This window comes from Cavia porcellus, unplaced genomic scaffold (genome assembly GCF_034190915.1).
Source record: "Cavia porcellus strain 051 isolate PalLab524CR breed Dunkin Hartley unplaced genomic scaffold, mCavPor4.1 scaffold_3, whole genome shotgun sequence".
NCBI lineage: Eukaryota > Metazoa > Chordata > Mammalia > Rodentia > Caviidae > Cavia > Cavia porcellus.
The window spans coordinates 36,773,666-36,917,844 of NW_026947486.1; the positions used below are offsets into that span (position 1 = coordinate 36,773,666).

General features: G+C 39.5%; 1 protein-coding gene and 1 pseudogene across 6 annotated transcripts; one reads left to right on the forward strand and one right to left on the reverse strand.

Moving 5' to 3' along the window:
- The first annotated feature begins 391 nt into the window (after positions 1-391).
- Positions 392-65,533, forward strand: Dlg3 (discs large MAGUK scaffold protein 3). 6 transcript variants are annotated; one of them, XM_063246032.1, is made up of 21 exons: positions 392-1,144; positions 4,142-4,195; positions 4,449-4,499; positions 4,909-5,033; positions 5,241-5,410; positions 5,709-5,845; positions 6,172-6,316; positions 6,919-7,078; positions 8,470-8,626; positions 9,211-9,313; positions 40,983-41,097; positions 53,402-53,578; positions 53,813-53,888; positions 54,692-54,791; positions 58,257-58,298; positions 59,509-59,559; positions 60,001-60,102; positions 60,606-60,778; positions 61,185-61,294; positions 62,025-62,116; positions 63,245-65,533. In XM_063246032.1, exons 1-21 carry the CDS (start codon positions 785-787, stop codon positions 63,349-63,351), a joined length of 2,607 nt encoding a protein of 868 aa, XP_063102102.1. In that variant the 5' UTR covers positions 392-784; the 3' UTR covers positions 63,352-65,533. The 6 variants fall into 6 exon arrangements, with proteins under 6 accessions (XP_063102102.1, XP_063102103.1, XP_003471059.1 ...); XM_003471011.5 differs by lacking the exon at positions 54,692-54,791 and adding an exon at positions 56,633-56,678 and having other exon boundaries at positions 393-1,144; XM_063246033.1 differs by lacking the exon at positions 58,257-58,298.
- Positions 65,534-107,475: 41,942 nt separating this feature from the next.
- LOC101788608 (small integral membrane protein 15-like) lies at positions 107,476-110,567 on the reverse strand (annotated as a pseudogene).
- Between the last annotated feature and the right edge of the window lie 33,612 nt (positions 110,568-144,179).

Genomic DNA, 144,179 nt, shown 5'->3' on the forward strand with positions numbered 1-144,179 from the left:
GCCTTCTTTCTTGGTCCCTTGAAGGGGAGAGCACCTTCCTCACCCCGTTCCAACCTCCTTTGGTCTGTTCCTCTACCTCGACTCATCACTTCTGGTGGCCTCAGCTCAAAGCAAGTCCAGGGACCCATTCAGCATCTTTCTGCAACTCCCTCTTGGAAGTGGGGTGGAGTAGGGCTGGGAATCAGCTGGAAACGGTGTGTGGGGGTGGGGGTGGGGGGGCGCTTGAACTCTCCAGCGGTCCAAGTCCGCACCCTTCCCTAGGTTTGGCGTTGCCCCAGAGGTCGGGATGCTGAGGCTCAGCTTCGGGGCACCCCTGCTTCTGTTCCTTTAAGGAGCCGCTGTTTAGCATTCCTGCCGCTGCCGCTGCCTGACTCTGCGCGTTGATTGGCTGGAATCAATTGAGCAGGGAGCCAGGGAGAGATGCTCTTGACTCCACTCAGATCCATCCTGGGGACCAGAGCAGAAGCGGTCCTCGCTGTTCCCAGCCTCTGCCTGGGCTCCCATTTTTTTGCCTCTGGGCCTCGGCCCAGGAGCCACGACGGGCGACACGGAGCCGCCAGTGCTAGAGGGGGAGCCTTGGGTGCGGGGCAGCGTGGGGGCAGAGGCCCCAGGACGCCCGCCCGGCCCCAGGCCCCGCTCAGCCCGGGCGCCCCCGCGGGTGCCCCCCCCCTCTTGGTCCGCGCAGTGTGAGTGTGCCCGAGAGCCCGGCGGTGGTGGCGGCGGCGGCGGCGGCAGCGTGGAAACTGGCGTGGGCTGGGGGGTTCGAGCCGCGGGGGGCAGTGCCATGCACAAGCACCAGCACTGCTGTAAGTGCCCCGAGTGCTATGAGGTGACTCGCCTGGCGGCCCTGAGGCGCCTCGAGCCTCCGGGCTATGGCGACTGGGGGCAGGTGCCTGACCCCTATGGGCCAGGTGCGGGCAATGGGGCCACCTCCAGTTATGGTGGTTACAGCTCGCAGACTCTGCCCTCACAGGCAGGGGCCACCCCCACCCCTCGCACCAAGGCCAAGCTCATTCCTACCAGCCGGGATGTGGGGCCAGTGCCCCCAAAGCCAGTCCCAGGCAAGAGCACCCCCAAACTCAACGGCAGTGGCCCCAGCTGGTGGCCTGAGTGCACCTGTACCAACCGGGATTGGTATGAGCAGGTATGGATCAGCAGGAGGGGGCAGTGGGGCAACCCAGGAGGGTTGAGGAGTGGGATCCTAGAGGCCTGGGTGCAGCAGGGATTGTTGGTGGGCCCCAAAACCTTGCATTGCAATTGGGCAAAGAGAGTGGGCTCCCTGTGTGTCTATTTGGGGGATCTCCATTTGGAGAGGGTTGGGGGGAGTAGTAGGGTATGTCAGAGGGTGAAGGTCTGGTGGATGGGCACATTTTCCTGTGTGAGGAAATTGGGTTTATCTCAGTGGGTGGTGGTGGTGGTAGTGTTTCTGTCTAGCAGGGGGCGGGAGGTTCTGCGGGGGTTGTGTGTGGTGTGTGTCTCCACAAGGGGAGGAGGAGGCATGGTGCTCTGCATAGGGGGAGTATGTGTGTGTGTGTGTGTGTGTGTGTGTGTGTGTGTGTGTGCATGTGTGTGTTGGGATGTGTGGAGGAAGGTAATGGCGTTCCCATTCTCCCCTGAATCTATGTAGAGGAACTCATGTGCCCAGATTGCTGAGCTTCTTCCCTCCATGCCATGAGTCCCTCTCCATCCCAGTCCCTTTGTGTGTGAATGTGCCCATGGATGTTTGGGGATGTCTCTCTGAATGTGGAGGTGTCTCTAGATGAGACTGCAGGGGTAGCTATATTTGCTTGCCTTTCTGTGTGTGGTTACATGTATATGTGTATGTGACTGTAAGAGTGTGCATGCTTGTGCCTCTGTGTGTGTGATGTCCCTGGTGAGAAGTGCTTGACAAGCAAGGGAGTGAAGAGGGAGGAGGAGAGAGACATGTCCCAAGCAAGGCTGAGAGGCTGCCAAGAAGGATGGACTCTTTTGTCCAAGCAGCTCCAAAGTGTGTGTGCTGGGGGTTGAGGGGGGTTGGTGAAGCAAGCTTCTTCGCTCTAGAGCAGGCATAGTACCTGGGGCTAGGCAAGGGACAGCTGCCCTGGTGCAGGGACTGGCCCCAGTGGGGAATGTCCACTTTGAGTACCTCCAGATATGGGAAAGCATAGCCCCTCAGCCCTGACTTGGCACAGCTCAGGAGCCCCTGGGTGCTGGGCACAACTCCGGCTTCCACTCTCAGCCTAAACTGCCAGTTTAGAAAATGGAAGGAGGATCTGTGGAAGAAGCAGCAAAATGGAGGCTGGGCAGGCAGAGTGAGGTCCCTGGCATGCATGGTGGAGGCCCTGCCTGGTATTTGGCCTTGCAGCCCCCAGGGTAGGGAGAGAGAAGGAGGAAGCTTTACTGTGGAGGGTAGGTGCAGACTTCCCCAAGCTGGTGATTGTTCTGGCTGCCTCTGTCATCCTCTGAGGACAGGATATTCTCACTGAGAAGGAAAGGTGGGATTTATGAGGAGGGGCGTCCTTGGTTTTGGCCTTTTGTCTGTCCATACTTATTGCTTCTTGTGTTCCTTGCCTTGGCCTTTTGCCATCTCCAGTGAGTCTCCTTTTCCCCTTTGCCCCTCTGTCCTTTGACTCTCTCTTTGCAAGCACTCATATTTGTCCTGCCCAGCTGGGAGACAGGTGCCAATCTCAAGGCTGGGTCAGTTAGTTAAGGTTTCTTTGCTAGGGCTTACTTATCGCTGGGTGGCTCCTGGCCCTAGGGGCAAATTCCCTGAGTGGGGGTGGGGTGGGGGCTGGAAAATCAATCCATGGGAGCTGAGAATCTCTAGGTACCATTCAAACTGGGCTTGAGGCATAGCTTGTTACATGTGGGCACACATGGCACACCAGATACATGCAAAAGTCACCTGGGTGTCCTTTTGCCTGTGTGTCTGTTGTATGTCACTTGAGGCAGCTGTGTTGGTTTTGGATCTTTGAAGAGTTATTGGTTCTTCCTTCTGGGATTAGGGACCAGGGTGAGGCTGCAGCTGGAGCCCTCCTACCATCGCCCAGGGATGCAGCTTGTGAAGTTCTAAGCCTATATACAGAGAAGGCATGCCTAGCTAGCCCTCTATCCCTTTCCTCCATGCTTCTTAAAGCTATAGCTTTATGGACTGGAGGTGGGAGGGGGAAGCAGAGCTGGGGCTGTGGCAGAGCCCGCACCCTGGGCTTTCAGCTCTCCTCTTCTGAGGCCAGGGATCAGGAAAGGGACAGCATGGTCAGAGAAGGATGAGAGATAGTACCAGAATACCTGGGAAAAGAGGCAAGAAGGCCTTTCCATTCTTAGAGATGAGAATGGGAATCAGGGAGCAGATGCCATTTGTCTGTCCAGAATCAGATTTCTACATGTAAAATGATCATAATTATGTACTGTCTCAGAGGCTACCCCTGTGTTTCCAACCCTTATGCTTGACTAACCCTGTTTCCAACCTCTTCTGTTGCCTCTCTTCCCATGGCAACTGCATGTTGAAGAGTGTGGACTCTGCTACTAATCTGTTTGCTTTTCCCTCATTGGGAATCTTGTTCCCTCTGCTCCTATCCTGGCCCTGGCTTAGCCTCTGACTCCTGATCAGATCCTACCCTAACCTTCTTTCCTGGGATATACAAAGGGTTCAGGATCAAAAGTCCCCTTGGAGAAAATAGATTCAGCTTTTGACTCTTTCTGTCCATTTGAGCAGTTGGGCTTCAGGAGCCACTGAAGGAGGTGTAGATTGAGGGTTCATGATGTATTCAGAAGGGGACAAATTTCCTTTCTCCCATGTGTCCTAATGGGGGAATGGGATAAGTGGCTAAAACATTAGGGTCTTGACAACTTTATTTAATCCAAAGAGAACCGTGAGATCACTATGTGCCACTAACTGCCAGTTTGTCTTTAGCCATGGTCCATACTTTCTCTGGGCCTCATGTCATCATTTGTCATATGAGCAGGGTTAGATAAGATGGTGTTAGATAAGATGGTCTGCTGTCCTTCCAGCTCTGACATGGTGGGAGTCTATGATCTTCAAGTTAGGGAGAGCAGTGGTTCAGAAGGGGAAAGGGTTCCCTGACTAGGCCCCTGGGTGCCCCAGGGATGCTGGGTGTGGTATGGAATGCCTGCCATGCTCCATCTCTGTCATCTTCCTTAGGCCAGCTCTGCACCCCTCCTAGTGAACCCCGAGGCCCTGGAGTCCAGCCTCTCGGTGAGTGCACCACTGGCTAGCTCAGGCCCAGATGATTGATCTGGGCTAAATGAGCAGCTGGGTTTGACTTGCTATGGTTGGAAGCAAGGGGAGGGGAGTAGCTCCTTTGGGCTCAGCCTGTCCCCATCTGTGGCTTAGAAAGGCCTGCGGTGTACTCAGGCTGTATGTGGGAATGGGGAAGGGGCAGGCTGACTAAGGGCAGAGAGCTGGCAGGGCAGGAGGTACTGAGGAAAGTGCCTATGTCTTCCTGTAGGTGAATGGCAGTGATGGCATGTACAAATATGAAGAGATAGTACTGGAACGGGTGAGTCTGCTAGTGGAGAAGAGACAAAAGGGGAGGAGAGGGTGGGTGCCAGAAGGGAGGGTCCTGAACAGTGATTTACAGACTCCTAGGGGAACCTGCATTGAGAGCATGGGGAAATAGCAGCCCTCCGAAGCTGCAGTGCTGCATCAATTAATCAACTCACTAACAAATATTAATTGACCTTGTTGGCTGAGGCCTGGGGACTTGAGGAGGGGATGGGTTTGCTAAGGCCTCTCTGCCAGAATGGTCAGCACAGTAAGAGAAGTTGCCAGGTTTCTGATGTGTGTCCCAGCCTGAGACCATGGAGACCTGGAGAATCTGCCCTGGGACAGAGAGGGAAATGGGATGTCCAAAACCCTGCCTTGTGTTCTCAGAGTATACAGACTGTGCCCTCCACCCCCTTCTGCAGGGCAACTCTGGCCTGGGCTTCAGTATTGCAGGTGGCATTGACAACCCCCATGTCCCTGATGACCCTGGCATTTTTATTACCAAGATCATCCCTGGTGGAGCAGCTGCCATGGATGGGAGGCTGGGGTAAGATGACCTGGAAGCAGGGTTGAGGATGAGCCAGGCAGGATGAAGAGGAGGGGAGGAGGGCCAAGCTAGCAGGATGAATCTTCTATTAGATCTGAGATGGGGAGGGGGAGGGAGAGAGGAGGGATAAGGAGGGAAGGGGACAGGAGGTGATGAATTTGAGAGGGGCAATGGCACAGTGTCATGCCCCTCTGGCTTCCTCCACAGGGTGAATGACTGTGTGCTTCGAGTGAATGAGGTAGATGTTTCCGAGGTGGTACACAGCCGGGCTGTGGAGGCACTAAAGGAAGCAGGGCCTGTGGTGCGGTTGGTGGTTCGGAGGCGACAGCCTCCACCTGAGACTATCATGGAGGTCAACCTGCTGAAAGGGCCCAAAGGTGTGTTCCCTCAGGTTCTGTGGTCTAGCCAGAGCCCCCGGCTCTGGGTCCTGGGTGGCCCCATGGGGAATGGTCTTATTCTTATTATGACTCCTCCAGTCCTAGCTCATATAGGCTTCTTTCTCCACTTGAGGCCTTACCTTTAATGACCTTGGAATGGCAACCTAGTGTGTGGAATTTCTGGGGGAAAGGGAAAGTTCCTGGGGGACTGGTGGGTTGGCTAGAAGAGGGAAGTTGGCTTTGGGACTGACCAAAAACTAACTACTTCTTGTGGCCCTCTTGTTGGCTGTCCCCCCAGGCTTGGGTTTCAGCATTGCTGGAGGCATTGGCAACCAGCACATCCCAGGAGACAATAGCATCTACATCACTAAGATCATTGAGGGAGGAGCTGCTCAGAAAGATGGACGCCTACAGATTGGGGACCGGTTGTTGGCGGTGAGACATTCTTCATGGGGATGCCCAAATGGTAGGGTGGGTAAGAGGCGCTCCAACACCCTCTCACTCTTCCTAAATCTCACTGAGGGACAAGGTATTTTGGGGAATTTCAACTGTGTTTACCTAGATACAAAAACCTTAGTTTTATATGTGGCAGGGGCTCCCTCTTGTCCCAACCCCACTTTCTGGTAGTTTTGCATCCTTACACACTGATCTTGGACCTCTGTTAGCACACAGTTGACTTTCACTGAAAGGGCAACCATTGGGGGTTCCAGGCAAAGCCTCCCCTTCTCCTGAGTCCCAGTCTGAGGCCTCTCTTCTTCTAGGTGAACAACACAAATCTGCAGGATGTGAGGCATGAGGAAGCTGTGGCCTCGCTGAAGAACACATCTGATATGGTCTATCTGAAGGTAGCCAAGCCAGGCAGTCTCCATCTCAATGACATGTATGCTCCCCCAGACTATGCCAGCAGTAAGTATCCAGTGCCCCCTGGCCCTGGCCCTGGCCTGTAGCTCTGTCTCTGGTTTGGGGAAAAGAAGATGTGACCTTGTTAAGAGAGAACAAGTGCAGGATAGTGCTCAAAAGAACCAAGTAGAGACCCAGCTATGTCCTTTGGAGCTAAATGACCTTGGACAAGTCCATTTTACTTTTCTTTAATTTCCTCTTTGACAAAAAGGAACTAATGATATATGCGCTGCCTTCCTCATAGGACTGGTGCAAGGATCAAATGAGATCATGGACGAGAGAGCTCTTAGAAATCTGTGTTAGGCTACAGAGATGTGAGGGATTATTATTAATCACACCTCTAGTCACACCTTTCTTTGAAGACTCCCTTGACTTTGGCTCTTTCTAAGAGTCATAGGAGTGAGCCTAGGATTTAGAAAGGGACTGCATAAGTGGAGGGGGCGGGACGCAGAACAGAGAGAGGTGGTGTGAGGAATCAGCACAGTGCCTCAGTCTCTTTTGTGCCTGAGGTGTAGTGTGGGTGGGGCAGCCCTTGGAGGGAGGTATCCCCTGCCAGGGATACCTTTCTGGACCATCTCTGAACTTTTCTCTCCTTTTCTTGATCCCAGCTTTTACTGCCTTGGCTGACAACCACATAAGCCATAATTCCAGCCTGGGTTATCTTGGGGCAGTGGAGAGCAAGGTCAGCTATCCTGCTCCTCCTCAGGTCCCCCCCACCCGATACTCTCCTATCCCCAGGCACATGCTGGCCGAGGAGGACTTCACTAGGTAAGACCCTTGCCTCATTCATTCAACCGAGGGAAGGGGGAGGAGAGGAATAGTTTTGGACAGTGACAAACCTTGTAGTATGGCCAAGAACAGGCTGAGGCCTTCATCAATCCCTGCTGTTAGCCTTTGGGGCGGAGCTGCAAAGTTTCCTGCCCTCTCCTACAGCCATTTCAAATTACTGAAGAAAGGAGTTTAGCCCTGGTGTCTGCAGGACTCTTGACAGGCAAGCCGGCTGAGTAGTCTCCAGAGGAAGAGCCCCGCCCCGCCGTGGCAGTGGTAGAGGCGCCCATCCCTTGAACTGGTTGGCCCATCTGTTGAACTGGTTGAGCCGGCCGGGATTCTGGGGGCAGGTTTGCCAGGTGGGGCTTAGTAGGTTGCTGGGCAGGCTGTGGTGGAGCCGGAAGGACGGGCGATGGGTTAGAGCCAGAGGAACCATGGAGAGGGTTCGAAAGTTCTCAGGATCCGGCTTGGCCCTGGGCTTGGGCTCAGCCTCAGCCTGGAGGAGGGCTTCACAGAGGTGGGCCTGGCCCTTGTGTTCCATGCGGCCCAGAGGGGATGCCAGGTAGGAGCCCAGGCGCTGGAGCATCCAGGACTAGTGAGGGAGCTTCCTTACACCTGAGACTGGGAGCAAAGGAGGAGGAGTCTCGGTGGGGGATTGTACTGGGAGTCTGGTTGTATGGATGTGGGGTTGTTTGCTCTCACTTGGTAATTCTGTGACCGTTTAGAGAGGGGCTTCTTGGATGCAGTTTGTTTTGGTTGGATTTTTCATATGCTTGTCTCCTCTTGAGTTCAGCCCCAGACATCTTTTAGAAATAGGGGATATTTATCTATTCTATCTCTGTCTCCCACCTCAGCTAGTAAGGATGTACCTAGTGGTAGCTGTTGACTACGTATGTTGTTGGGGAAAGTAGGAAGGGTCATAGTTGGTGGATGGAATTTTGAGACTGCAGAACATTGTACTTTGTGCAATCAACCATGGGTGATTCCACTAACCCTGATAGTTCCTCCTGTGGTTCAGGACCTATCATGCTCATTGATAGGATAGGAGACTGAGGAAGGAAGATCAGTGAGTGGGCTCTGGGATTTGGGCTCTAGAATTCAGGATAGGGATGTGTTGACTTAGAGTAGTGGGCCATCCTTTGGGAAGTTGACTAGGAAGCCTCAGGAAGAAGGAGGGAAAAGGAACTGAAACTTGGCACATGATAGAAAGCAGCAGCCAAGCAGGTTTCAGGAGAAGAAAGGAAGAGCAGGCTCTCATACATAGGGAACACAAGTCTCTCCTCCCTAAAAGAATGGGTCTTTGTTCCAGGCCGGACCTCACAGGGGCAATACTTCTTCTATGTCCCTTTGTCCTGACTTCCCTTGTCACATCTCTACTCATTTCCCATCAGAGAGCCCCGCAAGATCATTCTGCACAAAGGCTCCACAGGCCTGGGCTTCAACATCGTAGGAGGAGAGGATGGAGAAGGCATTTTTGTCTCCTTCATCCTGGCAGGAGGCCCAGCCGACCTGAGTGGGGAGCTGCGCAGGGGAGACCGGATCTTATCGGTGAGACAAAGGCGAGGTGGGAGGACTAGAGCTGTGCCAGTCTAAGAGGGAGGAGGGAAGAACTTGCTTCCTCCAAGGAATGCTTCTTCAGAAGAGGGAAGAGCTAAGAATTGGAGAAAACATTTTGTCTTTATAGATATCCTCAGTGAGGGACAGGAAACTATTCTTGAGGAGGAAATGAATGTTCCTTGAATTTTTTTTTGGGGGGGGGTACACAGGATAGAACCTAGGAATACACTACCACTGAGCTACATTCCCATCCTTTAATTTTTTTTAATTTTGAGAGAGTGCCCAGGAACAATTTGAATTTGTGATCCTCCTGTCTCAGCTTTCCAAGTGCTGGGATTACAGGTCTGTGCCACTACACTCAGCTGTTTCTTGGACATTAACCCTAATTGGCATTTAGCTTCCACAAAGACAATTATTACATTAAAGATATATCATTTAGGTCTCATTTTGGGGGCAAAGATAGAATTTTGGGAAAGACATTAAAAGGCTGAGACATAGGCTGCCCATCTCCCTCTCTGGTTGGGACATAGGACTCCTTGCTTTTGGACTGGCTCATAGCTCCTCTCTCTGGACAGGTGAATGGGGTAAACCTGAGGAATGCAACTCATGAGCAGGCTGCAGCTGCTCTGAAACGGGCTGGCCAATCAGTCACCATTGTGGCCCAGTACAGACCTGAAGGTAGGTGAAAGAAAGGTGGGAAGAAATGAGGGTGGGGAAAATTAGGTTTGTACTAGGTTTGTCCCCATCATTGGTAACAAAGCCACATGACTAAGTCCTTGATGCTCTAGTGCAGTAACCTCTTCATCTTTCCTTTTGCTGCTGGATAGGGGTTGATTTGGTGGTTTGGGAGCATCTAAGAAGGCTGTGCTCAAAGCTTGCCGATGAGTTGCAGTGCAGCAGAAGGCCAGTAGTGGGCAGCAGCCAACACGGGAAGAAGCACGGAGATGAGGGTGACTGGAAAAAGGGGAGGGAAGACCGAGGGCTCAAAGGGGAAAACGGGGAACTCCGTACCCTAGAACAGGAGAGCAATTCTCATAACTGACGAAGGATATCAGGGGAAGACATTTGACTTCTCACGAGATCTTAGGCCAAACCTATTTGATTCTCATTCTCTTCCCCTGATCAAAATGCGTGTGAGACCCTTAAGTGCACGGAAAGGTGACACTGTGCCTTTGGAGTAGCCGTCAGGAGTCGACCCTCTCCTCCCGGGGACCTTCTTTGTGTTCTCAGCTAGCAGTCCTTGGCCGGGGCAGATGGGCGGGGCCCGTCTATGCAAATGAAGGCAGTTGATAGGCTGCCGCTAGCCAGAGGCCAGGTGCGGAGGTGAGCTGCTGGAAAGCGGGAGGCTGTCTGCAGGCCGACGAAGTGACCAATGGCCAGTGGAGCGCGGCCTCCTGCCGCTCACCCCGCCCCCTGACACAGGCGGAGGGAGGCGAGAGCCCCTCCTTTCTCCCCGCTTCTAGCGCCTCCAGTTTCTCGCGCCTCCAGCGTCTCCTCCTCCTGCTTACCCTCCACTCCCCTCCCCCTTCTCCTCCCTCCTCCCCGCGCGCCCCGCTTTGTGTCCGTGGTCTCCCGCGCAGGACGGAGGGACGCCCAGAGCTGGCGCTTTCTCTGCACTAGATCCGGACTCCGACTTGGCGCCAGGTGAGGTGGGGCAGACGGCGTCAGGCCACCTTAAAGTCCTCTTAACCTTTCTCTAAAGCTGTGTTCTCAGACTTCCAACACTGTGCCTCCCTCCAACTCTGTCCTTTCCCCCCGAAAGCTTCGCCGCCTTGTTCTCAGCCCCTTCTGATCTGGGTCACTTGCATCCTTCTTTCCCTTTACTTTACACCAACAAGTTCTCCTGTTAGTTAACCTCCTTACACTTCTGTCCCCTATCAAAGAAGTCTCAAGCTAAAGGTAGCAGGCCTTCTCTTATTTCTCTTTGTGCTCTGGGAACCCAGAACAAGCTCCAGGCATCAAGCTCCAGGCATCGCCACACCAGGCTGTTCTGTCCACTGGGCCCTGTCTGGCCTTGATCTCTTTGCCACAAGATGTGCCCCCTTTAAACCCCAGAGCCGCAGTCCTGGGCCCATCCACCTTCCTCCTGGCTGCTACACCCTCAATAGCTCCAAGATCCCTTTCCCAGGAGAATTTTGGGACACCCCCCCCCCCCCCCCCCCCCCCCCCCGTCTCTACCTAACCTCAAGGAACACCCGCCTTGGCTTGGTATTCTCCTGCCTCTTCCCTTTTGTTCTTTCCTCTCTCCCTCCCCTTTGTAAGGTTTGGCCTTTGTCCCTTAGGGTTGCTGTGCCTGTGCTCCTTGGATACCTAGGCCTTGTGGGTCAGTTATTAAGGTGGAGGAAGGGACCTGCCCTGGCAGGTGTTCTAATTTCTAGAGGAGCAGAGGAGAGGGCTTGAAAGCATCCACTTTTGTCCTTTTGGCACCCTCTCCTGTGCTCCTTCAGCTTGAGACTTCTTTGATGGAGGACAGAAGTGTAGGGAGGTAACTAACAGGAGAGCTTGTGGGTCTGAGGTAATGGGAAAGAAGGATGTAAGTGGACACTTTGAGTCATTTCTTTCCGTGTTTGGCATTGGGATTACTGACAAGGAACACACCTTAGGGTTATTGTTTTTATGATTTCTGCTTATGCTGTTTACTTATCAATAGAGGGCTGTCAGATATTTATTAGCAACTGATATTTAGTTATACCCACAACTTAGACAACAAAGGTTCTGCAGAGGAAATGGTTTCTCTTGCATATTTCTCTTGTCTCTGTCTCTGTCTTTGTCTCTCTCTCTTTTTCTCTGTGTGTGTGTGTTTAGTAGAAATTGGTATTTCTTTCGGTTTTGCTCTGATGTTGGGCACATGAAAACAATACTCAGAATTCGTCTGGTAGTGGTATGTTAGAAACTGGTGGCTACATAATTCTATGACTTGTTGGGGGAATGAAACTGGTTTTCATAAAAAGCTTTAAGTTGTCCAGGTTAAAGGGAATCCTACTATGTTTATTGCTCTCTGAGCATAGTGTTGTGTCAGTTTTTCTACCATTTTCTTCGCTTAGGATTTACTTGAATCACATTGTTAAGGTAGTGACACCCCAATATTATAATTTTCTCTCTTTGGTTTACAAGGTACTTCAGGGCCCTAACATTCAAAAGCTTTTTATTTTTTAAATTTGAAAATGAACCCTTAGAGACTTGTCTAGAGAGACTATTAATTCCACATTTTTATTGTGGATTTTTATTGATAAAGTGCTAGTTTTTAAAAATGAGAACTCCGTGTTGGTCATTTTATAAATACTTTAAATATAGTTCTTTGGAAGATTGGAATATGATGGATATTTATAAAATGAATAAAACAAATATGTCTTATTGCAAAAATGGCAGCAACTTTGCATGTTATTGGTCAATTAGGTGTTCATTATTTGGGTTTTTTCACATAGAATGTGAGAGCTGGAAAGGTTCATGTAGTCCACCCACTGACTGTAGACTGGAATACCCACTGCAGAGTTAGGACATGACTTGCCTAAGGCCATGGAGGGAAAGTTGCTGAGGGTCAGCAAGCCATTCAATCCTGAGGTCCACCAGTTGGGACACGGCATGGTTGTTCTAACAACTGAGGGACCTAAGGCCTACTTTAGGGAATAAGAACAACAGGAAAAGAGATTAGGGAAATAACAGAAAGACAGATTAGAGAAGGAATGAGAGAGAGATGTGGAAAAGAAGGGGCTATGCAATGAGGCACCATTGCCAAACCAGTACACTTTTAGCTGGATAGCATGTAGCATGAGGACTTAAAATGTCTTTGACTGAGCCAGGTATAGTGGCACATGCCTCTAATCTCAGCACTCAGGAGGCTGAGGCAGGAGGATTTTTGCAAGTTCGATACCAACCTGGGATACAAAGTGAGCCCAAGGCCAGGCTATACTGCATAGTGAGACCTTCTCTCAAAAAGCGGAAAAAAAAAAGGACAATCCAAGTAAGAGCATTTCCTAGCCTTTTAAAAAAACTTTAAGGGGCCTGGGATATAGCTCAGTAGCACAGCACCAGCCTGGCAAACGTGAGGTCCTGAGTTTGATTCCCCATATCAAAAAACCCGAAAACACAAAAAACCCAACAACTTTTTTTTTCTTTTTGGTACCAGGATCAAACTCACGACTTAGCATTTGCCAAGCAGGCACTTATGTCACTGAGTTAAACCCTCGGCCCTAAGCTGACAACTTTAATGAAGTATTATATACCATACTGTTCCTCCATTTAAAACTACACATCACTGATACAAAGTTGTGTCTCTATCAATGCACCACCACCCTTGGCTTATTACTACAATTTTAAACATTTTCATTGCTTCTCTACTTCATACATACAGAGAGTGCAAGCACTGGAAGGGTGATAGGTGAAGGCCATTTGCTTCTTCATGTATCTTACCTGGACACTTAGAGGCAGGATGGCAACTTGGGAATGCTCTAACCTTGAGATTTCTTTCATGTATCTGGTTCAACTGTGTATTAAAGCCCTCATGAAGCATATTGTCTATTTGAACTTTGTATTGTGCCTGGCATGGGTACTTTACCTATATTTTCATGATGAAGCTTTGGAAAAATATTAAAATTTTAAAAAGTGCTAAATGATAAGATACCACAGTGGAAGATGCTGTTTAATAATTTCACTCTTGATTGCTCAAAACTGTTGGGAACACAGCAACCCTACATATTAGCTAAAAATAGTAGGGTTTTCTTGGTCATTTCTAATCCTGCTTAAAATTCAAATTGAAAATTTAAACAACTAGCTTTTTTTGGTACTGAGAATTGAACTTAGGACCTCATGTGTGCCAGGCAGACACTGTGCCATTGAACTAATATCCCCAGCCCTAAACAATTGGCTTTTGGCAAGGACTTTCTTCCAATCTATTCTAAAATGAAAAATATTTTTCTGTAACTTGTGCAGTTGCTCCCCCAGGGGAAGGACAGGGTTGGTATTTTATATATATATATATATATATATATATATATATATATTTTTTTTTTTTTTTTTTTTTTTTTGAGATGGGGTCTCGCTATGCAGTTCAGGCTGGCCCTGAGCTCACTTTGTAGCCCAGGCTGGTCTCGAACTCATAACGATCCTCCCACCTCAGCCTCCCGAGTGCTGGGATTACAGGTGTGAGCCACCACGCTCGGCTCGGTATAATATTTTGACATTACCTACATTTCCCTTTTAGTTACTATGCATTGGCTTCTGCTTATCGACCAAGCTAATAGATGTCTGGAAAGCCCTTTTGTTTTTAAGAATAGAACCTGATTACCAAATCAGGAGGTTAACCAGAAATTGGTCACTATGGTAGCTAAATTGGAAACTGATTTTCTCTTACTAGTCTTTTCACTTATACATACTACAACGTAGATAAACCTTAGCAATCTTGATGGGGGGTGGGGGGTTGTGACAGGATAACAGTAGGCCAGTACTGAAATGTAAATCCAGATAGGGTGGTGGTACACTGAGTGAGAGAAAATGAGAGTTTTCTCATAACTTATTTTAAGGTGATGATTAAATGTACTTTCACTATGGAAACTCCTTTGGGTAAGGTCTGGAAGAGTTAGGAATCAATTTTGATCATAATTTGAAAGCATAAGAGGGATATTTTCTCCATAACATTTATGTGACCATCCCATCTCCCCTGTCTAAGAATGAAGAATATAAATATAACTCACCATGCTCTCTGTGGAGCACAGTGGCCAAAGCACCAAGGCAAAGAAAGTTCTGAAATTCCTATTGCCATTATTTTTAAAAAGGCTAATGTAAAGAAGAGAGAAAAATGAATTCCTGGTAATAGCATTTCTATCCTGAACAATTTGCAGGCAGCTTGAGTTCCTTTTTGTATCCCTAGCACCTAGTTTGGACCCTGGCACATAGTTTGTTGAACTGAATCATTGAGTAGCTTTCTGTTACAGGTACTTTTGTAAGCATTAATCTTCAGGGTATCCCTCTGGGATAGGTGGTATTATCCCATTTTACCGATGAGAAAACTGAGATGTTGAATGGCTTGCTCAAAGTCACAGTAAGTAACGGCCTAATAGAGTTTGTAGTCAAGTTCCCAAGAACTTTGGATACAGGCAAGTGAAACAGAATTGCAATTGTCATTCTTTTTGTGTGTGTATGGTTTGGTGTTGAGGCGGGGATCAAATCCAAGTCTTTATGTATGCTACGTAAGTGTTTTAACCACTGAACTAGTGAACTATATCCCTGTCATTCATTTTTTAAATGACCATACAATTCACCCATTTAAGGGTGTATGTCAGTATTGTTTAGAATGATCACAGAGTTGTACAAATGTCACCACAATTGATTTTAGAATTTTCAGCACCCATTTACCTTTTGGTTATCTCTACCCAACCTCCTCACCTTCCTATCCACCTCAGCCCCAGGCAACTACTAATCTATTTTCTGTTTCTATAGGTTTGCCTATTTCAGTGATGAACCTGCAGCATGCATGCCACAGCAGGCTGTTTGTTATCATTGAACGCTCTAAAAGGTTGCCAGTCACTGGCCTATTGGAATATTCCATATAGATAGAATCATATAGTGTGCATCTTTTGGGATTGACTTCTTTTACTTAACATAGGGTTGTGGAAGTTTGAGCTGAGTGTGGTGGCATATGCCTGTAATCCTAGCACTCTGGAGGTTGAGGCAGAAAGATTGTTTGCTGTAAGTGTGAGGCCAGTCTGGGTTACATAGTGAGTTAAAGGCCAGTCTGAACTACAGTGATCCTATCACAACCCCCTACCCCCATCAAGATTGCTAATGTTCATCTACGTTGTAGTATGTATCAGTATTCCTTTTTGTTTTTATGACAATAGTATTTATCACATTTTACCAGTTAATGGATATTAGAATTGTTTTTACTTTTTGGCTATTATGAATAATGCTCTATAAACATTGATGTACAAGTTTTAGCACAGCCATATGTGTATTATGTTTCCTTTGACTAGATATCCTTTGAGTGACATTGGGTCATATAGCCACTTTATGTTTAATTAACTTTTAGAAGAATGGCCTGGCTGCGTTACACAGCTGCTGTGCCATTTCACAGTTCCACCCACAGTGAGAGGGTCCCAATCTCCACATACTCCCCAACACTTTTATTATTAGTTTTTTGTTCTAGCCATCTTGGTGGGTGTGGTGTCTCATTGTGGTTTTTATTTGCACTTCCCTGATGACTGGTGACACTGAGCGCCTTTCATGTGCTTATTGTATTGATTTGTATTTTAAACAGAACAAAACAGAACAAAGCAGAGCAGAGCAAAATAATGCAAATATCAGGATTTCAGAACTAGACAACAGGAAATCAACAGTGGCTACCAAAATGTCTCTTGTTTTCTTCAAAATAGTTTGCTGTTTAGTTTTGTTTTGCTATGCCCCCCTCTTTGATTCTTATCCTGTTTCCAGATTGATTTGCAACTAGAGAAAACCAACTCTGTTATTAGTCAGATGATCAGAAGGCCAACTGCCCTTCATTCTTACCACTGTGTGTGACAGAGAGGGTTAAGACACAGGTATAAATAATTGTAGCTAGGAATCCTGGCCTGATGAAAATGATAGGGCCCAGGTTGTTTGGAATTAGTTTATTGAAATATAGTATCATATAATGAATGGAATTAAGCAGATTTTAGAATTTTGAGAGTACAGCTGTTACACAGTCCCATTTTAGAACATTTTCATCATCCCAAAAAGAAGACCTGTCCCCATTAGCAGTCACTCTCAGTTTGGCCCAACTTCTCCCTTCCCCTAGCCCTAGGCAATTACTAATCTACTCTGTCCCTAAAAGTTGCCTCTTCTGGCCAGTTCATATAAATGAAACCATGTAATATGTGACCTTTTGTGTCTGCTTTCATTTAATATAATGTTTTCAAAATTCACCCACATTGTAGCATGTATCAAGACTTCATTCCTTTTATGAATGAATATTGTTCCATTCTCTGATCATACCATTTTATTTATTCATTCTTGTGTTGATAGACACATTGGTTATTTACACCTTTTGACTGTTGTAGATACTGCTGCTGTGAACACTGATAGACAGGATTTTTTGTGAATACATGTTTTCAATTCTCTTGTAGTCATATTTAGTAGACTTGCTGGGTCATAAGGTAACAACATTTTTGAGGAACTGCCAGACTTTTTCCTAAAGTGGCTACACCCTTTGGCCCATCCTATTTTGTAAACTTAGAAGAGAAAAAAATGTTAAGCTTTCTTTCTAGTTTTTTATTTTTTTGCCTGGAGCTAGCAGTGTGTGTTTTGGGCTTCTTGATCTTCCATGTAGCCCAAGGCCATGGTAGTTAGATTTGGCAAAGCTTCCTCAGCCTAGTTAGACAGGTGCTTTCTTGTCCTTGCTGAGTGATTTGAGTGAAAATCCTAGGAGCTATAGTGCCTATAAAATATTGGTTCTTCCTGATGAGGAAGAATGGTTAGAATGATATATAGTAATGAAATTCTTTCTTATATAATTATAGCTTAGGATTTCTTTTTAATTTAAACTGTTTCTTATTGAAGTCTTGATCTAATATTCACACTGTTGCTTTGTTTAAAATTTTAGTCATATTCCATAATGGGGTAATGGCTTTCTTTTGTAATCTTGATTTTTACTATTTATTCATAGTTAGTGTAACTTTTTTTTGAGCCAGGCTCCCTCTATGCAGTTCACGCCGGCCTTGAACTTACTTCGTAGCCCAGGATGGCCTCAAACTCAAGGCAGTCCTCTTGCCTCAGCCTCTCATGTCAGCTTCTTGAGTGCCACCATGCCCAGCTTTGGCTTTGTTGTTTTAAATAGAGAAAAAGAAGTATCATACTTTGGGCCTAACATTGTCATTAAGTAGCTGAATGATCTTAGACTAGTCAACTTGCCTCTTTGGTACTCAATTTCTTGATCTGTAAAATGAAGGGACTGTGCAACATCATCTCTAATGTTTTCCTAACTTGAATTCTATATGTATTAGTGAAAGTGAGTTGGGAATTCAATTTATAAATTCCTGTTTGTACCTAGACTATTATTAAATTGTGCAGTCTTAAATTAAAAGTTTTGTTTTAATAAGGGTATTGTCTTTCCCTATTCTTTCCTGTGATAAAACTTTTCTTTTATTCTTTTGAAATGGAAATTGGACCTCTGTTTACTTTTCATGGAATTTAGATTTTTTTCGGTCCTGGGGGAACAAATATAATTCTTCACTCATGCTAGGCATATATATATTTGGTGGTACTGGGGATTGAACCCAGGGCCTTTACATTAAGTTACATTGTAGTATTATAGTCCTTTGAAAATGTTCATTTTGAGGCAGGGTCTTGTGAAGTCACTAGGTTGGCTGCCAGCCTGGGCTTGGACCTGTAATCTTCCTCTTCAGTTTCTAAATGTGCTGAGATTCCAGCCATGTGCCACCCAGATAAAAGCAAAGATTGGAAATTGGGGTTATAATTCAGAGGTAGAGCACTTGTCCTGGGTTCAGTCCCCAGTGCCACAAAAGCAACTAAACAAAGGGCTCCAGAAATACATGTGTTCTTTTCTCTTTCTTTTTCAGTACTGGAAGTTAGAACTAGGGGCCTTTGCACTGAGCTATATCCCAGGCCTTTTACATTTAAATTTTTCCATAAATTTGTGATTTTTAAAAAAATCTTTGAGACAAAAATGATTTACAGAATACTGAGCACCCCAGGCTGAATTTAAATTTGTGATAGTCCTGCCTCAGCTTCCAGAATACTAAGCACCTCAGGCTGAGTTTAAACTTGGGATCTTCCTGCCTCAGCTTTCCAGAATACTAAGATTATAAGTGTGTACCACCATACCTGGCTGACATCTGGATTTTTAAAAAGTAGAAAGCATCAGGAAAAATTGGGGTTAAATTCCAAAATAGATTATTAAGAGTGTTTTGTAAATACTGTACTTGGAAAAAGAAATAAGAACTCTAGGAACTGGCATTGGTTCATCAAGGTCAAACAGCCTGAGCAAATTTTCTCAATGGACAGGGAAATATGGTAGATAAGGTATGGCCAGATTTATCAAGGCATTGACAAAGGTTCTTTGGCCCACCTTTTTATAAAACGGTCAAGTGATAATACCGATGATATGTTTATGTGAATTTATCTAGAACTGGTTAAATAATACTAAAAGAAAATGATCGATGAGCCAGGAGAAGTGCAAGTGTGTTTTGTCTTTGTCCTGGGGTCTTTCTATTCCCCATTCTCCTCAAGCTGTATTTATTTTCTCTTGGATATAAAAATATTGCATTTAGACTTATAGAAAATTGGAAAATACAAAAGAATACAAAGTAAATTGAAATCATATGTAAAATTACCTCCATCGTTACTTTCCCTTAAAGCTTCCCCTCAAAAACTTTGTGTATTTATATTTTATATATAGCATGTGTCTGTGTCTTTTAAGAATATTATGCTTAAGTAGTTTTATACTCTTTCTTACTTTAACCTTTGTCATGAATATTTTCCTACATCATTATATATCCTCAAAAAGTGTTTTTCAAGAGTTTAATATATTCCATCATGTGTGTGCCACAGTTTGGGGAACCATTCTCCTGTTGGTATATATGGGCATTTAGGTCTTTCCCAGTGTTTTGATCTTATACAACATAATATGATGGATATTCTTGTATGGACTTTTTTTAACATAAATTTTTGATTATTTCTTTGAAATAGAGTCCTTGAAGTGGAACTATTGGATCAAAGAGTATGACCTGTTTAAGGCTTTTGATACATTTCTGCCAAATTGGCCTCTACCTCCACTAGCGTATAAGAAAGTTTAAAATGTTCAAAGTTTAAAATGTTTAAAGTTAAAAATAATGTAGACTATTATTTTTTAGAACAACTTCTGCAAATTTGTAGGTAAAAATGTTATTTACTTTGTATTCTAAGCCATATTTCTTTAGTTAATAACAGAAATATTTGTGTGTATGTGTTTATTGGTCATTTTTTGCTTACATTTAGTGTATTGCCTGTTTTTCACCTGTTTCCCACTTTCCTATTGGGTTGTATTCATTCATTCTTATTGATATACTGTATAGACATTTTAAATATGATTAAAATATTTATATTTTTTTGTACTTCGGATTGAACTCATGACCTTGTGCTTGTCAGGCAGGCCCTGTGCCACTGAGCTATATTCCTGGCCCTAGAATATTAACTTTATTCAGATATATTGCAAAAACTATTTTCCCAGTTTTTACTTTGCCTTTTTGCTTTTATTTACTTATTTGGTGCTGGGGATGGAACCCAGGGTCTTGCACATGCTAGGCAAGTATTCTACTAATGAGCTATACCCCCAGCCCTTTTTTATTTTGTCTTGATGTACAGATGTTTTATGTGTTTATGCAGTCAGGTATTTCAGTGTTTTAATTTGTGTGTATGTATTTTGCCTTTGCCCATAGATTTAGAAGGGCATTCTCTACCCTGACATTAAATAAATACCTATCTATATTTTATTCTAGTTATTTAGTATTTTATTTTGCATTTAAAAGTTTAATCTCTGTGGGGTGTAAGATAGGGTACAAACTTACCTTCTGTTTCAAATGTTAATGATTTGCCTCAGTACTATTAAAGAATCCATCATTTCCTTGATGTTTGCAAATACTACCTTTATTATAAATAAAATTCATTTATACACACACGATTTAGATTTTGGACTTATAATAATTTTGTGCTGTAATATTTTACTGGGATTATCCATTACTGAAAAATGAACAGAGATATTTTGAGAACTATAAACAAGAGGAATATTTCTCTAGATCCCATTTTCTGAGTTCCTTCCATGAAAACTTGAACTAAAGTATATTGAGTTGATACTGCCATAAAGATTGTCAGAGAGTTTGTAATTCTGTGTTAGTGACTATTTTGAACAATGTATAGATCTAGTCTCTCCATTGACCTGGAAAAACAAAAAAACTGCTTGCATTAGCTGAAATTAGCCAGCCTTATAAGATGTGTGTGTTTTGGTCATTGTGTTGTATCATTCCTGTTAGTGGAAAAGATTGTTCTAAACAAGTGTACCCATCATTCTGAGGGTAGGGAAAAGATATAATTCTCTCTTCATTCTGATGGTATTTTGGGTGAAGTGTTTCGTCTTGCAGTGGTCTTTTTATGTAGTTTGGCTTATGGGTTAAAGGAGTTGAAAGCCACTTTAATGTTTAATTTGAATATGCTTACATGAAATGCCTTTTGAAATAGAGAAAAGATCATATTTGAAACTTATCCTGCTCTGCCCAGTGAAAGGACCAATGATGAGAAGGACCAATGATTTGCAGCCCTGTGAATAGTGTTTCTTAGGTTGATGTGAGATCAAGGTATTTTCTGAATGTTCCACTTATTTCACACCAAGTGGCAGAATGTAACAAACATTTATGTAGTGAAGCACTTTTTCCCAGTAGCAAGGTCCTCCTGTATCCTCACTAAGCAATTTAGAAAATAAAAACATCCAGTCAGTAGGAATAAACTGGAGTTTTTATGGTGTGTTGATCTGGCATATCTTGTTTTCTGTTTTATTCCCAGTATTCTTCAGGATGCTATCCAGGACCTTGGCTAAGTGTATGTATGGCTGAGGAAGCCTACTGTCACAGTGTAGGGAACAGAACAATGACACCCAGGTTTCTATTAGGGTTAGTCATAGTTCTAACCCATTGTTCTAAAAGTACAACTGAAATTATTTTCCTTGAGTAATACTTTGCTTTATTGAGGTAGCTTGCCATTTTTCTGCCCTCTCATAAAGTCTTAAGGATTATTTTGCAAGCAATGCCTGAGGAGACTTAACTGACCTTGATAGACAGCAAGAGGTTAATTTTGATTAACGCAGGTCTCACTTTAACTTGCTTTAAAGTACCCAGAAAAAATTATAACCAAAGATGTATAAAAACAATACCATGCTTGGCAGAGTCCTGAGTTCAATTTATAGCCCCCCCCCCAATACCATAGTAATAAGAGCTAGATATAAAAGGGGGCTCCAATCACTGACCCACTTGTAGCAGTTTCCAACTACACCAGTAGCTGACCTCTATGGTTCATGAAGAAAGGAAAAATTACAATAGATCTGTAAAGGCACAACAAAGATCCCTAAATTCCTTCTCTCTATCTTCTTGCAGCTAAACTAGAAGGATTTATAACAAGAATAATCAAACTTAGAGATAACCTTCATCAGTTCAGGGGTTTAAGAGCCAACTGTGTATAATGACTATTCCAGTCCCTCTTAAGCAGTATCTGGAGATGGCTTTTTCCCCAACCAGCCTTTCGTTCTTGTGCTCATGCTTTGATTATAAATGCTTTAATTTCTTGGAAAATTTGTTTATTCTTGCCTAGAGGCTGCCAAACTCCAAGTGATCATGAAGGTGGAACCAAAGACAAATGTGCCAGACTACCTTTCTGGGATCTACCAGATTGACTTCGTAAAGAATTTATAACTGCTAAACTACAACATGACCTCTATCTGAGGCCTGTTAAGAGTAGCTCTCTGGAGGAGGCCTCTGACTACAGTCTCCTCTACACTGATCCTTCTCAGCTCAAAGCAGCTAGAAGGAAATTACTCTCTATCTCCCCTAACCGCAGTTAGGGATACCTCTTCAGAGGGAGGAATGTAATAAACAGCTAAGTTAGGTAGAAATATGTTAGGCAGTCAGATAGGGCTGGGCACTCAAGGAAGTCAGTGCAGAAGATGAGAATGCATCTAAAGATCAAAATCACAGTGGCGAAATTTGCCTACTTCCCTAAAGATTGAATGTAACTTTTGGGACTATTAATGTCACCCTTTTGAGATTTCCCATTATCTCATTAGCGGTTGGCCATCCTCTCCCATCTACTAAGACTGAAGCCACTAAGACTAAGACCACTAAAAATAAAACCACTAACACTAGAACTACTAAAACTAAATACAAGACTAAGACTATAGATTATTGACCAAGGTTAATGTATACCAATATTACTTAAGTGACTGTACCTACAGTCTTATTGGCTGGTCATAATTTTGACCTGTGCTGTACCTACCTCATGATTTTGTTCTGTAAAACTTCCTTTGAGAGGCAGGCTCATTGACAACCCATTCTGTACACCTCTGATCTCTCAGGAACCATTCCTGTTCCTCAGTCCTTTTCGCCAATAAATATTTCTACTCTTAAAAACAAAGAATTACTTTTTAAGCTTATACTTATAGATTCTGTATCTTCTTGATCCACAGAATTTAGAATTATTTGCACATATGAAGATTCCTTTATTCCAGATTGTATTAAATAAATTAAACTACATGAGACCTTGGTTTGATTCCTTATGAACGTCATTGATTTGATTATTCATTGTATAATCAAATCATAATATTGTCATAACTGGAAGACACTTTAGGCCAGGTGATAGCACAGACCTGTAATCCTAACTACTTGGGAGGCTGAGGCAGCAGGATTGGAAGTCTGAAAGCCCTAGGCAATTTAGTGAGACTGTCTCAAAATAAAAAGCTCAATGGGAAGGCCCTGTCTTCAATTGCTGGCATGAGGAGAGGCTTGCAAATTTGTCTAGTTTTAGAGGTATTAGATTCTTTAAATAGTGGATCATAATTTGAAAACTAACCCAAGTAATAGACTTCTTAATATTTTTGAGTCAAATTTGTGATTCCTAGAAATGCTATACTATTTGGAAATTCATATACTTAGTCCATATTTATGAGTATATTGATAGACTTCTGCACAACTGATGATTTCCTTTATGCCCCAAGACAGCTCAGCAATGGCACATGAGGGCTGTATGCATTTGAGATCTGAATACCTATACTTGTGTAAACACAGACGAGCTTTTTGAGTAGTTGTTGATTTTGAGAGTAGAGCCAACCAAAACACAAACTATTGTTTAGCTGTGTCTTTTATACTCAATATTTGTGTGTGGCCTCAAGGTCAAGAAGTTATAATTTCCTGTTTTACTTGGTTTTTATTTGCATCTTCTGATTGTTCCTGTCACTATCTGTGTGTCTAAAGTCTGTCATCCAGTTGTCTCCTCGGTATCCTTGTCATTTCTAAATTGATAGTTGTGGTTTTTATTCTATTTTGTAGCTTATCCTTGTTATATCTTAATTCAAATCATTAGTAGTCTATATGTATGCAGAATAAGTATCCTTTGTTGTTGACATTTGTTTCTTGTCTGAACATTTTTCTGCCTTTAATCAAATAGGACCAAATAAATTTAGTATGGCTTGAGAAACTAAGCACCTTTCAGTTTTTCCAAACTAATATTGAATATTATTTTTTAGTTGTAAAATACTTTTTCCCTGACACTCAGAAGGTACATTTGACAGCAAAGTCTTAGATATATTTTCAGGCTTGGGTATGTGGTTAGTTCTCACTGGTGAACACTGTAGTTTCAGTCCCCTTTGGTGCATAATGTTGGGCTGTTAACTGTATCTCCAGGCCTCTGACATATCAGTGTTTTGCAGAAGTGGTTTATGGTTTCATCATTTTTTAGTATGTTTGGGTGAAAGAAAGAAGAAAGTATGCATTCCTTTTTCTTGTATTTGTTTCTGAGGAGCCAGAATTTGAGAGTACAGGTTTGTTCTGTCAGATCTTTGTATTGAGTCAACACAGTAAGTTCACTCAACAAAGGTACTGATCGTCATACTAAATTTTGACCATAAAAACTACATCAAGGAGCATGTAGCTTGCTAAAGTAACTGATGGCACCGCAAAAAACTACATCAAGGAGCATGTAGCTTGCTAAAGTAACGGATGGCACCGCACATCTGGGCACTAGATTTTTATAAGGGTGAGGTGATGGAGGGTCTGGAAGTTATATTAGATGAAGAATGGTTAAAGAAATAATATATTTAACCTGGCCTTGAGAACTTAACTTTGAGGACATGATTGCCATTCTCCATTATGGCTGATATTAATATACCTTCCTGATTTTCCAGGAAAATATTCAGAGGTTGCCTTTAATACTTTATCATCTTGCATCTAATCAGATGCCAAATTCTCTCTTTTTTAGCTTCAAAGTGTTTCTTGATTTTTAGCCTTTTCTTATATCCTAATTGTCTATGTCAACCTTCTAAATCATTGCCTGTACTAATAGAATAGCTTCCTGGTCTCTCCTGTGTCATCTACTCTGCATTATACTCCAAGAATATTTTCCCCTAAAACTTAGTTTTAGTTGGATCATTTGCTTATTTAAACATTTAACAGTGGTTCACATATCCTAATAAGAAAAGTCATATCTCAAGCTTTTATAATCTGGCTTCCAGTCCATGTCATACTCTTATAATCTGACCTCTAACCTGTCATTGTTCCACATCTCCTGTTACTCTATTTTCTATTCAGTCTTAGTCATCTTGGAGCCTGCTGCAGGCTTTTCAAGTTTCTAATCTTCTTTGTTTTTCATTTGTTTGCTTGTTTTTTTTGAGACATGGTCTCACTATATAGTTTAGATAGGCCTTGAACTCATTATGTAGCCCAGGGTGGCCTCAAACTTGCTGTGGTCCTCCTGCCTCAACTTCCTGACTGCTAGGATTACAGCTGGGTACCACCACATCTACCTCCAACCTTCTTTAAACTGTTCCTTCACACTACTAAGAAAAAGAAAACCCATCATGTTCAAGACACTAAAATTAAGACCTTCTGGCAGAATACATGACCCTAAATCCAATAATTTTTCTGGCATAATGTTTTCTAATAATTAAGAATTAGCTTCTCAGCTTTGGATATGCTTGAGCAGGTTAGTCATTTCGGATCTGTAAAAGCAGGGGCTACTAGGGAAATAAACAAAAATAGAAAGCACGATACTTTTGTCAAGAAACTTAAATCTATATATAATACTGCACATTTACTACCCCACAATAGCCAAACACACACACACACACACACACACACACACCTGATTATTTTGTTATTTTCCTTAAAATTTATTAATGACCTCTTCCCATTACTCTTAGGATAAAAGCAAATATCCTTATTGTAGTTTATAAGGTCTTGTATGTTCTGATCCCTGACTCCCTATTATTCTGATCTCCTGCCAGTATCTCCTTACTTTCCTGTATCCTGTACATTTTGTACCCTTACATAATATTGTCCTTCTATCTGTGAAGCTTTTTTTTTTCCCACTACCACCCTTTCCCCTGGATTTAGCTTACATATCAGTTTCTCAAGCAAACCTTTCATGCACCTGCCCTCTTATGGTAGGTAGGTTAGGTCACCATTTTTCTCCCTTAGCATTTCCTTCAGAGTAGTTATCACAGTTGTAATTAAAGAATTTTTGTTTTGTGATTGTAATTTCTGGAATCTTTTTTTGGTAATACTTCAGATTGAACCCAGGAGTACTCTGCCACTAAGCTATATCCCCAGCCCTTTTTTATTTTTTATTTTAGATGGGGTTTCATTAAGTTACCATGCTGGCCTTGAACTTTTGATCCTCCTTCAGTTTGATTTATGGGCAAAGGTCATTATGTCCAGACTCTAGAGAGATTTTGATTACCATTATACTCTCAGCAGCTAGCACAATGCCAGGCATACAGTAGACTCAGTAAATAATTGATTAAATAAGTGAATGAATAACTTCTGTAATGAGGAAAGAAGGATGTTAAAGCACACAAAGAATGTTCAGTGTCTGGCAGTGGAGAGGATTCCAGGAGCAAAGAATAACAGGTAACTGAACAAATTGTGTTCAGAGCGGTTCCAGGCAGGCTGGTACAAAAGAGGATCTGTGTAATGTGAGATGGGATAGATAGACTGACAGAGAACAGCAGTCCTTGAAAGTTTAGTTAAGACAGTAAAGTACAATTCTTTAGTTGCTGTTGTTATATATATGTATATTTGGGGGAAGGCTATACATTGAAACTTTAGAAATTTTTTCAAATACATCTAAACTGGATTATAATTTGGAAAATGGGGACAAACAACCAGTTAGGACCATGTAGTAATGGCCCAGAGACCACTAGGACACAATGTACCTAAACTGAGGCAAAAGGTACTGGGAAAAAGAGATAACACACCCAAGATACCAGGCATACTTTCATACCTGTAGTTCCAGGTTCTTGGGAGGCTGAGGTGGGAGGATGATTTGAGCCTAGGAGTTCAAGTTGTGAGTACATGGATATAGACAATGTATGTATAGAAGTTGAGCTTGGAAGGGTACATACTAAAAATACTAGCAGTGGTTATTTCTGGATAGTGGGATGGGAAATGATACAGAAATGTCCAAAGTAAAGATTTTTTAAAAAATTTAAATTAAGCATTACTTTTTTAATTTAAAAAAGCATAAATTCATTGGTTTTCTTTGTAGGCACATTGGACAACGACCTCTTTAGCACTTTTTGTTTCCCATGGGATTTGTGGTTGTATTGCTTAATTTTATTTTTGAGAGCTTTCCAGTTCTCTTCCCTGGCCTTCTTTTTGAGACAGTAGGTTCCTTGCCCTATCTTTTCTCTGAACTAACAAAAACCCCTTAATTCTGGGGCCGGGTGTGGCATATGCTTATAATTCCAGAACTTGGGAGGCTGAGGCAGAAAGATCACTGTGAGTTTGAGACCACTTGGACAACAAAGCCAGCCTGAATTGCATAGTGAGACCTTGTCTCAAAACAAAACAAAAACTCAATTCTGTACCAGAAGACCAGCAGTTTCAAAGTTTATTGGACATGAGAAATAACCTTGGTGCTCATTTAATGCAGTTTCCTAGGTCACACTCAGTAGGTTCTAATTCAGTGTATCAGGAGTAGGGTCAGATCTTTTTTTGTTTTTTGTTTTTTTGTACTAGGGGTTAAACCCAAGGCATTCACACTGAGCTATATCCCCAGCGTGTTTTACTTTTTATGTTGAGACAGGATCTTGCTAAATTGTCCAGGTGGGACTCAAATTTGTAATCTTCCTTCTTCAGCTTCTCTTAGTGCTGGGATTACAGGTGTGCAGCACTGTGCCTGGCTAATCCAGATCTTTTAAAGGCACCTCATGGTCTGAGAGAAACCCTATTTCAGTAGTGACTTTAGGCAGTGCCCCCTCTAACTTGCTTCTCTTTAAAAAACAGCTGATGAAAGGAAGAAGCAAAGGATGATTCATCATGGATGTCTTTGTGGTTCACAAGTGGTTGGGTTTCTCTCAAAGGGAAAAAAAATGAATAAAGTGCTATTTAACTGACCTGAGATTTTGGTAATAGGTGTTCTTTAAAGTAACCTATTTGAAGTGGCCCCTCTGGGTGGGAATCCAGTCAGACTGAGCAATGATTTAGACTGAAGAGATGCACTCCAGCAAGCAATTGGTTTTGTTAATGATTCCGGGAGGAGAAGGGGGAAAGAAGAACCTAGGCAAACTGTGAAGTCTTAGAGTTCAGATGTTTTCTTCAGTGTATGTTTGTGATACATGATAGTTATATTTATTTTGGAGACTTAGTACACATATATAATTTCATGATCACTTTCCATCCTTTTACCTCTTTCTCCATCTTTCCTCCTTCCCGATTCCCTTCCTCTTCACCAAAAAGCCTTCTCCCTGTTTCCTACTCTCTTCCTTTATTTTACTCTTTAATTAATTTATATTTTGGGCTTCTCATATAAGAGAAGTATTTGCATAACCATGCAGTATTTGGCTGTGTTTGATATATTTCACTAACATGATCTCAAGATCCATCCATTTTCTTGCAAATGACATGATCTCATTATATGTGTGTGTGTGTGTGTGTGTGTGTGTGTGTGTGTGTGTGTGTATTCTTTATCTATTACATTTAGATTTTTAAAAATTTAGATTTTTTTAAATCAAGCTTTTTGTCTACGGAAAATCATACTTCTAATATTAAGATGGTGTGGTATCTTAAGTCTGTTCTACCCATTTTTTGTTGGAATTACTTTTTTTCCTTTGTTGTAGAACAAAGTCTGTTAACTAGATGCCTTTTGTGGGTTATTAACATCTCAAAAACCTGTTCAGGGGCTGGAGATTTAGCTCAGCGGCATAAGCGCCTGCCCTGCAAGCAGGCAGTCGTGAGTTCCTTTGATCCCCAGTACCGATAAAAAGGAAAAAGACAAAAAAAAAAAAGTTGGAAAAACGTGTTCAAAAAATATAAACTCCAGTTGCTCCCAACAGTGAACCTCAAGAACAAAAGTAAGTAGAAGTACTTTTTAGCTACCTTTCCAAGGCCTCAGTGAAGCTGGCAGCCATCAGCTAGATAAACCATCAAGTTTATTAGCTTGAGAGCACAAGCTTCTACTTGGATACAGTTTTCTAAATTTTCATTTATCCAACAATCACTTATTCAGAAGCTTGCCTTTGTCTAGTGGACATTAGCTAATTCTACAAATAGAAGCCAGAGACTGAGAACAAATGAATAAAACACTATTTCATAACTTCATAAACTTAGTAACACATGTAAAAGCAGAGTGGATTCCTTAAAGCAATAGCTTTGTTCTTTTTGTGTGGTCTATTTTAAGTAGGCCCTCTGGCCCAGAATTATCAACCTTAAATTAGGAGCTTTGAGGAAGTGGTGGTTTGCTGGTTGTTTTTTAAAGGATTTTAAAAAATGAAATGTAATACCTAAGCAACACCCATGACCAGCTTCTAAATTGGCGATCAGTTGGGCAAGTCAGTTCCAAAGAAGGCAATTTACCTTGTTAAACAAGTTTCAAGCAGAACAAAATGGCGAATGGATAAATTCTATGTATTTTTTGTTTTATTTTGTTTTGTTTTGGGTTCCATGCAGTTCTTTTGCTCAAGTATATTTTTTGTTTTATTTTGTTTTGTTTTGGGTTCGATGTAGTTCTTTTCCCCAAGAAAGGGTCGCCTAGTCACAAATCTGTATCTCACTTGGCTATGTGAGAGCTTGAGGGAGAGCTAGAAAGAAAGGAGCAAAAAGTAATGCCCCACCAGATTAGAGGGCAAGCCCTGGGGTGGAGCTAGTGCCCTGGCCTCTCTAGAGGTAGACTGGCTTGTAGTCCAGAGTTTGTGACGAATTGATCACAGTCCTCTACCTTTAGATGGGGATACCTCATTGATACTGATGTGTTGGCTTGTAACTCTCAGAACAGAGATATTGTCCAGTTGTTCTCTCTTTTTCCTCCAGCACTTAATGGGTGAATCAGTGACTCAGCTGCTTCCTCCAGAATTTCAGGGACAGCAGTAGGTAATGAGGACACATCACTATAACACTAGGTGCGTGATGGATGAAAGAGCATAAATTTAACTAGCTGGCTTCATTGATATCACGGTGAACAAAAAGAAACCTGGTTGAAAAGAGATTATTTGCATGACTCCGAACTCCATTCCTGCTCCCTTAGGCTTCTCAATAATCCCCTTTTCACCCAGCTGAAGGTCAGGTTGCTTTGCCAACGGAAGCAAGGGGGAGTGGCAGGTGTGAAAGCAGGTGCTTTCTTTCTCCTGCAGAGTCACTCAGACTAGGTGGGGATGCTTCTTGCTAGTCCTTTCTGGTACATGAAAATGCTTTTGTGGAATTTTTTCTGCTGAAAGTGTTTGTTTTTTAAAGCAGTTGCCCAATCATCAACCCCTACTATAAATTTTGACTTCATTTAAAGGAAATGTCAGAGTGAAGTATGCCTGTTCTCTGCCATTGCCACAGCCTGTACCTTAGATGTACCCCCATTTTATGCAGCAATTATATAGACTTGAAAAATTTGTAATTGTTTGTGTGTGCACATGTATGTGTGAGTGCTAGTCATATATTTTGAGTGTATTAGGAGAATGTCATGGCCAAGCAACCCTATACAAAAAACCTCATAATAATTGTATGGCTGGAGACCATTTTCCTGTATCAGATATTCTTAAATTGGTTATAAACCTGTAGCTGCATTTCCAGAGTGATAACACTGTATCAGGTTATTGGGGTGGTTTTAGAGGATCACAAGGACAGGTATGCACTAATGGCCTCATTGACTAGATGATTTGGGAGATAAGAGGTATCAGCAGACTTCTAGGTTTGGGAGAATTTATGCTTTAATATTTAATTGTTACCAAAACTGAAGAGGCTATTGTTAGAAGGGAAATAATTCAGAAGATTGTTAGCTGTAATTTTCATATAGTTTTGAGGTTTGTTTTTAACTTTTGTACTGGGTTCCAGTACCACCTCCTCCTTTGAAGAGAAACTCATCCCTGAAAAACATCGTCCTCTTTGCTTAACAGTGGGTATAACAACCTCAGGTCCTTTCCAGCTACCCCATCTCCTTCCCAGTCTTTCTGCCCTGCATCTCAGAGCCATCTGTTCTTTGCAGTCTGCTTTTTGGGAAAGTCTTCTCATCCATCTGCTCTCCTTGGGCCTTATTGCCTGCTTAAAGACTTATAAAGCCTGGACTGGAACCTCTTTCCAGTTGTTATTTTTAAATTTAATTTTGTTTGTACATGTTCATGTAGTTTACCAGTGTAAATATACATATTACAGCATGCTTCCTTTTTGCCCCCCTCTGTTTCCATCTGCCTCGCTTTCCCTCCCTCCTTCTTCTAGTTCCTCTGTCCCATTTTTCCTTCTTATTGATATTATTTGTCTGAGCTCATGTTATGGCCTCTAATGTTTAGATTAATTGAGGTTATTAGGTTCCTGTACATTGCATATCCTTATTCTTCTTATTTCCCCTTCCCCTCCTCCTTACCCCTTCCCCTTATTCCCTTGCACCACTTCCCTACTGTAAAGGATTCACCCCTTGTCCCTCTATCCATCTTTTGTCTTTTATTTTTATTTTACCTCACTCAAATAAGAGATACCCTGCAGTATTTAAGCTTGTGTGTCTGATTTTACCTCACTCACATTGTATTTTCCAGGACCTCCATTTTGCTACAGATATCTCAAAAGCATTGTTCTGTATAGCTGAGTAGTAGTCCATTATATATAGATACCACATTTTCTTTATCCAGTCATCTATTGATGGGTATACAGGCAGCTTTCAGGATTTAGCTATTATGAATTGTGCTGCTATAAACATTGGTGTGTTTGTATTGCTGTAGTATGATGACTTGAGGTCTTTGGGAAAATATCTAGCAGGGCAATACCTGGGTCATATGGGACTTCTAACTTGAGTTCTTTGAGAAATTGCCATATTGATTTCCGTAATGGTTGTACTGGTTTGTATCCCCATTAACTATGAAGAAGGACTAATTGTTTACCACAGCCCAGGCAGCACTTGTTTTTGCTTGATTTCTTAACGATAGCCATTCTTTCCAGAGTGAGATGGAATCTTAGTGTTTTTTAAATTTATATTTCTCTAATGGACAGAAATGTTGAACATTTTTTCGTATATTTGTTGTCCATTGTGTTTCATCCTGTACGAAGCGTCTCTTCATTTCTCTTTGTTTCTTGACTAGGTCTTTAATTTTAGTTTGTTTAACTTTTTTGAGTTCTTTGTATATTCTAGACATTAGTCTTCTTCCTGGAAGTTTTTTTCCCATTCTGTTGGTTGTCTCTTCACTCTACTGATTGATTCTTTTGATTTACAGAGTGTTTTAGTCTGATACAATTCCATCTGCTGATTCTTTTTTTGTGTGTGTCTTTTTCGTTTTTATCAGTACCAGGGATTGAACTCATGACTGCCTGCTTGCAAGGCAGGCGCTTTTGCCGCTGAGCTAAATCCCTAGCCCCCATCTGCTGATTCTTGCTGTTATTTCTTGTGCAAATGAGATTCTGTTTAGAAAATCCTTTCCTATAGTTATGTGTTCTATTTTATCTTCCAAGAAGTTTAATATTTCTGTTTTAATGTTTAGCTCTTCAATCCATTTTGATTTTAATTTAATATATAATGAGAGATAAGGATCTAGTATCAGTCTTCTACAATCAGATAATCACTTTTCCCAATATTTTTTGTTGAGTAGGCTTTCTTCTAACATGGTTTTGGCCCTTTTGTCAAAGATCAAATAGGTGACTATGTCTGGGGAGATTTCTTTTTTTTTTTTTTTATCGATACTCATGACCGCCTGCTTGCAAGGCAGGTGCTTATGCCACTGAACTAAATCCCCAGCCCCATCTGGGGAGATTTCTGTATCCTCGGTTCTGTTCCATTGATCTACCTATCTGTTTTTGTTCCAGGACCATACTGTTTTTACCACTTTTGCTTTGTGGTATAGCTTGAAGTCAGGTATTGCAGTGCCTCTTGGTTTGTTCTTCTTGCTATTGTGTCTTCTTGCTCCATATGAATTTTAGGATTGTTTTTTCTAGATCTGTAAAGTATGCTGTTGATATTTTGATTGAGACTGCATTGACTCTGTATAACATTTTGGAAGTATGGTCATTTTGATAATATTCCTTCTGCCTATGCAGGAGCAGAGGACATCTTTCCATTTCCATTTCAATTTCTCTTTCTTTAGAGTACTGTAGTTTTCTTCATAGAGGTATTTCACTTCCTTGGTTAGGGTAATTCCTAGGTGTTTCATTTTTCTTGAAGCTACTGTGAATGATGTTATTTTCATAATATTCTTTTCATCCCATTCATTGTTAGTGAAAAGAAATGCTAATGACTTCTGTGTATTGATCTTGTGTCCTGCTGCATTGCATAAATTGTTTCTTAATTCTAAAAGTTTTTGGTGGTGTTCCCTGGGTCTCCTGTGTAGAGTATCATGTCATCTGCAAATAATGATAATTTGAATTCTTCCTTTCTATATATATCCCTTTTATTTCTTTCTCCTGACTAATTTTTCTGGCTAATGTTTCAAGTACTATTCAATAGAAAAGGTGATAGTGGATATACTTGTCTTGTTTCTGATTTTAGGAGAATGCTTTTACTTTTTCTCACTTAGTATGATGCTGGCTACTGGTTTGTCATAAATAACCTTCATCCTATTCAGATATGGTCCTTCTATACCTGCTTTTTTTAAAGGGTTTTTATCCTAAAGTGTTGGATTTAGTCAAAAGCCTTTTATGCATCTATTGATGTAATTATATAGTTTTTTTTTTTAATCTTGCTTCTGTTTATGTGGTATATTTATTGACTGAGGTATGTTGAACCATCTTTGCATCTCTGGAATGAAGCCTGCTTGATCATGATTATGATCTTTTTTATAATGTACTGCATTCTATTTGCTAATATCTTGTTGAGGATTTTTGCATCTCTCTTTATTAAGGAGATTGGCCTGTAGTTCTCTTTTTTTAATTGAGTGTTGACCCAGTTTGGGGATTGGAATGATACTGGCTTCTATAAATGGGTTTGGAACCACTTCATTCTTTTCAATTTCATTGAAGAGCTTGTGGAGTATTGGTGATATGATACTCTTAAATGTTTTGTAGCTATCAGCAGGGAATCCATCAGCTCCTGAGTTTGTTTTAATTGGTAGATGCTTTTATACTTTGTCAATTTTATTGCCTATTATTGGGTTGTTAAAATATTTATGTCTTCTTGTGTTAGTTTTGTTAGTTTGTGTCTAGGAATCTGTCCATTTCTTCAAACTTTGCTTATTTATTGGAATATAATTTTTTGAAGTAGATTCAGTTTTCTGAATTTTAACAATGTCTTTTGTAATTTTCTTTTTTCATTTCTAGTTGCATTAATGTGAGTCTTTTTTTCTATTGGTGAGTCTGGCAAAAGGCTTATCTATTTTATTTATTCTTTTGAAGAACTAGGTTCTTTGATTAATTGATTTTTTTTTAGATTTTTGTCTCAATTTCATTGATCTCCTAATTCTAGTTTCATTCTAATATTCCTAATTTCAACTTGGAAGTGGTTTGTTCATGTTTCTCCAGTATCTTAAGATTTCTCATAGGATTATTTATTTGAGCTTGCTCTATTTTCATAATGAGAGCATTGACTGTGATGAATTTTCCTCTTAGAACCGCCTTCATAGAGTCCCAGAGGTTTCATTGAGTAGTACAGTCATTGTTGTTAACCATCAGAAAATTTTAAATTTCTTTTTTGATTTATTCTGTGACCCATTGGATGCTTAGGGATATGTTGTTAAATTTTCCAAGAGCTTTGCCTTTTCCAAAATTTCTTCTGTAATTGATTTCTATTTTCATTCTGATATTATGCAAAGAGTAATTTCAATTATTTTATATTTACTTAAGCTGGTTTTGTGAATCAGTATGTGATCTATTTTGAGAAAGATGTCATATGCTCCTAAAAAGAAAGCATACTTTGTTGTGGAGAAGGTGGAATACTCTATATACCTATTAAGACCATATGTTCAAAGGTGTGGTTTAGCTCTGATATTTCTTTTGTGATTTTTTTGTTTAGTTGATCTCTTTACAAATTAATTGGAATGGTTTTATTCTGGGTTATTTGATTTTATTGTCTGTGATGGTATGAACAGCTATTTTGAAGAAAACAAGACATCATAGTAGCTAGTGCTAATTTAATATCATCTTGTTTTGAAGTCCCATCAAACTGTTGTTCTTCTGTCTCCATCGGTTTTATCATGTTGTATCTTATTGGATTTTATTGTATGTGATAGTACAAACAAAATTTTTTATAAACAAGGAGATAATATAGAAACCATTGTTTGTTTTCTGTTAGCTGGTTCTAAATACCCCGTAATACTTTCATTCTCTTGAATGGTTTTACACTGTCTTGATATGTTTGATGCTATAGTATACGAAGTTATACTCAAATATTTCAAGGCAAGAGACACTATGGTAACTACTGTTATATTGGGTTATCTTGTGGTGAAACACTATGTTGCTTAAATTGTTCTGTTCTGACCTGTGCTGTTGTGTTGTTATGTCCTCTTTTATCACAATCTCCTTTTTATTTGTTTATTTATTTGTTTGTTTTTTAATTAAGGGAAAATAAATTTAAAAAATAGCAGGATATATTATAGTAATCATTTTGATTGCTCCACACCATCTTGTTTTGACTGATTGTACTCTGTTCTGTTTTGTTTGATAGTATCAAGTTTGAGGGTATAGGCAACTACTTTGAAGACAATAAGATTCACTATGATGCCCATTCTGGTTTGACTGTTATTTTCTTTTGAAGTCCTGAAATGTCTCCAATGTTTCGGTTTTATTGGTTTTGTTCTATACTGTTTTGTTAAATTTTATTATGCCTGATGATATAGGCAATTCTTTTTAAGAAAGCAAGAGGCATTATGGTAACCATTGTTGATCACCTTGTATTCTATTTTTACATCATGTTCTATGTCCATCCTTTTGTTTTGACTGACTCTGTTCTGTTTTTTCACATTTGGTTTTATTCTCTAAAAAAAGTGATAAGAACTGTGGGAGTAATAAAACCCAAAATGTGTAATTGTTATTGTAAAATAGAGAGGAAAAGAAAGTGCTCTAAAGGATATAACTGCATGCATATTTAAGTGTGTAAGATAGATAAGCATATTACTAAGTTATTGTTGGATCATTGAACAGAACTGTTTGCAGTCTCACTGTTTGAATGTCCACTTTGTATGCTTTAATTTTGTAACTTGAACAACTATTTCTAAGATGGCAATATGTAATCTATTAACTAGTGATTTCTTACTGTTTATTTTTTTAAATTCTGTATTACTTGTACCCTTTTTCTGTTTTGTTTTGTTTTCTCTTTAAATAAAATTTTTAAAAAAGCAGGATGTTAAATTAAAATCCTGTACCATGATTGTGTCAGTATTTATTTGATCTTTTAAATTTCACAGTTTTTGTTTTATGAAGATAGGTGTGTCAGCATTCAGTACATGTATGTTTATCAATGTTATCTCTTCTTGCTGGGTTGTTCTGTTAATTTGTATGTTTCTTTGTCTCTTCTAATCAGTTTTAGCTTGAAGTTTACCATTTCTGTTATTAGAATTGCTACCATTCTCTGTTCTCTGGGACCTGGTGCATGAAATGTCGTTTTCCATCCTTTAATTTTTAATCTTTAAATATCTTTTTGGATTAGAAGCGTTTTTCTAATGAAACAGACTGTTGGGTTCTGTTTTTTTTTTTTTTTTTTTTTTTTTGTCTTTTTGAGACAGGGTCTCACTATGCCCAGGCTGGTCTCAAATTTTCTACAATTTTCTTGCCTGAGCCTCCCAAGTACTGGGATTACAGGTGTGTACCATGATGCTTGACCTGGATTCTGTTTTTTTTTAATTCAGTCTGCCAGTCTGTGTTTTTTGATTAGAGAGTTGAGGCCATTAACATTTAGAAATATTACTAAGATGTGTTGGCTATTTACTGTTGCTACCTTCTTTATCTATTGGTAAATGCTTTGTTTTCCTAATCTTTTTTTTGTTATTTATCCACTGAACTCACTGATTTCCTCTGTGTTTTTAGGTGTATTCCTTTTGTGATTTCTGTTGAGTATAGTCTTAAGTATTTTATCAAGAGCTGATTTACTATTCATGTATCTTTTGAGCTGGTCTTTTTCATAGCAATACTTATTTCTCTACCTATTTTGAAACATAGCTTTGCTGGATAAATTAATCTGGATTGGAAATTATTTGCTTTTAGGGCTTGCAATATTTCACTTGGCCTTTAGGAATTGTGTTAAGTCTTCTGTGATTCTAATTGGTTTATCTTTATATGTAGTTTTTTTTTTTGTTGTTTGGTTGCTTTTAAAATTCTGGGTTTTTTTTCGGTCAATATCTGGTAGCTTAGTAAGGATATGCCTCAAATGAGCTTCTTTTATTATCATAGCTGTTTGGCATTGTATATGGGTCATTGATTTCAACTTCTGTTCTTAAATTTGGAAGATTTTCTTCTAGGATTTCTGTAAACATGTTAGTAAATCCATCTGTGCTATCTTCTAGTTTTTATCAAACTCCAGTTAGCCATAGATTGATCTTATTGATATTTGGTAGTTGCTGAAGAATCTTCTCTTATTTTCTTTATGGCTTCTTTGAGTTCTTCATTGTAATTTCCTATTTTGTCCTCAGTATCAGATGATCTGTCTTCATATTGGTAGTTTCTACAGTTTATGAATTCTGTGCAGTTTTTTGTTTCTGGTATTTGTGTCAAGGATTCCACATTTTTGTGGAATCTGTCATTCGAAAGTTGAATGGTCTGGGTTAGCTCATCTTGTTTTTTTTTTTTTTTAACCTATTTCCCCTAAATTCACCATGGGCGTATTGAGTAAAATTGCTGTGAATTTTTGGTCCATTTCCTCTTTGAACTCATCTATTTTCTGTGATCTTTATGTAGACTCCTGCTACCTGGTATTTGTTTTCTTCTTTCTTTGTGACTCCTTGCTCTGCCTTGGGAGAGTTAGATGAACTCAAGGATCTTCTACTGCCTTACTTCCCCATCCTTGTAATATGTATCTGTGTTTGATTCACATATGCCTCACCTCTTTTTCCCCTCCTTTATTGCTGGGGAGACTACTGCAGGTTGAGAACTAGAAAAGTGAGGAGAGTTCGTGGCTTATATGGAGATGTTTAGTATGATATTGCCTTGTTTGTGCATAATTTTCGGCCTCATATATACAGTACAAGTATTTACTTCTGTTATTTACTGTGATTTGGACTCTGTCCCTATGTTATGCTGAAAGGATTACATCGCCAATAGATTCAATCATGCAACACTTCTATATGATAGTCCTTGCAGTTACACTTCTCTCCTTTGTCTGTCCTTTATGCAGACAATTACCATTTATTATTTGTTGTTGTTCTTCACTGAGGTAGGTGAAATGGAGGGAGGAGCATGGAGGGTGGTTGGATGAGGAGCGTTAGACATTAAGGGGGAGATTTGTAGGGAGGATAACAATAGATGAGAGGTTTGATGTGTGATCTGATTCTATTAGAGTGACTTTAGTTTAGTTGAAGGATTTGTACTGAGAGTTTTCAAAGGATGTTTGGGGAGGCAACAGTGAGATATAGGAAGAAAGTTTACTTTGTGATTGAGGGAAACTATGGTAGTCAGAACTTGCTAGTAGAAAGGCTTAGGATAGGGGAGATCAAGGGTTAATATGAGAGAAGAAAAGAGTGACTGGGGGGAGCTAAGTATGGGAAAATAAGACTTTCAGAAGAGTAGTTTAAGTGTTTGGAAAAAGAATAAAGTAATATAGTGGTAGTTTTGCTTTGGAGGTCTGTAGTGAAGAAGGTAGATAGGAAGATGAGATGAGGGAGTGAACCTAGACACCTATTAAGTCAGAGCCAATGGAGAAAAAATACACAAAAATAAAAACCTAATAAACACAAAAAATCATAAAAGAATATAACATAACATGGCACTACCAATTAAGTCAAGAAACAAACAACTGAAATCTATAGGATATCCAGTGGGGACACATTAAAAATTCCAGTGAGACAGTGAATGTGATTCACATGTGGCTTCTTTGCCAGAGAATCTGAGTGCTTCCACCCTATAACTCCTCCAAATCTTCCACTGCAATACTGAAGTTAACTCACACTCAGCACTTCTTTCAGCCAGGTTGCACGGATTCTTGCAGAGTCAGATCCAGTGTGAGTTCTCGGGTTAGGAACTTTTGCTGTCCCTCTCCCTGGGCATGATGGTGGAGTTGGCAGATGATTCACTGGCCCAAAATTGTCCACCCAAACAGGAATATGTCTATGCAATCAGATCAGCTACAACAATAACAAGCTAATCGGTTATACTGGTATCTGTACGGGCAAGTTGAGAACATACCAGGAAACCCAATTTTGGATTTCCCTTTAGCCTAGAGAAGTCCACAGTTGCATTGTAAGTATTGTAATAGCCCAAGTATTGGCTCACAGCTATTATGTGCTAAATATGATAGCTTTGTCTCCTCTAATGGTAAAAAAAGCATTCAACAGTAATTTTATAAAGTCAATTATTTATGATTTTTTTTTGTCTTTTTCCTTTTTATTGGTACCAGGGATTAAACTCACGACTGCCTGCTTGCAAGGCAGGCACTTATGCCGCTGAGCTAAATCCCTAGCCCCTAAAGTCAATTATTTAAAGCCCAAAGGGTTTGGTACTAAGTGATGATCATTTTGTTTTACAAGTCTTCTTTTATGTGATATGGGAATGGGGAAATAGGATCCTAATAGTAGTAGAGGAATATTTTATATTTAGATAGGATAATGGGGAAAACTGAATATAGAATCCATACTGAGAAATGAGGATAAGAAAGGATTCTATAGCTCATATAAATATTAGAGAAATACTTAAAAGGAAATGGTTGAAGATGGAGGAGAAGAAAGAAAAGAAAAATAGAAGAAGGATAAGAAACAGGAAAAAGAAGTCATATGAAAAGATGGACAAAAATATAAGGAATAAAAAGGGACAAGGGAGAATTTCTGTACCCTCTATAGACTGTATTGGAAGAAAGGGCAAGAGGAAGTGAACACATATATACTGACTCTCACACTCTTAAAGGGGTAAATAATGGAATAAATTGGGGAGGAATAAATAGAGGAAAACAGCAAAAATAAATAAAATCTTCTATTGTTTTGGACATGTGGCTTTTTTCCACAGCTGAGGAATAAGGAACACAGCTCAAGCCGAGACATGACTTTGCTCATTCTGGAAGTCTTAAGGTGGCAGTCCACTCTGAGAACGGTGCTGGATGCAGACATTCACATACAATGAGGACAGGGTGTCAATGTGACCTTCCAATGTTGTATAACTCGGGATGAACCTGGCCTGTGATCATAAAACCTGGGTCTATGTTGACCAGCCCCAGCCTCTCACTTGAATTGCCTCTGGTCTGCTCTCCAACTGCTGGCCATCTCCTGTGGCTGTCCTTCCCTCATCCACTCTGGGGACTTGGGATCTTGACTATGTGGAGCATGGCTTGGAGCCAAAAGGCTGTTTTGGGACCCAGGTTTGAATGCTGAGCCCTTCCCTATCATTGTATCCCCACCAGCTCTTGTTCTGCAGTTGTGGTGGCTGGTGCTGGACCAGCGTCACTCACCAACTAAATTGTTTACAGTGGAAGGCCACTCTGGGAGCAGTATCCCATGTTGTTTTCTTGCAGGTTCCCACTGCTGCTGAATATTCTAAATCCTTCCTTCTCAGTAGATCTTTCCTCAGCTTCTATGAGACTGTTCCTCTAGTCAGCCATGTTGAATCCCCTATTCCTGACTTCTGTCTTGTCCAAGATCAGGTCTGTTGTTTGACTGGCACTTCTGCTGTCCCATGCAGAGAGGAAAACAATATAGAGCCAGTTCTAAGTTGGCGATGACTGAGCCAAGATGTGGAATCTACAGTTGTGAAATTGATTGAGGACCAGTCCACTGGTCTGAACATTCTATTGGGGTGCACCCTGTTGTTATTTTTTAAAGGATCAGTGAAATTTTAAGGCAGTAACAGGTGCTTTGTGTGACCCCTTTTTCGCGGTGCTTTTTCCTTCTATGTGGCTGAGAGTAGAGAGAACTCTATTTTTCTAGGCTTGGAGGAGGAAAACTGCTTATCAAAGCAAAGATTGGTCCAGTTCTAGCTGCTTTGAATCTAAGTGTCCTGGCTTTTCGGATACAGGCATGTAGGCTCAGGGGAGTTCCTTGGGTTCATTCTTTTTTTTTTTTTTTTTTTTTTTGGTCTTTTCCCTGTATCCTTGACAGAGTACAGTCGCTTTGAATCGAAGATACATGACTTGCGAGAGCAAATGATGAACAGCAGCATGAGTTCTGGGTCTGGGTCCCTCCGAACAAGTGAGAAGAGGTCCTTATATGTCAGGTAAGTTGACCTTTTGAGCTCCCAGCCTGGTGCTGGATGAAGTCCAGCCCAGCCCTTCTTGTTTAACTTGTGGGCTAAGGAGTGTGTATTCCCAGTACTAAAATAACACTTTGCACTATGTGCTCAGGTTGTATATTTTATGGTCAATATCTCTTCCCTTTTGTGAGTTGGCTTCTTCCTTTTGCTCATGAATGACTCAGTATGGGAAAACTTTAGTTTGCTCTAATTGTAAAGATTGTTGAGTGATTGTTGCTAGTCAGCCTTCAAATAACACGCAAATGTTCAAAGTACAGTACTTTGCTTGCAATCTGTGCTTTGAGGGGAAAGCTTACCCCATGTCCCCTTGCACATATGTATATTAGCATTAGGATTTGTATCTGAGCATGTCATCACAGCATTTTGGTACAGTACATTTCTGAGAGATCAAAGAACTGACAGTTTGGTGCATTCTGGGTGTTTCATTGTGTTTCCATCCCCACTTCACTGCTGGCTGTAATGGTCTGTTGTGCCTGTGAATCATGGGATGGGATGGTAGGTGTTCCCTTGGAAGGGAGGGGTAAAAGGAACAGATATGTAACATTGAACTATTGATGCTGAATGCAATTTTATGATGTGGTCAAAGGTGGAGTTTTATCCTTTTGGTGCAGTATGATACTGTCAGGCCAGATGCAAACCTCTAGGGGTGCTGCACTGAAGGTACACTATGAACTCTTAGAATTAGGAATAATTCTTCCTGCTCTAGCTTCTTGGCAAAACTCCAGCAGTCTGGTGGAAAGTCAACTGTATCTCATTAAGGTCAAAACCTTTAGAGAAAGTAGTAGTAGGATTACTCCCCAGAGCCAGAAGTAGCTAGATTTTTTTTTTTTGTACCAGGGATCAAACTCACGACTGCGCACTTGCAAGGCAGGCGCTTATGCTGCTGAGCTAAATCCCCAGGCCTAGCTAGATGTTTTTAATGCTTAGGTGTGGAGTTGTTTCAAACTCTGTGATTGGTCTTTTTCTTGTGGCCTCTGATACCTGCTAGAGGCGGGGAGACTATATTTGCTAGTTGCCTGGCAACATGAGAATTGCTCTGTCCTTGGGGTATGAGATGATGAGCACTAACCTGTGTCAATGCTGATTGCAGCTCCCAGGGAGCTTGTTTTTCTTTCTTCCCAGTTGGTATATAGTCCCTGACCCTACTGCAGAGAACAGAGGAATCTATCTCTAAGACTAAGTCTTCAAGAAACCCTGGACCTCTTATAAAGTGAACCCTTAACTCTATTCCTTGGACATGGAGAGCCTTTGCTGTGCTCACCTCCGGCGGTGAGGGGAGCAGAAGGCTGGAGTCTCCCTCTCCGGCAAGAAGAGCCTGTTTGCTGTCAATAAAGCCCTTGCTGCTGAGCTTGGTGGTGCACACTTGCAATCCCAGCACTGGGGAGGCTGAGTCAGAAGTATTGCCATGAGTTCAAGGCTAGCCTAGACTACATAGTAAGACTGTGTCACAACCCCACCCCCCTAAATTATGTATGTGCCCTTGCTCCTGGTCTGCAGCCTAGACACCAGGACATTGATGAGGGGAAACAGAAATGTGCTGTCACTCCCCAAATGGGCAATTCTTATGTGACTTGGTCAGGATTGTTCCGTTACTGTGCTTCTAGCCCCCGCAGATGTGGCACTCCAGTGTGCGTGGGAAGCTGCTCTTTAGGCAAGACAGTTTCTTTCGAGAGCTTTATTTTTAGATCCGTCCTCCCTGCCTATCCTGTGTTGGAGCTTTCCCTGCCTGGGCAGGATGAGTGTGGTATTGGCTTTCTATCCCGAACACATTCTGTGGCCCAGGCAGGGAATATAGTCAGCCTAACTCTGGGGAAGAGAGGAGAGACTACAATAACTGTTTCTAGAAAATCCTTTTATATAATCTGCCTATAGTTAACCTTGTCTGTATCCTCTGAAGAAAGTAGATATGGTTTAGAATAGAAACTGTTTGTGATCACTAGGCTTAATCAGAAATATTTTATGACTAGTAGTGAGCTGAGACCCTTTTCTAGGCTAACTCCTATATAGAACCTGAGTTGCTCTCTTCCCTTCCCTTCCATTTTTAGCCTTTCACTCTATATTTGATTCTTTTTCTTTTGCATGTGAACATATGTAAGTTTCTTCCATTCTTCTTTTCTTTTGTTCTTTCTTTCTTTCTTTTTTTTTTTTTGAGACAGGGTCTCACTATGCATTTCAGGCTGACCTTGTACTCACTTTGTATTCTAGGCTGTCTTCAAACTCACAGCAATCCTCTTGCCTCAGTCTTCCAAGTGCTGGGATTATAAGTATGTACTACTATGCCCAGCTTTCTTCCATTCTTAAAAAGAAAAAAATAATCCCATGATACTAAGAGCTCCTTAGACTATTACCTTCTCCCTCTTTCGTAGCTCACTACATTTGCCAAATTCTGTACCAGGAAACACTAGTTCCTCAAGATGTTAATAAGCATTGTGTGAAAAAATCAGTTCTTAGGTCACTGGGCAAATGCAGGCTTAAACAGGAAAAAGAAGTTCTTTAATTAATGTTTAAAAGGGACTGTCTGGGCAATGTTTCCCCAAAACATTGGATCCTAGGAGTCTCATTTGGAGAAACCTTGCATCCAGGCCGGGAGATGTTAGAGTCATCTCTGTGTGCTTCTTCTACTTCTTCCAAAAACTTCTTCAGTAGGCCCATGGGAAATAAGCACTGCCTTTTCAGCATGGTGGTGTGGTTTCCAGAAGCCCTGCAAGGCTACAGAGGAGAAGATAGATGCCCAATTGGTCAGGAATCAGTGGTGACCTCTTGGTCATCAAATTCAGTGAATGTTTCACTAGTTCTCTGACATTGGTCTGACACCTTCACTGCATCTGTTTCCACAAGTTACCTGCTTTCTTCTTTAAAGGCTTCTTATTTGCCTTGCTGACTGTTCCTACCCCTCAAATAGCAATGTCATTTATTTTTACAGCTTCAGAGCCTGCCATTGTAAATGACAGCTCTGATCTCTGTATTGAACTGTAGTTCAACATATTAGAGACTTTCTAGACATGTGCATATATAAAGCCACCCTTCCAGTGTTCAAATAAGCAGCATGTTCAAAATGGGTTTCCCTCCCCACCTCCTCCCCTCACTTTCCTTAGTTAATTGTCTCACCCTATCATGTGGAAAAGGTATTAGATTTGCCTCACCCAAGGCACATTTTGGCACCGTGTAAGGGAGAAAGAGCTCATGATGAAAACTGTCTGAAATAGAATGGATGGCTTCCAGAATGAGTAAATTTGATTGTTTTTAATCACTGTCAGGGTTCAGAAGAGGCTCGGTGACTGTTTGCCCAGCTGTTATAGAGCGGTTGAAGCTAAAACAATAATCTGCTTGATTTGATCTGATCTTTTCAAGCTTTTGGTAGTTCCCCTGTATCTTCAGGTTAAAGGGGAACAAACATTTAGGGACAAATACTCAGTATATGTCATGACCTTTGTTATTCTCTTTAGATGGCTTTTAATAATGTTCCAAAAGTAGACATGATTCTTATTTTGTGGATGAGAAAACTGAGACTCCAATTAGCTGTGAAGTTCCTATATTGGGGATATTTACTGGGTTTCTCTGAATATAAAGTATGTTCTTTCAGCTCCTTACAGCTAGCTGATATGAATTGGGTGGAGTATAGTAAAAATATACATCCCAAGCTCCTCTTCTAGTGGTTTGGCTTCACCAGGTTCAAGGAAATGTCTTTAACAAGTAACTAGGATGCTCAAGACTTACTTCTTGTGTGCCATAATAGACATTAATTTCTGTATTATAAAAGCAACTAAATGTGTTACTTCTTTAACTTCTGGGTTGTGAAGAATTTGGGCATAGGGAAGGGGTAGGTTCATGGCAGCAGCAGAAAAGATTGAGCAACCCATGCTTAAATGAAGGCAACCTTTTTCCCCCTTTTCTTTTCTTTTCTTTCTTTCTTTCTTTCTTTCTTTCTTTCTTTCTTTCTTTCTTTCTTTCTTTCGGTACTTGAGATCGAACTCACAACCTCACAGTTGCCAGGTAGGTGCTTGTGCCACTCCAGCCCTGAAGGCAACCTTTTCAATTTTAAGTTTCACCTCCAATTCTTTTAGCTGTTCTTTCTCACTCTGACATCTCTCTTCCCTTCCCTTCTCCTGGGTTCCACCCTCTGAAATGCATAGGTTTGCAAAGCTATTTTGAAGTAAATAATGCCTGTTTACAGCTGCACTGAGGCTAGAGCAGGTAAAACCCTAGGGAGCTACAGCTGTACTAACTATGGGGTAATGGGATTTGTGGAGCAAAAGTAAGAGGAAGAAGAAAAGATAAGTGTTGGGGAAATGGAAGTTGGTTTTAAGCTTTACAAGTCACAAAGGATTTAATGAGAAAAGCTACTAAGTTTGTTGGCACAAGCCTATAGTCTCAGCACTCATAAGGCTGAGGCAGAAGGATTGCCATGAGTTAGAGGCCAGCCTTGGCTACACAGTGAGTTCAAGGTCAACCTGCATTGCATAGTGAGACCTTGTCTCAAAGAACCAAAGAAAGAAAGAAGGAAGGAGAAAAGCCTTCTTCACCCTTCACCATACTAGAATCAGATGGGGTTTTTTCAAATTTTTGTTTTTATTAGTACGCATTTGTAGTACATAATGATTATATTGATCATGGGGATTTGGTACATAGAATCAGATCTTAAGTGGATCAGCAAGATGAGCCAAGCCTATCTGTCTGCCTGGCCTGAGGCTTTTGCCCTGCACATGAATTTGCCCACTGGAAGAGACCACAGAAACTACCTGTCTTGAGTCTTGGGCTCAAGGTTCAGATGATTAGGTGTTTAGCTCAGGTCATTTGCATGGGAAGGCAGTACAAAGATGCTGGATAGATTACAATGCCATGGAGGACTGATTTTATTTATTTATTTTGTGAATGAATGAATGATCTTTTTTGGGTGCCAGGAGGCTCAGAGTACAATTGTAGACAGAGAAAGCCTTTGCAAATCTGTCAGGTTAGGCTGACTGTGTTCTTTGCAACCAAAGGACAGTAGGAAGGCAGTTGGGGAATCCTAGCCTCCTGACTGGCCATCTGCTATGCCAGTCTTTTTCCTACTCTGGGGAGGAAATCATGTTGTGGAATCTGGAGTCTTGATTCAAGAAATATTGGCTTGATCATCAAAGAAGGCTGGCTGAAGAGTGCTCCTTCCTGTCAACAGCAGACATTAATTGTCAACTACTCTGTGTTTTGCCCAGGGCGGTGCTTGGTAGAGTGTGACTTTGTCTTCTTCATTAATTAGCTTCAGTATTGCCAACAAGGCAATATTGACAAGCTTCACTATCTGACAAGATTTGGAAATGGCACTAATATGCATGTGTGTATGTATGTATGTATGTATTTTTATTTGCAGCACTGGGGAATCAAATCTGAAGCCACTTGCATACTAGGCAAGCCTCTGTCACTGAACTACAACACCAGCCATGATAATAATGTATTTTAACAGCAACAACAATGTACCTAAGTGTTCAGGACTGCCAGAGGGCAGGACAGTTTCCTAAATTAGTGACTTCTGGAACTGCCTTGTCCCAAAAAATATTAGTCCTTGGCCTATATTCATAATTCCTCAACTCATCCTATCATCTGTAGGTTATTTTAGTCCTAAACAGTTAATCATTATGGAATGACTAGTCCTTGAATGTCTCTCCAACTTCAGAGTTACCCTCTAAGGCATGAAGCTTTGAATAGACTAAGGAGTAGGTATCCTTGTCTGCTCTCCCTGTACTCTTCAAGGTGTACTGGGGAAGCCTGACTCACTCTACTCTTTCCTCTTGGGATGACCCACCCTGAGCACTCAGGTTTCGGATTTTAGACTACTCTTCAGAAGCTGCTGGAAATTCTAACTTTCCTATGCAGGTAAAGGGCTGATGGGTAACTGCTGCTTTATGGTTTTCTGTGCATGCATTATATAGCCAGGCAAGGAATGGGCTGCTCAGGCGTCAAATAATACATGCCTTTTATCCAGTACTTTCTGGCCGGAGGAAGAAAGTGATATCCTCCAACTCACCTTTTACTTGGGCCTACTATGAGACTGATAATGGGGAGGTCATTCTGTTCAGTAGTTTGGTCTCATCTGCCACTCATAAGCACTGAGAACCTCATGTGGAGTGCTGGACTTGGTCTCAGTTCATTAAAAGCTTCTATGTTGATGATATATGAAAGTTCAAAAAAGAACCATGTGAGGATTAAATTGAAATACGCATAAAATACAAAGAAGGGTTGGTGCCAAATGCATTATATAAATGGGCAGGTCAAAAAGCAGGGAAAAACTTGAGCTGGATTTCAGAAGAGTTTCTGAGGGAGTTGAGAGGACTGACAGTTGAATCTCAGAATCTCTGGGCTCTTAGAGATGGCCTGGTCTGCAGGTAGGGAGGTGGGCCCAATACTAGGTGAGTTTAGCTGGAAACAGTCCTTTGCTTTTGAGGTCATTAGTGTTAAAATACTCTTGTTGGCTTTGTGTGAAGAAACCTGCCTGACCAGTTTCTTTGGTAATTGCCATTTTTGTTGCATTCCAGTTTGCTAATACACCATGGTGGCTGTGCCAGGTGCTTATGATTGCCCAGGTCTTTCATACCCAAACCACACCATTTAGGATCTGAACTACAAAGACTTTGTTTGCTAATCTATTTATTTAGAGCCAATTACATTCTTTCTTTCCCATCCAGCAGAGAGAACCCAACTGAAAGGAAGATTGGCAGAGTCCCCCAGAACACCATATGTATTATCCCCGTGAGTGGGTGTGTGCCTCTCATGGGATATTTGAAAGCTCCTCTTAAGCAGCACAGCTTAAGACCCAGTCTTAAGACCTTTGGGAACACCTTCTCCTTAGGAGGCAGGAAGTGGCCTTGAAGCCTGGAGTGCTAAAGACTGCTGGGGGGGTGCTCAGACCCCAATCCACACACATGAGCAAGTTGCATCTACTCCTCAGGGTGGTAGTGTGGTTCTGGAAGACTTCTTTGTTGCCTTCTGTCACTTTTGTTTTCCCTGGGCCTCACTCTTTATCCTGTTCTTAAAATAATACATTTTTCTGGTCTGGCCTAGATGTTTAAAAAAATTGCAGGAACACCCAGAAACCAACAAAATCCAGTTCTCTTTTGCCTCCTAGAGGTGTACAGCCATAACTAAGGAGGAATGTATTCAGGGCCAAGGGGTCATCTGTCATGTACATAAGCACTGTAGCTATGGTCTGGAAGTAGCAATATTTCCATAAGCAGTGCCCTCTCATGACCTCACTAGTCATTAACTCAGAGACTCCTATTAAATTATTTTTATCTAGACCAAGAAAGAATGAGTTTTTGAGTTTTGTAGGCTCCTCACACATCCTCTTGTCAGATAAGCTCACATGTAGCACAGACACACATACAGGGTCACAGATTGGTTGATTACAGCTTTTCTTTAGGTGTATGAACACAAATAAGTTTGCTTTTTTCTTGCCTACCTTTTGAATCTGAGGTTAAAATGGTTGGTTGCTGCGGCATCTGGGCCTCACATGTATAGGCTTTCACTTTGGGGACAGTGGATCAGTCTGCTTAAAAGGAACAGTGTTTACCCTGACTTTCTTATAACCTGCCCAGAAGACAGACAGGAGGGGAGGGAATGTCAGTGACCTGGAGAAATGAGCTCCTCCTCCCTTTTGCTCTGTCACTTCATTAGGGTACCAGGCTATTCCTGACAGAGATCCTCACTGGTAAATGGCCACAGTTTAGCATGCTTCTTAAAGCTCTTAAGAAGATAGTTGACAGATTTAAAAATTTAATAAGGTCTAATTTCCATACCTTTTCTGATTACATGAAATACATGGCATGTAAGAGATTGTTTGACTTTTAACACTCTGACCTCTTGTCTTTTACTGGATTCATTCCCACATGAAAGTTTAGCCCAGTAATAATAAAATTCAAAGTAATGAAGTAGGTCACACAAGGCCTACTAAGTGGATGTCACACTCCTTAGCTGAATGGGCCAGGCTGTCTGTCATTAGGCCACACCCTGCCATTGTTGGCCACCCAGTGATGCTCTCTGAATGCACCCTGTGCCTTTTGCCGCCAGGCCTTTGTTTACTCTATTTTCCCTAGAAGGTTTTCTCACTACCTCTGTTCCCTCTAGAAGGATCTGTCCCTCCGGCTTCCCTTGGAATCCCTACTACTCATTGAGGCCCAATTCAAAATGCAGATCTTGAAACTTCCTCGAACCAGATGTGATCTTGTTCCCTGTGAGTGCTTTCAGGCCTATGTGTAACCTCCTTTCATGCCTCTCACCATGACACACTCAGCTTCTATACACTCTGGCAGCCAAATTCCACAAGGTCAGGGGCTTATTCTGGTTTTGTATTTCCCATATGTCTAACACAGTGCCCCACAGAAAGATGACCCAACAAGTACTGAAAAAATGGAACAGGAGTATTTGCTGGACATCGCCAAGTGAAGAATTAGCTCTTAAAAAAATACACATGACTATGACTAAGAATTTATGAAATTTTCTGAAATTTGAAAGTCCTTGTCTGAGAGTTGCCCACCTCACAACTCTGCAGGAGGCCTTATCTTTGAGGAAGTTTTCTAGTTCTTGATACAGTAGGCAAAGAGACAGAGTGGATTTAGAGAAAATCCACATCATGGATTTGGAAAACAGATCAAAATCATGACAAAGGAAGGAACTGTGAAAAAGTTGGAAATCTTTAGCCTGGTAGAGAAGATCTAGGAAAGGCCTAGACTCAGTCTAATGATATGGCTGACAGGAAACTAGAAAACTATATAAAGAATTTTCTTTAATAAAAATTGAAAAAGTGGCCTTTTAAAAGCTCCAATTTGCAGAGTTCTTTACCTATTTGTAGTTCTGATTGATAGAAAAGGAAATTGTTAATTCAGCTTTTTTGTTCAGAACTGAGAATATTATAGTTCAGAATTTCAAATTCAGACATTCTGCTTCTATATATGACTTAGCAAAGTCATAAGTTTTTTAAAAAAAATCATTGTCCATCCTGTTGCTCAATATTTCTTGCTCAGTCATCACTCATAGATTCATTAAAAAAATACAGATGGGTTCAGGTACCATTTTTTTATGCAGAAATTGGAGTTACACAACTTCCTTTTATGGTCCTTGTTTGTCAGGGATCTTAGAGCCAAGCATGGACTTCTTCAGAGGTAAATGACTCAAGCTGGTGCTCAGTATATTTGTTTCCCCACTTTCTTTTTAAATGAATCACATTTTTTGGCAGTTGTAAAAGAAACTTGTAATGGTTAAAAAACAAATCAAACAGTACAGTTCCCAGCATTCACTGGTATCAACTGTCATTCTTGTTGAAACATTCAATCTCTTGTTTTTACTTAGCTTGTATGGTACGTGTTTTAATGTTGTAAGGTACCTGATATTAATCTTGGAAATAAGCTGTTACATTAATTTTATTTAAATCTCAGATGCGTAAAGATTACAAATAGTTGGATTCCTGGCACCCAGGAAACATGTTCACATTAACTATATCATATGTTCTATAGCTAGTTACTATGGTTACCAAAGGTCAGGCATGATTCAAGGAGATGCAAAAATATGTATTGTGTTTTAAACTTGTAACCAGTAAACTCTATATTCTAATCTTCTACATACTCTCTTAATGCATTTTGCTGTCTTACATCTTTCTCAAACTAATCTATCAATCATTTCAAACTTAATCCAAGTTCTGTTCTCAAATTTTGAAGTCCATAGTGGAAATGTTTCTCAAAGTCACTTTGAGTAAGGTTGCCTTATACACCAATCTTCATAGAAATGGCTGACAGATGCTTGCCTTGCTTTAGCACACATGGAATTTTTGAAGTGTCAACTGAAAGGTTTTTGGCCCAGACAGGACACTGTAGCTGGTGAAGCCTTAAAGGCGGAACCAAAGAGCTCCTATCTCCCCCACCCCTAGGAATTTACCTGTGACACCATCTTCCCCGCCCCTGGGAACTTACCTATGGCGCCAAACCTAGGACCAATGGGCCACCGGAGCATCCCTGATGCTCCCTTAGGATCCACCCCAAACCGAGGCTACTTACATACCCGCCAGAGAGAAAGCTGGACTCCAGGGTGGGGTGGGGTCGGTTCTGTCTCTCCGTGTTCTCAGAATAAAGGCCTCTTTTGTTTTATACTTCTCATCTTCTGCATATAATCCTATCATGAACTTACTCCAATTTGACTCTTGGAAGGAGCCTATGAAAGACCTCACCTCCTTATTATTGACCTCTGCCTCTGTTCTTACTTCTTTAAGTGGGTACACTGAGGGAAATAAAAGGATTTTTGTTAAAGGTTTGGATATTTTCATTTTCAAATCACTTGACATTTGTTGGTTTGTTTGTTTGCTTGTGATGAAGTCTTTCAGTGTATCCCAGGTTGGCCTCAAATTTGCAATTCTTCTGACTCAGCCTCCTGAGTGCTGGTATTACAGGTGTGCCCCACCACACCCAGCTCTGACACTGAGTTTTAAGGATTCTGTCTCAAGAACTTCAAAAAGTAGATGATATACTATTCTAGGATTTTGTATATTTTCTTTAATTTGGGGTTGCACATGGAGACATACTATGGAGACATAGAACTTCCAGCTGAGGCAGAGACCACTAGATTGCAAGTAGAAGCGGAAGTATAGGAACTGGGTTCTAGACAATCTCCTGGACTGTGTTTGTACAGAAGTATGAAAACACTTATGTTACAAGATATGATGTAGATGGATATAGCTTAGATTACAGAAAGAAAAAAGACACAACTTTTCACTGATGCCCCCCATTTGTCATGATTCCGTAAGAGAAGTACCTCTAGTGGATAAGAAAAAATAGACTATCCCAGGTGAGTTAGTTCTTGGAAATAAGCTGGCATTAAGAACCAGCCCAGTCTCCCTAGGGCTGGGGTTAGGATTGAACTTGGAACTTGTCTTACATTTGCCTCTGAATCTTTCCTTTTCCCCACTGTCCCATTGCATATGAGATCAGATTAATGTTTCCAAGGTTCTTTTGGTGTACTGCTTCCCTACCCTCAGATTTTCAGAGATCACAGGATTAGGTCTATTCAAGGCCTTCCGAAGTTTGCCTCAAGCTTTATTTCTAACCTCATGTCTTGGACTTTCAACTGTAGCCTAGCTGGTCTACTCTTTTTCCACGAGCCTGCCTGCACGGTATAGCTTCCTACCCTTCTTCGCCCACCAACTCCTTTATTTATTTACTCTTTTTTACTTATAGCATGTCACAAAATGTATAAGAATATGTGTATTAATCAGCTTTCCTGATGCTGGGACAAAACACATGACATCTACCTCTTAAAGGATGATAAGTTTAACTTGGCACATAGTTTTGGTGTTTCAGTCCATGGTTGGCTGGCTCCAAGAAAGAAATACCCTGGAGAAAAGTTGTTCACTTTATGGTCAGGAATTAGAGTGAGAAGGGAGGTGCTGGGGAAGGAGATGTACCCCCACCAAAGGCACATGCACCATGACACACCTCTTCCAACCAGCCTCCATCTCCTAGGAGCACATTTAGCTATGAACTCATCAATGGATGAATCCACTGAGGAGTAGAGCACCCCTATCATCTTCCAACCCCCCACCTCTGAACTTTCCAGGGGACATTCTAGATCCAGACCAATAGCATGTCTGGTCAGAGGACTTGGGTTCTGTCCCATGTACTTAGATGTGTAGTCTAGGTCAAATTATTCTTTTTCCCAGAACCTGTATTCTTACATGTATAAATGAAAATGAGTGAATCAGGAGACTTTGGGGTTCCTTGCTCCTAGATTGCCATAGTTATATGTTAGTGTTAGCTTTTTCCTTGGCTGCCTTGGAATACAGGGGCCTTTTAAAATTCTGCAGCATTAGGTACAAATGTAAGAGTAGTAAGTCTCTTACTGTTCATTGTTTGGGATTGTAGTTAACCTTTTTTGGGTTCTGTCTCTAACTACTTTGCAAAAATATGTCTGTAAACTGACAGGCCCCATCAGTAGAGCTGGTTTCCCACAATGTGTGAGGGCTAGTCAGTGGGTTCTAATTTGGGCTTCCTCCTTGTATCAAGAAGCTGGAATTCAAAATATATTTTTCTTATTCCCTTTGTTGGGGAAATAGGATATTTCTTGAAAATCAACTGTGTTTTCCATTTGGGGGACTAAAAGAAAGGTGCAGTGTCTCAGAGAAGTCCCTCCTATCTGATGCGAAACTGACACCTCTGTGCTAGGGGGATTGGCCTTCCTCTGGCAGGCTTTCAGGTACCTGCCTCCAGGACTGGAGGGTTGAAGTGATGATTTCATCTTTTACTGTATGTTTCAGGGCCCTGTTTGATTATGACCGAACACGGGACAGCTGCCTACCAAGCCAGGGGCTCAGCTTCTCTTATGGTGACATTCTGCATGTCATTAATGCCTCTGATGATGAGTGGTGGCAGGCAAGGCTGGTGACCCCACATGGAGAGAGCGAGCAGATTGGTGTGATCCCCAGTAAGAAGAGGTGAGTTGTCATGATCATGAGTGAGACCTTCTCAGGCCTCTTACTGATGTCTGTCTTGTTTTCCTATTGTGCTATAAGTTTCTGGAGAATAGCATATATTCCTGTTTATGCCTTTTTGGTAGAATTTGATACTCAGGTTTTCATTCAGTGAGCCAAAGAGTGACTGCTGTGCCTGCTGCCACTGCTAAGACCATGTACTGGCAGGAACAGGACTTCTTTCTGACTCCCAAACAGGGTGGAGAAGAAAGAACGAGCTCGATTGAAAACTGTGAAGTTCCATGCCAGGACGGGAATGATTGAGTCTAACAGGGTAAGTGGGGACTGACCCCTAAGGAAAACAGTCAGAATGTGAAGAGGGTTGAGAGGCTTGGTGTTTGATCTGATGTATGAGAGGACTGGGGAGTACATACATGTCTTTTTTTTTTCAGAGAGCTGGCTCTTTCCTATCAGGAAATTGACTATTTTTCTGAAAGCAAAGAGAGGGAGTGCTTACAGTCTACAACTAGTCTGGGCCCCTCCCCTGGGTTATTGGCTGTGGAAGATGTGTTGGAGTTGGCTGACTTGCCTGAGAAATGTGCAACCACTTGTGGGTGTGTCTCCCTGGCCACACACCCTGTTGAAACTGTGTGTACCTTGAGCATAACCTGGTTTCATCTTGCCAGAATGCCTGCCCCGGCGCACCCACCTCCCTTTAGAATACACAAGGCAGGCGGGCTTTCCATTCACCCCTTTTCTTCTATGAGCTTTGCAGACAAAGAACTTCTGGAGCTGTAGAGGAAAGAGAGGCATGGAGTAGATGACTGTTTGTCTATCAGTGGCACCTTAGGGCATGTGTCCAGGAGGCTCCAGTAACCTTTGTTCTTTAGGAAGTGCCAGTGAATGGTGTGAGGCTGGACTAGGTAGATACCTCTTAACATCCCTACAACATTTTCCTGTAAACATAATTTTCCTCTTACATCAACTTTCATTTAATCTCATAGACTCCATTTGTGAGAGATGATCTTTTATTTAGCTCATCATTGTCTCCATTTTAGTTTTTCTTGCATGCTTTAAAATCCATTGTTCTGTTTTTTTTCTTCTGTCCTTCCCCTCCATCTTCATGTTCTTTCACAGTCGATCAAAACGAAACGTAAAAAGAGTTTTCGCCTCTCTCGAAAATTTCCATTTTACAAGAGCAAAGAAAACATGGCCCAGGAGTGCAGCATACAGGAACGTAAGTAGCAGCAGAGTCCAGAGAGCAGACTGTCTGAAGCCCCGCCCTCTTGTCCTCAGTTGTGCCTTCCCTCAGGAGGAGTCTGGGCGAGGGCATGAGCACCTGCTTGTGCACACCTGTTTATTCACAGTCAGGGCAGAAATTGGCCTGTGTGGGGAGATGTTGGGGCTTATTTGTCCAGCTCCTCACTTGGAATGAATGTTGGAGGATCTGAGGTAGGACTGATCTCAGGGCCAACCTCCAGGAAGTTCCTGGCACTGGCATTGAAAGTGCCAGATGGAGCTCTGCTGTGGTGGTGAGGAGCAGTTTTTAGCCAGTGTCAGGGTTAGAAAAATGCTTTTTGAAGAGAATAAGGTCAAGGGACTGGGTATTGCTCTCCTAGCTCCTTCCTCTTGTGTTTTCTTTCCCTTAACTTCACTCATCTATGTCAAGAGAAGATCCTATCCTTTCCAAGATTCCTGAAGATGGGGCTGCTTCTGGAATCCCACACTTATGCCTAAGCACACAAGGCATTCACAGGACTTGAAATGGGTTCACTGTCATCCTAAAGGGCCTGCAGAGCCAGTTTTTAAAGAAAACCCTCCCTGGATAAATGAGTTCATGTGGAAGCAGTACTGTTCAACATAGTTCAAATAAAGATTTATTGAAAAACACAAAGCCGATTTGGTAGGAATAGAACTCTAATGCTGAACTATATTAACTTTAAGAACCAACTTAGTCTTGATAAGTCTTCTGACTCTACCATATGTTTCAAAACTTAACTGTTCTGACCCTAAGCTAATCATCAGGTCAGGCTTCATAGTTTCTGATTTGTGTCATTGTGAATAGTAAACATCTTTCATTTCCCAGTGACTCCTCTGTCTTACATGGAGGGATCTTACAGTCTGGGCTGATGGAACTGGCAAGAGACTGTCTAGTTATAACAGGAAATGGCCTTTATTTAGGCCTGCCTGAGTGACACTCATGGTATGTGTGAGTTGTTGCTGTCTGCAGTGTACCTGGTACAAGGTGCCCGTGTCCATACGAAGACTGGGTCTCATCATCCTAGAGTCCCTCAGTACCAAGTGACAGAGGAAGTTGTTTTACTTCTGAGTAGTATGAGGTCATCTAAGATGGAGGCCTGAGATGATGTCACCACAGTTTTACTATTTAGCCCCAGAAGCTCTAGATTAAACTTAGCCTGGAGAAATGTCTCTGCTCAGTGCTCAAGTGGGGGCTAGTGGATGTCCATTGGATGAAACAGTTTTAACTTTCTACCCCTGTTCTCCAGAAGCCCAGATCATCCAGGCAGCTTTGGAAATCACACCCTAGACAACAGGAAGCTTTCCTTGAGGGATCTGGACAGAGTAAGGCAGTACTGGCAAAAGCTTCTTGAGGTGACAGTAATTGTCTCTGCCAACTTGGGGCACACAGGGGCATATTTCTTTCATATACCCACAGAATGAAATGTGATTTCAAGGGCAGAGCAGAGACCTTGTGCTCTGCAGCTACATGTTTGGTCAAAGCAGGTACTCTTAGCCTTGGAGTGTCACCTGCTGTTTTCTGTGGACCTATGGCTGTAGATTACCTTGGAAACTGGTCTACTCCAAAGCCTTCTGGTAGCAAACTATGAGTAGCAGCAAGTCCAGGTATCTTACCTCATCTAGAATGTTCTTTCTGTAGCAAAATTCTTCACTTTGCTGTAGTTCTAGATCTTCACGGCGTTTCATACTTCTGTCACTAATGCTCACTTGCTTCTGTATTCTTCCTTCCCTTGTCTTTTTTCTGTTTTTTTTCTCTTTTCCCTAATTCTCTTCCCACCTTCCCTTTCCCCTCTCTGTCCTTGCTGTCTGTGAAATCAGGACTTCCCTGGGTTAAGTGACGATTTTTATGGAGCAAAGAACCTGAGTAAGTGAAACTTACACACCATTAACTATATTGTGGCGTGAGTGGAAATAGCAGGGGTGGGGGTGTAAGGGACATGGGTGAGGGTGAAGGGTGATGGGAGGACAGTGTTTGTGAGAACTCTGTTCCCATGGCATGGGGAAGTACATATGATTCTAAATATTGCACTTTTTCCCTCAGTATCTGATACCCTGATAGATCCCTAGCATTTATGTCTGTGTTTACCTTCTATACTTTCAAGTGGTATGGCCCAAGCCTGGTATCTCACCTCAGAAGATGGGTGGGTTTGAGTGCAGGGCTAGGGTGAGCACTCAGCTAATGTCCAACCTCTGATCAAGAGGAGGGCACTTGCTGGTTGGATTTTTGTCTCAGGGATAACACTTTAAAGAACTAGGCTGAAGGACTGCAGCCCTTAGCGTCCCCTTAACTTGGGGCAAGAGTGCAGTGAACCTCTGTACCCACTAGTACCTGCTCTACCTCTGCAGATCAAGTGCCGTTTATGGATCATATACTGCAAGAAAACTTTGACCTCTCCATTTTGGAAAATAATTCCATAATGGAAACCTAAAGGACCTGGATGATGAGGCAGGAGTATAGGTAGATATATGGCCCTGTCAGGTGGCTTTTGTCAATGTGTACTGTCCTTCAATAAATCTTAAAGGCCAAAGGTAAAGGAGTTTCATCAGGGATTGTTTAGAAACTAGCCACAGGTGGGAATTCAGAAGGTCCTTCCTAGGGCTAGGGAGCACGGCACATCGTGGTCTGGAGCAGTGTGGTTTTGGCTGAAATGAGCAGCATGTCTCCATAGTTTGGTGTGTCCATGTCTCATCTTCATCTGCCTGTCGCTGCAGGAGGGTGGGCTTTGTTTTGCCCCCTGTGAAAGTGGCTCTCTGCTTGAACTTTCTATACCCATACTCAAAGATGGGCAGACTACAGCTCTCTGAGGCAGAAGTACTGTCTGGCCTCAAGATATTTGTGTTGGTTTGTTGCCTGTGTTTTGAGGTCTTTCTTGTGGTGGATGGAGGCACATCTCTGCTAAAGCCCAGCTCTCCTTAGAAGCAGTGGCACAAGGGCTGTGGGGCCACAAAAGGATACTGGTAACTGCTCACCCCATCTAGCACTTAGCTGCTTAGCTGTGGCACACCATGCAATTCCATACTTTGGGGTGGGATCTTGGGAGGAAATTCATGAGTGGCATGGTCCCTGAACTTCTCCCTGCAACTGTCCCTTCCTTTCCTTTCCTGCTATTAACCTTGGTAGTTGCATTTTAAGATAGGATTTTGAAATCATCCAAGTCAATTCACTTGATTTAGATGAATAGTTTTGCTGAAGGAAGTGAAGTTTCTAGTGCTAAGGGAGGGACTTGGCAAATGGAAAGGGCTCTGGGGACAAGTAGGAGGTAGCCAGGGCATCAGGATTAGAGCCTTGCCTCCCAGTTGGTGGTCTGGATGTGGCGGGCCTGCTGTGGCCTGGCTCAGTTGACAGCTCTATGTCTCACTCCTGGAGCATTTGAGTTTTGTGCTGCATGTGACCTCTCAGTGGTGTGTTCTGAATTGGAGTCTCTTTCTTGTTGGCTTGCAGAGGGAGTGACATCCAACACCAGTGACAGCGAAAGCAGTTCCAGTAAGTGTGTGTCATTCCCCCCATGTCATGTAGCTCTGCCGTGTGTCTCAGCCATCCTCATTCCAGTATTGCATGGCTGCCATTCCTGCTCAAAGGCTGCTGCTCCTTTTAGCCACGTGCACTTTGAGACCTTGGAAATGCCATGGCCAGTTCTTTGTCCCTGTGGGATGGAGTTTGTCCTGTGGATTGGAGGAGAGTGTAAGCCCTATAGTTCTAGCTAAGATCTGACTTGAAAGCATCCCTGCATTCTAAGAAGGCTGAATTACCAAGAAGAAAATCCCTGTCATGTGTGCTGTAGGCTGAAGATGTTCCCAGCTTTTCAGATTTGTTCAGAGACCAAAAGCGATGTAGTTCCTATGGGATGCTATCCTGAATTCACCTTTCCAGGTTGCTTGGACCTCCTTGTCTGTGGTGTGAGTCTATGGTTAGGAAGGAAATAACCCAGTTTTCCTTGGGAGATCCCTTGACTATACTAGAGAAATTAAAACTTAAATCTTATGACTCTTTTGGTAATGATGGCCTTTCAGGAGATGTGGTGACTAGAAATCTTGAAAAACCTGCTAAGAGTTAGACTGAGAAAAAAACCTTTTAGCAAGCATACTGGGTCTTGATGCAGATATCACTGCTTTCCATGATTTTGCTGTCAGCTACTTGAGACCTCCACATTCCCAATGCCAAGTGGCTTGGTGACTCTTTCAGGAAAACCTCATCATTGCCAGGCTACATGGAGCTCCACCATGAAGAAAGAGTAAGCTCAGCATTGCTCTTCAAGGGCACTGAGGACCTAAGCCCAGCCATGTACCATTTTTCTGGGTACTTGTTGGGGGAGGGTAGGTAGACCCACCCTTAAAAGGGCAAAGTTAGGCTGCAGCTTTGTGGGCCTGCATGAGTGCTTTGACTCCTGCCTGTAGGTAAAGGGACTTGGACAAGTGTGTGTCAGCCAATTGATGTATCCCTGTGGTTCTTTCTAGAGCAAGGGATCCACTGAATATAACTGACTGTTACCTGTAAGAATGGTTGCTAAAAATTGTGGCAGTTTTAGGAACTACCGTGACCATGGGACTGCCACTGCTTTTCGCCAGTGGAAAGCAGACAGGACAAACAGAAACCCTGTGAAAAGACAATTTTACAGCCTGGGTGGGGTGAAGTGAATGCTGTACAAAGGGAGGCAGATCATGAAAGACTAACCTGACTACCTTTTTTGTTGTAGAAGGACAAGAGGATGCTATTTTGTCATATGAACCAGTGACCCGGCAAGAAAGTAAGCCTCCCTCTGGAGTCTTGCCATTGTGCCAGTTTTTTTCGTGGCTGTGGAGGGGCTATGAGAGGAAAGGTGGTTTACTGTACATCTATCCCTGGCTGTTGAAGACTAGGGGAGGTCTGCTTCAGTGGTGTTGCTGCCACTAAAAGAGGCCCAGTCCCCTCTTCCAGCAGCTGCTCTTTAATGCCCTTGCTGAGCTGCGGGTGTCCATGCAAAGATCGCTCCTGAATTTATTGGAAGGGGAGATGTTTCAGGCAGACTTGCTTGAGACTTAGATATTCTTAAATGAAAGGCTCTATGTAGTCAAAAGGCAGAGAATGGCCCTGGGTGCCTCCCCATGTTGAGTGGTGACTCCAAAGCCTCCATGTTGTTGCCAGACTTGGAGGTGGGATAGGCTACTAGCAGGTCCAATGTTTACTGTTTCCACGTTCTCCTCCCCAGTTCACTACGCAAGACCTGTGATCATTTTGGGCCCAATGAAGGACCGAGTCAACGATGACCTGATCTCTGAGTTCCCACATAAATTTGGATCCTGTGTGCCACGTAAGAGTTCAGGCAGGCCCAAAGGAGTGAGGCTTGGTGCCTGGGAATTGCTACACTTTTTTTGTGAAAAGGGTCTGGAATCAGGTTCTAGGGCTCTTTGGAACAAGATACATCTGACAACCCTAAGTGAGCTGGCGGCAGTAGTTTTCCCCAAAATTGCTAAGGTCAGGAAGGCCATGATTTGATGAACCATTTGTTAGTTTTACTGAATCTTGTGCAAGTTTTATACCCTATGCCAGTCTTGGCTCAGGATACCCACCTTTCTGGTCCAGTTTAAACTAAAGAGTATATACCATACCTCTACCCTTCATCCCCTGAAGGCTGGAAGAGAAGTAGGTAAGTGAGATATTGTCCCAAGTGCTACTCCCACCCCTACCTTTCACTCATTGGAAAAATTATTAGAATGCCTTTGTGGCCCTTCCAGGTGGGAGAGGATCTCAGAGTTAGTGGCTCAGCACAGGTCATCACCCATGGGCCATGCAACATTTCATTTCTGCCTTCAGACACCACCCGGCCTCGGCGTGATAATGAGGTGGATGGGCAAGACTACCACTTTGTGGTATCCCGAGAGCAGATGGAGAAGGATATCCAGGACAACAAGTTCATCGAGGCAGGCCAGTTCAATGACAACCTCTATGGAACCAGCATCCAGTCAGTGCGCGCAGTGGCAGAACGGGTAAGCAGAGGGGCAGCCTGCTACTTATATACCTCAAAAGCAAAGCAGAGACACTCAGACCAGCTTCCACTTATATTATCCTTCCACTACAGGGGCTACTAAATGGTACTATTGACTAAAGCTATGGCAGCTCTGCCTGTTACCACCTTCTCAGTAAAAGTATCTCTCTCTTTCATGAAACCCATACAGGAACGTCACCTACTAAGGAATCAAGGCCCCACCCCCCAGGCAGATATGGCCTTTTCTGGGTAGTAGAAACAAAAAGTGTAGCCTGAGGACCTCAAGGGAGGATCCTCTGGGCCACTCTGGGTGACCCTGTCCATCTCCTTACCCCTTGGACGTTTGGAATGGCCTTTGGGGTGGGATGGATAGGGAGTGGAGGGCTGATACAAATCTGCTTTTTCAGGGCAAACATTGCATCTTAGATGTTTCTGGCAATGCTATCAAGAGACTGCAGCAAGCACAACTTTATCCCATTGCCATTTTCGTCAAGCCCAAGTCCATTGAAGCACTTATGTAAGTATTTACTGAGACTAAGAGGCCCAGCTAGGTTAAGGTGCCGAAAAAAATGGAGAATACGGTGACATGTTGGTCAGGGGAGCTGTCTGAGTTACTTTTCTCATTGCTGAGACAAAAATATATGATACCCAAAGTTAAAGGAGGAAGGTTTTTTTTGTAGCTCAGTTTTTAGAAGTTTCAAGTCATAATTGGCTGGCTGCAAGGCAGGGTGGCATGGCAGAGGGACATCACAGAGAAGAAGCAGTTCATGGCAAAGTGCACAGGTGGGAGCACCTTAGTGCTCTTTCTGTCCCTTGTATTATATGCGGGCTATATGCCCCATGGTAGCTGTAGCACTTATATCCTTAAAAAATCTTAGCCAGAACTATGGCAAACCAATCAATGGACTAATTTAGTAATCATACACCCTTGATTCCAGCACTACACACTCTAGATCTATCCACCTCTCAAAAGTCTGCCCCTGTGACTGCAGCAAGCTTTGGAGGACATCTAGACACAAGCTATAGTCGAAGGGATGTAGTGAAAACTTGAAGGAAACTTGATGCTGTGGCACCAACCGCATGCTGCTTCCTCTATTTTGAGTACCTGGAAGGTTTGAGGAAGGAGTTAGCCACAGGCCACTCTGTGAGGATAGTTTAGCAGATTCTTAGGAACCTGGAACAAATGTTTATGTTAATTGAAACATAGGATCGCCTTTGGAACTGTTTTTCTTCTGTGTTGTTGGCAGGGAAATGAACCGACGGCAGACATATGAACAAGCAAATAAGATCTATGACAAAGCCATGAAATTGGAGCAGGAATTTGGAGAATATTTTACAGGTAAGAAGCCCTGCTCTTCAGGCACAGGTTCTGTGGTACTAGCCAGACACTGCTCCTGAAAATGTCTCAGAGAGCTTTAGACAGAATTTAGAAAGCTTCCTCAGAATTTCTGGATGCTTTGGAGCTGGTGAGCCAAACCTTTCCAAAGCACTCAGGTTCCTTCACTCTGGCTGTAGCTGTTTAACCAATTTATAGAGTGTAAACTGTTCAACAAATGCTGCTTGGATTGTTAGTTTGTTCATTCTGTCTTCTTGTTCCTCCTAGATTTCAGGGCCCTCTATTACTTTGTTTCCCCTGTCTGCAGCTCTTATTCTCATACTGTGCCTTGCATGTTTTAGGTGCTGAATAAACACCTGTTAATGGTGATTTCTTGGCATGATGTTCCAGTTGTCTGTTGATGTGTGCGTGTGTGCATGTGTGTGTATTTATATGCTTACCTACTTTAAAAGGTCAGCCTCTAAAATGTTGGGAAAATTCCTATGTGATCATCCTTCACCTTGTAAAGCATAGTGATGTGTATGTGTGTGTGTGCTCGGCAGTTTGAATAAATACTTGCTGGTGGTGCTGACAGGCTATCCTGTTAAGAATTCAGAACTGGCCACACATACTTTAGATATTTTGAGCTTCTTCTAACACTTGCAGCCATGTCCTTGATTATTGGGCCAACCTCTGACATGGAGCAAATGTGATAGCCCTAAGAGCATTGCCTCTTGCCAAAAAATTGTGGTTTTCTGCTCTTCCTCTGGATAACTGGGATTTTCCCAGTCTTTGAGAGAAACTGTTTTAAAATCAATCACAAGGTGCCAGCGTTATGGCAGCCAAAAGCAACATGAAGTACAGTGTCTGGCATGTAGTGGGTGCTCTGTAAACATCTTTTGAATAAATACATCTTCCTGTTTGCTACTACGTTGTCTCACTGTCTCAAAGAGGGGCTTCTAGCCAGTTCTTCTCTTACCCTGAACTCGAAGAAAGCTGCCTAGTGAAACCAAAGCCAAAACTGAACTTTTGTGAGCATCCATCATGGCTGGGGGGGGCGCATCATAGAGTTGTTGGGAGAGGCAGGATGGCCGGGGCTTGGGGGATATGCTGTGGACCACAATAATAATTTTGTTTTCCTCTCCACTTTAGCCATTGTACAGGGTGACTCACTGGAAGAGATTTATAACAAAATCAAACAAATCATTGAGGACCAGTCTGGGCACTACATTTGGGTCCCATCCCCTGAAAAACTCTGAAGAATCCCCTCCAACCATTCTCTTGTGAACAGAAGAAATCGAGTCCCTCTTCCCTCCTCCCTCTTCATTCCTGTCCCTATGGGGAGAACAAATGACTACTGTTCTTATCCCCTTTTTTAGATATGTCAAAAATTGAGTTTTCTAGTCCTGTTCTTTCTTTTTTTAAGATTTTTTGTTTTAGTTTATTTTTGGGGATGATGCCATCTCACTCATCATGTGACTGTGCCCATTCCTGCATGGACCTTTCCCAAGCGCTAGCACAGGTGCAAATCCATCAGACCCATTGTTTTCATAAAAACCAAGCAGAAACGAAGAGGAGCAAGGAGGACTGATGGAAAGACACACTCTGGACAGCTGCACGGCTTGTGAAGTGAGCTAAATGCACCATGCGATGAGGTGCTCCTGGGCATTTCTACCCACCTGTACTGCTGTCTTGCAGCTCAGAATGGTGCAACGTAATGGCAACAGAAAGTATCTTATTTATATATAGATATATATATGTAATTTATATAAAATATATAGAAATTATTATATATATTATACGTTCTCCTATTTTATATATATATATGTATATATATATATATATATATATATACATATATATATATATTCACACACATTGGGACTAGGAAATCTGTGGAGACTTCATCAGTGGTACTATGTTAGAGAAATGCTTTAATTTTCGTATTCCAATCAAGTGGCACCTTGAATCCCACCTACTTGGGAAGAGATTGTAAATGGTTGTAGGTGCTGCACCAGGGGCACTTGCATTTGTCATTCTCTTGAGAGCTAAACTTGCTGGAGGCAGTCAGCCTGGGGCCTGAGAGAAACAGCTTTTGCCTGGGGCAAGAGGGTTGGAGACTTGACCCCAAAGCAGCTGCTGCTCCTGAGGTGCAGTCAGTCCTGTGTGCTGAGAGACAGAGAATGGCTAATTATGCTCCATATAAAATTGCCTATTGTTTTATGCCACCTGATGTGTCTGCATGAGAGGTTAACTTTTTGTTCATTTTTAAGCTGCTGTTAAACCAAAACCATGTTGTGCTACTGTGTCAGCCTTTTCATTGTTCTGAATTTTACTTTTACTATTTAAGTGAATGCATAGAATCCAATTTGCCAGTGTTCTAAAAGCTTATGAAGTACTAAATGAGCCAAGCCTTCGGGGACAGTAGGTGACCCAGACTTGGCCATCCAGGCAGCAGAGGGAGAGCAGGGGCTGGTGAGGGCTGACGGTAGGAGCCGGGGCTCTGCACTCCCATGCTGGCCCTTCACTTTCCCATAAAGGATGAGCTGGACTTGGCCAAGGTTTCTTTGTGGGGTTGCAGACAGGCACAAGGAGGCACTTGCCTTCTGATGCTGCTGAGACAGCAAGACAGCGCCAGGCTTGGCCAGCCGCAGAATGAGTTTGATTTGATTTGATTTTTTTTTCAGCTGCTCCATATGCCCTAATCTAGCCACCTCACCAACAGCTGGTAGCTTACTGTTTCATCAGGAAGAAAGTAGATTTTAATGCTGTAAATTTGAGCTGTAGAGCTAAGACTTGCTTACTGGTGAGCTGTGCAACCTTGTGGCTTTTTCCCAGAGTTTGATAACCGTGACTGTGGTCCAGGGAGCCTTTCTTCCTACCACTAGTAGGTGTGGTTCTAGCCCTACCCTATCCCACTGTGTTCCTTTGAAGCCAATGTGCCTCCCTCACTTCCATGCCAGAGGGATGATGCAGGGGAGAACATTGAAATACTTGGCCCTAGAGTTGAGCCACTAATTTAGGACTGGTGCAAACAATACAGTGTTGAAGATTGTTTTAAGCACTACCAGCCAAATTTAGAAAATTTGTTCCCAGTTATCCTACCAACATCATAAGGCTAACTGCAAAGTGTGGGACTCCAGAGGAGGATAAGGAAAGGGGGCAGCAGCTTTCCCTTGGGCAGTACACTGGAGAGAAGGCAAGTGGGATCAAGTGATAACTGATCGTGACTCAGGTGAGGGAGCTAAGCAGGGAGTGTTGATTCTTTGGTGGTAACCAAGTGATATGTTGGTGGTAATGATCTCAGCCCTCTTTCTCTCCTACCCTCCCTCCTTCCCAGGGAAGAAGAGCAAAGATTCAAAGTAAGCATGACACTAGTTGGTTTACCAGTGTTCCTTCCAAGGAGACATATATTTTTTAATAAACGATAGTTGCAATCAATTGTGGCTCAGAGACCTTCTTGAAGCAGCCCAGCAGCATGGGGTGGGACTCCACAGTGGGGAGGACTCCGTATTTGCCTGGAGCTGAAAGGGCCTTTCAGTGAGAAGACCGTCCTTGGGATGGGTGGGTGTGACAGGCACTTTGTGAAAGACCTGTGTTCAGTGTTCTACCCTAGCCCAGAAAAGTACCAGGCTGAATGATGGTCCACATTCTTGATGGTGAAATGTGGCATTTTACTAAAAGCTACATGAGGTAGGGAGAAGCCTGCTGCAACTAAAGCTTGTGACAAAAAAAGGAGTGATAAACTAACTGACCAGTGAATGCTAGCTGCTGGCTGCCTGTGTTTCCCAGAATGAGGGTACAATGGGCTTGGGTTGCAGAGGGCAGCCACACCCCTACTGCTTTCCAGAGCAGCCGAAATGCTCAGATGGTATTTCTCACATGACTGATCCCCCTGCAACTTGTATGGAGTGCTGCCATGATTAAGGTCAAGAGTGATCCCTGAATGAATAACCTGAAAGTGTGTGGGCTGAGTCCCAGAAAGGATAATAACTCACCTGTTTGTGGCACCTTATAGTATATGTCATTGGGTGAACCTATGGCATGCATGCCACAGCAAACTGTTTGTATCATTGAAACTTGTAAAAGGTTCACCATTACTGGTGCAGCCTTCTACTTTCCCATATTCTTGCTGTTTGCTAGAGGGCAATACCACAAAAGGGAGAGACTTCAAAGATTCTTTAGCAGTTTTAAGGAAATTCAGCTCCAAGTGCAAAGGGAACAAAAAGTTTGCTTACAGTTACACTGTGCTGAGACTCTCTTAGATCATATCCTTCTTAGAGGAAAGTGCAAGTGAAGAAAAGCTTGCTCCAGTTTGAGAGGCTGAGCAGCTAAAAGATACAAAGGCAGGCCCACCAGGTGAGGCCCTGTGTTCATCAGGTGCTAGCATGGGTTTCCTCTCAGTTCTGCTGCTGACACCACTGTTGATCTGTAATCTTCATGTCAAACAGGAAGAACCTCATGCAATGATACTCATGACTAAATAAAAATTTATTTAAACACAAGTGACCAACTTTATTTAGGTTGAAATTATTTTTCTAGAAGTTAACTAACGAAAGCAAAGTCTTTGTTTGATGCCAGTATGGATGTTGGAGGGCTCAAAGATGAAGCTAGCATGGATGCAGAAAAAAGTAGGATCAAGTTGTAGGACTGGGAGAAACTGAGCAAACACAAAATGGGACTGAGAAGGGGCTCTAGGCTTGAGCAGAAAAATCACTACTAAAGGTCACTAGAACCTTTTCTACAGGGACAATACCTGCCCGATGCTAACCACTGAAACCAAGCTATCAAAGAGCCTGTAGCAGTCAATAAGATGAGCAGGTGTTCAGACGGTTGGTTTCTCAAGATAGCTGACTAGTTAGTGCTGAAGTCCAAAGAAAGCCTGGGGGACTGTTAGGCCCCTATTATCCCTGTTTTCCAGATGAAGAAATTGGCTCAGAGTTGTCACGTGGCTAATACACAGTGTGACTGAAAAGTATGGTGAATGTTAAATTTATCACAGTAAAAGGCATATAGCCATTTGTACTCAAGGTACTCTTTCTCGCTTCGAACATAATCCAGTCCTTCCAGTCACCTCTGAAACAGTTCTGAAAGTCCTCTTTAATCAGTGCATTTGGTTGGGATGTTGTCGCTGCCTTGATGTCCTGAATTGATTAAAATGTTTATCTTTCATGGTCATTTTAACTTTGGGGAAAAGCCAAATTTAGTGAATAAGATGGATGAGGACATTAGGAGCTGGCCTTTCCTCTGGATGGTACTCACTGGCAGCATTCATCAGTTTTTTTTTTTTATCACAGTATATTTTGTTATCTTTATAATAGTTTTTCTTTCAATCACGTATATCAAAATGTGATGAAATATAGAACACTATAGAACTTATCAAAACATAATATTGAATAGAGCAGTACCATTAATCAGAAAAGAGTGAAACAGTAATAAAAATATTTGCCTTCAAAGAAATGGTAGAACGAAGTCCCCCTTATTTGCTATGGTCAACCTCCCAGGAGATGCCCAGATTTCTGGTTCCCATTTGCTAATGGGCGGGTGGGGGGGAGAAGGAGGATAGGGGAAGTGGGATATTTGACTCTAGACTATGTAGCAGTAGGTTCACTATTGCTAAGCAGGGAGGCAGGATGGTCATTTGTCTTCACAGCGTCCTCAGTTCCAACATGGCCTGGATCTCAGGAGACCCTGCTGGTTCTCCCCCTGGAAGGGCTGCAGTCTGCCACCCTGCCTCCACTTACAGGGAGGGGAGGTGCTTGCTTGGCTTCCCAGAGTCCTAAGTTCCAACCTGGCGTGGATCTTAGGAGACACTGCTGGTTCTCCCCCTGGAAGGGCTGCAGTCATTCATCAGTTTTGATCGCATCTCAAAGACATAGAAGGGGACTTTCAGAACTGCAAAAAGTGGCAAGCATGATGGAATACGTGTTTATAGTGAGGTTGAGTTTTTCAAGGGGGATTAATGACTGTATCTTTCTCTTTTTTTTTGGTCTTTTTCATTTTTATTGGTACTGGGGATCGAACTCACGACTGTCTGCTTGCAAGGCAGGTGCTTATGCTGCTGAACTAAATCCCAGCCCCATGACTGTATCTTTCACTGTAATAAATTTTATTTAAGTATTTGCAGTATATCTTGGTTACTCCTTGTAAGTGACAGAACGATAAGCCAAACAAGCTACAGCTGTGGTGCTCTTAACCACCCCTGGGCTGTCACTTTGTCACACTTAGAACATTGTCCTGCCCTCATCTCTATACCCGTCTTCCTCTAGCCTCTTCTTTTTTTCTTTTTTGGTAGCTGGGACCAAACTCTCACTGAGCTACATCCCCATCCCTTTTTATTTATTTTTTTTAAATCTGAGACCATCTTGCCAAGTCACTAAGTTGCCCAGGTTGGGATTGAATTTGGGATCTTCCTGTTTCTGCCTCCCAGAGCACTGATATTTACAGGCGTGTGCCACCATTTCTGGCTTAGCCTCCTCTTTGAGAGCAGAGACTTTAGATCAGTTGTGGGGAACCATGGCTGATGACAAGCAATGGCTGTTTGTCACTGAATGTACTAAAAGGTTCACCATCACTGTGATCTTGCTCACCTGCAAATCCCCAAAAGTAGCACAATGTTCACCACAGGGTAGGTGCACTAGGACTGGCTAGGCCCTGAGGGAAGTGATAACTAGGTCTATCCTGTAGGGAGCATGAGTTGGTTTCCTTCCTGAGTTCTCTGCACCTTCCACTGGGGTCTTGCTCTAGCTTATGCTGCCTCTTTTTTTGCCATCAAATGCATGTTGTCCTTCAGCACTTTTCCTTCTTTTGCTTCTGTTACCTTCTCAGCCAGAGCTGAACTGTCCACTTGCCTCAAGCCCCATAACTGACCTTGTGCTTAGCACAAAGCTCAGTGCAGACTTAACCAACACTAAAAGCTCTCAAAGATCAGCTTTCCTCCCAGGCATGAAATTCAGAGGATATGGGGGTGTGAAGTCCCTTCCCTCCCCACGCCTGTCCACAAGCTCCCTCAGTTTGTAGCTCTGAACATTTTGCTCTCCAGAAGTTCCATCATTGTTCTGCCCTCTCACTGTCAAACCCTGTTCTGTCTCCTTAAGCCATCACATCCATGTCCAAAATGTTGATTATTTACACATCTGATGTAATCTTTTGTCATTGTTATGATCCCTACCCTTGTAGTCAGGAGCCCCAGCTTGGGCAGCACTTACAAATGATCACTGTGGTTGGTGCTGGAGGAACATGGATAAAACAAAGTTCCATTCCTAAGGAGCCTATAATTTAGAGAGGGCGTGACAAGGAAGTAAATGACTAGAGAGAGACATTCAGGCTGAGATCTGAAGTACAGCAAAAGGGGGCTGGGGCTGTGGGAGAGAACCCTAACCTGCTTTTGCCAATTACCTCCTGATATTTCTCAATAAATCAGTGCAGACTCTTTACCTCTTTACCTTGGAGTAAGCTCTCTAGAGTATTTCCAGGCCCTCATCTCTTCTTTAATGAAACGCTGCAAGTTCCAGCTCAAATGTCACCTATTATGATGACATTGCTGATCACTCCAGAGGAGCTCTGCCTCCCTCCTCTTGCATCACCCTAGCCATATTCAACCTATACTGTCTTTCCTCACTTGTAGCTATTTGTTCATAATACTCTTCAACTAGACAAAAAAGCAAGTAGAAGGCTGGGATTATATCTGCTCTATCTTTCTACCCCTCAGAACAGCTGATGATGGCCTTGCAAATGACACAATTGTCCAGCTTTCTCCTTTCTGGGTCTCTTTGTCTTAACTTGAAACCTTAAAGAAATAGAAAAGTTTGAGATAGAATCACTTTTTTTCAGTTGGATCAAGAAATGCTGCTGGAAAAATACAGGAACAGAGGGGCCAAAAGTAGCCCTACATGCCCTCGTAGAAGAATTAAGGTACCTACCCAGCCCCCAGGGCAGCTATTGAGATAATGAAAGAGCAGCATGAGTGGCAGCCTCAGGGCCACTACATGGCTTGGTCAGTGTGGGGCTTTGCCTTTCCTAGTGGGTCCTGACCTGGCAGCCTTGGCTAGTTCCGGAAAGAGTAGCTGGCTTGGACTATCACTGTCCCTCATATTTCCCTTGGTCTGGCTTTTGCTCTCACTACTTCACTGAAATTGCAAGTCACCAGTTCTACTGTCACAGGCCTCATTCTCATCAGCCATGTTGATATTTAACACAATTAATTCTTTCTTTTTGAATCTTTTTCCTTGGCCTCACTGGCACTATATTCTTATATCTCCTACATTTGCTTTTCCTTTTTTTAAATTTATATTTTTAGTAGCACATGTTTGCAGTACATACTAGTTACATTTCTCATGGGGAGTTCATACATGCATTAACTTTTTTATCTCATGCCCTTCTCTCCTTTCTACACTCCTACCTCCATCTCTAGGTTTCCTTCCCTTTTACAAAAGATCTCCCTAATCCCTAATACCTATCTTTTATTTTGTTCTTTATTTATATTTGGTTTCTCATGTCAGAGAAACTATGCAATATTTAACCTTGTGTGTCTGGTTTACTTAATATTATGGTCTCAAAGAATATTATTTTTAAGAAATGAAACAAATGTGTCCTTTGTGGTAGAGTAGTACTTCATTTTATATAAATACCACATTTTCTTTATTCATTCATGGATTTATAGGCTGCTTCCAAAATTAAGCTAAGTTGCGATGTTATAAACAGGAATATTCATATCTCACTGTGGTAGGATGTCTTTTAACTTTCTGGAAGATACCTCGAAGGGGAATTGCTGAGTTAAATCAGTATGAAATTTCCATACTGATTTCCAGAGTAGTTGTACCAGTTTACATTCCTACCCACAATGTGGAAGTGTTCCTTTTTCCCTTCCTATGGCCTTGCCAGCATTTGTTATTATTTGATCTCTTGATGATAACTATTTTTCTGGAGTAAATGGAATCTCTGTGTTGTTTCAACGTGCATTTCTCTAATGGCCAGAGATGTTGAGCATTTTTTAGTGTATTGATCATTTATACTTCTGAGAAGTGTTTAGTCATTTTTCTCTGTATCTGGCTATTCCTTCCTTTTTCTTCCCCCTTAAATGTGGGTAATGGTGTTCTTGGTTCTCGTCTTTTTCCACACTGAATTTAATTTCCTGACTTCAGTACTCATACAGCTCCCTAAATTTTCACCCACCCAGACTTGAAAAGTTTACAGCACCTCTGATTATGTCCTTATAACAGTCCTTGCTTCCACTTTCATTGTTTTCACTGCTATTGCTCCAATTTAATTCTTAATTGTTTTTCATTTGTTCCACAAACACAGAAGTATGTGTCAGGCCTCAAAGATACAATAGTCAAAAAAACTGATACGCTCCTTGGCCTGATACAGCTTATTGTCTCAGACGTAATCAGATACTAAACAACCACACAAACAAATATAAAATTACTAACTGCTAAGTTAGTTTAATCAAAAGTATTGGGGCTTTATTAAAAGGTTAAATAGGGAAGTTACAATTATCTTCCAATTAGTATTCTTTCCCCTACACCTCCACATTTTACTTCTCCAGTCAGTCCAATTTATCCACTTTTACCTAGATTAACATTCTCCAGGTCCATTTTTGACCTTGACACTTACTAGCTCAAAAGTCTTTTTTGGTTAAACTGGGCATGGGGACATGAACCTGCAGTCCTAGTTAGCAAGGAGGCTGGGGTATGGGAATATCCTGAGTCCAGGAGTTCAAGACCAGCCTGGGCAACATAGTGAAGCCTGGACTCAAAACAAAAACATGCATTCCTTTGATGGATTATGCAATACAGTTTAAACTCCTCAGCTAGAGAATGGAGATCTTTCAACCTATCTTTTAAATCTTTTCTCCACTAATCCTCTTAAAGTAGTTTATGCTGTCAAATAGTCTCACACAAAGACTACATACCTTCATCAAGCTGTTTCTTTTGCTTAGAAGACCCTTCTCATCTTTCCTTATGTCTAAATTGTATATACCTTTAAAGCCCAGATCAACTTCTTTGCAAAGCATTTCCTGATCTCTCCCTTTTGAATCTCAGTACTTTCTTTTCACTACCATAGCACTGTCTATCTTTAGTATTGTAATTGCTGTAATACAGTGAATGTAAGTGATCCTGGCCTTTTCCCTTGTAGACCATAAAATCATTAAGAGCACGATCTATCTAAACCATAATCATTCATTGGCTAGATAGACAAATGAATGAACAAAGGAATGAGTGAATGAATAATCATTGCTGGCTTCTCATTGATGTTGTGGAGGGGTCTGTAAGTATGTGGACATGACTGTTGCATTCTTACTGCCATTTAACAGACAGCTGTGAGAAAGCTGTCAGATCAAACAAATGCTGCCATTTCCACCTTCCTCCATTTCTTATTCTAACAAGTGTCATTCCTATAGGGATAAGTGGCCTTCACCAAAGGAACCATAGACATCTCCAAGGACAAGAAGTGTGAGCAAAAAATTGAAAGACTGGGGAAAAACAGGTGATGTTTTATTTTCTTCTTACAAAAGAAAACGTACTTCAGAATAAAAAAGAATATATGGAAGACAAAACGGATGCCTTTAAAGAAGGAATTTTAGAATAAAACTTGCTTTATCTGGATCATGGTTTAAAATACTAGATAGCTAGACTGTTTGCTAGGGATGCAATTCTTTATGATAACTGAGAAAAATGTGTTTACCCAGAGCTTTGTTGATCTGATAGAGAGAACTTTAAATTGAAAATGGAAAGGAAAGGAGAAAAGTGCCTGATAGTGTTAAAGTCAGTTGTTATGGATGGTATCATATATGACAGTATGAACAGCAACTGGAGGAGGTACCTATTAAGCCATAGGAGGATATATTTGGGAAAAGAGTCAGAAATAGAAATTACAGCTTCCACTGTTTCTGTATCAATACACAGCCCATGCATTAGATTCAACCATATGAAATTGCCAGTATTCAACTCTTTTTGACTTACAGAAATGATAACTTCACGTGGTTCAACCTGAAAGTATATAGTGAACTTAAAATATTAAGATAGCACATACAAGCTAAGAGATGCTACTAAGACCTGGACAAACGCAACCTGGACAAAGGCATTAGAAGAACATTATTAAGAAGGTTCCCTTTGAAATGGGAAGTGAAATTGTACTATACACACAGAAATCCAGAAAGGTGAGACAGAGCCCTCTACAGAGTTCTGGCTAAATAACAAGGTGAATGGAAAAGGATTCACATGGCACTTGAAGTACATGGCATGTCTTCACTCTGAGTGGCCAAAATGAATGATATACCTGGGTGTAGTGCCACACACCTTTAATCCCAGCACTTGGGAAGCTGGGACATGAGGATTGCTTTGAGTTTGAGGCCAGCCTGGGCTACATAGTGAGTTTAAGGACAGCCTGAACTACATAGTGAGGCTTGTCTAAAACACACACACACACACACACACACACAAAGAAACAAAAACAGAATGATAAGAATGATGTGTGCCTGATGGAAGCAGATCACAAAAATTGCATAGAGGCAGAACAGCAATGATGCACCTTGGTCAGAGTTGCTATAAGATTCATTTGCTGAAAGTAGAACATTTAGAAATTCTTTTTAAAATTTTTATTGGTACCTGTCTTAGTTACTTTTCTCATTGCTGAGACAAAAATACCTGATGCCCAAAATGAAGGAAGGAAAAGTTTATTTAGCATACAGTCTTTGGAGGTTTTAGTTCACACTCAGCTGGTTCCAAGGCAGGATGGCATGGCTAAGGGGCAGTGATTCATATTCGTGGTGGCTGTAGCAGATACCTGAAGAGACCAGAGCAAAGCAGGCAAAAGGCAAAGCACACCTCCTTCCCTCCCTTATATTGTATACCTGCCACCTTCCCCTGGGCAGGTGCAGCATTCACATTGCCAGTTCCAGTGCTAGACAATGAATCAATTACAAAGGCTAGACTCAATCACCATTGAAAGGCCTACCCTTCTTGACTGAATGAGGCTTTGGAGGGACATCCAAACACAAACCGTAACAGTACCACTTTGCTGTACAAAATTACTACATTCATTGTGAGAGATTGTTACTTGTGCATAACATCTCAATTCTTTTTATTCCATTTCACTCCACCCCTGATTTTTGCCATCAGCATATTTGTTTATTTTTATGTCCCTATAAAATTGATTATCATACATAAGACTAAAAGGAAAAAATATATAAAACACAAATGAAAATTATACTAAATCATGGTACATTTTTAGATACATTGACCCTACTGGATTACAATAATTTTTTTCTATTATGTGTCTTCTATTTTGTAATTTATTTATGTATTGAGTTCCTCATATAAGAGAAATCATGCAATATTTAAGCTTCTGTATCTGAGTTACCTCACTTAACATTATAGTCTCAAGATTAATCCATTTTCCAACAAACGACTGAAGTTTGTTTTTCTTTGTGTATAAATGCCACATTCACTTTATCCATTCATCTATTGATGGACATGTAGACTGTTTACAAGATTTAGTAAATTGTGCTGCTATAAATATGGGTATACATACATCACTGTAATATGATGTCTTTAACTCTTTTGGAAAGATACCCAGAAGGAGAATAGCTGAGTCAAATGGAATTTCTATTTTAAATTTTTTAAGAATTCTCCATACTTATTTTCATAGTGGTTGTATCAGTTTACACTCCACCAACAAAGAAGATGGGTTTCTTTCTCCCCACAACCTCACTAGCATTTGTTACTGGTTGATTTCTTCTTCTTTTTTTTTTATTGTCTTTTTCCTTTTTATCGGTACCAGGGATCGAACTCAGGACTGCCTGCTTGCAAGGCAGGCGCTTATGCTGCTGAGCTAAATCCCCAGCCCCACTGGTTGATTTCTTGATGATAACTATTCTTTATGGAGTGTTATTTTAATTTTCATTTCTTGAGTAGGCAACAATGATGAACATTTTTAAATTAGTTTTTTGGCCATTTGTACTTCATCTAAGAAGTGTCTAATTATTTCAGATACCCATTTTTATTAGATCTTTAAATTTTCAGATCTAATTTTTATTTATATATTCTAATATTATTCTTTTGAGGAATAGCTGGAAAACTTTTTCCCATCTGTAGGTTGTCTCTTTACTTGTTTCCTTTACTGTGTGGAAACATTTTAATTTGATATGATCCCATATGTTTATTCTTGGTATTATTTTTTTTGTGCAAATGGGTTCTGTTTAGAAAGTCTTCCCTACAAGTATATCCTCAAGAGTATGACCTATTTTTTCTTCCACCAGATGAAGTGTTTTTGTCCTAATGTATAGATATTTGATCCATTTTGATTTTAATTTAGTGAATGGTGAGAGATATAGGTCTAGGTTCAGCCCTTAGCATAGATAGCCAGTTTTCCTAACACTATTTGTCAAAGAGGCTGTCTTTCTTCCAGCAAAAAGATTTGTCACAGATAAAGTAGCTGAGTATGCTCTTTGACACAGATAAAGTAGCTGAATGTGTTCTCTGACACTGATAAAGTAGCTGAGTGTGCCTGAAGTTGTTTCCATATTGATCTATAAGTCTGGCTTTCAGGGTGTGTGTGTGTGATTTTTTTGTTTATATGCTGTTTTTATTACTGCAACTTTGTAATATATCTTAAAATCTAGGATTATGATGCACCCTGCCTTGCCCTTGTGGCCTAGAATTGCTATTGCTATTCTAGGTCTCTTTTGATTCCATATGAATTTTAGGATTGCTTTGTCTAGTCCTGTAAGGAATGCTATTGGTATTTTAATTAAGATTGCATTAAATCTGAATAACAGTTTTGGAAGTATGGCCAATTTGTCTATATTGTTTCTGCCTATCAAGGAACAGGGATTATCTATATTCTATTATCCTCTTTCATCTACTTTTTCAGAGTGCTATAGTTTTCATTACAGAAGTCTTTCACTTTCCTGGTTAAGTTAATTTGTAAGTATTTCATTTTTCTTAATGCTATTGTGAAAAGTATTGTTTTTTTAACTTCTATCTTGGTGAATTTGTTATTGATGTACAAAGATGTGACTGATTTTTGAGTGATGACTTTGTATTCTGCCATGCTACTGAATTTGGTTATTTATCCTAGGAGGCTTTTGGTGGTGTGTTTTTGGATTGTCTAACAAGATCACATTATTTGTAAATAATGAGAACTCTTTTGTGTCTCTCTTGTCTAATTGCTCTAGATAATGTTTTGAGAATTATATTGAACAAGAATGGTGATAGCATACATGCTTGTTTGTTGCTAATTTTAGAGAGAAAGCTGTCAGCTTCTCTCCATGTACTGTGATGTTGGATGTTAGTTTGTCATAAATAGCCTTTATCATTGAAATAAAGACATTTTTCTGTTTTTTCAGGGTTTTTATCATGAATGAATGTTAGATTTTCTCAAATATTTTTCCTGTATCTATTGAGGTGATCATGTGATTTTTGTCCTTGCTTGTCTTTTTGTGGTGTATTACATTTATTGATTTGTTGAACCATCCTGCATCCCTGAAATGAATCCTGCTTGGTTATGACATATGATCGTTCTGACAATTTGCTTCATTCTGTTTACTAGTGTCTTATTGATGTGTTCTATATCTATGTTTGTGGTGGATTGACAACTATTGGTCAACTTGTAACAACCAGTTGAACTGAATCAGAACAGTGCTGGTTGCAGATGGCCCACCTGAGGATTGTTGCCAACAACACAAAAAGGCAAATTGGAGAGGAAAAAGCGGTGTTGTTGGTTATCTGGTTCTGTTGGAGGATCTTGTTGAGCTTCTTTCCTGATATGAACTTGGCTGTTATCATCATCGGGGGGAGCTCAGGACCTTGTTGTCAGTGAGGATGGCTGTGGAACTTTCTTGTTAGAGCTCCAGTCATTACTTTGTTGCTTTCTGTCTCCAGTGCAGATCCCTCAGCCTACTGGCCTAGATCCTTTATCTTGCTGACACAGACTTTCTAGTTTTCACTGCTGAACTTTGGGCCTTCCCAGCCCAGAATCATGAAACAGGCATGCATGAGACATTGTCATGGGCTCTAGGTCTTTAGCTGGACTCATGTAGGACATTACCATGGCATCCTGGCCCTCATCTGGATTCTTTGGGTCTTTAGTGTGTAGGCAGATTTCCTGTACTTTTTGTGTTTGACTCCTTGGGTGACTATTATAAAATAATTCTATAAATTATGTGCCCTGTATTAAATTGTTTCCTTGCAAACCCTGACTACAACAATGTTCATTAAAGAGCTTGGCCTGTAGTTCTCTTTTTTTGATTGGGTCCTTTTCTGGTTGTGAAGTCAAGGTAGTAAGAACTTGCTTCTAGGAATCACTTTGGTAGTATCGCTTCCCTTTCAATTTCATTAAAAGTTTGAAGAGTATTGGCATTAGATCTTCTCTAACATTCTTGTAGAATTTAGCAGTGAATCCATCAGGACCCAGGATTTTCTCATTTGGTAGTAAAAATTACTTCTTTCTTTTCCCTGACTGGTATTGGCTTATTCAGGATTTTATATCTTCTTGGTTCAGTTTTGATAGTTCATATGTATAGGAATCTTTCCATTTCTTTTGAATTTCTCATTTTATTAGAACACAAGTTGTCAGATTAGTTAGCTGTGATCTGGGTTCTCATTTTAATTGCATGGCTTTGGATCTTTTTTTCTTAATTTTGTAGGATTGGCTAAGTGTTTGTCAATTTTGTTTAATTTTTCAAAGAACAAACACTTTGATTCATTATATTCTTTAGTCTCAATTCCATTAATTTCTGCTCTGATCTTTGTAATTCCCTTCCTTGAACTGGCTTTGGGATACATTTATTTATTTGAGCTTGCTCTGTTTTGCTGGTGAGGGAGTGCACAGCTATAAACTTTCCTCTTAGGCTTGCTTTCATTGTGTCTCACTGCTTGCAGTATGTCATACTGGCAACCTTGATTTTATAAACTGTCTACTCACCATCAGTTTAAGCAGACAGCATCACTGGTCTGTTCCACTGCTGCATTTCTTCCTGAAGGCCTCTGGAGTCCCCTGCTTTCACTTTGTAGATTTGGTTTTCCTTTCTTGTGAGCTGTGAGCCAGGAACTGGGGAGAAAGTGTAGATTGTCTCTTCTTTTTTCTGCAATATGTTCTGTTTCTTCAGTTTCTCTATAGGCTCCAATTTTCCTGTCAGATACTTTCTGGGTTCCAGGGTTCCAGGGGGCCATGTCCTCATTCTTTTCTTTCCCAAGTTGTTATTTTCTAGTGTCTGGATTCTGAATCTTGGAGAGTCTATTTTCCCAGAATACCCCTATAAATGCTTTATGTGTCTTGCTGACAATATTATCCCTCAGAAAGTAAACAACAAAAGGGACTGCTTGCTGTCCATTACCGAATTCTGGCCCATAGCAAACAGCTGATTGGCAAAGTGGATACTTGAAGAGTGACCATATTGTCTCAGAGTTTGTGAGAGCATGAGGCTGGAAATAGCAAGGTATTTTGCCTTATAATTTAAGAAGATAGATTTGAAAGCTTGGAAAATAAAAAGGTAGCACAAAGGCAAGGAAAGAGCATAGCCTAATCTGGCTTTAAGTAGGAGGTATGGCATTGATCAGCCAATCATATTACCTTGAAGAGAGGAAGGGGAGGAAGAATGAGGGAGAAAAGGAGAGAAAGAAGGAAGGGAATGGAAGAACAGTAGTATAGAATCCCCTTTTTTTCAGGAGTGACCATTAATGGCACATATGTTAGCACTTAGCATTTAGTATGTATATGTATGCATCAATTTTTAGTTTCTTGTATTTTCGATTTGGCTGCCCTCTCCTGAAATTCCAGCTTCTCTGGAGACTGAGTTAGGAGAATCACAAGTTCAAAGCCAGCTTGGGCAACTTAGTGAGACGCTGCCTCAAAATAAATAGGTAAATAAAAGAGATTGGGGGCATAACTCAGTGGTAGAGCACCTGCGTAGCATGCTTGAGGCCCTGAATTGAATCCCCAGCACTAAAAACCCTAAATTATGGTCCTATCATTGTGATTTATTTTAATTAAGAAGTGAAAAGAGAAGTATCTAAAGAAAATGAGGCACAAAGTTCTTTGATGATGAGACACTGAACATGTGGAGAGAACATCTGACTAAGGATGAATAGGAAATAGTAACATGGAACTGCCAAACTCATGTCAGGAAGGCCTGACTCAAAAGAAGCTAATTTTAGGAATAAGAAAAAGAGGCTATTTATATTTTTTTCATCAAGGAATAAGTCAAGGAAGCTCAAATGTTGGGTCAGTTAGTAGGCTTTGTTTTAATTATAATTAGTTTTTCAAAATTTATAGAAGAGATATTAGAAACACATAAAATTCCAACAATACTATAGATACAAAATGAAAAAGAAAATTCTGTAATGTTTACCAGATAACATGAAAGGTACCTCTGTAATTCTTACTTTGCTTTTGTCTTCCCTGCCAACCAAACTGTCCATTAGGCTGGAGGGACATTGGCAAGAGACAGTTGACTGGCTAAGTTAGAAAACTGTAAGAAAGCACCAAAGTACTTACAATGATTTTTGAGTCTCTTGGCCTAGACAAATTATATGCCCAGATGTTAAAAGAAATTACAGATGAGATTCCTGAACCTGTGTCTATAACCTTTGGAGAAGTGTGGCGAATAAGAGACACGTGGAGAAGTACATATGTTCATTTTTTTAGAAAGAAAAGATGGATTTTGCAAACTTTAGAGAGGTAAGTTTCATTATAATCTCTGGCAAATTTCTAGACTCTGTCATTAGAAGGGGTGGTTTGCACAAATGTGCTTGGAAAGGAACTCATGGTCATATAATAGCTTATGTCTTACAATAGCTCAAAGCAGAGAGAACTTACTTTTCTTAAATGAGCTTAGTAATTTAAGCAGGGGTGCTGAAGAACTGTAGCTGGGTGCCAACATTGACAATTTTTCCACAAGAAAAATAAATATAAATAGTCAGTTACTTCATAGGCAAATGATCAACTCCAAGTCTGTCAATTGATGGATGAAAGTTCAAGTTATTTATATACTAGTTTATGACCTGTTGCCTCTACTAAAATTGAAGCTCATTAATTGGGAAACAATGTTCTTATTGTTCACTATTTTATCTCCAGTACTTCTGGCAGTGCCCAGTGCATAGCAGAAAGTGTTCAGGAATTGTTTTTGCATCAATGAATGAATGACCCTGAAGGCAAAACTGAAAAGCATGTCACCAAGCTGTCTTAGCCCTCTCTTATTGAGTATATTTTTATCATTTGTTTAGTTAAGGACATTAATTGCATACTGAACCAAATAATCTGAAAAGACTAGCATAATAAGAATAGATTGTATCCACAAAGATTCACTGGTAAGAACAATTTAATACTAATGTGTATGTATGCATGCATGTATGTATGTAAGTATGCATATATGTTAATTTTGAGGTGCCCAACCTCTGAAAAATGTAAATAGATTTAAAAACTGGAAGTATGAGTGGACACATTAATTAATGGCAATATGTTGGGGGAAGACTTAGTGCCAGTACTGTGCTAGGCACTGGGGATACAGTATAGTGAGGAAAACATCTTATTCTTCTAGAGCTAAAAGACTACTGGAAAAAACAGATATTAATCAAAGCATTCCACAAACAAATGTATATTCATAAACTGTGAAAACTCATACTGAGTGCTACAAGAGCATATAGCAAGAGAAACTGGTCAATTCAGGGAGGGAAGCTATCTCTGAGGTGCTGAACCAGAGCTGACTTGTTGTTTTTTGTTTGTCTCTTTTGCTTTTTGGCTTTTTTTCTGTGTCTTGTTTCTCTTAAATCATTTTTTTTTAAAGTGCAAAGGATAAGTAGGAGAAAACTAAGATGAAGTCAGGGAAAGAAGATAGAAAATCTAGTGAGGCAACCATATGAAGTATCTGCTTAGGTGTTATGATGGTCCCTTTCCCTTCCTATCAACAGAAGTTGGGCCCAGGGTCAGGGCTGGTGTTGGGGATCAGCTAGAGACTCAGTTTGCTTGCTCTCTGGAGGGGAGCAGGGCAGAGGTGTTGGCCTAGACTGGGGCTCAGGCAAAAGCTGTAGCCCTCTTGGACAAGATGGTGGGGTTAGGGCTGAGGAATTGGGCAAATGACTGGGAGACTAAGGTATAAAAAGAGAATGAACAAAAAAGTGAATACTTGAGCCTAATGAGAACCAGCCCTTTGATGTTGGAGGGAAGAGTTACAAATATGGGAAAGAGGAAAGGATAACAACCCACTGATGTTGGGTTGAAAATGGAAGTATCAGTATGATTTCATGGTGTGCATATCCGTGCATGTATGTATATATTCATAAGTGTGCCCATTTGTGTGTACATTATACATACAGAAGTGCTGTCATCAGAATATAGTAACTACTTAAAATTTGTTACAGTATGACAATTGCCATTAATCTCAAAACACTCTCCCGTGCTTTAGACACACTTGTTCTACCATTCTTGGCACTTACTGAAGTAGTTCTTAAAGTTTTCTTTCATTTTTTATGTCTTTAATGCTATCATGGCTGCCTCCATGTCCTGATTTGATTCAAAGCATTTACCTTGGGGCTGGGGGTTTAGCTCAGCGGCATAAGCGCCTGCCTTGCAAGCAGGCAGTCGTGAGTTCGATCCCCGGTACCAATAAAAAGGAAAAAGACAAAAAAAAAAAAAAAAGCATTTACCTTTCATGACTCTGTGGTAAGAGCCAAAAGTTGTATGGGGCCATATCCAATGAATAAGGTGAATAACACACTGTAATATTTTTATGAGCCTGTCTTTCCCATTGGATTTCATGTTGCCCCAACATCTACCATATCTTCACTCATATATTGTAAAGATACTCATGAAGGAAAACTTCCAGAAATTCTTCAGATAGTGACACATATCATGAGTTAAGTGCATTTGAAGTAAGAGCATTTGGGAGATTAATGGTAATGTATCTCTTACTAAAAATTTTAAAAATTTAAACATTCACTGTATATTTTATTCACACCTCATACACCCATATATGTCCTTGTTCTATCCACTAAAAAGACGTAGGAACAATTGTACCTCAATAACGATGACTACGCCTAGGACTCAGATTTTTGGCATTAGCTTCATTGAAAGGATCCTGGACAACTGGGCATGGTGGCACATGCTGTGTGTGAAGGCCCTAGGTTGAATTCCCATTACTGGGGGTAAAAAGAACCAGGAATCATGGGAGAAATGACTGATTCCAGGGCTGGAGCACAAGATGAGATGAGAAAGCACAAGATGAGCCTGAAGCATCTTACTGTGTTACAAAGTAAAACAGTGTTCATAGATGATGAGAATAAGCCAACAGGGCATAGAAGCCAGCTTTGGGAAGCAAAATAAATAATGGCAGTAGTGAACTCACTGAATAAAATAGCAATTCATTAGTGTATATAGAACTAAAATATAGCTTAAAAGCATTAATAAAAAGTGGAAGTAGGCTGGGAATGTAGATTCATGTTAAAGCACTCGTCTAGCATGTTTAAGGTCTTGGGTTCCATCTCCAGTACTACCAAAGAAAGGAAAGACAGTTGGGGAGAAGAAAAAGATTTACCTCACCAAGGCCAACTAATAAACAAAGAGAGAATGATGGAAGCAGAAAAACCAGCATTTAGCAATCATCACAGTAAAACTGGATTCAGGTAAGAATTACCAATAGATGCTAAAACTAGTTTAACATGGAAAAGGGTGTTTACTTAGTTTCACAGTATCTCCCATGCGGATCTTCCTAATTACTAAGTACAAAGTATTTATCAACTATTTTGGAGAAACCTGGCAGATACCATCTTAATTTTAACCAGTAATACGGTACTTTGTCACTGTGTGCCTACTGGTGTGATAGACCAAAAACACATCACTTCAGCAATGTGTCAGCTCAGAGGGCCCAGACTGAATCTAATCATCAGGAAACAACAGACCCACCTAAATTGAGGTTTATGCTGTAAATTAGCCTGTACTTCTCAAAAAATGTCAAGACTATTTGCAGGAGATAAAAGGGACATGACAAGTAAGTGGAATTTGTGATATTGAATTTATGAAACACTGTTAGAAAAATCAATTAAATATGAGTAAGATCTATGGAGTAATGCTAGAACTGTTTTGTTGTTAATTTTCTAATTGTGATGGTTATATTGTGGTCCTTGCAGAGCATCTTTGCTTTTATCAAATACACACCGAGGTGTTAAAGGGTAGTAAGTCAAGATGTTTGCAAATTAGTCACAGCCCCAGTACAAGAGGATAGTTGAACAGTTTGGAGATGGCAAAGGGAGGCAGGCTTGACACCTGCCATGCCAACCCACTGAACAGGGCCACATCTCTTCTGGAAGATCATGTGAGTCTTCTCCAAGTTCTGCTGCTGTTGCTACAACGGATCCATTTCTTCATCTCAAGCAGGAAAGGCCTCAGAATTAGCAAACCTTAAAGTATTCATGGAAAAGATAGCCATGAGCAAATGAAATATATTTTCAAACACAAATGACCAATTTTATCTTACATTGAAAGCTTTTTTCCACTAGCTAATAAAACCAAACTCTTTATCTTAAGCAAGTGTGGAAGTTGAATGGCTCAAAGGCAACTTAGAAAGATACAAAAGAGAATGAAAGTGGTAAAATGTTAGCAATAGGTCCTGGGGATTTAACTCAGTGGCTTAAGCGCCTGCCTGGCAAGCATGAAGTCATGAGTTTGATCCATGGTAGCAAAAAACATAAAATGTTAGCAGTAGGGAGCCTGGGTGAAGAGTGTATGGTAGTTCTTTGTGCTTGCTTATAGTTTTTTAAAATATGAAAGGTTAGTGTGTGTGTGTGTGTGTGTGTGTGTGTGTGTGTGTGTGTGTGGTGTGGTACTGGAGAATGAAGCCAGGGCCTTGCACATACTAGGGAAATACTCTGCCAGTAAGCTAATTCCCAGCCTTGAAAGTATTTCAAAATCAAAAGTGAAAGAATGTTAATAGAGCAGGGTATAGTGGTACAGGGCTTTAATTTCAGTTACTCAGAAGGTTAAGGCAGGAGGATCACAGATTTGAGGCCAGCTTCTGCAACTTAGCAGGCCCTTGTCACAAAATGAAAATTAAAGGACTGGGAATGTAGCTCAGTGAAAAGCACTTGCCTAGCATGCATAAGCTCCCTGTGTTCAAGTCCCAGTACTGCAAGAAAAAAGCACAGCTGGAGGAGAAAAGCCGGCATCATCTTACAGTACACTAATGTTAGTCTAGGCAGTATGAGGCTGCTGAACTATACAAGGATCAGACTTCACTGGAATGTGGGAGTCGGCTCTGGGAAGATGAGGTGATCAGATCACATGAAGGTGAAGAACAGTTAGGGGACTGAAGAAGATGTTTAACCTGAAGGGGAAAAGGTCTGGAGGAAAGGAAGGGAACAATTTTTGTCTTCAAAGGGTGTCTGAGACAAAGATAGCTGATTTGTTATAGGGAGAAGATTCTGTTTAGTGTGAGGAAAAGCCTTTGAGAGAGAGAGAGATAGAATATAGAAGGCTTAGACTATTTTAGCAGTTCCCTGTCAAAGGATAAGCTCTAATACAGATTGGCCAACCAGTTTTTAAGGATATCAGAAAGAAATTTCATAAATTGGATAAATGCTGGATCTAATGACCACTGAGGTCCTTCCAATAAAGGTTATAGTTTTCTGTTGTCTTCAGGTTTTTATAATCAAATGTCACATGTGTTGGATGGGGCTGAAAATTCTCTTTTGTCCACATGGGGCATAAAGTACATAAAGCTTTTGAATGGACTATTTTTTTTAAAAACCTTTTTATTTTATAGGTACGTTTTAGGCATACATAATGATAACATTCATTATAGGGAATTTGTACCTGTACATGATGTATCTTATTTCTTTTTTTCCCATTCCCCTCCCTTCTTTCAACCCCTCTTCCCCTTGTTATTTACAAAAATTTTGCTTCCATTTTTCCCTTCTATTCTTTCTTTTATTGTCCTTTTTTTCCTTTCTATCTCCCCCCCACACTTGTTACCCTTCTCATTTGAACAGTCTCTTTTCATTTCCCAGTATTCATTATAAATTTTGGTCCTTATTTACACTTTTGGTTTCTCACACTAGAGAAAACATGTGATATTTAAGCACGTGTGTCTGATTTATTTCACTAAAGGGTATGGTCTCAACATGCATCCACTGAATGGACTCTTTCTTTGAAGGTAGTACAATACAAGAAAACAAGACAGAACAAAGCCAATCGAAACAATGCAGTGAAATTGGCACAGAACTTCAGGGTAGGATACCAGGATAACAGTAATAGGTTCCATGGTATATCTCGTTATCTTCACAATAGTTGTCCATTCAATCAGGTATAGCAAAATCAAACCAAAAACAGAAAATTATAAAACCTGTCAAAACAGAATGTTGACTAGAGCAAGACAATGGATCAGAACAAAGCAAAAAAGTGGAAACAATATTTGCCTTCAAAGAGAAGATAGAAGGAAATCCCCCATATTTGCTATATTGCATACTATCATCCTCCCAAGAGATGCTCAGACCTCTGATCTCACGTCAGCGTAATCAACCCACCAATACAAGCATTTAGTTGCTTTATGTGCCTTAGTTGCTATCAAGTCTGGCAGTCCTCTACACCTTCCAGTTGCTAAACGGGGAGGGAGGAATGGACATTCGATTCTCAGCCCGAGCGCTGATAGGCTCATAGGAGACAGTGACTTGTTTTCTTTCTGGTGTGCCTGCTGCTCACTCTTGCTGCCACTTACCAGGAAGGAGGGCATGTTACTTTCTTGTTCAGCCCCCCAAGTTCCAACATGGCTGGATCTTGGGACATGGTGACTTCTGAATGGACAATTTTGATACAATCCTTAGCGGTCTGGAAAATTCATTTGTTCCCTAGCAATGAGTTGGTCACTGAGGCAAGTATCACCATATTTTTATTTAAGAAAGCTTCATTTAACAGCATGAAAATAAGGCCCAAGGAAACAAACAAACACTCAAGAGAATGTTTGGCAAACACTGAAATATTCAAGCTGCTGGGCACCTGCCTACTCATATACCTCGTTCCAGTAGTTCCTTGTTCTTTATTTAAAAATGAGCTCTTTTGTAATAGAATGCTTTCATGAACTCACTATACAAACCATTCATCTAGAAAAGAAAATAGATTTCTTGCGAGGAATAAGAAATGTGGGAAAGCTTCCCAGCCCTGTGATGATAGCATGAGAGTCTAACATTTACCTTCTGCAATCTGAGGAGCCATTTGCAAGAGAAAATATAGTCCTTTCTCTTCTGAAGAAGAGGAATCCCAATGCACTAGGCCTGCTTAACTAGGGACAGATAACTCTTGTAAGGGAGAGGTATTTAAAACAGAAAAGAACCTTTCGTTTCATTTGGTAACAAGGTTCTTTTTGTCCACCAAAGCTTTCCTGGTTAGCTAATGGTTCAGATGCTTGAAACTGAGAATGATTATAGAGGAAATGCCTATTTAAACAGACATTGCACTGAGCAGAGGCCAATCCTCCCTATCATGTACTGGTAATGACAATGATGCATCTTTCCAGAGTTCATTCTTGGCAGACCTTGTAATTAGATTCCAGTTGCTAAATTCTCCCCTCTTCTTCATGCTTCCCGGTTTTCATTTTAAGGAATTACTATGCACATTCCTCTAATTCTTTTTGTTTTGCTTGTTGAGGGTCTCTGTAGTTCAAGTTGGCTTTGAACTGACATGTAACCCAGGCTGACCTCAAACTTGTGACAATTCTCCTCCCTCACTTTTGAATTTATATGGAAGCAATGACAGGAACAATAATGAAGATTCTTGACTAGCCAAGGAAATTCAGGTTGTTTCCTTAATAGAGAGCTTAACTATAACCCTCTGCCCCCAAAGCCATACCACCCACCCCTTGTTTTTTCCCTCTTCACCTCAGTGTCATAGCTTTTCTTGACAGAGCCAAGGTGGTCAATGAAATGCAACAGCAGGCCATACCATTTTTCAGCAGATACATACTTGCTCCTGCTATACATAAATATTCCAGTGTTCCAGGACTTGATCATCAGCCAGAGAATTTTCATTTCAGGGTAACCTTCCTGAAATCCAGGAACAGTGAATGTTTTATAGTTATTGTTTTCATAAATCATTGTAGTATTCCTTGTACTAGCATTGTTTCTCATTATTTCTCAACAACTGGTGCTCTGCTAGTACTAAGGAATGCTGTGCTCCTGGAAAGGAGGTGAGTACCTTGAAGGTTTGTCACTTATGAAATGTTCCATAGCAAGATCTCATGAAGTGACACATAAATGGAAAAAGTAATGAGGCCATCTTTGACTGAAAGAATCAGAAACAGATTCCTGGTGTCTTGGAATTAGGAGAGAAATTATCTGGTTGGGGCTTCCCTCTATGTTGTCCTCAGTCAGTTATCTCCCCAGTTCCTATCTCTACTCTTCAGATATCATCAAAAAGTGATTTTATTGAATGTATTAATTACTGACCAGAATCAATTTATATTCTTTTTTTTCCACATTTTTCTCTTTATTCTTGCTTGCTTCAATTTATATTCTTTTTTTTGTCTTTTTCCTTTTTATCAGTACCAGGGATTGAACTTATGACTGCCTGCTTGCAAGGCAGGCGCTTATGCCGCTGAGCTAAATCCCCAGCCCCTTCAATTTATATTCTTGAAATAGAAATTATATTTATCTTTAGTATTGACAATACCTACCAAGTTAAGAACACAAGACAGAACTTTTAAGATGATCACTTGGCCTTATCAGTGGTCCTTAGCATGACTAATCACAAGCTTATATGAGCTTTTTCCTAGTACTTTACAATAGTGAAAAGAATCAGAGTAAGGAATGGCTTCCCTAGTTCTTGTATAGGAGATGGAGCACAAAGAGGAGCGTTGGTATGAAAGCCCTTCATCTTCAAGGCAAGTTTCAGGCCCTTGAATGGAGAATATAATAGAAGACCTGGGTAGCAGCTTATTGAGTCACAAGGATATTGTTTCAGCTGTCATTCATTCATTGGATTCATAAAAAATTACTATACATTAAACACCATGACCATGAAGACACCCAAGAAGCATAAGACAAAGAATTTTTATCCTAAAGGATACATAATACCTGTGGGGAGACAAGGCATTTACAGGAGTTGGGGATGCAGCTCAGTAGTAGAGTGCTTGCCTACCATGAATGAGTACTACCCCTAGCACAGAAAAAAAGATGACTTTACCACATATCTGATTAAGGGCTAATCTGAGTGACAAAGACATTAAGTGCTCTAGTTCAGCAGGAAATAAGTGACAAGTTAGCTGAAACTCAGAGGCAGTCTAGTCTTTGCCTGTCACTCTCCATTCTTGTCTACTTGGTAAATAAACTATTTTTTCTTCAAATTCAAAACTGGAGCTATTTCTGTTTCTGTTACATCCCTCAAATATAACATATCCTATTGTTCTGAAATGTTATACATTTATCTCCTCCAAACGATTGAGTTCTTTAGGGTGCAAGGAATTCTTTTATCTTTACATCTTCAGAGTTCAACACTATGCCTGGCACACAATGAGGGCACAACACACATTTTCTGAATGGATTAATGAATGAAAAAAGATTCAATATTCAGTAAACTTTGACCTTCTCAGTGACACTTTCCCTGACTTTCCACAATCTCTTTCTCAGACCTCTTTGTTCTTCTATTGTTTATTACAACATAATAGCATTTCTAACATTTTGTGTGTCTCCTTCACTAAGGGGATAGTTCTCTGAAAGCAAAATGTCATTTATCTTTATACTTACAGCTTGAAAGTGTCTGATACAGAGTAGGAGTGCTGTGATCTTCATCAAATGAATAAAAACTGAGAAAACAAAGAAACAAAAAGGATTTTAAGGAAAATGAATAAGATCTAGACATATATGGAAAGTATTAGATACATTTCTATTGCTGGAAGAAAATACCAGACTTACACAACTTAAAGGAAGAAAGGTCTATTTTGGCTTATGGTTTCAGAGGTTCCATAGTCAGCTGGCTCCAAGACAGAAATATTGTGCAAGAATGGTGCTGTAGAGGAAAGTTTCTTATCTCATGGCAGTCAAGGAACAGAGAGAGCTAGGAAGATCCAGGAGAGAATAGGATGGGCTGGGACTATGAAACCCCCTGCAAAGGCACTCCTCCAATAACTTCCTCCAACTGGGTACCACCTCTTAACAACTCATTAAGCTATGGACTGGAAAGTTGACAAATGATAAGGTTAGCTACTCCCATGATCTAATCACTTTCTGAAAGTCCTACCTCCAAACACATGAGCCCCAGAGGGGACATTTTTTGATCCAAATCATGACACAGAAATTATACGAAATGTCTAGAAAAGTGTTATGGATTGAGAACTGGTGATCAACTTAACGCTAGCTGAATTACATCAGCATGCATTGAGCAAAGATGCTCCACCTGAGGAGGGTTGCCAGGATAAATAGGTGAAGAAGAAGGGAGGTGTTGAGGGTTGAAGCATTAAGGAGGCATTGTGGGTTCTCCTATGAGTTGCTGTTTGAGCCATTGGTTCTCTTGGAGAAGCTTTGGTCCTCACACCGAGCATTGCTTCCTGGCTCCGGAGGGGAAGACATGTGCTGCTTGGTCTCCAGGATGAACTCGTCACGCTGCATCCTGGCAGGTACCCGACTGTGCTTGTCGTCGGAGGAGCTCGGGGTCTCCATGTCGCTGAGGACAGCTGTGGTGCCTTTCAGGACAGGCCTGGTCTTTGTTATGAGTGTGACTTCTCGGCTCCAGCGTAGAACCCTCATCCCACTAGCACAGCTCCTTCATCCTGCTGCAATAGACTTTCTAGCTTCCACCGCTGACCCTTGGGTCTTCCTGGCACGGATCCGTAAAAGAGACTGGTGTGAGACATTCCTGTGGGCTCTGGACCTCCAGTTGGACTTGTGGGAGGCACTGTCCTGAGTTCTGGGTTTTTACCTGGACTCATGTGGGACATTGCTGTGATGTTTAGGCTCTTGACTAAATAATCTATGTCTTTGGTGTTGCAGATAGATTTCCTGCATTTTCCTGTGTTAACTCCTGATGACCATTATAAAAATATAAACTCCATGTCCTAATCCTAGTTGTTCAATGTATACAACCCCTGACTACAACAAAAAGGCAAAATCAATAGAGACAGAAAGTAGATTAGTGATTTCCAGGGATTAGGGGAGTAAGGAATGGAAAGTGACTACTAATAGTGTGAGGCTTTTTGGGGGGATGATGAAATGTTCTGAAATTTAATAATGGTTATACAATTTTGTGACTAAACTAAAAGCAATGAATTGTACAATTGAAAATAGTGAGTTTTATGATATGTGAATAGACTGTAGTCAAGAAAGTTTTGTAAATGTTGCATTTTATCTATCAGCCCCCTGAAGTGTTATAATATACATTAATTTATTGAAAGTTAAAGGAAGTTTTACCATAAGGAAATCATGTAAATTTATTTAATCTAGGTAATGTGGAGCATTAGTATCTCATGGCTAGAGTATAAAGAATTTTGCATTACAGGTGTCAAAATTTGGAATTTATCCTGCTACAAATGGGAAGGCACTGGAACTCTTTGAGAGTCAAAGTGGTATGATGAAACTAGTTTTAGTAAGACTGAGATGCCAATGTCATTTAGGCCAGATACAAGTTATGGAAAAAACACAGACAAGGAGACTCTTCTTAATTTTTTAAAAAAATTTTGTAGTTCTAGGGATCAAACTCATAGCATCATGCATACTAGATAAGTTCTCTTCCAATGAGCTACACCACCAAGCCAAGACTTGATTAAAGGCAGTAGTAAGAATCTAAGAATGCAGTGACAGACCAAACTAAAATGATGACAATGCGAAAATGTAAGAAACATTCCACAGGAAGAATCAGTAGGACTTGGTAACTAATTTGATAGGGGGAAAATAAGATAGTTCAACTCAAAATGACTCTAAGGTACATAACATCAGTGACTGAGAAAATACTGATATCACTAAAAACATTGACAAAAATGTTTTTGGGGACAAGGGATCAAGATATTTATAAGTTCTATTTTAACCATGTTGAACTTGAGGTAATTTAGAAGATATCATATGGACAGTTGCAATCACGGACTGAAACTCAGGTAATAAAGCATATCAATTCACTTAAAAGATGGAGAGAAAAGAGTAGAGAATATTGAATATATAGTTTATAGTTGAATGGTAAGAATTATAACATAGAGGAGTGATGTCAAAATAAAGGACAAGAGAAAGCTGGGTGTGTTGGCACATACATGTAATTCCAGCACTCTAGGAGACTGGGGAAGATTGCACATTTGAACCAATCCCAGGGAATTTTGTGAGGTTCTGTCTCAAAAACAAACAAACAAATAAGAGTTTTGATGAATCAATGGCTGTTAATGGAGGACAGCGTAAAGACGCCATCATGTTTGTCATGAGGTGGTTAATTAGTGGCCTTGTGGAATAAGTGTGGTTAACAGTGCTGAGTTAGGGGAAGTGTGATTCAAGATGAGGACACACAGGTTAGAAGGGCATTTTTTTTTGCCAAATTCAGGATTTTTGTCTTTATTGAGAGCAATGGGAAACTAGTGATGAGGATAAAACAATGTCGCACATACTTAAAAAATTTTAAACATCATTCTGGATGCTAGCTGGAGAAAGATATGAAAGGAAGCATGAATAGATAGAAGACTAGTTAAGAGATTTCTACACTAGTTGAGATAAAAGAAAAATACTTTAATTAGGTTGTTGATGCTGGAATTTGAGAAGTAGATACATTTAAGAGATATTTAGGAGGTAAAATTGACAGCTATTAGTGATAAATTAGAAATGAGAGTTACAGAGGTGTGAAGATGACTTGTAGAAGTCTAACGTGGGCAACTGGAGGAATAATAGTGCATTCAGTGACGTAGAGAACACAGAATTTTATTTTAATCTGCATTAACTGCCTTCATGCCATGAATTACTTAAGAGAATCATTAATCCTCAATAAAGAAATGCATCTACATTAGTATTCACGCCACAGAAACAGGAACTTTCCTATATAGCATACAAATCAATGCCAGCAAATTGAAGTATTTACTCAGATGGCTTTATTTGAAATCAGCTTTTTCCGTCCTCAATGCCTTTACATATGGCAGTCATGCACATCTCTAACTGAATTGCAGGTGTCCTGGAGTACAAATGCCTATCTTTTCAGGTTTCAGGTTTCTGGAAGTGGATATAATGTACAACAGCTTTATTGAGATACAAATCTTATACTATACAGTTTATCCACTTAAAGTACAATTCAATGGTTTTTAGTATATTCACAGGCTTCTACCACTATGACTACAATCAATTTGAGAACATTTTCTTCCTTCTCAAAAGAAATCCTTTGCCAATTAACTCTTCCTGTTTACTTGGTATCATTCCTCTCTCCCCTGGGCAACCAGTGATTTTTCTCCCTTTATGTTGGCTTATCCTGGACATTTAAGATAAGTGGAATCAGATGATATGTGGTCCCTTGTAACTGGCATCTTTCTCTTAGCATAATGTTTTCAAGATTCATCCATGTTACAGTGTGTATCAGTGCTTTGGTCCTTTTTATGGCCAACTAATATTTCACTTTATGGAAACACTACATTTTGTTTAAAGATTCATCAGTTGATAGACTTTTGAGTTGTTTCCATTTTGGGCCATATGAATAAATCTACTTATAAATATTTATGTATGAGTCTTTGAATATATATATTTATTTCCTTTAGGTATGTACTTAGGAATGAAATTTCTAGTTATATAGTAACTATTTAACCTGAGGAACTGACAGTCTGTATTTCAAATCATGTGCATTATTTTACAGTCAGAGTCACTGTATGACAGAATCAATCTTCTTTTAACACTTGTTATTACCTTTTTGATTATAGCCATCTTAGTGGATGTTAAGTGGTAGATCATTTTTTATCACTGGGTTTTGATTTGCATACCTCTGATGACTAACACTGTTGAACATCCTTTCATGTTTATTCTTTGTTTGAATACCTTCTTTAGATAAATGTTAATTTAGATCTTTTGCCCACTAAAAGTATTTAGTTGTTCTATAGAGTTACGAGTTCATTATATATTTAAACACAAATATCAAGAATATGACATTCAACATGTATTCTCCAAATCTTTGAGTTGCTTTTTACTTCTTGGTGGTGTCCTTTACAGAAAAAGTTTTAATTTTGCTGAGATCTAGTTTCTCTACATTTTATTTTATTGCTTGTGCTCATGGTGCCATATTTAAGAAACCATTACCTAACATGTGAGCACAAAAGATTTAAGATTATGCTTTTTTCTGAGAGTTTAATAATTCTATCTTTTAAATTGATGTCTTTGATTCATTTTGTATATAGTATGATGTTGGGGTCTAGATTTCCTTCTTTTCCATGTGGCTATCCATTTGTCTAGCACCATTCATTAAAAATATTTTATTGTATGGACTTAATAACTGTATTAAAAGTCAGCTAACAAAACCAGGCAGGGTAACAGCACTCAAGAGGCAGATGCAGGAGTATTACTTGAGCCCAGGAGTTTGAGACCAGACTGGACAATATAGCAAGATCACTGCTCTAAAAATGTCGGTAAATATGCAGTTTTGATTCTACATATTTCCATCATATTTCATTGATCTATATGTTTATCCTCATGTCATTACTGTACTTCCTTGATTACTATAGACTTGTAATCAGATAATTATGTAATAATATTAATTATAAAACAATATAATTTTTCATTTAAAAGAAGCAGAGAAGTAATACACACATATTTTCATAGTTTTATATATTAACTTATTTTTTGGCTCTCTTCATTTCCTGTCACTTAGAGTTATTACCTAATGATATTTCCTTAATTCAAAACACATTCCCACTTATCTCCTTTGTGCTATCATTTTTAAGAAAAGTTTTTATGGCAATTTCAGGTTCACAGCAAAATTAGCAGAAAGCTATAGAAATATCCTATGTACTTACTGCCCCTCCATGCTGAGCTCCCCCATTATCAACATCCTGACCAGAGTGGTACATTTGTAGCTACTATCCTTGTATTGAAACACCATTATCACCAAAGTCCATGGTGTACATTAGAGGTCACTCTTGATGCTATATATTTTATGGGTTTGGACAAATGTATAATGTATGGATACACTGCTGTAGTATTATACACAGTATTTTCACTGCCACAGAAATTTTCTGCTCTGCTTATCCAACCCTTCCTTCCCTTAGCCCTTGACAACCATTAACTTTTTACTCCATAGTCTCTATAGCTTTTGTCTTTTCCAAAATGTCAAATAGTTGGAATAAAATACTATGTAGCCTTTTCAGATTGGCTTCTTTCATTTAACAACGTGCATTTAAGTTTCCACTATGTCTTCTTATGGCTTGGCAACTCTTTTTAGTGCTTATAGTATTCGATTGTCTGAACGGACCACATTTTGTATATTCTATGTTATAATTTTTATATTACATTAATTTTTTTCTTAGTACATACTTATAGTACATAATGATTGCATTCATCATGGGGAGCTGGCATATGTTTATATAACATTTTTGTACATAGCTTTTAACCTTACATACCTAGTGATCTATTTTTAGAATGCCTATAACAATGAGACATAATGTAATGTTTTCTCTTCAAATTCTTGTTCCTTGAATTTTTCTAGGTAATATATAGATTTCATGCAAAAATTTAAAGAAGTTGAATCTTCAGCATAAATGGGTTAAGCATGGCAAACAATCATACAATGAGCTTTATACATCTGTTTTTAAATCAGTTAAGAGGAGAATAAATAGACATTTCTACTGTCTTTTAAAATTACATAATTACTTCTGCTTGTATTATTTGTCTGTTTGGACTCAAATTGTTGTCTGGAGTCTCTTGCTATCAGTCTAAACAGTTTATTTTGATATCTCTTGGATACAGGTCAGTTAGCAACATTTTATGTTTTTCTTTATCTGAAAATGTCTCTATTTCTTTCAGAATTTTGAGAGATATCTTGACTGGTTATAGTAGTCTAGATTAATTGTTATTTTCTTTCATTAATTTGTTTCTTGCGAAAAGTCTGCTGTCAGTATTGGTTGGAGGTCCTTGCTACATGAAAGTCATTTTTGTTTTTCTGTCAACATTTTTGCTGTATTTGGATTTCAGTGTTTTTACTGTTATATTTTTGTGTTTAGTATACTTTAATTGGCATTTGTTGAGCTTCTTGGATATGAAGATTAATGTTTTTAGTGTGATTTGAACAGTTTTAACCACTATTTCTTCAAGTATCTTTTTCTGTTCCTTTCCTTGCCATCCTTCCAATAATCCCATCATGTGTATTGGTTTAATTAATGATGTTTCATTTTTCTCTGAGGCACTGTTATTTTTTCTATTCTTCTTTAGATTGCATTACTTACCAATTTATTTTCATATTTGCTGTTTCTCCTTCTACAGTTGAAGTCTATTGTCAAGACTGTAGTGACTTTAAATTTCTTTTACTATTTAAGTTTCTTTTACTATAGATTTCATCTAAATTTTTCATTTGGTTTTGGAAAATACCCTGTGTCTTTATTGCTATTTTCTTTTTGTAAATTTTATTTTAAAAAGAATAAAATCAAACAAAATGAAATAGAATAAAACTAATCAAAACGAAACAATGAGAGCCAGACCCAAGCCACTCCTTGTCAGTCAGCACCATTCATGGACTGAGGGAAGAGACAACAAGGTCACACAAGCAACCAAGCCCAGTCTGGAAACCAGCACCATGCATTGGCCACTGCTGGACTGGAACAGACTCCAGCCCCTTCCAGCATGCTGGCTGACAAGAAGTACCAATTCCCCTCCCCCACCATAAGTGACCAGCTTATCCAGAGAAATACAGGCTGTGATGATATCTATGGAAATGAAATGCAATTGGATGCCTGTAGTGCTTTGGTGTTTCACTAACCTTGCAGGCCTATGGTCATTGGTCTGATCATGAGTTCAGAGAATACAGGTATGCAGTGTGGCATCTAGGGGGATTTCCTCCTGAGGGTTGTAGCCATTGTGGTCCTAATGGTCATGTCTTGAAGTCCTAGATCCTTTTCATTGTTTTTTTGGGTTGGGTTTTATTATCTTGTTTTGCTTTATTATGTTAAATCAGATAGCAAGATATATTATGGTAGCAATTTTGAATTTACTATTGGCTTGTTTTCAAATTCTTTGTTACATTCATTGTTTCATTTTCATTGTTTCTATTCTATTTGTTCTATTTGATTTTTAATATGTCTGAAGTTATCTGCAGCTATTTTGAAGACATCAAAAGGCATTATGGTAATTATTGTTTATTTCATAATGCTTTGAAGTCCCATATCTCTTACACTGGTTGGTTTTGATTGGTTTTATTGTTTTATCTTTAAAATAAAATTAAAAAAACACTGAAAGTGATATAGGATTCCATAAAAAGATAACAGGAAATCAATAATAGCTACCATAATGCTTTTTGGTATCTTCAAAATGGCTGCCCACACCATCAGACATAATATAATCAAACAAAACAGAACAAAATAAAACCAATTAAAACAAAACAATGAAACTGGTACAGGACTTCAGAACAAGATAAGAAATCAACAATGGTTACCATAATATATCTTGATATCTTCAAAATTACTATCCATATCATCAGACATAATAGAATCAAACAAAACAAAACAAAATATAACCAAACCAAACCAAACAATAAAGGACTTCAAAACAAGATAATGGGAAATTAACAGTGGCTATCATCTCCCCTTTTTAGTCCTGTCCTTTCCTTTTCTTTCCTTTCACTTTCACAATATCTATTGTACATTTTGGATCCTACTAACTCCTTCAGTTTTTTATACTAGAGAGACAGCATGATGTCCACCCATGTGAGTCTGAACCATTTCACATATGAGCGTGATCTCCAGTTGAATCCGTTTACCTACATCAGCCTTGAGATTATTCTTATTTATAACTGAGTAGCTTTCCATTGTATAAAGATAATGTATCTTTCTTATCCATTTTGTGGTTGATATGTAAGCTACCCTTGTTTTTTTCTGGGTCCTTGTCACATGAAGCATTGTTTTTTTTCTTCTCTGACCTTCAGTCCATGAACTTCCTTTGAAGTCAAATGTGCTTCCTGTATACAACATATGATGGATCCTGTCTCTTGATTCATTCTGCCCATGTTTCTTTTTATTAGTAAATTGAGGTCATCTACATTAATAGTTACAACCGACACGCACTGGCTCACCTCATGCTATCCTTCTATCAATGGCCTCCACTTTTCCCTTTCATGCAATTGTATGCCATGCTTGGCTATCCCCCTCTGCTACTGTTCTTGGAACTGTGGTCATCTTTATCTCTCTCTAGAATATCCTTAAGCACTCTTTGTAGGGTTATTTTGGTGGTCATACATTCCTTCAGTTGTTCTTTATCTTATTTATTATTTCTTCATTAATTTTGAAAGACAATTTTGCAGTGTACACCAGTCTGGTTTATTCATTAATTTTCTTCGTTAATTTTGAAAAATAGTTTTGCAGTATACATCAGTCTGGGTTGGAAGTTGTATTCTTTGAGGATTTGAAACACTTCATTTCAAGCTCTTCTTGACTTGATGGTTTGTGTTGAGAAGTCTGTCATGATTCTGATGGATTTTCCTTTATATCTGTTTCTTTTCTCTAACAATCTTTAATATTCTGTTGTTGTGCAGAATTTCTGGGATCTTGATTATTATGTCTGTGTGTAGATTTACTTTGGTTTTGGCTAGTTAGAGTTTTATATGCAACACTTATTTGCATGCCAGATTCATTTCCCATGTTTGGGAAATTTTCTGCTATTACTTCTGTAAATAGTCTTTTTATGTCATTTGTGTGGATCTCTGCTTTTTTGCTGGAAGCTATCACATTTAAATATTTTTTCTTTGTGTCATCTTGCAGCCCTTGAATTGTTATTTCCTAGTTTCTTGTTATTTTTAAGAGATCTTTCCTTTCATGATCACTAGCTGCAATCCTATCTTCAAGATCTGAAAGTCTATCTTCACTTTCTTTCAAGCAGTTTTGCCAGCTTTCAATGGAGTTTTTAATTTCCTGGGTACCTCTTTGAATCTGTTTCATGTATTCTAAATCTTTTTTATATTGTTTGTTCAAGGTTTCCCTCATTTTGCTATGCACCTCTATTTTTTACTGCCTTCTTCAGATATGCTCAGTAATTCTTTCATTATACTTGTGATTTCTTCTTTTACTTAGGATATTATTTCTGATCTGATAGCTTCATGAAGTTATTTCTTTACTTCAGTTGCTATCCTTACAGAAATTTCAAGTGTATGACTGCCAATTTCTTCTCAGACTTGTTCTGTGTGGAATGAAGATCTGGGATTGCTTTTTGCTCCTTCATCTTGACATTTTCCTGGGTTATTCCAAAGGAGCTAGTTGTGGGGTCCCAGGTGCTTCCCACATTGGCTACTCAACTGAAGTGTAGGATATTGGGCCAGGCACTTGGGTTTCTCCTAACCTAAGTACCCAGGGAGGTGATGGGGTACAGGGCAGGCTTCTCCTAACACATGTAGCTACACTGAGACTCTGCCAATGGTGGCAGTCACACGTAGGCTGGGCTGGCTGTTTCTCCCAGCCCACACTGGCTATTGGTCCCAGTGGTGGCTGGCAGGCTTACAGGGGGCATGGCTGGCTGTTTTATTGCTATTTTCATACCTTATTTCTTTCCTCCTTCCCCTTACCTCCTCCCCCTTCTCTTCCTCCCTCATTTTTTCCTCCTTCCTACACATCTTCTTTTTCTCCCCTCTCTCTCCTCCTCAGCATGCCCTTGTTTTCTTTTTGGTATTGGGGAAAGAACTCATAGAACCTTAACAATGGGCTTTATTCCCAGCTTTTTTATGTTTAAATTTATTTATATTTAAAATTTGGGGATCAGGAAGCCTCTCTCCATGAGTCAGCACTATTTGCAGAGTGTGGAAGGAGAAAATCGGGACTCTTAAGGAGGTGATCCCCACTTAGAAACCAGTGCCATGCATCGGCTGCTGCCAGAGTGGAGACAACCAGACCCAAGCTTCTCTCTATGAGTAAGCACCAATTGTGGACTGCAGAGGAAGAGAACAAGGCCTCATCATGAAGTGATCACCACCTGGAAACCACATCATTTTCATTGTTTTATTGGATTGGGTGTTATTCTCTTTTGTTTTGTTTGATTATGTTAAATCTGATGACTTGAGAAGCTATTTAAAATATAGCAAGACATATTATGATAGCCATTTTGGATTTACTATTGGCTTGTTTTGAAGTCCTTTATTACATTTGTTGTTTTGTTTTTACTGTTTATATTCTATTCTGTTCTGTTTGATTTTTACTGTGTCCAAAGGTATCTGCAGCTATTTTGAAGACAATAAAAGGCATTATTGTAACTACTGCTGATTTTATAAGTTTTTGAAGTCCTGTATCATTTATACTCAATTTATTTTGATAGTTTTTTTTTCCTTGGTTTTATACTCTTTCAAATAAAAAAAAATTTGGGATGATGTCTACTAAGCTGTCCAGGCAGGATTCAAGTTTGTAATCTTCTTGCCTTGATATCCCTCAGTGTAAGAATTACAAGTGTGTACAACTGTGCCCAGCTCTCTTTTACTTATTTTTTATTTATTAATTTATTTAAAAATTTTATTTAAAGAAAGACTAAGCAAAACAGAAAATGGGTAGAAATAATACATACATTCAAACAAATAAACAGTAAGAAATCACTAGTTTCTGTTTACATACTGTCCTCTTACAAATAATTATTCAAGATACAAAAGTGGAACATATAAAGTAGGAATTCAAACAACAAGACTGCAAACAGTTCTGTTCAACTATCCAACAAAAACTTAGTAATATGGTTGTCAATCTTATACACTTAAACATACATGCAGTTATCCATATCTTCATTTATGTTGAAATTAAACAAACTAATGCAGGCTAAAATCACTCTGAGCAAAGAATGATAGTATTGCTGGGTTTCACATCATGACACTCTGGGATCAGCACTGGGTACTTTAGTGTCTCTTTTTCTTCAAAGTATTTGTTCATTTCATCATGTGTAGTACGATAATTTCTCATAAACTGTTTATAGGTTCTGCACATGTGTGAGTCTTAACATGTATTTCTATCCTTTCTATATTAGAGGGAGAAACAAAACAAAGCAAGACAAAACAAAACATATTCCTATAAACACATGAAACAAAAAAGACATATAAGACTGCTGTACAAGGAACTCTACCATAGTTCCTGTGTTGTCTCTTATTATTTTCAATAGAATTGGCTATACTGGGGGCTGGAGGTTTAGCTCAGCGGCATAAGTGCCTGTCTTGCAAGCAGGCAGTCGTGAGTTCGATCCTCAGTACCGATAAAAAGGAAAAAGGCAGAAAAAAAAAAAAAAGAATTGGCTATGTCATCAGGCATAGTATAATTGAATGTATCAGTACATAACAGCATTAATAAAAACACAATTTTATGTGTAGTATAAAACTTCAAAAACAGGCAGTAATCAAATCAGAATGGGTATCATATAGTGAGTCTTGTCATCTTCAGTGTAGTTGCCTATACTCTCAGACTTGATGCTATCAATCATATCAGTTTTGAATCTGTCGATACCAAACAGCAATCAAACAAACCAGATTTAACTAAGATCAGTCATTATAAAACAGTATAAGTCATACAGGGCTCCAGCTAAATTAATAGGAAATTAAAGATGATTACTGTGCTATATCGTGATTTTTTGGGATAGCTGTCTGTGCCCTCAAATCTCGTGCAAGTAGACAAACTGGGACAGAATGAAATCTATCTAAGCAGAGTGGTGCAAGTAATGTGGGTTTTAAATCCTGATACACTAGTAACAATATCTTCTGCCATCTTTTTTAAGACTCTCCCTCCCCTTTCACTCCCCCAGGGTATACTGTGCATTTTTGGGTCTCACCAAGACCCTTGGTTTTAAATTGGGGGGGGGGACCTGCTATTTACCTAAGTAGTTCTGAACCTTCTTTCACCTGGACTTGATCTCTAATTGTATTCCTTTACTTATTAAAGCCTGTCTTTCCAACATATCCACAAATACTGGTCTAGCTGCCCCTATTACTCTCTGGTTCCCTGTCACATAGAGCATTGTTTTCTCATATTTGATTTTCAGTCCATGTACTCTTTTTCATGTTAATTATATTTCCTAAAAATAGCATCTTGGTGGACCCTACCTCCTGATCTACTCTATGTGTGGTTCTTTTTTTTTTAATTTAGTGTATCAAGGCCATCATCTATATTAGAGATTATAAGCAAGCTTCTCTGCTCATTTATGTTATGTCCTTTTTTTGACTTCAGGTGTCTGCTTGTCATCTTCATTCCATTTTCTGCTCCATTTATTGAGGCCTCTCTGCCACGGTTCCTGGAATCCTCATAAATTTCTCTCTCTCTAGAATGCCCTGCAGCATTCTCTGTAGAGTTGCATTGGTGGTCGTGAATTTCCCAAGTTCTTCTTAGTCTTGGAAGCATCTTGTTTCTCCATTAATTTCTAGAGACAGATTTGCAGGGTATATCAATCTGGGTTGGAGGTTATTTTCTTTCAGTGCTTGGAATATTTTGCTGCAGGCTCTTCTTGACTTCATGGTTTGTGTCGAGAAGTCTGTCATGATTCTGATGGGCCTTCCTTTATAGATGATGTTTCTTGTCTCTAACAGCTTTTATTATTCTGTTCTTATATTGAATTTCTAGGACCTTGATTATTATATGCCTGGGTGTGGCTCTGTTTTGGTTGTAGGCGAGTGGAGTTCTGTATGCCTCATACATTTGCATATCATTTGCTTTTCCTATGTTTGGGAAGTTTTCTTTAATTATTTCTGTGAATAGCCTTTGAAGTTCCTTTGTTTGTACCCCTGCTTCTTCATTCACATTCTTTATTCTCAAGTTATAGATTCTCTTGTCATTTTCTAGCCTTTGTATTGTTACTAATTGGGTAGAAACCTTGAAGACATAGGAGTAGGTAGAGAATTCATGAACAGGACTCAAACTGCACGGGAAATACTTCCCAGAATCAACAACTGGGACCACTCCTTATTAAAAAAGTTTCTGCATGTCAAAAGAAATCTCCAGCATAGTGAAAAGAAAACCCACAAACTGGGAAAAGATTTTAGTGAACTCTCTCTCAGACAAGGGCTCTTGTCTAAAACATATAAAGAATTAAAAAAAACTCAGACCCCCAAAATTCAAAAATGCAATCCAAAAGTGGGCATGTGAGATGAATATGCACTTCTCAGTTGAAGAAATGCAAATGGCAAATAAATACATGAAAAAATGTTCATCATCATTGGTCATTAGAGAAATGCAAATTAAAACCACACTGGGATACCATCTCACTCCTGAAAGAATGGCCAGGATCAAGAAAACCAACAACAACAAATGCTGGAGAGGCTGTGGGGAAAAAGGAACTCTCCTACACTGCTGGTGGGAGTGTAGACTGGTGCAGCCTTTGTGGAGGTCAGTCTGGAGATTTCTCAAAAAGCTGGGATTGGAAGTCCCATTTATTCCAGCTATTCCACTTCTAGGCATATTCCCAGAAGAACTGAAAGCATCATACCACAGTGATATATGTGCACCTATGTTTATAGCAGCACAATCTGTAATCGCCAGATCTTGGAAACAACCCAAGTGTCCATCTACTGAGGAATGGATAAAAAAAGTCGTGGTATTTCTATACAATGGAGTATTATTCAGCTATAAAGAAGGATCACATTGAGATATTTATCAATAAATGGGCGCAGCTTGAGACCATACTCATAAGTGAAATAAATCAATCTCGCATGTGTGAATACGGAATAGTTTCCCTAATGTAAGTAATGATTCAAATATATAAAAATATGTGGTAATCATGATTCCCCATTATGTGGCCTTGAACCCCTATAAAGTTTTCACTTATTAATTGGAAAGGCTTTATTCTGGGCTTCTTGATATGGAAACATTTGAAGCCAGAGTATATGAAGTTTTATTCAAATATTTCAAGGAAAAAGACAGACAGTATGGTAACTACTAGTAAGTCGGGTTATTTGGTGGTGAAGCACTAGGTTGCTGAAACAGTCATGCTTTGACCTGTATTGTTATATTGTTGTGTCCTGTTTTATCTCAATCTCTCCCTTATTCATTAAAAAAAATTATTTAGTTATTTCTTATGTTGTTTTAATTAAGGGGAAAAATTTTTAAAATAGCAGGATATATAATAGTAACTTTTTTTGATTTCCTATTAACTTGTTTTGAAGTCCTGTAATATTCCCACGATCTTGTTTTGACTGATTAGACTCTGTTCCATTCTGTATGATAGTATCAAGTTTGAGGGTATAGGCAACTACTTTGAAGGCAATAAGATTCACTAAGATGCCCATTCTGATTTGACTATTGTCTCCTTTGGAAGTCCTGTAATGTTTACAATGCTTAAGTTTTATTGGTCTTGTTCTCTACTGTTTTGTTCAACTTTATAATATCTAATGAGATAGACAATTCTTTTTAAGTAAACAAGAGACAATGTTGATAACCTTTTACTCTGTTTTACATCATGTGCTATGTCTATCCTTGGTTTTGACTGACAGCTTTGTTTTGCCGTATTTGACTTTATTCTCTCCCAAAAAAAGTAATAAGAACTAAGGAGTAATAAAACCCAAAATGTATAAATTTTGTTGTACAATAGAGAGGGGAAAAAAAAGAGCTCTAAAGGATACAACAGCAAGTGTGTTTAGGGGTGTTAAATAGCTGACCATATTAATGTTTTTGGTTGGATCATTGAACACAACTGTTTGCAGTCTCACTGAATGTCCACTTTGTATGCTTTGATACTGTGATTTCAGCAACTATCTCTAAGATGATAATATGTAATCTATTAACTGGTGATTTACTGTTTTTTTTTGTAGTTCTGTATTACTTGTATCCTTATACCGCTTTATTTTGTTTTGTGTTTTTCTTTTTCCTTTTAAATAAAATTTAAAAAAATAAACCCACAAGAAATCACTAATCTATTGCCAATATCTATAAATTTGTCAATTCAAAAATATTATAAGTGGGGCACATTGTCCCATATGTGTTATCCCAGTACTCTGGGAAGCTGAGGCAGAAAGATCTCAAGTTTGAGTCTGGCCTAGGCAAGTTCGTGACTTAGCAAAACCCTGTCTCAAAATAAAAAATAAAGTTTATAAAAGTTGGGAAATGTAGCTGAGGGAGAAAGAATGTCCTGAGTTTAGTCTCCAGTAAAACACACACACACACACACACACACACACACACACACACACACACTCACACACACATATATCAATTAATAAATAAAATGTAGTATAACCATTTAATAGAATATTACTCTGCAAAAGAGAATGAAATACCAACAATGCTAGAATATGTACAAGCCTCAAAATCATTACATTAAGTGAAAGAAACCAGAGATAGTAGTCCATATATTATATGATTCTAGAAAGAGAAAGTCTGTAAGGGTAGAGAACAGTTCTATGGTTCCCTGGGGGTGACGGTAGAAGCAGAGATTGACAACAAATTGGCAACGTGAAACTTTTTAAGTGAATGGAAATCTACTAAAACTGAATTGTGTTAATAGTTGAATAGCTCTATAAATTTGGGTGGACTTTATAATACATAAATTATACCTCAGTAAAGCCAATTTGTAAAAATAAAATTACTAAAAAACTGCACTAAAAAGAACAAGGAATCATCAAAGGGGGACTAAAAGATGATTTCCCTGCCCCTTCTATTTTATCAACTACCTGAGAAACAGTGGCAATGATAATAAGCTTTTCCATGAGGTTATTATCATCACAAGGGAAGTAAAAATTCTAGTAGGTTTTGAGAATACAAAATAATTCAAGATGCCTAGTGGTGCTGCTATTTCCATTTAATCCATAGTGTAATCCATAGTGTATTTGTATTAGAAATTTTCAATGTTTTCCTATTTATATTTCATAAACTCCCAGGGAAGTTTTATAGTGCATACCTACTCTGTAATGTGAATAAACCTCAAAATATATCAGAAAGATTATTCTATCATTTCCAATATACAGGACAATTAAGCTCTTTAAAATTAGTTGAAAATTTAATATCACCATTTGACTTACAATGTGGCTAATAAGACTCAGAGCATCTTCAAAATGTCCCCAAAATTCCCCCTAAGGGGCAGAATTCTGCATTTGATACCTCATCTGGCACTGAAAGGTTAATCAAATTGCGCATGCATTTGCTGAAAATCGAACGAGAAAAATCAATCTACAAGGAAAAAAATCATTGACTTTATAAATAAGATAAGTGAAAGTTGGAGCTCCTCCCAGACTGAGCCTCAAAACACTTCTGTTCTTCCTTTACTTTTATCTGGGCCCCATCAGAAGACAGATGTTTGAAGCTGTAAAAGAGGTCAAGCAATCTTTCCTTTTATCATGCCCATGGTTGTCTTTCACTCTTTTGTAGTTTCCGGCAGAAATGAATCATAGCTGTTTATTATATTTCACGAACTAGTTCAATTTACAGACATTGTAAAGCAACTTGTTTCTTCCACAGATGAGCAAGGGAATTGGGATTTAAATTGAGAATAATTCCAGGAGAACTGTCTCTTGTGTCCCACAAGGGCTGAAATGAAGTTTTCCACATAAATATCACACATCTACTTTTCCCATGTCTGGACATAGAAACCAAAATACTCTCCAGTAAACAATATTTTATGCAACATTTATTGTGCTTTAAAAAAGTGCTTGGAAAAAATTTCAGCAAATATAACAAAATGTTACAATTATTAAATTTACACTGGTGTTTATTTTATTAGCCTGTATGCTTTTCTGAACATTTGAAATATTTAGTAATAAGAATAAGGAAGGTACTTAATTTCATTATATATATATATATATATATATATATATATATATATCCAAATATAAAAGCAACTTTTCCTTTTTTCTTTCCTTTGAGAAAACTGGACTCCTTGACCCTACTAAATAATTTGTGCTCTGTAATACTACTGTCAGTATGGAGCTGTATAGTCCCTCACCGCCATCATCTGTTATATTTGCTTAGAGGGGTTTTTACTATAGTTCTTCTGGCTATTAAAAAGCCTGTATTAGGTACTGAATCATGTTTACTAACCCATATTTCAAAACATCAATCGATTCATTCTTTTCGCGAAGCAATAAAGCCCTTTTCAAAGCCTTGAGAGCAATGGAAGGATAATATGCAGGCATTTCCATTGTTAATACTAAGAGAAGGTAAGAAAAAAGGTTGTAAATACTATAAACTTATTCATCGGTTTTCATACCATGCTACAGCTTGCTTCCTCTAATGAAACGTGACTAAAACAGATTAACAATCAATATATGCATAGGCATGGGCACATACACACACGTGTGCGTGTGCACACACACACTAAAGATGAGTTTTATAAAATGAACAATCCACAGATTGTTTCAGAAAGACCCTCTTCTTTCTTGGCAGAGTAGCAATCCCAGGTTACATCTTTTATTCAGTAAACATCAACAGAAACCTACCATTGTTTCTATACATACAGTTATGAAAGTGAAGCCACAGTCTCAGGAATCACAATCAAGGAAGGGCATATCAACAAAGAGAAAGCAGATCAGTAAAAGGCACTAATCAATAGCAGATTTAACATAATATGTTGGATTTTTTTCCAGATGCTAAAAATAGGTAAATTTTGACAAGACAATATCAGAAATAACTCTGAAACTTTCAGATTCTTTTATCAATCATCTAGAATTAGAGTTCCATTAAACAGGCATTATACAGGAGCAGTGGTCTTAATCACATGTTTATAAGGTATACATTCTTCATGGCTCTAGGAATTCTGTCTCTGCAAGACTAAGGAAAGTCAAATGCGATTGTTGTGTGCCTGAGGTAACCTAGTACCTTTATTAACCACACTTCTGCTTCCTGAGCAGGGTGAAAGGAAAAAGGATAATAATTAGGCCATTTTCTACAGTGTACTCTCCCACTGAAAGGCTCAAAGTCCTCTAATACCACTTACAGTTCAGCCAGAAAGTTGAGTGGCAGTTGAGTTATAAACATTTCCAATATTTCTCTGTACATTTTAAATATATTGCTAAGATTGTATCACTTTTGATTAGTGAAGCAATTACTATTTCTAGCTAGCTGAGAAAAATTAACTTCTGAAGAATGAGCTCCCTCTATTGTGTAGTTACATAATTAAATTCCACACATAGAATAAATTTGAGTGCATATTATGAACAATGCAATTTCTCTAGCATTTATAAATACAGTAGATACATGCAATTGTTTCTCATGACCATAGGGCAATTATACTCTCATAGAGTGAAAAAGATAAATGCACAAAGGACTGTAATACAAAATAGCTTTCTAAGAGTGCCATTAGAGAGGGAGAAAAATGTTCTATGAGGAAAAATTATTCACCACCTGGAGGTAAGAAAAGTAAAGAGAGCAAAGAAAATAGCAGGACCTAATGGGCACTAGCCTTGCTAAAGTGTAAATATAGATCTTACATGTGACTGCTTCAAATGTTTTACTTTCTAAATGAGGACACTCCCACACTGATTCTAGGAAGCTGTTCAGTAATGGATTATTCAGTTTGGCTTTAACTTCAAAGTCATATAGTAGAAGCAGTGTCTCACATGGATCATTTGTGAAGTCCCCTAAGAAAGAGGCAAAAATGCAACATTCTTTGTGATTTCATTTTACAATTCGTTCCTATTTAATTTTTTGTAGAAATTTTCCTGTTCAGGAAAATTAATTTTACTTTCAATTTGAAGGTCATCCCATATAGACTTTTAAAAATTTTCAAATCTATAAGTTTATCACTAATTTCAGCACCCTGTAATGTATTCAAAAGCACTGACTATACATTTTCTGATATTTTTTCCACTATGCTAAAAGTTATCCTGAAAAAGCTCTGCTGCTGTTATTAAGGTTCTAATTTAAAACAAATGTTTACCTGCCTCTGCAAATGTGAAACTATGCCTATGCTCACTCTCATGGTGAGTTAAATGGAAGATGTGGTGCTTCATAAACTAATAGTGGTTTCCCTTTAAGCAAAGTAGAAGTTTCCAAATCATTTCATTAGTCAGTCAACAGTACTTTTTGAATATCACCACAGGAAAAATCTTATACCAAATGATATAAAGCATACTAGGTTAGACAATTTTCATTCACCTTTGGTAGAAAGAACATGAAAACAGTTTTGAGGTTTAGCATGCATGCAGTAATCTGAATGAAGAGCTCTAAGCTTTAGCAAATAGCTTGATGAATTTTTATGTATGTTTAAACTTATTTAATCACTACCAGGATCATGATAAAGAACCACTTCTAACACTTTAGAAGACTTACCTTTGCTCTTTTCCAGTCAATGTCACTTCATGAGTTAACAAATATTTTTACTTCTATCATAATTGATCTTAGTACTCATTTTTTTGTTTGTTTGTTTTTTGGACAGTGTCTCACTTTCTAGTGCAGGCCAGTCTTGAACTCACTATGCAGCCCAGGCAGGCCTCCTACTCCCAGCAATCTTCCTGCCTTAGCTTCCTGAGTTCTGGCTTTATTGGCACCATAATGCCCATTATTACCCATGAATTTATATAAACAATGTTTAATAGTCAAAAGTTGCCATTATACTACTTCACTGAAATGAAAAACCTTTAGTGTAATACTTCTAATAATAGCATATCCTCATTTTGACATAATTTATCCTATTCATGCAGTTACTACTATGCTCAATTTTTTTTCCCAAACTCTAACGCTTTCTTCGTCTTTTATGAAGTACGACTTAAGTGTTAACTCTTTTAGAATTCTTTGAAAGAAATTCGAAGCCAGGTGTAGTGGCACACATCTATAATATCAGCCACACAGCAGGGTGCTGAGCAAGGAGGATTGCAAATTCAAAGTCAGCATGGGTGACTTAGTAAGACTTTATCTTAAAATAAAAAATAAAAAGCGTGGGGCTGCAGCTCAGTGGGATAATCCTTGATTATCATGTGCAAGACACAGGATTCAGTCCTTAGCAAGGGGGCAAAGGAAGGATTGAAATTTTAATTTTCACCTCAAACCTGTTTGACTAAAATGAACAGAATTTCACTACTATATGAGTTAAAATAAAGACTAGCATAAAAAGCAAAAGTGATATCTACATACTCAGCAAATTATTTCCTAAGCCATTTATACTACATCACAGTTCCAATTAACATAAGAAAAAATTGGTTCCAAATGTTTGGCATTTTGACTGCAAGCTTTAAATCATAGTGCCGGTCTTCTCAACAACTCATCTCTAACAAAATGGTTGTGTAGATAAGTACAAAAATTGGTATGTCTAGTAGGTGGTATTTTATGTAGTCAAGATAATAAGAAAATTTTTAATAAAATTAGGTTTAAAAATGCAGAATGTCTTGATAATCACTAGCTTTCTCAAAGGCCAAAACCAAAAAAGGGAAAAAAAAGTATTAATTAATATTATTTTGCTTTAAGAAGCCAAAAACTATTCCATTTCTAGAAATAAGCAATAATGATAAAAGATGTGATTAATATACTTTACCTCTCTTAAGCCAAATCATACCTTTTACCTCAGAGAGGGCAATTTTAAAATCTTGTTCTACAATAAACCCCATTTTAAACTACTATCTATAGGGTTAATAATCCAAAGTCACATTTCTCGATAGGATATTTTTATTTCAGTAAATAAGCTGCAAGAATGGTAAATGACTAAATCAGGCATAAAAAATTTTTACTTCATGTTGAATATCTATCTGAAAATGCATTAACCAGAAGGCTTGAGTTTTTTTTTTCAGATTTTGAATATTTCCATACTCAGATGAGCTATCTTGAAGATGAGACTCAAGTCTAAATACAACATTTGTGTTTCATACACATTTTCTACATGTAGCCTGAAGATAATTTTATGCAATAGTTTTAGTGCAGCTGTGTTTCGACTATGATCAACCACATAAAGTCAGGTGTGAAATTCTTTACATTTGGCATTATGCCTATGCTTAAAAAATTTAAGGTTTTGGGGGCATTTTGGGTTTTGTACTTCCAGACTACAGGATTTTCAACCTGTATAATAAGTGCTAATTTATAGGCCATTCAACAGATACCAATAATACTTAATATGCAAGCCCAAAATTATTATAGTATTATGGTAAAAACTAACAAGATTCTTCTATATATTCATATTTCATTTAGCAAATTAATATTTAATACCAGTTTGAAATCCAAAGAAACCTCAGCATTATTTTTAAGATAATATTTTTTTCTGATTGTAGAGTATGTTGACACTTTCAACCTTTTAAAAATTGTTTAGTTTTTGCAATACTTTCTAGATTTTTTGTTTCTTCTTTTGCAGCTTCTTTCTGGATTGAATTATCTTGGTCTATTTTCAGGACAGTATAGCACTTGCTGGGAACAGTGGAATAAAGCCCAAGTAACTGTTTTAAGGAAGCCATGTGAGTTCTTTGCAGCCCATTCCACAACATACTCAACGAAGTCAAACATCTTTGTAGTAGCTTTAGGAAAATTGAGGCTTGAGTAATAATTTCTAGCTTTGTTGTTGGTTTATAATCCCAATCCCAGAAGAGCTTTGGTTATTTACTTTCCTTCATTCCACCATATACTTCTGACAGGTTTAAATTCTTAACAGGGCCACTCACCTGTGAGAGTCCCATTCACTCATTCCCCTCAGCCGTAGCAAGCAATGTGGCCCAGCAGGGCTCACATTGCTGAGAGTCACTGGGAATCCTGAGTAAGAGCTACCATACCTTGTACTGCCCTCTCCATTGCCATTTTTACTGAATACAAGGACATCAGAGGAATATCTGCCACCATGTTCCCCTGCAGTACCAGAGACTCAGATTCCCTGTAATACTTTTAAATTTTTTGAAGTCTATTTTAAGATTTGGAATATGGTTTATGGTGATGAAATTTTCCATATCTATTTGAAAAATGTATGTCTTGTTATTGTGAGATAAGGTGTTCTATAAATATTAATTAGGTCAAGTTAATTTGTAGTTGTTCATGTGTTCTATATCTATATTGAGTATCACTTTACTTATTCTGTTTACTGATGGAGGACCATTGAAGTTCTAACAATAGTATTAGATGTATGTATTCCTCATTTTAGTTCCATTAACTTTTGTTTCATATATTTTGGAAGTCTGTAAAACAATTCCATTTACAATAGCAATAGAAATTTTATTCAAAGATGATATTCTCTTCTTAGGGAATTTTATAAAATACCATTAGAATTAATAAGCAAGTTTAATAAAATCAATATACAAAAATGAATTCCATTTTTATTTGGCAGCAGTGAGCAAACAAAATAAAATTAAAACAATTTTACTTGCAATAGTTTCAAAATAAAATACTTCAGAATAAATTTTACCAAGGGTTAGGGTTATATACTAAAAACTATAAAACTTAATTGAAAGAAAGATTTAATAAATGAAAAGAATCCTATGTTCATGTATTAAAAGATTCAGTGTTATTAAGATGACAATATTCCCCCCAAATGATCTATAGATTCAACACATTCCCAGTCAGAATCCCAGCTGGTGGTGTTTTTCCCAAAGGGAGAGGATGGGAACCCCACAGGCTGATTCTAAAATTCATATGGAAATTGTAAGTGTGACCACAACAAGCTTGAAAGAAGAACAAAGTGAAATGACTGAAACATTTCTTGATTTCAAACCTTACTTCCAAACAATCATAACAAGATATGGTACTCACATAAGGATAGGCATATAAATTAATCAAATAGAATTGGCAGTCTAGAAATAGGAATATGTTTTTTCACCAACTAATTTTCCACAAAAAAGAAAAGACCATCCAGTAGAGGAAACAATAGTCTTTTAAACAAATAGTGTGAAACAAGTAGATAGCCACGTGATAAAGAATGGAATTGGAGCCTTCCCTCATACCATAGACAAAAATAACTCAAAATGGACCAAACATCTAAAAGCAAAGTCTAAAATTCTAAAACTCAGGCTTTGGTACTAGAGTAATATTTGCTTCCAGGAATGACTTAGGAAGAACTGCTTCCCTTTTGATTTCACTGAAGAGTTTGAGGAGTGTCGGCATTAAGTCTTTGTATTTCTTAAAGAATTCCACAGTGAATCCATCTGGGCCTGGGCTCTTCTTTGTAGGTGAGGACTTAATTACATTTTCATTTATTCATATGTTTCTAGGAATCTGTCCATTTCTCTTGTGTTATCGAACCTATGAGTGTAGAGGTTTTTGAAATAAGTGTTGATGATCTTCTGTATTTCCACAGAGTCTATAGTGGTTTCATATTTTCCATTCCTTATTGCATGAATTTAAACTTTTTCTTCCCTTTTTAAAATAAGGTTTACTAGGGATTTATCACTTTTATTTATTCTTTCAAAGAACCAATTCTTTGATTCTTTGCATTGTTTTCTTAGTCTCTATTGCATTATTTTACATTCTGATTTTTATAATTTCCTCCCTTCTTTTGACTTTGGGTTTGACTTGCTCTTCTTTTTCTAGATGTTTGAGGTATAGCATCAGGCTGTTTATTTGTGTTCGTTCTGTTTCTCTAATGTGGGAATTCAATGCAATAAAATTTCCTCTGAGGACTGCTTTCATTGCATCCAACAGATTCTGATAAGTTGTATTTGTATTTTTGTTTGCTTGAAGATATTGTTTAATTTCTTCTTTAAATTCTTCTGTGACCTACTGATTGCTCAATAGTATTATCCAATTTCCAAGTGTTTGTGTGTCTTTTGCAATTTGTTTTTTTATTAATTTCTAGTTTCATGGCACTATTATCTGATAATATGCATGGGATAATTTCAATTCTTTTGAATTTCCCAAAACATGCTTTGTGAGCTAGTATATGGTCTATTTTAAAGAATGCCCCATGTACTGCTGAGAAGAATGTATATTCTGATGTTGTTGGATGGAACACTCTGTATACATCTATCAAATCCATTTTTTCACAGGTGTGATTCAGTTCTGTTATTTCTTTGCTGGTTTTCTGTCTGGTTTATCTGTCCCTTTGTGTCAATGAAAAAGTGTTCACCATCATTAGTCATTAGAGAAATGCAAAATAAAACAACACTGAGATTCCATCTCACTCTAGAAAGAATGGCCATGATCAAGAAAACTACCAACAACAAATGCTAGAGAGGCTGTGGAGAAAAAGGAACTCTTCTGCACTGTTGGTAGGAATGTATACTGGTACAACCACTGTGGAGGTCAGTCTGGAGATTCCTCAAAAAGCTGGGATTGGAAGTCCCATTTGACCCAGCTATTCCACTTCTAGGCATATTCCCAGAAGAACTGAAAACATCATGCCACAGTGATATATGTGCCCCCATGTTTATAGCAGCACAATTTGTAATAGCCAGATCTTAGAAACAACCTAAGTGTCCATCAACTGAGAAATGGATAAAAATGGTGAAGTATTTTTATACAATGGAGTACTACTCAGCTATAAAGAATGATCACATTGAGATATTCATAAATAAGTGGACACAGCTTGAGACCATACCCATAAGTGAAATAAATCAAACTCACATGTATAAATACCATATAGTCTCCCTATAAGAAATGGTAAGAGTACATAAGAGTTTATGGTAATCATGATTCCCCATTACATTGCTTTGAAGCCTCATAATGTTTTCATTCATTAGTTGGGATGGTTTTATTCTGTTTTGTTGGATTTTATTATCTCGGATGGTATGAGCAGCTATTTTGAAGAAAACAAGACATTATGGCAGCCACTGCTGATTTAATATCATCTTGCTTTGAAGTCCTACCATGCTTTTGTTCTTCTGTTTCCATTGGTTCTATCATGTTGTGTCTTATTGTATATTTATATGTGTGATGAAATAACCAAATTTTTATGGAAAATGAGATAATAGAGTAGCCATTGTTCAATATCTGTTATTTGGTTCTGAATGTCCTGTAATACTTTCATTCTCCTGAATGGTTTTATACTATTTTGTTATGTTTGACACTATTGTATGTGAAGGTATGCTCAACTATTTCAAAGAAAGAGACATTATGGTAGCTATTGTTAATATCTGGTTATCTTGTTGCAAGTTCTGTGTTGCTTACATTGTTCTGTTCTGATCTGCTTTGTTCTCTCCTCTTTTGTCTTAATCTTTTTAAAATAAAAAAACCCTCTAAAACTCATAGAAAACAGAGGAAAAACTTCATGAATTTGATTTGGCAATGCGTCCTTAGATATGGCATCAAAAGTTGAAGCAACAAAATTCAAATAGATAAGTTGGAGCTCAATGTATTTCAAAGGACATATAAAGAAGAGAAATGACAATTCTCAGAGAACGAGATAAAATACGTCCAAGTCATAAATTTAATGGGGGCAATACTAAACAGATAACTCACTTAAAATTGAACAAAGACTCTGTGATGGTTTCAATGTTGTTTTTTCCCTCCACAAAGAACAGGGAACTTTGATTACCACTGTGGTCACATTGGGAGGTGAAGTCTTTAAGAAGTGATTAGGTAGTTAAGTGAGATTAAGGAATTTTTCAAGGAACTGAGTGAATGCTTAGTCTCAGGTGACTGAAGTAATCACTGTCACAGCAGGTAAAGTGAGGCTGATTCTTGTGTTTTGTCGTCTGCATGTACTTGTTTGCTTTTTCATTTTCTATCATGTTTTGCAGATGCCTCTGCTATGTCTTTGGGCTTTCTGTTATTCAACTATGAGCCAAAATAACCATATTTCCTTTATAAATACCTAGTCTCAGCACTTTGCTACTGCTATTCTGCTATAGAAACATAAAAAAACTAAGATAAACTCTGAACAGATGGTTCTTTAAAGAAGATATACAATAGCCAACAACCACCTGAAAACATGCTTGATATTACTGGTCATAAGAAAAATTAGTCATAAGAAAATGAAGACCACCACAGGATACCATTACACACTCACTGAAATGGCCAGAATATAAAAGGTAATACAGCATTGTCAAAATTTGGGGAAATATGAAAGCTCATTGTTGCTTGTGGGAAACTAAAATAGTGCACATATGTTGAAAAACACATAAATGATTAAACATGTAATTAACATATGAGCTGGCAAATCCACTCCAAGGAATACACTCAAGAAAGGTGAAAGTGTGTCCACATAAAAATCTGTATATGGTTACAGCGGCACTAATCATATTAGTTGGAGTTGGGAAAAACTCAAACGTCCTCATTTATTGATGAATGGATTAATAAAATATAGCATATCCATACAATGGAGTATTTGACAATAAAAAATATTAAAGTACTGATACATGCTCCAATAAGGATGAACTTTGAAAATATGCCAAATGAAATGTCAGTCACCCAACTCCACATGTTATATGATTCCATTTATGTGAAACATGAAATTTATTGTAGAAAATAGATTAGTTGTTATTTAGGGCTTGTAGGGGAAATGAAAAGATAGGTAAAGGTCTCAGAATTTCTTTCTGAGGTAATGAGATTTTCCAAAACTGATCGTTGATGGTGGTTGTATATATTACTGTATACACTAAAAACTATTGAGTTATATGCCAATGGGTGAAACATATAGCAAGAGGGTTATATTTTAATAAAGTTGTTCTCCAAACTGAATTCATATTCTGTATATTCTCTGGTATTCAACATTTTTCCTCATGATAATGTCTGTGGTACTCATCCATATTTTTTGTGTCAGATATTGATTCATTTTATTATTTTGCAGTTTTCCATTGAATGAACATAATTATAATTTATTTAATACAGCTGCCTGTTGATTAACATTAGAGTTATTTCAAACTTTTGTCCTTTATACATAAAGCTTTTGTAATACTTACACACTTTTGGTGAATAGATGTACTCATTCCATCTAAGTGTATATTTTAGGGGTGATGCTGCAGGGTAATGGCTGGAATGTGTACATGTTTGATTTTAGCAGATACCACCAAGCAGTTTTCCAAAGTGGTTGTACCCATTCCACTTCCGTGAGCAATATATCAGAGTTCCAATTGCTTCACATCCTGATTAACACTTGATATTTTAATTGAAATTGTACCAGTAATTGTGTGCATTGTAGTCTCAGTTTGCATTTCTTTTTTTTAATTTTATTTAAAAGCAGAAAGAGGAAAACACAAAACAAAACAAAGCGGTGTAAGGGTACAAGTAATACAGAACTACAAAAAAAAAAAAAAAACCAGTAAGAAATCACCAGTTAATAGATTACATATTATCATCTTAGAGATAGTTGCTGAAATCACAGTATCAAAGCATACAAAGTGGACATTCAAACAGTGAGACCGCAAACAGTTGTGTTCAATGATCCAACCAAAAACATTAATATGGTCAGCTATTTAACACCCCTAAACACACTTGCTGTTGTATCCTTTAGAGCTCTTTTTTTTCCCCTCTCTATTGTACAACAAAATTTATACATTTTGGGTTTTATTACTCCTTAGTTCTTATTACTTTTTTTGGGAGGGAGAGAATAAAGTCAAATACGGCAAAACAAAGCTGTCAGTCAAAACCAAGGATAGACATAGCACATGATGTAAAACAGAGTAAAAGGTTATCAACATTGTCTCTTGTTTACTTAAAAAGAATTGTCTATCTCATTAGATATTATAAAGTTGAACAAAACAGTAGAGAACAAGACCAATAAAACTTAAGCATTGTAAACATTACAGGACTTCCAAAGGAGACAATAGTCAAATCAGAATGGGCATCTTAGTGAATCTTATTGCCTTCAAAGTAGTTGCCTATACCCTCAAACTTGATACTATCATACAGAATGGAACAGAGTCTAATCAGTCAAAACAAGATCGTGGGAATATTACAGGACTTCAAAACAAGTTAATAGGAAATCAAAAAAAGTTACTATTATATATCCTGCTATTTTAAAAATTTTTCCCCTTAATTAAAACAACATAAGAAATAACTAAATAATTTTTTTTAATGAATAAGGGAGAGATTGAGATAAAACAGGACACAACAATATAACAATACAGGTCAAAGCATGACTGTTTCAGCAACCTAGTGCTTCACCACCAAATAACCCGACTTACTAGTAGTTACCATACTGTCTGTCTTTTTCCTTGAAATATTTGAATAAAACTTCATATACTCTGGCTTCAAATGTTTCCATATCAAGAAGCCCAGAATAAAGCCTTTCCAATTAATAAGTGAAAACTTTATAGGGGTTCAAGGCCACATAATGGGGAATCATGATTACCACATATTTTTATATATTTGAATCATTACTTACATTAGGGAAACTATTCCGTATTCACACATGCGAGATTGATTTATTTCACTTATGAGTATGGTCTCAAGCTGCGCCCATTTATTGATAAATATCTCAATGTGATCCTTCTTTATAGCTGAATAATACTCCATTGTATAGAAATACCACGACTTTTTTTATCCATTCCTCAGTAGATGGACACTTGGGTTGTTTCCAAGATCTGGCGATTACAGATTGTGCTGCTATAAACATAGGTGCACATATATCACTGTGGTATGATGCTTTCAGTTCTTCTGGGAATATGCCTAGAAGTGGAATAGCTGGAATAAATGGGACTTCCAATCCCAGCTTTTTGAGAAATCTCCAGACTGACCTCCACAAAGGATGCAACAGTCTACACTCCCACCAGCAGTGTAGGAGAGTTCCTTTTTCCCCACAGCCTCTCCAGCATTTGTTGTTGTTGGTTTTCTTGATCCTGGCCATTCTTTCAGGAGTGAGATGGTATCTCAGTGTGGTTTTAATTTGCATTTCTCTAATGACCAATGATGATGAACATTTTTTCATGTATTTATTTGCCATTTGCATTTCTTCATCTGAGAAGTGCATATTCATCTCACATGCCCACTTTTGGATTGCATTTTTGAATTTTGGGGGTCTGAGTTTTTTTTAATTCTTTATATGTTTTAGACAAGAGCCCTTGTCTGAGAGAGAGTTCACTAAAATCTTTTCCCAGTTTGTGGGTTTTCTTTTCACTATGCTGGAGATTTCTTTTGACATGCAGAAACTTTTTTAATAAGAAGTGGTCCCAGTTATTGATTCTGGGAAGTATTTCCCGTGCGGTTTGAGTCCTGTTCATGAATTCTCTACCCACTCCTATGTCTTCAAGTTTTCTACCCAATTTGTCTTCCAATAGATTTAGTGTTTCTGTTTTAGTATTCAGATCTTTGACCCATTTAGATTTTAATTTAGGACATGGTGATAGACATGGGTCTAGCTTTAGTTTTCGGCAAATGGAGAGCCAGTTTTTCCAGCACCATTTATAAAGAGACTGTCGTTCTTCCAGTGAACCTGTTCAGCTCCTTTATCAAAGATAAGGTGGTTGAGTGTGTTTGTAGTTGTGGTTGTATCCTCTAGTCTATTCCATTGATCTTCAGCTCTGTTTTGATTCCAATACCATATTGATTTTACTACTGTTGCTTTGTAGTATAACTTCAAGTCAGGGATTGTGATGCCTCCTGCTTTGTCTTTGCTGCTTAGAATTGCCTTTGCGATTCTAGGTCTCTTCTGGTTCCAGATGAAATTTAGGAGTGATTTCTCTAGATCTATAAGGTATGTTGATGGTATTTTTATTGGGATTGCATTGAATCTGTATAACAGTTTTGGGAGAATGGCCATTTTCACAATGTTTGTTCTTCCTATCCATGAGCAAGGGATGTCTTTCCATTTTCTGAGATCATCTTCAATTTCTTTTGTCAGTGTATTATAATTTTCACTGTATAAGTCTTTCACTTCTTTCATAAGAGTAATTCGTAAATATTTTGTTTTTTTGCTTGCTAATGTGAAGAGCGTAGTTTCTCTTATTTCCCTCTCTGTGATTTTGTTGTTCGTGTATAGGAATGCTATTGATGTATGAGTATTGATTTTGTATCCAGCCACATTACTGAATTTACTTATTGTATCTAAGAGTCTTTCAATGGAGTTCAGGGGGTCTTCTATGTAGAGTATCATGTCATCTGCAAACAATGATAATTTAACTTCTTCTTTTCCTATCTTTACCCCTTTTATTTCTTTCTCTTGCCTAATTGCTCTGGCTAGTTCTTCCAGTACTATATTAAATAGGAGTGGTGATAAAGGACATCCTTGTCTTGTGCCTGATTTTAAAGTAAAGGCTTTCAATTTTTGGCCATTTAGTATGATGCTGGCTGTTAGTTTGTCATAAATGGCCTTTATTATATTGAGGTAAAGACCATCTATTCCAATCTTCTGTAAAGTTCTTATCATGAACAAATGCTGGACCTTATCGAAGGCTTTTTCTGCATCTATAGAAGTGATCATGTGATTCTTATTTTTGGCTTTATTGATATGGTGGATTACATTTATTGATTTACGTATGTTGAACCATCCTTGCACTCCTGGGATGAATCGCACTTGGTCATGGTGTATAATCTATTTGCTGCATTCTATTTGCCAATATTGACGATTTTTGCATCTGTGTTCATAGGGAGATAGGTCTATAGTTCTTTTTTTCAGTTGGGTCTCTCTCAGGTTTTGGTACTAGAGTAATATTTGCTTCCAGGAATGACTTTGGAAGCATTGCTTCCCTTTCAATTTCATTGAATAGTTTGAGGAGTGTTGGCATTAGGTCTTGTTTGTATTTCTTGTAGCATTCTGCAGTGAATCCATCTGGGCCTGGGCTCTTCTTTGTAGGTAAGGACTTAATTACATTTTCAGTTTCATTAACAGAGATTGGGTTATTCAACAGTTTTACATCCTCTTGATCTAACTTTGGTACTTCATATGTTTCTAAGAATCTGTCTATTTCTTCTGTGTTATCAAACCTTTGAGAATAGAGGTTTTCGAAATAGGTGTTGATGATCTTCTGTATTTCTATTGGGTCTGTAGTGATTTCACCTTTTTCATTTCTTATTGCATGAATTTGATCTTTTTCTTCCCTTTTTAAAATAAGGTTGGCTAGGGGATTATCGATTTTATTTATTCTTTCAAAGAACCAACTCTTTGATTTGTTGATTCTTTGGATTGTTTTCTTAGTCTCTATTGCATTGATTTCTGCTCTGATTTTTATAATTTCCTCTCTTCTTTTGGCTTTGGGCTTGACTTGCTCTTCTTTTTCTAGCTGTTTGAGGTGTAGCATCAAGTTATTTATTTGTATTCGTTCTGATTTCCTGATGTGGGAACTCAGTGCAATAAATTTTCCTCTGAGGACGGCTTTCATTGCATCCTACAGATTCTGGCAAGTTGTATCTACATTTTCATTTTCTTTTAAGTATAGTTTAATTTCTTCTGTGACCCACTGATTACTCAAGACTGTGTTATTGAGTTTCCTTGTGTTTGCGGGATTTTTGCAGTATCTTTTATCATCAATTTTTAATTTCAGAGCGCTATGATCCGATAACATGCAAGGGATGATTTCAACTCTTTTGCATTTGTTTAAATATGTTCTGTGAGCTAATATATGGTCTATTTTAGAGAATGATCTATGTACTGCTGGGAAGAATGTGTAGTCTGATGTTGTTGGGTGGAACATTCTGTATATGTCTATGAAATCCATTTGTTCGCACGTGATTCAGTTCTGTTATTTCTTTGCTCATTTTCTGTCTGGTTGATCTGTCCCTTGGCGTCAATGGCATATTAAGGTCTCCTGTTACAACTGTGTTACTGATAATTTGAGTTTTCATTTCTGTTAATAGTTGTTTTATATAACTGGGTGCTCTGGAGTTTGGTGCATATATATTTAAGATAGTTATCTCTTCCTCTTGGAGTTTTCCCCTTACGAGTATGTAGTGACCTTCTTTGTCCTTTATAATCATTGTTGGTTTAAAGTTCACGTTGTCTGCAAACAGAATGGCTACTCTGGCCTTTTTTTGGATTCCTGTTGCATGAAGTATTGTTTTCCATCCTTTGACTTTCAGTCTGTGAGTATCGTTCTGGGTTAGATGGGTTTCCTGTAAACAGCATATGGTTGGATTTTGTTTCTTGATCCATTCTGCTAGTCTGCTTCTTTTGATTGGTGCATTGAGACCATTTACATTAATGGTTATTACTGTTGAATGCTGGTTTATTGTTGACATGTTATCTCTCTGCTGTTGCATCTTTATCTTTCTATTCTGTTTAATTATCTGCTTTGCTTAGTGGTTTTTTCCTTTGTGTATCTAAACTGTCTTTCAATATTTTTTGCAGGGTTGGTTTGGTGTTCATGAAGTTCTTCAGCTGTTCCTTGTCATGGAAGTATCGTATTTCACCATCAATTTTGAATGGTAGTTTTGCAGGATACATCAGTCTAGGTTGGAAATCATTTTGCTTTAGGATTTGGAATACTTCACTCCATGCTCTTCTTGATTTTATTGTTTGTGCTGAGAAGTCTGCTGTGATTCTGATAGGTTTTCATTTATAAGTGATCTGTCTTTTCTCTCTGACAGCTTTTAATATTCTATTCTTGTTTTGGATTTCTGGGATGGTGATTATTATATGTCTGGGTGTAGTTTTATTTTGGTTATGACTATTTGGAGTTCTATATGCTTCACTGATCCTGATGTCAGTTTCTGATCTCATGCTTGGGAAATTTTCAGCTATTACTTCTCTAAATATCCTCTTGACATCCTTTATGTTGTCTCCTTTTTCATTAATCCCTATCATTCTTATGTTATTTTTCTTTGCATCGTCTTGCAGTTGTTGAATTGTTGTGTCCTGATTCCTTGTTATTTTTAAAAGATCTTTCCTTTCCTGTTCACTAGCTGCAATCCTGTCTTCAAGGTCTGAAATTCTATCTTCACTTTCATTAAGGTGGTTTTTACAATTTTCAGTGGAGTTTTTTATTTCCTGTGTATCTCTGTGCATCTGCATTATGTATTTTGTTTGTTTCTTATATTGCTTGCCTAGGGATTCTATCTTTTTGTTTAGTTCCTCCAATTTTTTATCTGTGTTTTCTTTATATATATTCAGAATCTTTTTCATTTCTTTTATCATTTCTTCTTTTACCTGGGATATTATTTCGAGTTTGAATTTCTTTAAAGCTTCCTGGAGTTGCTTGTTAATTTCAGTAGGCATTGTGTCCAATATTTGAGGTGAATGGCATATATTTTCTTCTATATACATTGCTTTTAGGGTTTCTTGAGATGGGCTGGAGGTTTGAGGTTGTAATTTGGTCTTTTGTTTTGTCATTTTCCTATATTTCTGTGTTTCAAGTGTTATTTGAAAGCTTCCTCAGGATCTGTTGGAAATCCCCTTCTATGTTTGTAGCTATTGAGACTCTGACACCATGTTACCCCAAGCCACTGGGCCTGCAGAACCAATGGCCCTCCTCTGCCTGTTCAGAACTCTGCAGTTCCAGATAAGCTGGGCCTCAGGGACACTGTGCACCCACCTGCCTGTTGGAAGCTCCACAGCTCTCCAGTCACAGCTGGGATGTGGAGGCAGATGTAGATGCCTCAAACCCACTTCTCCACCTCACTGCATCCGGAAGCCTGGAGGGTCCAGAACAGTCTGGGATTTGGGCAGAGTGCACTGAGCACTCACCACAGGCCGTGGTTCCTCTGGAACCTGCGATCCTCCCCTCCTTGCTGAAATATCCACAGTCCTCCAGACACAAGAGGAGGCTGATGCAGCGCCCCAGATTCCCCCAGCCCCTCCTCTGCACACTGATGGCTAGGTGCAGTAGTCCCAAACAGGCTGGGCTCCAGGGATAGCATGGGCCCGCCCACCCGTTGGAAGCTCCACAGTTCTCCAAGTGCAGCCGGGATGGGGAGGCGGATGTAGAGGCCTCAAATCCACTTCTCCACTTCACTGCACCCGGAAGCCTGGAGGGTCCCGAACAGTTTGGGATTTGGGCAGAGTGTGCTGAGCATTCACCACAGGCCCTGGTGCCTCTGGAACCTGCGATCCTCCCCTCCTTGCTGAGATATCCACAGTCCTCCAGACACACGCGGAGCCTGATGCAGTGCCCCAGATTCCCCAGCCCCTCCTCTGCACACCGATGGCTAGGTGCGGGAGTCCAAAACACGCTGGGCTCTGGGGATAGCCTCAGTTTGCATTTTTTGATGTGTAATGATGTTGAACATCTTTTCCTTCACTTATTGACCATTTTTATCATCTTTTATGATGTTACACTTAATTATTCTGTTCAATTTTTATTGGAGTGTTTAACTTTTCTTGTTGAGTTGTGGTTCTTTATATGCTTTGGAGCTTGTCAAGGTAATACATTATCTCTTTCTGCCTGTGGCTTGTATTATTTTTTCTCAATGATATATTTTGACAATCAGAATTTCTCAACTGTCATGTGGTTTACTTTATCCTGTTTTCCTGTATAGTTGGTAATTTTTGATATTTTCCTCTTGTGAGTCTTCTTAGAAATCTTATCATTAATACTATGACCCATTTTTTTTGAAATGAAGTCTTGCTATTGTACTGGCTGGCCTCAAATTCCTGGGCTCCAGTGATCCTCTTCCCTCAGCTTCTCAGGTAACTGGGACTACAGGTGTGCACAGCTATGCCCAACTTATCTCAAATCAATGTTTGTATGTGTGACAAAATGATCAAGGTTTGTTTTCTCCCCATATAGACATTTAATTGCTCCAGTACTTTAAAATGTAATGAACCTTTCTCTATTGTATAATAATGGGCACTTTTGTTGCAAATCAAATGGCCCTGTGTAGGTCTATTTCTTGACTTTATTCTGGACTCTGTTTCTGTGGTGTTTTGATTTGTCCTTTGCTCAGTTAGGAAACACATTTAGCATATAGTTAGTGCTAAATGTTGATGTTTTGTGTTGAGAAGTCTGTCATCATTTTGATGAGTTTTCCTTTACCTGTTTCTTTTCTCTGACAGTTTTTAATATTCTGTTCTTGTGATGAATTTCTGGGACCTTGATTATTATATGTCTGGGTGTCGATCTGTTTTGGTTGTAGCTGGCTGGAGTTCTGTATGCCTCATATATCTGAATATCATTTCCTTTTCCTCTGCTTGGAAAGTTTTCCTTAATTATTTCTCTGAATAGCCTTTGTATTTCATTTGTGTTTACTCCTGCTTCTTTACTCACATTTTTTGTTCTGAAGTTATAGATCCTCTTGTCATTTTCTAGCCTTTGTATTGTTACTTCCTAGTTCCTTGTTATTTTTAAGAAATCTTTGCTTTCGTGACCACACATTGCAAATCTATCTGCAAGTTTTGAAAGTATAACTTACTTTCTGTCAAAGAATTTTTCCAGCTTTTAATGGAGTTTTTAATTTTCTGGTAATGTCTTTGGATCTGTTTCACATTTTCTAATTTTGTTTATATTCTTCATCAAACGTTTCTCTCCTTTTTCTGGGTTCCTCCATTCTTCCATCTGTGTCTTCTTGAGAGGTGCTTAGCATTTCTTTAATTAATCTTTTTATATCTTGCTTCACTTGAATTAGAATTTCAGTTTTAAGTTGGTCTATGAGGTCATGAAGGTATTTCTTTATGTCTGCTTATGCTGTGTCTGATATTGCTTGTTTGTTGCCCTCAATCTATTCTGTTTTTATCTCTCCTGGACTTATTTTCTGTGGGTCAGTGGCTTGAAGCTTTTTCTTGTTTCTTTCTCTTGTCATGTTTCTGGTTTTTTTCAGAAAGGTGTATGGTGAAGGTCTCAGGCCCTTCCCATATTGCTTATGGTTTTTCTGAAGCATGCTGGCTAGGGGATTGCTGCACTCTCCAGTTTGCTGTTGATCTGTGAGGTGAATGCAGGGATGACATAGGCTGGCCCTGCTCCTCTGAGCTAGTCAACCAGTGAGTGTCTTTGCCACTTTAGTCTGTGCCATGCAGAAGTTATGGTTCAGGACAGTTTCACCCCTGGCTTTTGAGTCCTGACCAGGGGCATGATGGCAGCCCAAGCAGATCCTACCAGCCTGCTTTGGGACAAGGGTGGCTGACTGATGCCACTGTGGTTCCAGATTCAGGCATGTCCTTCCCAGCTCCAATATGTCATCCAGCCAGTCACCCCCCCCCCCACAGGACCAAATTCCTAGCACTCACCATGGGTTAGTGCAGTTTTTCACATTGGTTCTGCTCTCCGTTGTGCTGCATCCTTTTGCCAAGGGCCTTGGGCTCACCAACCCCCAATTTCAATGCTACTGCAACTTCAACACAACCATGAGTTGCCTGACTCCAAGGGGCAGCCAGCGCAGTGTGGGACTGGCTCCAGTGAGAGTGCCTCTGGTTCCAGGCTTTCATCCTTGTTTTTCCTTGCTTCCTTTCTTTTTTTCCCCCTCAGTTTCTTCCTGGGTTGTGAGAATCCCTCTGTTTCTATATAGTCTTCTTCATGGTGTTAAATTCTAGCATCTGAATTGTTTTTCTCAGAGAGGCTCTTTACCCTGCTACCTTTCAATCTGCCATCTTCCCAGGATCTCTTACTGATGGTTTCAAAGTCATTGTTTAGAAATTGCTTCAGTGTTATTTTGGTTTTCATGTTTCTAATGAACTCCAGTGTTAAGCATTTTGTTATGTATTTACTGGCTATTTGTCCTGTGAAGTGTCTATTCACTACCCTTGCTAATTTTTTGACTGGGCCTTTTATTGGGAGATGCTAATTATTTTCAGTTCTTTATATGTTCTTCATACTAGCCCTCTGTCTAGGTAATAGTTGACAAAAGATCTTCTTCACTATATGGGTTGCATCTTCACACTGTTGGTTGTTTTTTTTTTTTGCTATGAAGACAATTTTTAATTTGATATCATCCCATTTGTTTATTCTCAGTATTATTTCCTTTGTAAGCAGTGTTGTGTCTGAATATGATCCTTACCTGTGCCCATGATTTCATCAGTTTTGCGTGTTTTGCCTTCTAGCAGATTGTTTCTGCTTTAGCATTTAAATTTTTGATCTATTTTGATTTTAGATGAGAATGTGGTGAGTGATATGGGTCTAGATTCAATCTTTTCCCTTGGATAGCCAGTTTTTCAAACACCTTTTATTTAGGAGACATCTTTCTCCTGGTGTGTTCTGACCCCTTTGTCAAAGATCAAATAATTCAATGTGCTTGGGGGTTATGTATCCTGTATTCTGTTCCATTGATCTTCATGTTTTTTTTTTAAAGAGATTAAGGTAAAAGAGGACATAACAAAACAGATTAGAACAGAACAATTTAAGCAACACAGTATTTTACCACAGGACAACCCAATATAACAGTACCATAGCTACCATAATGTGTCTTTTCTTGAAATAGTTGAGCATACCTTCATACACAATAGTATCAAACAACAAAATAGTATAAAACCATTAAAGAGAATGAGAATATTACAGGGCATTTAGAACTGAATAACAAAAAATGAACAATGGTTAGTATATTTTCTTATTGTCCATAAAAATTTGTTTTCACACTACTGCACATAATAAAATCCAATAAAGTACAACATGATAGAACAAATGGAAACAGAAGAACAAAAGTATAGTAGGACTTCAAAACAAGATGATATTAAATCAGCAGTGGCTATTATAATGTCTTTTTTTCTTCAAAATAGCTGTTCATACCATCATAGATAATAAAATCAAACAACACCAGATAAAATTATTCCAACTAATGAGTGAAAATATTGTAAGTCTTCAAAGCAATGCAATGGGGAATAATGATTACCATAAACTTTTATGTACTCTTACCATTTCTCACTCTAGGGAGACTATATGGTATTTATACACGTGAGTTTGATTTATTTCGCTTACGAGTATGGTCTCAAGCTGCATCCATTTATTTATAAATATCTCAACGTGATCATTTTTTATAGCTGAGTAGTACTCCATTATATAAAAATACTTCACCGTTTTTATCCATTTCTCAGTTGATGGACACTTAGGGTGTTTCCAAGATCTGGTGATTACAAATTGTGCTGCTATAAACATGCGTGCACATATTTCACTGTGGTATGATGTTTTCAGTTCTTCTGGGAATATGCCTAGAAGTGGAATAGCTGGATCAAATGGGACTTCCAACCCCAGGTTTTTGAACAATCTCCAGACTGACCTCCACAATGGTTGCAGTGGTCTACACTCCCACCAACAATGCAGGAGAGTTCCTTTTCCCCCACAGCCTCTCCAGCATTTGTTGTTGTTGGTTTTCTTGATCCTGGCCTTTCTTTCAGGAGTGAGATGGAATCTCAATGTGGTTTTAATTTGCATTTCTCTAATGAGTAATGATGATGAACTTTTTTTCATGTATTTATTTGCCATTTATATTTCTTCATCTGACAAGTGTATATTCATCTCAGATGCCATTTCTGGATTGGGTCTTTCAATATCAGGGGTCTGATTTTTTAAATTCTTTGTATGTTTTACACAGAAATTCTTTGTCTGAGGGACAAATCACTAAGTTTTTCACCCAGTTTGTGAGTTTTCTTATCACTATGCTGGAAATTTCTTTTGATGTGCAGAAACTTTTTAATAAGAGGTGATCCCAGTTATTGACTCTGGGAAGTATTTCCCATGTGGTTTGATTCCCGTTCAGAAATTCTCTACCTACTCCTATGTCTTCAAGGTTTTTACCCAATTTGTCTTCCAATAGATTTAGTGTTTCTGTTTTAATATTCACATTTTTGATCCATTTAGATTTTATTTTAGTGGATGGAGATAGGCATTGGTCTACTTTTAGTTTTCAGCATATGGAGATCCAATTTTTCCAACACCATTTATTAAAGAGACTGTCGTTCTTCCAGTGAACCTGTTTGGCCCCTTTATCAAAGATAAGGTGGTTGAGTGTGTTTGTAGTTGTGGTTGTATCTTCTAATCTATTCCACTGATCTTTGGCTCTGTTTTGGTTCCAGTACCATGTTGATTTTACTACAGTTGCCTTGTAGTATAACTTCAAGTCAGGGATTGTGATGCCTCCTGCCTTGCCTTTGCTGCTTAGAACTGTCTTTGCTATTCTAGGTCTCTTCTCATTCCAGATGAATTTTAGGAGTGGTTTCTCGAGATCTATGAGGTATGTTAATGGTATTTTTATTGGGATTGCATTGAATCTGTATAAGGGTTTTGGGAGAATGGTCATGTTCACAATATTTTTTCTTCCTATCCATGAACAAGGGATGTCTTTCCATTTTCTGAGATCCTCTGTGATTTCTTTTTTCAAGGTATTATAATTTGCCCTGCAGAAATCTTTTACTACTTTCATGAGATTAATTCCTAAGTATTTCATTATTTTGGATGCTAGTGTGAAGGGTGTGGCTTCTCTTATTTCTCTCTTAGTGATTTTGTTGTTAGTGTATAGGAATGCTATTGATTTTTGAGTATTGATTTTGTATCCAGCTACATTGCTGAATTAATTTATTATATCTAGGAGATTTTCAATAGAGTTTTGGAGGTCTTCTATGTAAAGCATCATGGCATCTGCAAATAATGATAATTTAACTTCCTCTTTTCCTATCTTTACCCCTTTTCTCTCTCTTGTCTAATTGCTCTGGTTAGTATTTCCGGTACTATGTTGATTAGGAGTGGTGATAAGGGACATCCTTGTCTTGTGCCTGATTTTAAGGCCAAGGCGTTCAGTTTTTTGTCATTTAATATTATGCTGGCTGTTGATTTGTCATAGATGGCCTTTATCATATTAAGGTAAAGACCATCTATTCCAATTTTCTATAAGGTTCTTATCATGAATGAATATTGGGCCTTATCAAAAACTTTTTCTGTATCTGTAGAAATCATCATGTGATTCTTAATTTTGGCTTTATTCATATGGTGTACTACATTTATTCATTTATGTGTTGAACCATCCTTGCATGGCTGGGATAAATCCCACATGATCATGGTGTATAATCTTCTTGATGAATTACTACATCCTGTTTGCCAATATTTTACTGAGGATTTTTGCATCTGTGGTCATTAGGCATATTGGCCTGTAGTTCTCTTTTTCAGTTGGGTCTTTCTCAGGTTTTGGTACTAGAGGAATATTTGCTTCCAGGAATGTCTTAGGAAGGATTGGTTCCCTTTCAATTTCACTGAAGAGTTTGAGGAGTGTCAGCATTAAGTCTTCTTTGTATTTCTTGTACGATTCTGCAGTGAATCCATCTGGACCCAGGCTCTTCTTTGTAGGCAAGGATTTAATTACATTTTCACTTTCATTAACAGAAATTGTGTTATTCACCAGTTTTACATCTTCTTGACCCAGCTTTGGTACTTAATATGTTTCTAGGAATCTGTCCACTTCTTCTATGTTATCAAACCTATGAGAATAGGGGTTTTTGAAATAGGTGTTGATGATCTTCTATATTTTCACTGAGTCTACAGTGGTTTCGCCTTTTTCATTCCTTATTGCATGAATCTGAGCTTTTTATTTCCTTTTTAAAATAAGGTTTCCAAGGGGCTTACCAATTATTTTTAGTCTTTCAAAGAACCAGCTCTTTGATTCATTGATTCTTTGGATTGTTTTCTTAGTCTCTATTGCATTAATTTCTTCTCTGATTTTTATAATTTCCTCCCTTCTTTTGGCTTTGAGCTTGACTTGCTCTTCTTTTTCTAGATGTTTGAGGTGTAGCATCAGGTTATTTATTTGTATTCATTCTGTTTTCCTGATGTGGGAACTCAGTGCAATAAATTTTCCTCTGAGGACTACTTTCATTGCACCCCACAGATTCTGCAAGTTGTACTTCTATTTTTGTTTGCTTGTAGTTATTGTTTAATTTCTTCTTTAATTTCTCCTGTGACCCACTGATTGCTCAAGAGTGAATTATTCAGTTTCCATGTGTTAGTGTGATTTTTTGCAGTTTCTTTTATCATTAATTTCATGGCACTATGATCTTATAACATGCATCAGATAATTTCAATTCTTTTGCATTTACTTAAATATGTTCTGTGAGTAGTATATGTTCTATTTTAGAGAATGTCCTATGTTCTTCTGAGAATAATGTGTATTTTGAACTTGTTGGATTGTACACTGTATATGTCTGTCAAGGCGATTTGTTCACAGTTGTGATTCAGTTCTGTTATTTCTTTGCTGATTTTCTGTTTGATTGATCTGTCCCTTGGTGTCAATGGTGTGTTAAGGTCTCCTCTAATAATTTGTGTTATTGATAATTTGATTTTTCATTTCTATTAATACTTCCTTTGTATTATGGTGTGCTCTGGAATTTAATGCATATATATTTGAGACTGTTATCTCTTCCTCTTGAAGTTTTCTCCTAACCAGTATGTAGTGACCTTCTTTATCTCTTAGGATAGTTCTTGGTTTGAAGCTCACATTGTCTACAAACAGAACAGCTACCCCCACTTTTTTCAGTTCCTGTTGCATGAAATATTGTTTCCATCCTTTGACTTTTAGTCTGTTGATTTTCCTTTTGGATTAGATGAGTTTCTTGTGGACAGCATATGATTTGATGTTGTTTCTTGTTCCATTCTGCCAGTCTGTTTCTTTTAATTGATAAATTGAGACCGTTTATATAAATGGTTATAACTGTTATATATTAGTTTATTGTTGACATGTTATCTTTCTGCTGTTGTATCTTTATCTTTCCATTCTGTTTAATTGTTTGCCTTTCTTAGTGTTTTTTTCCTATGTGTATCTAAATTGTCTTTCAGTATTCTTTGCAGGTTTGGCTTGGTGCTCATGAAGTTCTTCAGCTTTTCTTTGTCATGGAGGTACCTTATTTCCCCATACATTTTGAAGGACAGTTTTTCAGGGTACATCAATCTAGGTTGGAAATCATTTTCCTTTAGGATCTGAAATACTTCACTCCATACTCTTCTTGACTTCATTGTTTGTGTTTAGAAGTCTACTATAATCCTGATAGGTTTTCCTTTATAGGTGATTTGTCTTTTCTAACAGCTTTTAATACTCTATTCTTATGTTGGATTTCTGGGATGGTGATTATTATATGTCTGGGTGTAGTTTTATTTTGATTATGGCTATTTGGAGTTCTATATGTTTCTCTAATCTTAATGTCAGTTTCCATTCTCATGTTTGGGAAATTTTCAGCTATTACTTTTGTAAATTGCCTCTTGATATCATTTGTGTTGTCCCCTTCTTTTTCATTTATCCCTATCAATCTTATGTTGTTTGTCTTTGAGTCATCTTGCAGCTGTTGAATTGTTATTTCCTGATTCCTTGTTATTTTTAAAAGACATTCCTTTCCTGTTCACTAGATGCAATCTTGTCTTTGAGGTCTGAAATTCTACCTTCACTTTTTTTTGTTATTGGTACTGGGGATCGAACTCATGACCGCCTGCTTGCAAGGCAGGTGCTTATGCCATTGAACTAAATCCCCAGCCCCTCTACCTTCACTTTTGTTGAGGTGGTTTTGACAACTTTCAATGGAATTTTTGATTTCCTGTATATCTCTTTGAATCTGTTTCATGTATTCTGTTTGTTTCTTACATTGTTGATCTAGGGATTCTATCTTTTTTTTTGTTCCTCTAATTTTTTAAACTGTGTCTTCTTTAGATGTGTTCAGCATCTCTTTCATTACTTTTATCATTTCTTCTTTTACCTGGGAGATTATTTCTAGTTTGAATTCCTTTAAAGCTTCCGGGAGTTGCTTCTTTATTTCAGTTGCTATTATTTCAGGTTATTCAGGTGTATGGCATATATTTTCATTTATGTACATGGCTCCTAGGCTTTCTTGGGATGGGCCAGTTGTTTGAGATTGCATTTTGGTCTTTCATGTCATTTTCCTATATTTCTGCATTTCAAGTGTTGTTCCAAGGCTTCCCCTGGACATGTTGGAAATCATCTCTTATGCCCTCAGCTTGTGGGGCTTAATGGAGGTTGCTGAGCATGATCCTGTCAGGCTGACAAGAGCTCATGTGCCACCTACAGTGTTCCAGGAAGGTGGTGGGCACCTGAACACTATGGATGATTGTCCAAATCTCTCCCCAGGCAAGGACCAATGCACTGGAACTCACTTCACATTCCCTCAATTCCCCTGATTGAAGAAGGTGGCTGGGCATAATGTAGTCAGGCTACAAAACCTCCCAAGCCTAGTGTAGTGTGGCTGGAAGCTGAGCAGGTCCTTGACTACTGGGAGTGATGATTTTAAAATCTCCCAGGACCCCGCTGGTGTGCAGGAACTCACTCCGGCAGCCCAGTTCCCTGGATTGAAAGAAGGTTACTGTGCATGGCCCAGGCTGGCCTGAAACCCACCGAGCCCAGTCTAGTGTGGCTGGAAGCTGGGAGGGTCCTTGACCACTGGGAGTGATGATCTTAAACTCTCCCAGGGCTTGGGAATGTGTGCAGGAAGTGAACCCCTCTGGCAGCCCAGTGCTCCAGATTGAAAGAAGGTCACCGGGTGTGGCCCAGGCAGGCTGAAACCTGCAGAGACCAGTCTAGTGTGGCTGGAAGCTGGGCAGGTCCTTGACCACTGGGAGCAATGATCTTCATCATATTTGTTTTTGTATTAGTAGTTGAGTGGATAAAGAAAATGTGGTATTTAAACACAATAAAGATAGGTAAATTTGAGTCATTTGTATCAAAGTATATGTACTTTAAGATCATAATGTTAAGCGAAATAAATGAGACATGCAAGGCTGAATATCACATGATTTCTCTTATATAAGAATCCCAAATTATAAATGAAGATAAACAATGAAAAATAAAAAAATAGATAACAGTAACTCAGGAGATAGATCTTTTTCAGATGGGAAGAGGATCAGCAGATGGAGGGAGGGGTGATAGAAGGGAAGGAAGGGGGATTTAAAAAAGAATTAAAATGTATTGTGTGCATGTATCAACTCCACACAAGCAAAGTAAACATTTTGTTCTGCAAATATGTACTTATAAAATAAATGAAAAAAATTACCCCATTATGAGTCCTTCAGATAAGTAAAACTCCCAATCAATGTATATATAGGGCAGGAGTTATTAGGTCCACATCCCAGATGCAAAAATTAAGACTGAGAGAGATTAACCTGCCCACAGAAACACAGTAAATTAGTGCAGAGTTAGAAATATTATCCCAGATGATCTGATTCACAGCCCACTACTGGAAAACACGTAGGGGAGAAGAATGACTATGACTAGACATTTGGAAAATAGAATCTAGAGTGAGTAATTTTTTAAGTATTTGGTCTGAAGAAACTGACAGCCTAGACAGTATGATGCAACTGGTCTTGAATTAAAATAATGACAGAGTTTTAAAGAGGTAGCAAGGTAAAAAATGAGATGGCTTGATAGGTTTTCTCTCCCACACTGATCTATCTAGTTGTCATGGTGGATGTCCAGTGTGGCAAAGAAACTACAAAAAGACACCTTATCAGACTTCTTCTTGATCCAAAGCCAGACTCCCTGTCCTTTCCCATGCATGCCAAAGATTCCCCAATCCCCAACCTGAACATACTAACATGTAACACTAATTCATTAGTGTCAACTAACCAAACCCCACTCAAGAGATAATCTATATATGCAGCTCGCAGCCCTTTGTCCAGTTAGAGAGCTCCCACTTTCTCAGTGTGTGGGTCTCTCCTGTGTCTGTATTCAAGGTCTTTCTGTTCTTTGTCTTCTTTCTTGTTATTTCTATACCAGTTAGATTGTGTGCCGAAAATACTCAATCAGTTGGTGACATTTTAGACTTGGAATCTTTGAGGCTGTGTTGCTCCTGGGGGCTTACCTTCTGGTTGAGCCCTCCCCAGTGTATGAGCCTCTCTCTCTCTCTCTCTCTCTCTCTCTCTCTCTCTCTCTCTCCATCTGTCTTCTCTTATTTTTTTGGTCTTTTTCATTTTTATCGGTACCAGGGATTGAACTCACGACTGCCTGTTTGCAAGGCAGGCACTTATGCCGCTGAGCTAAATCCCCAGCCCCTATCTCTGTCTTCTCTGTCTCTGTCTCTGTCTCTGTCTCTGTCTCTGTCTCTGTCCCTCTCTTGCCTGGGAGGTCCCTGTCATTGTCATTACAAGCTACCACTCACCCACCATTGGCCAGCCTTCATTTCACTAGATTCTCACAGGTGAGCCACACTGTCATTCAGGGTGCTTGTCTCATAAGTTGTAGCCCTATGCTGGGTCACTCCTTGCTCATTGCTGCTGGTTTCCCCTTTGGTTTTCCCTAGTAGTGACTGGGACATTCAATTTTTGGGACCTCTCCTCGAATGTTCTCCTGTGTTTGGTGCCAGCCCACCTCAGGTTCAAGACCAGTTCTTAGTTCATTGGCTTACCCTTAATTCAATCACTATAGGAAATACTCATTCCTTGCCAGAAAAATACACTCCTCTCAGATGCCTCTTGCAACAGGTAGGGCCCTTAGGCCTCAAACAAACTATTAGACCTAAACAATTTATCTTCCTTTGCCAAACTGCTTGGCCCGCCTACCCCCTTGATAATGCTGGCCAGAGGAGGGTACTCTTGATTATGATAGTATCAGAGATCTAGATAACTATTGCTTTTGTAACAGCAACAGGGGAAAATTCCATACATCCTGGCCTTTTCTGAGCTCTGGGTACATCCCAACTTGATCCAGTCCTGTAGAGCATCTCAAATTCTTTTGGTTCACTTGACAGATCTCCCTCCTCTTTTGGTCCAGTATCACTATTGAGATCATCCATACTCTCTTTCTGGTCTCATCAGTGATATCCCTTTAGTCCTTCTCCCTCTGTACCCATATGGGCCCTCAGCTCCAACCCCACCAGAATCTCCCTCTGCAACCAATTCCCAGTCATCCTCTCCTTCTCCTCCCACCTCTACATTGATTGCCTCCTTCCCTTCTTCTTCTCTGCCCTCAGCTGACTCTCCACCATCTCTCTATCCCTTGCTTCCACACCCTCCTTCCCTTGTTCTTCCTTCATCTGCCTCACCCTCCTCACCCCGCGTCCATCATATGTGTTCTTGTGACACCCAGCCCCTTCCTTCCTCTGTGGTCACCAATTCAATGCCATCTTTAACCCCTCTGAACCCTTCCACAGCTGCAGCCTCAACTGCTTCTCAGCCCCTACTCCCTCTCTGTGATGTTGCTGGCACAGAGGGCCTTGTTAATGTTCATGTTCCTTTTTCTATTGCTGATCTCTCACATATTTCAGACTACATTGGCTCTTTTGATAAGGATCCTTTTCAATTGACAAAACAACTTAAATTCATTTTTGATGCATATAAAATGACTTATGAGGATATCCAGATTATTCTCCCTCCCACTCAAAAATCATATCTATGGTAAGTGGCTCAGGTGATAGCTGATGAGAGACACCATTTTCAAGATTTTACTATTGGGGTAATGACCATCTCAAATTAAGATCCCAAATGGAACTACCACCCCTTTGCTGAGGGTTCTAAGTGCATGGCTCAAATGACTGACTGTCTTACTCAGGGTCTCTGCAAAATTTCTTATAAACAGGTTAACTACCAAAAATTGAGAGATCAGACCTAATGAAAACCCAGCAGCTTTTCTAGCTCAGCTCACAGAGGCCCTCTCTAAGTTTACTGATGTGGATCCTACAGTACCTGAGGGAACTGTTTTACTTAACTCTCATTTTATCTCCCAGACAGCACCAGATATACAAACCAATTTCAAAAAGTGTAATTTAGACCCTCAATCCCCGCAAAAGATCTCTTAGACGTGGCCTTTCATGTCTCTATCAACTCAAACAAGATAAATTAGAAGAACTTAATTTATAAGTTAAATATGATTTAGAGAAAAATCAAACTTCAAACCAAACTTCAGGGCCAGTTTTTTCTTGTGACCTTTGAGGCTTAGAGAGACATGTCCGCAGGTAAAAATGCCAACAAAGCCCACTAGAACCATGCTTCAAATGTGACCAGGAAGGACATTGGGCAAGAGACTGCCCAAACTCAAGTTCACCTCTGAGACCATGTCACATCTGCACCCAAAAAGGTCACTGGAAGTGTGACAGCCCTGTCCACCAGAGAACATGTAAATCATAAACTTCCCTGCCCTCACAGGAACCAACAACATTATTGCCTTTGCTTCTAGGTTTATCATTGACTGATCTGCTCAGATTTGCTGCTAGAGAAGATTGGTGGGACTTGGGGTCCATGGCCCCCATCATGGTGACTCTTGGAACCCTGAATCTCATTGGGTGTCTTGGGTAAAATGCTTTCTTTATCAATACAGGGGCCACATATAGTGTTATACCTGAGTTTACAGGCAGTGTTATTGGTCACGTATCTCCATTGTGGGGGTTGATGGTAAACCAACACAACCTCTACAAATAGGTCTCATTACTTGCCAATGTCAAGAGTTATTCTTCATGCACAAGTTTTTATTTAGTCATTCCAACCATTTGGGTATCTCTTTTAGGCAGAGAATTACTACAAAAACTTAACTCTTCTTAGCCTTTCACTCTCCTTTCAGCCCTCCTACTCCAGCTTCAACACCTATGTGTTGTAACTCCTATCCTTCCTGTTCTCTTCTTCCTTATTGATCCAGTAGTCTTGGACACCTCTAGCCATATGTGGGCCACCCATGATATACCAGTTTAGATCCATCTCAAAGATACTTCTGGTTTCCCTTGTGTCCCACAATATCCTATAACCCCCAAACAGCTATGGGGACTTACACCTCTCATCCACCATCTGCTATCTAATGGATTCTTAAAAGTTACATATTCACCCCACAATGTACCAGTTCTTCCAATACTCAAACCTGATGGATCATACTGACTGGTCCAAGACATCAGAGCCATCAATAATGTGTTCAGGCTGATAGACCCAGTTGTTCCAAACCCCTGTGCTATTTTATCTCATATTTCTTCATCTACTTTTCACTTTTCAGCTCTAGATCTCAAGGATGCCTTCTTTTCTATACCCTTACACCCTGATTGTCAGGATGGACAGTCGATGGTAAACCTGAAGGCAGAGGCAATAATGTTGTTGGTTCCTGTGAGGGCAGGGAAGTTTATGATTTGCAAGCTCCTTGGTGGACATGGCAGTCACACTTTCAGTGACTCTTTTGGGTGCAGATGGGACATAGTCCCAGAGGTGAACTTGGGTTTGGGCAGTCTCTTGCTCAGTGTCCTTCCTGGTCACATTTGAGGCATAGTCCTGGTGGGCTTTCACATGAGCAGATCCAGACACTTCCCAGATCCAGACACTTTTCAGTCTGCACTACTTAAATGGACAGTTCTACCTCAAGACTTCAGGGACAGCACATACTTCTTTAGCCAAGCCTTTGCCACTGATCTTGTTGTAGTTATCTCCAACCTATCATACTCATCCAATATATTGATGATCTCCTTCTGTTTCTCCACTCACACTTCAGCTATACTCAACATGACTTCCTTGCTCAACTTTCTTTCTGACTGAGAATACAGAGTTTCCCCAACCAGGGTTCAAATAGCTTCACTGAATGTTAAATATTTGGGACTCATTCTTACTCCTACTATGTGTTCCACAACTTCTGACCACAAAGCTATACTTTGAGGCCTCCAGATACCAATTAAAAAACAACAGGTTTTATCCTTCTTAGGCTTAGCAAACCTCTGCCTTTGGATCCTAATTTTGTCTCTAAATTTAGCACAACCCCTATATCAAGCCTCAAAGGGATCACTATCAGAATTGCTAGACCCAACAACCTCAATTCACACCACCTTTCCTAAACTTAAAAAGGTCCTACTCAAGGCCCCAGCACTAACTCTTCTCAACTTACAAACAGAAGTCAGTAGGAGTTCTAGGTCACAAAAAGGTATTCTCATTTCAAGGAGTAGATTATCTTTCCAAACAGACAACACAGTGTGTGGATGGCTTCCCTGCCTTTGTGCACTGGCAGCAACAGCTAATATGACACAAGAAGTAAAGAAATTTACTTTAGGACAATCACAGTTTACTCACCACATTACTTTGCTGATCTCACACACAAGACACTTCTAGTCCTAATGACTCCTTTGTGTTTACAACAGATACACTTAACACTAATACAGGACTCCACTATCACAATTTCAACCAGCAATACTCTTAACCCAGCCACCTTATTACCAATATCCATGACAAACACAGACTCTTTACACAACAGCACTGAGGTTCTTCAGATGTCTCCCAGCCCTTTTCTACACATCCGTGATACCCTCCTCTCTACAGCATCAGACACCTGGTTTGTAGCTGGTTACTTAGCAAACAACATCATCAAAAAGAGAGCAGGCTATGCCATAGTCAATATATCTAAAGTAATAGAGGTAAATACATTGCCCCCAAGGACATCCACACAAAAGGCAGAATTCATTGCTCTGACACGAACTCTCTACTAGGCAAAGACAAGATAATCAACATACACACTGATTCAAAGTATACCTTTACCATCCTACATTGTCCTGCTGCTATATGACAAAAGAGGTCTCATTAACATCCAAGGACCTGCTATCACAAATGCACCTTTTATTCTCAAGTTACTAGAAGCAGCAATTATTCTCAAGTTACTAGAAGCAAAACAAGTAGCAATTACCCATTCCAAAGAACACCAGTCCTCAACAGATTTTATTTCTCAAGGTAATGTGTTCACAGACTTGCAAACCAAACTGGCAGCACAACAACCATGCCTTTCCCATCTCTTCCCCTTAATACAAAAAGACTACTCCTATATATGCTCCAAAACAGCTACAACTACTCAACAAATCAGATTACACACAAAACTCTCAAGGATGAATATTCCAAAGGCCAAAATTAGTACTCACAGATCAACAGGCCAAAGATATTATCAATAACCTGTACAACAATTCCTTTCATGTAGGCTTGCAAGCACTATATATAGACTCCTGGATCCAGTAATTACACACACTTCTCCAAGAGTCACTATTCATGAGATAACCCTTACCTGTCAAATTTGCTCAAAGACTTCTCCACAGGGTCACATACCCCCTCCTTCATTTCTCACTCACCAATTCCAGGGACAAACTCCTGGTCAGGATTGGTAAATAGACCTTATACACATGCCCCACTATAAAAATGCTGGTCTGCACCTTTTCAGCATGGATAGAGGCTTTTCTTACCACCAAAGGAACAGCTGAGACTGTTACCAGAATATTACTACAAAACATTATTCCCTGATTTGGTTTATCACAAAGCATACAATCAGACAATGGTCTGGCCTTTATTCCTCAAATTACACAACAGGCCTCCATGAGTTTAAATGTCACATGGCACTTATACATACCATATCACCCACAGTCATCCAAGAAGGTAGAGAAAGCAAATAGGCTTATAAAAAGTTACTTCACAAAGCTCATTCTAGAATTACACCAGCCATTGCCTGAGCTTCTTCCCTTAGCTTTGACTAGACTTAGAACCCTTCCCACAGAACCCAATCTTCTTAGCCCATTTGAATTCATTTACAGGAGACCTTTTTTTTTTACACTATATTCCATCCTCTGCAAATCTTTCTCCTCTGGCTGATTATATCCCAATTATCTCCTTTCTTTGACACCTGCTGTGCCAACATGCTGATCTATGTCTTCCCCAACCTTCAGAGGGTAAAACATCTGATTCACCCATATCCCCAGGAGACCAAATCTATATTAAATTATCCAAGTCTACAGGTGCAGGACTCCAACTTAACTGGAATGGACCTCACCTGGTCTACCTCCTGGTAATCATGACACTGACTGAATACATGGAGTGGGTATCATGGCCATCCTGCTGTTTATCTCCCACCTGCAACTGCCTCAAAAATATCAACAACCACAGATTTAAGATTAACTCAGGTTTTGTTATCCTATCTGATTTCTAATCCTCTATATCCTATTAGTTATTCTTTTTGCCATAGGATTATGGGCAGTCTTCCTTAAAGAATTTCATATTCTGCACGAAATTGCCTTCATAGTGTCCCCAGATGAAGACCTGCACAGTGAACTTCACCAAGCTGTGTAACCTTGGCACTTTGTTCTGAACCTGGCAGGGCTCTGCCAGCATGCTCAATTAGCCAGGGACCTTTGAGTAGGTTCCTGAGGCTCTGGCTGGGCCCTGCCCAGTGATTCCCAAGTGGCAGTGGAACCACCTGTGCTATGTGGCATGAGTCAAAAGCCTGCAAAGTGAACCTCATCCAACCATGCAACCTTGACACCTCACTTGGAACCTGGTAGGACTCGACCCAGTGATCCCAAGCAGCTGTGAAGCTTTGGTGCATCATGTGGCGTGAGCTGAAGGCCTGCACAGGGTACTCCTTCTAGCTGTTCAGCTTTGGTACACCACTCAGAAACTGGTAGAATCTAACCCAGCAACCTAAAGCAGCTGGGGAGCTTTAGAGTACCATGTGGGGTGTACTGAAACTCCACCCAGTGTACTTGTGACACTTTAGGAGCCTTTGAGTGCCACTAGAGACCTGGTAAGGCCTGACTAATGAGCTCCAGGCAAGTGAATAAACTCTCTGCAGTAAAGACAGATATCCACAAAGGAAGAAGCAACTGAAACCTTGCATTAAGCTTCTCCAGGGAAATACATGAAAATGACAAAACAAAACAGCAAACTGCAATCTCGAGCCTCCAGCCCAACCCAAACAAGCCTAGGACATACAAGAAAATGTAAGCCAAATCCCTGAAACTTCTGAAATGATAGCAACTGAAGCAAAGAAACAATGCCATGAAGCTGTAAAGGAAGTCAGATCAGAAATAATCTCGCAGGTAAAAGAAGAAATGATAAACATAATGAAAGAAATGCTGAACACATCTAAAAAAACCACATAGTTAAAAATAGAGGAACACTGCACAAGGATGAAAACTTTAATGAAATATATGAAAGAAACAATGCATGAAAGAGATTCAAAAAGATATCCAGGAAATAAAAAATTCCATCAAAAGCTAGCAAAACTACCTCAGTGAAAGTGAAGACAGATGTTCAGACCTAGAAGACAAGATTGCAGATAGTGAACAGAAAAGGAAAGATCTATTAAAAATAACAAGGAACCAGGAACTAACAATTCAACAGTTGTGAGATGATGCAAAGAGAAAGAATATAAAATTAATAGGTGTAAAAGAAAAAGGTGACAACAAAATGATATCAAAAGACTTTTGTCAGAAGTAATAGCTGAAAATTTCCAAAACATGGGAAAGAAAACTGACATACAGAGAAGTGAAGCATACACCACTCTAATTAGCCATAATGAAAATAAATCCACACCCAGACATATAATAATAAACATCTCAGAAATTCAACATAAGAAGAGAATGTTAAAAGCTGTTAGAGAAAAGAAACTGATTACCTATAAAGGAAAATCCATCAGAATCACAGCAGACTTAGCACAAATAAGAAGAGCCTGTAATAAATTATTTCAAATCCTAAAGAATAAGGTCTTCCAACCCAGACTGATGTATCCTCAAAAACTGTCCTTCAAAATCAATGGAGAAATAAAATACTTCCACAGTGAACAACAGCTGAAGAACTTCATGACCATCAAACCAAGCCCTTTAAAGAATACTGAAAGATATTTTACATGCACATTAAAATAACTACTACTTGAAGAACACCAACAGAAAAAAATGACTAAGCAAGGCAAACAGAGTGGAAAAGTAAAGAACCAAAAGCAGAAAGGTAACATGACAAAAATAAACCAATATATGTGTTATAATCATTAATGTAAATGGCTTCAATTCACCAATTAAAAGAAATAGACTGGAAGAATGGATCAAAAAACAGCATCCGACCATATGCAGTATACAAGAAAACATTCTAACACAAAAGGAAACTCATAGACTGAAAGTCACAGGATGGAAAACAACATTTCATGCAACACGAAACCAAAAAAATCAGGGGTAGATGTTCTGTTTGAAGACAATGTGGACTTCAAACCAAGGATGATCAAAAGAGATATAGAAGGTCACTACATACTGGTTAGAAGAAACCTTCAACAAGAAGATAACAATCTTAAATATATATGCACCAAATTTGGGAGCACCCATTTATACAAAACAAATATTAATAGAAATGAAAAATAAATAGGCAATAACACAATTATAATGGGAGACCTTAACACTACATTGACACAAAAAGACAGATCAACTAGTCAGAAAATCAGCAAAGCAGTAACAAAACTGAATCAAGTGTATGAGCAAATGGACATAGTATATGTGTACAAAGTGTTCCTCCTAACAACATCAGAATATACATTATTCTCAGCTGAGCATAGTACATTATCTTAAAAGGGCCATATAATAGTCCATACAATGTGCTTAAGTGAATGCAAAAGAATCAAAATTATCCCATATATATTATGTGATCATAGTGCCATGAAGCTAGAAATTAATGACAAAAGAAACTGCAAAAACTCCATAAATGCATGGAAATTAAATAATATACCCTTGAGCAATTAATGGGTCACACAGAAAATTAAAGAAGTTTAAACATATTTACAAGCAAATAAAAACACAAATAAAACTTTCTGGAACCTGTGGGATACAATGAAATCAGTCCTCAGAGGGAAATTTAGTGTTGTGAATTCTCACATCAGAAAAACAAAACCAACACAAATAAACAACCTGGTGTTACACTTCAAACATCAAGAAAAAGAACAATTCAAGCCCAAAGCCAAAAGAAGGGAGGAAATTATAAAAATCAGAGCAGAAATTAATGCACTAGAGACTAAGAAAATAATATAAAATATTAATGAATCAAAGAGTTGTTTCTTTGAAAGAGTGAATAGGACTTCTGGGAGAACATGGCAGATACATAACAGCAGCTACAGAGGCTCTCTGAGGTAGCCAGCTTAGATTCCAGGAATGTTGTGGTGTGGGGAGTCCTAAGCAGGGGGTAATATACCCTGCCAACCCAGGAATGAACCAAGCTGAGAGAAACCAACTGGAAATGCAATCCAGGTGCTATGACTGGAACAGCTAAAGTCTCAGTGCTGAAGCTGGAACCTGTGCCTCTGGAAACCATGGCTTGAATTTCCTGCTGCCACTGCTGCATCTGAATCAGCACAGCAGGGATAGAGACGCAAAAGCTCTGGGAGTGGGAATCGGTGAACCAAATTGAGAGCAGAGCTGGCAGGAAGCCCTGCCTCGATCTGTGGTGAGCGAGAGGAATGGGGACCCTTCTGTTGGGAGCCGCGGCCGAGCCCGGTCGCCTTACTTGGCAGACGTGAGGCCTGTAAGAAAGAGCAAAGCCTGAGCTAGATTACCCCTCCCATCGAGTGTGCTAAGATTGCGCTTATCTCCTGCTTCCTGCTTGGTAAACAACCCGCTCTGTAAGATAGTCTGCCTAGCAACAACTGATGTTAGCCAATCAGCCCGCATCGCGCGCTTTGAACTGATTGGCCACTGTTACCCTATAAAAGTGAGTGCCTCTCCCGCCACGAGAGAGAAGCACAGAGAGAGATAGAGGAAGTCCACCGGTGAGAAAGGACTGGTGGCAGAGCAGAGGCCTCGCGCGGCCCACGTGGAGACAAATAAAGACAAGGTTGCTCACCGTCAGAATTTGTCGTGTGTTCTTCCTGCCGGCCGGGAGCGACACCGACATCTGGTGGCCCGTACGGGGAACTGATCACTCCCCTCGGTGGTGTGCAACGCTCCAGCGTGGTGCTGCCGGACAGGTGAGTAGGGGATAAACCTGGGCTCTGGGTGGCGCACACCTACAGGGCTTTTAGACTCCCCTCAGGCTCACGCGTAGGTGACGGGTTCTCTAAGTCACACGCGGTGAGTAACAGCCCTCGGAGGTTGAGGATGGGTAATTTACCGAGCATGGAGACACGGCCCTTGGTTAAGGCCCTTAGGAAGCTTTTAAAATCTAGAGACCTCAGGGTAGGTCAAAAAACATTGGAGCTGTTCATAGCGGAGGTAGATAGGGTGGCTCCCTGGTTTTTACCCACAGGGCATTTAAACCTGCCGTCATGGGAGAAGTTAGGCGGGGACCTCGCCTCGGCGGAATTGGGAGGCGATATTTCGCCGGCTATTCGCCCCTTGTGGGAAATGATACATGCGTGTCTTGAAGGGGAGGGGAAGGGGTTCCCGTCGGCAGTTAGAGACGCGAAAATTATGGATGCACGCAAGGCTTTTGAGCAGGCAAAATCGGAATGCTCTCGGGAGGGGTCTATCCAGGGGGAGAAGATCCAGGGAAAGATAGAGAACACCCAAGCTCTGGAGTCCTCCGACTCAGATAGCGAGGAGGAACTAGAAGGTGGGGCAGAAAGCCGAGAGGCCCGAAACCCCTATGCCGAGTTGCGCCGCGAATTGTGTGCGTGCGCCGCCCAAAAAAAGCAAAGAGAGGAGAAAGGACCCCCGAGCGCCCCCTGGCGGGGAGGAGATAGAGAGCCATCCGCTCCGCCCTGGAGTTCATTTCCAAAAGCGGTTCCCCGCCGAGAGGCCGCTAC

Coding starts and splice junctions, on each gene's coding strand:
- Dlg3 (XM_063246032.1), top strand. CDS start 785: ATGCACAAGCACCAGCACTGCTGTAAGTGCCCCGAGTGCTATGAGGTG. Junction 6,317..6,918: donor TCCCCCAGACTATGCCAGCA/GTAAGTATCCAG, acceptor TCTTGATCCCAG/CTTTTACTGCCTTGGCTGAC. Junction 53,579..53,812: donor GTGATCCCCAGTAAGAAGAG/GTGAGTTGTCAT, acceptor ACTCCCAAACAG/GGTGGAGAAGAAAGAACGAG.